The 115,522-nt window shown below is 42.2% G+C and overlaps 2 protein-coding genes across 3 annotated transcripts; one reads left to right on the forward strand and one right to left on the reverse strand.

Moving 5' to 3' along the window:
• Positions 1-17,638: 17,638 nt before the first annotated feature.
• rpf1 (ribosome production factor 1 homolog) lies at positions 17,639-25,956 on the reverse strand. The gene is given in 9 exon segments (NM_001140816.1): positions 17,639-18,005; positions 18,477-18,603; positions 19,533-19,714; positions 20,220-20,302; positions 20,595-20,748; positions 21,955-22,050; positions 22,146-22,226; positions 22,409-22,465; positions 25,704-25,956. Coding segments are annotated over 9 exon segments (1,065 nt in total). The 5' UTR covers positions 25,947-25,956; the 3' UTR covers positions 17,639-17,963.
• A 36,352-nt stretch (positions 25,957-62,308) lies between these two features.
• LOC106584288 (importin-13) lies at positions 62,309-113,479 on the forward strand. Of its 2 annotated transcripts, XM_014169361.3 has the most exons (23): positions 62,311-62,863; positions 85,806-85,931; positions 86,005-86,148; positions 88,906-89,118; positions 89,249-89,502; positions 98,736-98,876; positions 99,289-99,430; positions 99,588-99,754; positions 100,211-100,331; positions 100,405-100,552; positions 100,763-100,944; positions 101,066-101,092; positions 101,610-101,744; positions 103,692-103,844; positions 103,990-104,070; positions 104,225-104,362; positions 104,494-104,590; positions 107,309-107,361; positions 108,696-108,762; positions 108,994-109,052; positions 110,818-110,907; positions 111,016-111,197; positions 111,333-113,479. In XM_014169361.3, exons 1-23 carry the CDS (start codon positions 62,795-62,797, stop codon positions 111,433-111,435), a joined length of 2,892 nt encoding a protein of 963 aa, XP_014024836.1. In that variant the 5' UTR covers positions 62,311-62,794; the 3' UTR covers positions 111,436-113,479. The 2 variants fall into 2 exon arrangements, 1 of the variants encoding a protein (XP_014024836.1); XR_014382299.1 differs by lacking the exons at positions 107,309-107,361; positions 111,016-111,197; positions 111,333-113,479 and having other exon boundaries at positions 62,309-62,863.
• Positions 113,480-115,522: the final 2,043 nt, after the last annotated feature.

The raw sequence follows: 115,522 nt of genomic DNA on the forward strand, positions 1-115,522 counted from the left end.
TTGAAGGTACGCCTTGAAATATATCCACGGGTACACCTCCAATTGACTCAAATTATGTCAATTAGCCTATCAGAAGCTTCAAAAGCCATGACATAATTTTCTGGAATTTTCCAAGCTGTTTAAAGGCACAGTCAACTTAATGTATGTGAACTTCTGAGCCACTGGAATTGTGATACAGTGAATTATAAGTGAAGTAATCTGTCTGTAAACAATTGTTGGAAAAATTACTTGTGTCATGCACAAAGTAGATGTCCTAACCGACTTGCCAAAACTATAGTTTGTTAACAAGAAATTTGTGGAGTGGTTGAAAAACTAGTTTTAATGACTAACATAAGTGTATGTAAACTTCCGACTTCAACTGTACCTACTGAACGGGGCTTACAATAGATTTTATTTTGATTGTTCAGGTTCACCATTAGCAAAAGTTTTGGTCGTTTTTAGATATACAGGGTAAAGTTGATAATTTCATAGCGAGGACATCAATCACTTTGCGAGCCGCACTTTACTGTGTGTGACTTATTTTATTCAGGCATTTATACAGAACAATAAAGCATGTTATGATTGCGCAACAAAGACAAAGGAAGCCCATTTATTAGAAGTTGTTTTTTTATTCGTGTTCTGTGTAAACAGGGCCTGGTTAGATGGGTACCTAGGTCAGGTGCACTGTATTTAGGTAGGTTTTGTGATTTTGTCAGTGCATACTTTTACATTTTTTTATGTTTACATAAGTAAAATGCAGGTCAACAGAGAAAATAGTACAAAACATAGTCTGTTATAGCCTAGGCACTACACTTTAAGTACATTTCTTCAATGGAAAATAAGACATGTTATTAGGAAGGTTACACATGTCTTGTGTTTGTGGTCTGAGTTAGGCTATGTTGTACTGTAACTGTGTGCGCGTCAATAAGCTTGGTTTGTCTGAATGCCATCCTAGACTATAACAGACACAATTCCGCACTTGTGCATGTCCTTCGTCCAGTAGTCATTCACAGTTCTCTTCTTACCGACAAACAGTCTGCAGAATCAGCAGCAGCACTTTTTCTTCTCCTTCTCCTTTTTCCTCTTTTCCTCCTCCATCATTGCCCTCCAAACAGAGCTGCTTAGGGGGAAAAAACAGCAGGGAGCTATCTTTTTAATTTATTTTTGCAACCTTTTATTACTGAATCTGCAGATCAGTACAGGACAGGAAAGACACCATCCAAATTTTCTGATACTATCAATCAATCAAATGTATTTAAAAAGCCATTTTTACATCAGCCGATGTCACAAAGTGCTATACAGAAACCCAGCCTAAAACCCCAAACACCAAGCAATGCAGATGTAGAAGCACGGTGGCTAGGAAAAACTCCCTAGAAAGGCAGGAATCTAGGAAGAAACCAAGAGAGGAACCAGGCTCTGAGTGATGGCCAGTCCTCTTCCAGCTGTGCCGGGTTGAGATTATAACATTACATGGCCAAGATGTTCAAACGTTCATAGATGACCAGCTGGGTCAAATAATAATAATCACAATGGTTATAGAGGGTGGAACAGGTCAGCACCTCAGGAGTAAATGTCAGTTGGCTTTTTGTAGCCGAACATTCCGCGTTAGAGACAGCAGGTGTGGTAGAGAGAGAGAGTCGAAAACAGCAGGTCCGGGACAAGGTAACTCATCCGGTGAACAGGTCAGGGTTCAATAGACGCAGGCAGAACAGTTGGAACCGGAGCAGCAGCACGACCAGGCGGACTGGGGACAGGAAGGAGTCAACAGGCCAGGTAGTCCTAAGGTATGGTCCCAGGGCTCAGTTCCTCCTGGAGGGGAGGGAGAGGGAGAGAATTAGAGGGAGCATACTTAAATTCACACAGGACACCAGATAAGACAGGAGGAATTCTCCAGATTTAACAGACTGACCCTAGCCGCCGGACACATAAACTATTGCAGCATAATTACTGGAGGCTGAGACAGGAGGGGTCGGGAAACACCGTGGCCACGTCCGACGATACCCCAGGACAGGGCCAACCAGGCAGGATATAACCCCACCCACTTTGCGAAAGCACAGCCCCCACACCACTAGAGGCATATCTTCAAACCACCAACTTACTACCCTGTATATTAATGATATACATTGCCTTCAGAAAGTATTCATACCCATTGACTTAATACACATTTGTGTTGTGGTACAGCCTGAATTCCAAATGTATTAAATCAAAAAACATTCTCCCTCATCAACACACAATACCCAATAATGACAAAGTGAAAACATGTTTTTAGACATTTAATATGTAATTTACGTAAGTATTCACACCCATGAGTCAATACATGTTAAAATCACCTTGGAAGCGATTACAGCTGTGAGTCTTTCTAGGTAAGTCATTAAGAGCTTTGCACACGTGGATTGTACAATATTTGCCAATTATTATTTTCTAAATTCTTCAAGCTCTGTCAAATTGGTTGTTGATCATTGCTAGAAAACCATTTTCAAGTCTTGCCATAGATTTTCAAGCAGATTTAAGTCAAAACTGTAACACGGCCACTCAAGAACATTCACTGTCTTCTTGGTAAGCAACTCCAGTGTAGATTTGGCCTTGTGTTTTAGGTTATCGTCCTGATGAAAGGTAAATTCCTCTCCCAGCGTCTGGTGTAAAGCGGACTGAACCAGGTTTTCCTCTAGGATTTTGCCTGTGCTTAGCATCATTTTGTTGATTTTTTATCCTGAAAAACAGTCCTTAGACAATTACAAGCATACCCATAACGTGATGCAGGCACCACTATTCTTGAAAATATGGGGAGTGGTATTCAGTAATGTGCTGTATTGTACTTGCCCCAGACATAACACTTTGTATTCTGAACAAAAAGTGAATTGGTTTGCCACAGTCACAGACCAGCAGGGACCCGGTTCCCAGTGCTCTCGCCAGCACTGGTTTTGGGCCTAGCACCTGCTCAAGGTTGTTGATGACAGCCTTGGCCACCTTGTAGGCATCAGTGGACTGCTGAGTGTTAGACAGACCCTCCTTCTCAGTGACTTGGACCCAGTGAATTGACTACAGAAGATTTTGGGTGTCGTCGACGATAGCAGGTGTCTCCATTTCCTCCTGAAAGGCTTGGTGATCTATTTGAGAAAGCAACCATGCTTGACTTTGAAACCAAGGGCTTCAAGCTGTTTTGGCATGATCTTCATCTTCATCGTGGACTTCACCATGGCCTCAATATCTGTGAGGGCCTTTTGGATTGTGGGAGAGCTGCTCAGGTCAAGGACCTCAATGTTCTTTTCCTTCACATGGAAGAGAAAGAGAGGCATTGTAATGTTAGCTCCATGTACACCTGTGGAGTCTTTACTACAGTTTAAAGCAGCAGTCCATATGTATTGTAATGTATATCTTAATAAATGTACAGGTATAGTTCTATTAAACAGCAAAAAGTCACAAGTAGACCCAGTCATTCTCTCCGGGACCTCCATGATTTCCACTGCTGCGGATAAGTAGGGAGAGGGGATAAGGTTTACCTGAGCCTTCATCTCATGGTCTTCTCCATCCACCACCTTGTCTCAAAAGGTTGTATCAAAAGGTTGGCTGGTCCTCATTAAAGTCCTGTAGATCACTTCATTACTCATTTTTGTTTACAAAGCTTTACTACACAAGCTTTCGACCTACCTCACTTCATTGTTAAAATAAAACAAATATGAGAAACCAACCCATTCACAGGGATGATTAACTCTGAAGGTTCCACTAGTATGTTGGTAAATCTATCCCGTTTTAATGCCCCACATTTTTGGAATAGCCTACCAAACTCCCTACAGCTTGACTCTCTGGTGCCTCTAGGGCAGTTTAAGACTTTTATGTTGAATGAATTTAATGAGAATTGCAACCTTTCTGATTGAATGTAAGTACTTGTATTTTTGGTTTTGAAGCTGTAGTGTTGATTCTGTAATGTGTAGTTTATTAAATTTTTTATTGATCCTTTTGAATTTGTTGTATTGTTGTCCTCAGGGCACCATTTTAAATGAGACCCTGGTCTCAATGGGTTTTCCTGAATAAATAGAAGTTAAATTGTCCACCAGGCTCTCCACGTCCTCCCTAACTTCCTGTGAAATCTCCACCTGGATTTGGCTGATGAGCTCCACGTGGAGCATCTCCTCTGATGTGATCTCAGGCTGGCCCACCATGGTTACCTTCAGATGGAAGAGAGGAAGAAGACATTAGTTCATGGTGTTCCTTTGTGAACTAAAGGTGTAATAACAGATAAATAAACAGTCTATGTGGATGGCACAGGAGGTTGGTGGCACCTTAATTGGGGAGGACGGGCTTGTGTTAATGGCTGGAGCGAAATAGGTGCAATGGTAGCAAACACGTGGCTTCTATGTGTTTGATGCCATTCCATTTGCTCTGTTCCAGCCATTATTATAAGCAGTACTCCACATAGCAGCTTCCACTGGTGGACGGGAGCAGCGGTGTACTGTGTTTTAGGAAGTGGAAAAATATGATTATAGCTCTCCTGAGGACTGGTGACATTGGCATTGTGTTACTCTTAGCTCTCAATGAACTCGCTGCTCAATCTCATGGAGTCTATGGCTTCCCGTCACCTTCAACATCTGTACACACAGAAGGAGTTTTGGTTTACAAATACAACAATTCACAACTAATTTTGTGCCCATTCGACATTGTAATTAGGCTTCAGGTTATCACAGCTTTATCTATGAATCTATTCCTCTGTAAGACAGGCCATTGTTAGGTCTGAAACCAGGGAAAAGAGACCTATCAGCCCATTTATTGAAACAGATGGATGTGGTTGGTTACTTTAGGGCACAACATTAATTCAATACTAAAGAGGTCCAAAATAGATGCTTATAAACATGAGAGCTACTATATAATGACAAATGTATCTGCTCATCAACGTAACACTCTACCTAAAATGATCTTTGGATCGCCAGGAGACCAGTAAATTACAAGATGATGTTATAATGCTGTTATTGCATCAAATGGTTGTTTTATGCAACAGAATAAGGGGTTGTTAGAACGCTCATCTGTGTGTGTTCTACTGAAGGTGGGCCTTTGGAAGATTAATGATGACTTTGGGTAATACCGCGTTCCAGAGCATGAGTTAATGTTTCTGTTCTATACAGTACCAGGGAGAGATGACCCTAGGGCCAGACCTTGGTCTCTACACAATGAGATACTGTCAGCTGTGATTTATAAGTATCTTTCATACTAGTCTTAACCTTGTGACCCATTCATTACATCTGTTGTTTGTCATGTAGACTGAAGGGGGTGTATCTTGGCTATAAAAGACCTTTGTACTTTTGTCTCGGGGCTCTCAACGAATTATCTGAGGGTGACTCGTCGACCAGCCATCATTAACGTAGAGCACTCAATCGATTAACTTCATATGTGTGTGTTGTATTGACCTGCTCCCTTATTAATAAGTAAAAAAATATTTAGTTTAAGTATAACTCTGACTTGTGTGATAAGTTTGTCTCTCCTCATTTGATAGTAAAGAAATTAACCACCACACTTTCTGTACAGAAAACTGGACAAATAAAATCAGCTAGAAAGCTGAAATAAGAGCTATATAATCAACCAATGCAAGCCACACCAATGGTGGAAATAGCAGTCTGAATGCAAAATGCATTTAGAACACAAAATAGCCATTCCAATTTTTGATGCAATGACATGTGTGATATTGTGATGTCACCTTTAGAGGGCACTTGTTGACAAGAATAACCACTCTGTATTCTAAAACAGAAGGGTCTTCATGCCACAGGCTTGAAGCATCATAGTAGAGTGGCTAAGCTGCCAAATTTTACTAAAATGTTCACTTTGTGATAAAAGCACCAATTTGGTACAAAGGTAGATTTCTGAACCCTGAAAAGGAGTCACCTCAGATTTGGCCCCTTGGGAGCGTGGGAGGCATTTTTCAAAATGGCCCCCGACAAACACTATTTTACAATTCAGAAGAACTGCTTTGAGGTAAAGACACCAAATTAGTTGCAGTAGAGCTAGATTTAGTTTTCTAGATAAACTAACCAAATTTGGCACAGAGTTAGATTTATTTATGATAAGGAGCCAACACAGATTTTGAAAAGTAGCCAACACAGATTTGGCTGCTGGGGACAATGGCAGCCATCTTTGAAAATGACCACCCGTTTGTGACTGGACCTATATACTGTGTGTAACTGTTAAACCGTTTGGTTTAAAATAAAACAAAGTGTATTTGGCCACTTAAGATTTTATTAATTTACAATAATTTACATCAGGGACAGGCAACTGGTGGCCCACAGGCCGTGAATAAAAAAGTATAATAATACATTTAAAAGTATATATATATACTTATATATATTTCACTTAGCCCCCAAAAGGCTAGGGTTTTGCATAGCCGCTGTAAGTACGGGTGCTGAAGGTGCTGCAGAATCCCCCTAAGAATTTGTGTCGCAATAACAAACGATTGAACTATTTTTCTGTTGCATTATTTATCTAAATTATAATGAGATTGGGCTAGGTGAGAGAAACTAACATGGGATATTTATAAATGGGGCCCATTCGGCATGGAGAGCTCACAGTGCACTCATGATATGCTCTTCTCCATTTAGTTGTGGGGGTTTGGAGTCGGACATATGCTCTGCTGTAAAATAGACAGTTTAGCTTGAGTTGAGTCGGATATCCTCGCCCTCTCCATCCCTCTCTCCCTCTCTGTCCCTCTCCCTCTTCTCTTCTCTCCCACTTGTGGTGGATATCAGGTGGCGTGGCGAGAATCTGTCTCCGCACCATGCGCTCTCACCACTGGTGTCCCCCAGGGCTCTGTTCTAGGCCCTCTCCTATTCTCGCTATACACCAAGTCACTTGGCTCTGTCATATCCTCACATGGTCTCTCCTATCATTGCTATGCAGACGACACACAATTAATCTTCTCCTTTCCCCCTTCTGATAACCAGGCGGCGAATCGCATCTCTGCATGTCTGTCAGACATATCAGTGTGGATGACGGATCACCACCTCAAGCTGAACCTCGACAAGACGGAGCTGCTCTTCCTCCCGGGGAAGGACTGCCCGTTCCATGATCTCGCCATCATGGTTGACAACTCCCTTGTGTCCTCCTCCCAGAGTGCTAAGAACCTTGGCGTGATCCTGGACAACACCCTGTCGTTCTCCACTAACATCAAGGCGGTGACCCGATCCTGTAGGTTCATGCTCTACAACATTCGCAGAGTACGACCCTGCCTCACACAGGAAGCGGCGCAGGTCCTAATCCAGGCACTTGTCATCTCCCGTCTAGATTACTGCAACTCGCTGTTGGCTGGGCTCCCTGCCTGTGCCATTAAACCCCTACAACTCATCCAGAACGCCGCAGCCCGTCTGGTGTTCAACCTTCCCAAGTTCTCTCACGTCACCCCGCTCCTCCGCTCTCTCCACTGGCTTCCAGTTGAAGCTCGCATCCGCTACAAGACCATGGTGATTGCCTACGGAGCTGTGAAGGGAACGGCACCTCCATACCTTCAGGCTCTGATCAGGCCCTACACCCAAACAAGGGCACTGCGTTCATCCACCTCTGGCCTGCTGGCCCCCCTACCTCTGAGGAAGCACAGTTCCCGCTCAGCCCAGTCAAAACTGTTCGCTGCTCTGGCACCCCAATGGTGGAACAAGCTCCCTCACAACGCCAGGACAGCGGAGTCAATCACCACCTTCCGGAGACACCTGAAACCCCACCTCTTTAAGGAATACCTAGGATAAAGTAATCCTTCTAACCCCCCCCCCCCCCTTAAAAGATTTAGATGCACTATTGTAAAGTGGTTGTTCCACTGGATATCATAAGGTGAATGCACCAATTTGTAAGTCGCTCTGGATAAGAGCGTCTGCTAAATGACTTAAATGTAAATGTAAATATCAAGTAACCTGCTATTTGGTATTTTGGTATTTTATTAGGATCCCCATTAGCTGTTACAAAGGCAGCAGCTACTCTTTCTGGGGTCCACACAAAACATGACACAATACAGAACATTAATAGACAACAGCTCAAGGACAGAACTACATTATTATTATTGTTTTACAAAAGGCACACGTAGCCTACAAATAAATACATACACACAAGATTTCTAGCTCAATTTGGCGAGAGGTTTTGTCAGTGTTGATTTATCAGATTTGTTTAACCATGTTCGCAGTTCACTTGAGCAATATGAGATGGAACGGAGTTCCATGCAATAATGGCTCTATTTAATACTGTACGCTTTCTTGAATTTGTTCTGGATTTGGGGACTGTGAAATAATGGAATACCGTATGCTTTCTTGAATATGTTTTTGCAGAATGTGAAAAGACCCACCTCAGAGCTGTGTGTAAATTGACTATGCAAACAACTTGGAATTTTCAACACATTGTTTCTTATAAAAAGAAGAAGTGATGCAGTCTGTCTCTGCACAACTCTTAACCAAGAGAGACTAGCAAGCATAGTACTTATATCAGCCCTCTGATTAAAATGAAGAGCAAGACGTGCCACTCTGTTCTGGGCCAGCTGCAGCTTAACAAGGTCTTTCCTTGCAGCACTCGACCACACGACTGGACAATAATCAAGATAAGACAAATCTAGAGCCTGCAGGACTTGCTTTTTGGAGTGTGGTGTCAAAAAAGCAGAGCATCTCTATATTACGGACAGACCTCTCGCCATCTTTACAACCATTGAATCTACATGTTTTGACAGTTTACAATCATGACAGTTTACCATCTAAGGTAACGCCAAGTAATTTAGTCTCATCAACTTGATCAACAGCCACACCATTCATTACCAGATTCAGCTGAGGTCTAGAACTTACAGTAGGGAATAATTCGTACCAAATACAATGCTCTTAGTTTTAGAGATGTTCAGGACCAGTTTATTACTGGCCACCCATTCCAAAACAGACTGCAACTCTTTGAGGGACAGCCCCACCCCCCCACCCCCTTTTTAAAAATGTTCGCCTAAAATGCCGTACCCAAATCTAATTGCCTGTAGCAAGGATATGCATATTCTTGGTATCATTTGAAAGGAAACACTTTGAAGTTTGTAAATGTGAATAGAATGTAGGAGAATATAACACAATAGATTTGATAGAAGAAAATTTTTAAAAAATATTTAAAAAAACATTTTTTCTACCACCAACTTTGAAATGCAACAGAAAGGTCCCACTTCTAGCCATCACTCTTCTTTGAAATTCCGATTGTGTCCACAAGATGGCAGCAGTGTATGTGCAACGTTTCAGATGGATAACTTGAAGTATGAGCAAACTACATGACAATGAGTGTGAAGTCACCCAGGTACATTTGGGCAAATTGTGAAGAAGACATTTACATTTACATTCATATTACATTTTTCTGCAAGAATATCATCAAATCTGTATACTTGGACTTTGATTTAGATTTTCCAGTATTAGTAGCCATATTATAAGTTCAACATTTGCAAAAAAAATGTTTTCATAACTTCGTAACTCTCCATATTCTTATAATTTTTGTCCAAAATGAAATGGCTAGCTGTCGCACAACATTAGCAGCTACATTTTGCGACAGATGTCCGGATACTCCCGTAAAGCCCAGCTCATTGGCTATCTAGCTAGCTTTGTTTGACCCCGATTGGGGCATATTTGACAAAGTTACAGTTGACCAAGTGAAGACCGCCCGCGTCATCGGCGTGCCATGAAGGCGTCGCTCTCTGACCAAATTTGGTGTCCTATAGGATATACCACACCCCTAATGATATAGTGAAGTCTGGTTACATTCTAGGATGTCTGAGGAATACATACGAACGTGATTTGACTGGTTAGATTTTCACAGACTCCTTTCTTTGCAAATTGAACGAGTGGAAATACAAAATCGACCGTGCATGCTATATGGACCATTTTAGGAAATGAAAAAGGATTTTATCTAACATAACGACACTTCATGTTATTTCTGGGACCCTTTGGATGATAAATCAGAGCAAGATTTCAGAATGTAAGTACACATTTCACCTTCAGAGGTGAATTTATCAAACCCATCCCGGTGAAAAAAGTGTTGTTGTTAGGAGCTCTCCTCAAACAATAGCAAATTGGACAGTGAAGTTATATTAACAAGAATTTAAGCTTTCAGCCAATAAGACACATATACGTACCGACATTTGTTGTTTCTCTAAAATCTGCGATTGTGACACAGGATTTACAACTGTCCCATTGACGGGACGCCTATCTGTAAGACGTTTTAAGGGTTTCAGTGACTTCATTAGCTGTGGTTGCTGATGTGAATATGGTTGAATCATCAGCATACCGTTGAAGTCGGAAGTTTACATACACTTAGTTTGGAGTCATTAAAACTAGTTTTTCAACCACTCCACAAATTTCTTGTTAACAAACTATAGTTTTGGCAAGACGGTTAGGACATCTACTTTGTGCATGACACAAGTAATTTTTCCAACAATTTTTTTGACAAATTATTTCGCTTATAACTCACTGTATCACAATTCCAGTGGGTCAGAAGTTTACATACACTAAGTTGACTGTGCCTTTAAACAGCTTGGAAAATTCCAGAAAATGATGTCATGGCTTTTGAAGCTTCTGATAGGCTAATTGACATAATTTGAGTCAATTGGAGGTGTACCTGTGCATGTAATTCAAGGCCTACCTTCAAACTCATTGCCTCTTTGCTTGACATCATGGGAAAATCAAAAGAAATCAGCCTAGACCTCAGAAAAAAATGTTGACCTCCACAAGTCTGGTTCATCCTTGGGAGCAATTTCCAAATGCCTGAAGGTACCACGTTCATTGGTACAAACAATAGTACGCAAGTAATAAACACCATGGGACCATGCAGCCGTCTTACCTCTCAGGAAGGAGACGCGTTCTGTCTCCTGGAGATGAACGTACTTTGGTGCGAAAAGTGCAAATCAATCCCAGAACAACAGCAAAGGACCTTGTGAAGATGCTGGAGGAAACAAAACGTGTCCTATTTCGACATAACCTGAAAGGTCGCTCAGCAAGGAAGAAGCCACTGCTCAAAAACCGCCATAAAAAAGTCAGACTATGGTTTGCAACTGCACATGGGGACAAAGATTGTACTTTTTGGAGAAATGTCCTCTGGTCTGATGAAACAAAAATAGAACTGTTTGGCCATAATGACCATCGTTATGTTTGGAGGCTTACAAGCTGAAGAACACCATCCCAACCGGGAAGCACGGGGTTGGCAGCATCATGTTGTCTTGGTGCTTTGCTACAGGAGGGCCTGGTGCACTTCACAAAATAGATGGCATCATGAGGCAGGAAAATTACGTGGATATATTGAAGCAACATCTCAAGACATCAGTCAGGAAGTTAAAGCTTGGTCGCAAATGGGTCTTCCAAATGGACAATGACCCCAAGCATACTTCCAAAGTTGTGGCAAAATGGCTTAAGGACAACAAAGTCAAGGTATTGTAGTGGCCATCACAAAGCTCTGACCTCAATCCTATAGAAAATTTGTGGGCAGAACTGAAAAAGCGTTTGTGAGCAAGGAGGCCTACAAACCTGACTCAGTTACACCAACTCTGTCAGGAGGAATGGGCCCAAATTTACCCAACTTATTGTGGGAAGCTTGTGGAAGGCTACCCGAAACATTTGACCCAAGTTAAACAATTTAAAGGCAATGCTACCAAATACTAATTGAGTGTATGTAAACATCTGACCCACTGGGAATGTGATGAAAGAAATAAAAGCTGAAATAAATCTCTCTACTATTGTTGTGACATTTCACATTCTTAAAATAAAGTGGGGATCCTAACTGACCTAAAACAGGGAATTTTTATTAGGATTAAATGTCAGGAATTGTGAAAACTGAGTTTAAATGTATTTCGCTAAGGTGTATGTAAACTTCTGACTTCAAATGTACATTCAAAAAGTAATATTTTAAATGCACATGTGTAATACCATCCTTCTTTTCTACATTTATTTCAAATTGTGGGATGCTGCAGTTTTGCAAATTGTTATTTATTTTTCTTTGATATGGTGCAATATTATATTATGCTGTTCAGATTGTATTCATTTTGAATGGTTTGATTTATATGCACTTGTCTATATACATTAAAAAGTTATACTTTAAATGGAAATGTTTAATAGCATTCTTTTTCATAACAAACTAATGCATTTTTAAATACATTGTGGTTAATGTAGAGTATGATTTAATTTAATAATTTAATTAGAATTGTTTTAACACCAACCATAGTCAAACTTTCGCAAACTGTTTGACTTGAAAAAAATTACAAAACATATTTTTTTTAAAGAGCCGTTTGGGAGCCAAAAGAGCCGGCTCTTTTTGGTGAGCTGAGCCGAACGAGCCGGCTCACTGAAAAGAGCCGGAATAGCTTTTTGATTTTTTTTTAAATAAGCTAATTATCCTCGATTCCTAAGTGGCTTAGTCATGCTTTCTGGTGAAGTATTTTATTTATTTCTGTATAGATAGGAGTAATTATATAATTCTGGCAATTTTATTTCCATTTACTTCCCTATTGGACGCACCGCTATGCCATTTCTCTTCTGTTCTATTGGTTTTCATATTAACTTTCTTTCATTGTCCAGATGCCAAAGGCACATTCCTAGTCATATTAGCAACCCATCCTAGTTGTCGCATCTTTCTAAGTTTATAATAGACATTTTCATCTTTGTCATATATGGAACCATATATGGTCCCGTGTGGCTCAGTTGGTAGAGCATGGTGTTTGCAACACCAGGGTTGTGGGTTCGTTTCCCACGGGGGACCAGTACGGAAAAGAAAAAAAAATTATGAAAGAAAAAAATGAAATGTATGCATTCACTACTGTAAGTCGCTCTGGATAAGAGCGTCTGCTAAATGACTAAAATGTAAAATGTAAAAATGAACCACTATCAGGTGTGGGGTTTAGAATGGTTTTCCCACAGATTGCATTTTGGCAAATGTTTGAAATTGACGTTATATTGGCTGCTTCATTACACAAATTGCATGTTCTGTTTAGATATATTACCATAATCTAAATGTGATTCCTGTTATTCTGAGCAGTGGGTGGAGGCACTAATCTTAATGGGTTATAGAACCAATGCATATGGGTCGGATACATTTTTCAAATGGCCGGTAATGTTTTTCGGCACCACATTTTCTTAACTGGAAACCCTTATTCCTAGAGATACAAAGATGAGTCTTATATATCTGTACCATTATAATGTTTATGACAGCATGGCCAGCGCCATTGAAGCCAGCTCCATTTTGAAGTAGTACATTTTCTTCTTCACAATTGGCTGATCCCTCCTGATGACCGAGATGAAAATGACTCCAACAGGGTCACCAGGAGGGATCAGCCAATGAAGTTGGAAGTCCCACCCAGTAGACAATATTAAAATGGTGGAAGCCCTCAATGGCGCTGCCCATGCTAATACAGTCTTTTGGCCACTAGAGGCCTCTATCATTCTTTATGGCTTACATCCTATCAAAACTGTCATCTGGTGTGTTTAGTTAGACTGCTAGCTATAAGCCAATGCCATGGGAAGCAAGGTTAGGAATTAAGCTAGCTAGCCTGTTATGCTAGCAAAGACAATAACCGTTTAGCTAGCCAGGAAGCGAAACATTTGTCTAGCTGGCCATGGCAAGCAAGGTTAGGAATTAAGGCTTAAGCTAGCTAGCTAGCTTGTTATGAAAGCAATGGTTTTAACTGTTTAGCTAGCTAGTTAGCTAAAATATTCGTAACTTTCCTTATCAAACACTATTTTCCACCACCTTGAGTGGTTAAATGCTAATCCCGGATGTTGTGCATCAACATAATTTGTTGTGCATCAACAAGCATTTCGCTACTCGCATTAACATCTGCTAACCATGTGTATGTGACCAATAACATTTGATTTGATGTAGGTTTCTAATCTTTCCATGAAGGCATTTATCAGGGCCGGCGTTGTGGGTAGGCCTTAGGCGGCCTGGCTCGCCCTACTGTACCTCCTTGCCCTTCCAAATAAAAATATTGAAATAGTGATCATTTATTTGACCGAGATGCGCGCCAACAGAAAGTAAGATGCATCAATCTCAGATAAAGCATCCAATCAAGCGAAACAGAATCCCTCTGTCTCAATATGTGTAGACCATGTATCTGATGCTGTCTGGACAAAAAGAGTATGGCATGTCATATTGTTTCTGGCTATACAGGATCAGATACATGTGCTACATATAGTATGACAGAGGGGCGCTGTTTGGCTCGCTTGAATGCTTTCTCCGGTAAAGAGATTGCCTCACTCTCAACCAAACTCTGTCCAGAATACGCCTAATGCATTTTTATGGGCATATAATGCAGACCTGAGCTTGTAGCTTGCCTTTGGGACAACAACTCCCATTGCTAGGGCGGAGACATGATTATCTCGTCATTATATACAGATCTCTGGTTTCAGCCTCATGCGAATTAGAATGACGGCAATTGCAGTTTGGGTGCTGGCTTCCCCTAAAGTAATTTTATGTTTTTCCAAAATGATATAATTACTCCTTTCAAAATATACTACTCAAAAAAATAAAGGGAACACTTAAACAACACATCCTAGATCTGAATGAAAGAAATAATTTTATTAAATACTTTTTTCTTTACATAGTTGAATGTGCTGACAACAAAATCACACAAAAATAATCAATGAAAATCCAATTTATCAACCCATGGAGGTCTGGATTTGGAGTCCCACTCAAAATTAAAGTGGAAAACCACACTACAGGCTTATCCAACTTTGATGTAATGTCCTTAAAACAAGTCAAAATGAGGCTCAGTAGTGTGTGTGAACTCCACGTGCCACGTGCCTGTCTGAGGATCTCATTTCGGTACCTAATGGCAGTCAGGCTACCTCTGGTGAGCACATGGAGGGCTGTGCGGCCCCCCAAAGAAATGCCACCCCACACCATGACTGACCCACCGCCAAACCGGTCATGCTGGAGGATGTTGCAGGCAGCAGAACGTTCTCCACGGCGTCTCCAGACTCTGTCACGTGCTCAGTGTGAACCTGCTTTCATCTGTGAAGAGCACAGGGCGCCAGTGGCGAATTTGCCAATCTTGGTGTTCTCTGGCAAATGCAAAACGTCCTGCACGGTGTTGGACTGTAAGCACAACCCCCACCTGTGGACGTCGGGCCCTCATACCACCCTCATGGAGTCTGTTTTTGACCGTTTGAGCAGACACATGCACATTTCTGGCCTGCTGGAGGTCATTTTGCAGGGCTCTGGCAGTGCTCCTCCTGCTCCTCCTTGCACAAAGGCAGAGGTAGCGGTCCTGCTGCTGGGTTGTTGCCCTCCTACGGCCTCCTTCCACGTCTCCCGATGTACTGGCCTGTCTCCTGGTAGCGCCTCCATGCTCTGGACACTACGCTGACAGACACAGCAAACCTTCTTGCCACAGCTCGCATTGATGTGCCATCCTGGATGAGCTGCACTACCTGAGCCACTTGTGTGGGTTGTAGACTCCGTCTCATGCTACCACTAGAGTGAAAGCACCGCCAGCATTCAAAAGTGACCAAAACATCACCCAGGAAGCATAGGAACTGAGAAGTGGTCTGTGGTCACCACCTGCAGAACCACTCCTTTATTGGGGGTGTCTTGCTTATTGCCTATAATTTCCACCTGTTGTCTATTCCATTTGCACAACAGCATGTGAAATTTGTCAATCAGTGTTGCTTCCTAAGTGGACAGTTTGATTTCACAATAGTGTGATTGACTTGGAGTTACATTGTGTTGTTTAAGTGTTCCCTTTATTTTTTTGAGCAATGTACTTCACCAGAGAGCATGATTTAGCCACAGAGGATCATTAGCTTCTTATATATATTTTTTCTGTGGATTGTTTCAAATCACTAGTGCATAGCCCTATGGCTATTTGGGAAGCCCGCAATTTGGGCAGAGATTGTGGCAATAGGCCTAGCTGATTAAGTTGCGGCTGTCTGTAAAAAGCAACTAAAATGAGTGAAGATAATGGGTCTTTAGTATAATTTAAAATGTTAAGACAAGAGTGTGGCGAAGATATGCCACCTCTCTCTCCAGAATACATGCACTCAGCTCTTCAGCTGTCGCCCGCAAATTCTTGCGCTTTCATTGTATATTTGTTATCAATGTCTCCTGTAGGCCTAGTAAACGTACCGTTACTCCTCTGTCATTTGGTTACATTAATTTCTGTTAATGCATGTATTAGTTATTTAGCCTACCGTTCTCATTATCGAAGTGGAAACTTTGTTTGCAGAAGTTCACAACCTGCTACAGTTGTGAGAAACAAGTTTAGGTTTATTTCATAATCATTTACGAGTTGTCATTATCATTTGTTTGGAGTGCCCCATGCGAGCATGGGTCTGGTTTCTCTCTAGGAACATGGAGGGAGCTTGCACCCCTGAGCATGGATAGAAGTAGGCCTACCAGACCTGCTGCGTGCATATGTAGGAAACCATTTGGGATGTCGGATTTCTGATTGTTTTAACTCACTACTTCCACCACTAGCAAGCAGAGTTTCTCTTTTTTTTCTCTTCACCTCACAGTAAGTCAAGTCTCTCTTTTTTTTTTTTTTTTTAAATCCTTTGCAAAAAGATCTTCACAGTATTTGAAAAATCTTTCCAACACTCTCCCGGCCTCAAGCCTTGGTGACAAACCTATCATGATCTGTTGATCCCATATATCCAGTGGAAACAGCTGTCTGACAATGCTAGGAAGACACACGGAGTAGAGGAATTAATGTTATTTGAAAGAACTGGAATTTTCATCAGGATATTTTCCGTTTTTATTTGTCGGCTTTAGGCCTGTATTTTACTTAGTTGACGGACGCTATAGGCCTACTGCTGCTCTGGCCTATTTATAGCTTAGTTCCATGCGCTCATTTCTTTAGCCGCCAATGGGATCACAGTGTAGACTGCGTGGGTCTACACTGTGATCCAATGGGATCATCAATGTCTCCATATGGCAGAGGCTGGTGCTCTCACCTTAGTTTAATCTTTACTTTTAGATTTATCATTTTTAATTCAGATTATGATTAACCACGTGACAATGATTTTGAAGAAACAAAAACGTTAGTAAAATTAAACTGTTCCACGAAAGTGCATATAAAAATAATCAAAACTCGCAGGCAGGTCGGTAGAAATGGTAGGATAAATTGTAAACCCCATGAAAAAAATAAAAACATGCCCGCCTATGGAAATCAAAGGCCCATCCAAATGATTTGTTCTACTGCCGGGCCTTCACCAAGTAGATTGAGAGGAGCTCATGAAACTGAATCACTGCAAACCAACATAGGCAGTAGAAGAGTTGCCAGAAGACAGACTCTACAGTAACGCTTTTTTTTTTTACACTGAGCTGTATTGAGGTCAGAACGCAATCATGGTTACATTAAGACGTCATGGAGCCGGAGCAAGATATGGGTCGGAAAACATACCTCAATGCAGGGATGGCATATGCCATTGTCCTCCAAATTGTACCTTCATTCATACTGCTCCATCGAAAAGATTGAAATACTGCTCGTTTTCCAGAAAACTGCCCTTTTTTGTCCTCTTGCTAGCAAGCAGTAGACACCGCAGCCATTTTGGAATGGCATTGTCAGTGAATCAGCTCCTTCGTTCTTCAACGAGACATGCTACGCATCTTGTGTTGCCCCTTAGACAATAAAGTCAAGGGGAAATTGCATACCACGTGCTTGTACAACATTTTACATGTCTTTGATAATAAATGACTAACATTTCAGAGTACGTACATGTTTTACTTGAAAATATGAAATACCATTTACAGGTACAGATTAATGTTTTGTCTAAAGCACAAAGGTAACAAGTGTTAAAGCCAGAATCTATCAATTAGATTGCTTTGCTCTTTCACAATGACTGTTTACCAAATGTGAACAAGATGCCATCAAATTAAAATAACAACCTACGACAAGTTGTCACATTTTAAGAGACTTGCATGGCCAAAGGCACGACTGCAATTTTTGCCTGGACACAATCTGACACAAACTGGTATGCATTGTAGAAAATGTCTCATGTAGATGATGTCGTGGGAAGGTCCATATGTTTCACTCAAAGGTTGAACCTCCTTCTGCAGACGTCATTTTCATGTCGCTGAAAAGTGTAAAAGCAAATTTAGGAATTATTTAGCTACCAACGGAGATCTGCCCTGATTCTGCCATTCACACTAGTCCAATATCGCAAATCAGTGATGTAGTGGTTAAAAAAAAAAGGGGAAAAAAGTGGGTAAACATTGATCACCCTTCGCAGGGAGTAAAGTAACACTACCTTTGGCTATTTTCTATGTATTTTTTTCCTGCAAAAAGTGGGTCAACACAAAAGGTGCGCAAAAGGCATTTACCCTCCACTACACCACTGATCTCAACTTCTCCCCCAAAACCAAATCACACGAGATTTGGTTATGGGTTGCAGAGATGAGGAATTATTCAAAATTGAGCTGCACACCTTTATTCCCACAGTATTATTGTAAAAGGTATACTGTTCAACTGCTTTTGCTAAAGGAGCAGTCACTATCACTTTCAATTGTTCCACAATCAAAGAAAAAAACTGAACTGAACAACTCACCTTGAGAACCCACTCATATTCCCCAAACTTGGAGTCAAAGGTCCCCTTCTGTAATGATCGGAGTTTCAGAGTGAAGCGTGGTCCCAGCTCTTGAATGCCGACTCGCTTCTCGTTCTTAAAGATGTACCTTTGGAGAGTACAAGGGCATTGACATGTTGCGGACCACTCTATAACCCCATCATTCAGATCCCATTAGAATGGGAAACAACGATGGCAGCAAACTCAGCAAACACGCACACCTTTGGCCGACGTATCAAATTGTGTAGGGAATATGTGACTTGCTCCAGTCGCATTGACCCGGACATACATTTTAGCTCTATACATTGTTGAAAAGAGAAGACTATTAGCTTTAAAATGATGCATAACTTGTGTATCAACCCTTAAAATTTTGCGCAGCAGAGCTAATTACAACAGAGGTATGCCTGATCAGCTGTTCAGAGAAATACACCCCTGAAGCCTGTTAGTTTTAGCGCAGCGCCGTTTGCATGCTGGACGTCGTAACGCAAGTGTCACTGTAGAAGACATTATGTCTTATTTGGCATAAATTATTAGCATGAAGCTACAAGTTAACAGTTTGACAAGATTGTGCGCTAGCTAGTTATGTTTACAAATGAGTGTGCTAGCAAGCTTGTCAGTTGATTGTTAGCTAGCCAATGACTCGTTTTGAAAGGTGGATCTTGTCATCGGAGACATTTAAACGATTAGGGTTGGCTAGAAAACATGTTTTTGTGAATTCTGTTTTAATCCAAAAACACACCATGCCAATCATTTGACAAAATGTGATTTTTTTTTATGCTTATGAACTAGCGCGTCACATACGTAGTTTGGAGAGTATTTGAACGTTGGGAAGACCTCGCCGAGATGTATAAATTATGCAAGTGGCGAATTTACAATGCAGATATTGTAAATACATCTGCAAGACGTCTTGCCAATTAGCAAACGATGTCTAAACTGCATTTTCCCGATGTATCCTTCATACATCGTGCAAAACATTGGGCAGAAGTATGTGTGCTATCCTTATGCGAATGATTTCTAGGCATTCTAATGAACATTCACCTGTGGAATCTGAAAAAGATGAAGTCTCTCTGGTTGTGGAAAGTGGCGACTTGGCGTCCCACAAACTGGGGGTCGTGAGGGAAAAGGGCAGCAAAGAGTCGTCCCATGCTGTGGCCCAGGCGGGTGGTGAAATTGTTGAGGATCACCTCTGGGGAGTGTTCTGTTGGGTCCTTCCCTCGCCTCTGTAAAAGGTTTTTCTTTCAGTATTTATATTCTCACAATGTATACATTTTCCAGATCCATCCCCTAAGTGAGCTGAATTTCTGCTTGAAGAATGCCAGACTCATTTGAATCATTTTAAAGCACATAGATACAACACTAAAACATTCAGTCTGGGATTGATACATTTTGGGAATTTTAAACGAATTATAGCTATTCATTCTTAAAAGAATAAAACCTGGAAATACCACATGAGCTTAGTACAACTGTCTTACCCTATCAGAACAATGTCATTGTAAAAAACACACATGGACTGTCAGTTCTTGTATCTATCCTATCTAGTGTGCCGTTTATAAAATTGAGAGGTTACATTTACCCAGCCCCATCCCACAGAGAATGTTATTATTATCCCTCAGCTATATACCAAAATAAGTGGCAGAGCATCAGGTTTGTTGTTTTTCAAATGACATACTGTAGCTCTAAGTGAGACATTGACATGTCTGGTTGAACAGTTTTGAAATGTCTTGCCTTCATCTCCTTCCGCAGACGGACACTGCTGACTTTGAAGTGTGCAGTAGGCCCATCAGGGAGGTGGCAGAGAACCATACCATCTTAGTGTTGTGGTGAAGGAAACAAAGACATCTACAAGGGACTTTGCATTATTACTGACCAACTGCAACTCTCCACCTCGAGGTGGGTGGTCCAACTTGAAATAGGACTTAACTGTGTGCCAGGTTGTTAGGATTGTGATACTGAAGCCTGGTCTGTGACTTAAAAGCGAGTGCATGTAATACAAACGCAGAACAACAACAGCATTAGAGTATCATAAGCATCCTGCTTAATTAACAGTCAACATATTAACAGTCGCAATGTCCCTCTTTCAGTCAGTCAACCAAAGGATACTGGGCACCTTACGATCTTCATTGATGACCATGAGGTATGTGAAACCTCTGGCTATACACTGGGGTATGACCTTCTTTAGTGCCAAGCCTCTTCTGTAGTACACGTGTGCGTCGGGGATGACTGTGGCCAGCTGGTTGCAGAACCTCACTGTCCTCTGAAAGACAAAGCAGACAGTTTTGTAATAACTACCATAAAATGTAACTGTATATCTGATTATTTGTTAGAGAATATTAAGTGATGAATGATCGCCCAGCCCTACATACAGTACTAGTCTCCTACATTCCAGTGCGTCAATACCCGTCAACCTTCTCGTCTACAGATATCAGCCTGAGCTAGAGTCGGTAGGTTTAATCTTTAGGACTTCTTCCCTTTGTTTGGAATTTTAGGTGATTTACAGCTCAGCTGTGCAGCGCCTGGCTCAGACAGCCTCATGAACACACAAGTCGGGCACGTTCCAGGTCATATTGATAAGCATTTCACTGTACTGGGTTGTACACCATGTGTATCATGTACATATGGCAAATAAAGTTGAAAAACATTTCAAGACTAATGTTAAACTTACCAGTGTTTTGAGAGTTAGATATTTAATTAAAACATGTTGGAAGGAAAACTATGTTAAAAGGCAGCTTTTATGTGTTTGAATGGTATGGGCATATACTGGTCATTAAAATATTAAAGTGAGTAGATTGTTTATTGGCCAGATCAGCCAATGAGGCAACATGAGGTCATATTCTATGAGCATTTTTTAAAAGATCTGTTTGATATACAGGTTCTCTCTCCAATGTATACTTTGGCCACAAATATGAGTCAACAACGTTAACAGAATATGAATTTTAAAGTGAGATTTTCACTGGGTAGTTACTTTAATATGATAAAGCAGGAGTGGCCAACCCTCTTCCTGGAGAGCTACCAGGTACACAGGCTTCCCCCCCCCCCCATGTCTTGACACCTGAACCAGCAGGTATGCTAGATCAGCATTAAGGAGCCTACAGCAAGAAAGCGGAAAACACCAGCCAAGCCCACTACAGTTGATAAAAAAATATTTTTAAAGAAAGCGGTCCAGCGGCAAGAGGAAAAAGTTCAAATGTGTTTAACTGGACTGGCAGTGAAAGATTCCCCGCTCGCGCATGTGGTTGACAACTGCTGTCCCTCCCGTTGCTGCAGGGGTGTGAGGCAAATTTGACGCCGGCTTTATATAGAAATCAATGGAGGCGGCTGCATTTCATTTTCTGGAGTGTAAGCACCTTTAGAGCGAAAGCTTGCAGAAGGTATTACCCCCGTGATATCAATCTTCTGAGATTCACAGCGGGACTGAAATAAAGAACAGCACCGTCTCCAGGTGCGGTTCTAGTCCACTCACCCCTCTAGGTCTGTCCGATGTGGTGATGAGGACTTTGGGGTTGGTCAGCCGGTTGAAATAGGCCGAAAACTCATCAGTTCCCTCATCAAAGGCAACCTGCAATGGAGAGTATCTGAGTAATATGCAACATCAAAACACTATACTTGTAAAGGCATGAGATGACATCAAACAGCTCTGCAGAAAGACAGTACCTCTTCATCTTCAGGGTTAACAGTAGTTTCGTCATATACCCTCTGGTTTTCTATCGTCTTTGGAACTTCCTTTGGGGGAGCCTACATTGGAAAAGTAAGAAGAGTCATCATAATATCAATTATGTTTAGGCCTACATCTTGGAATTCTTTGGTCTGTCAATAACGGGCTACTCATAGTCTTTCTGCTCACAGAGGGCTCTAACAGTTGTCTCTATTAATTGAGAAAGTGATGTCATAAGTGTTGCAGCATCCAACCTACTTACCTTGTCACCTAGAGCGTCCCTCTCTTTTTTCTTTTTCTTCTTCAATGCCACCTTTAGCTGAAATTAAATGAAAAAACACCATGTTACATGGTTACACTACAAGACCGGAATAGATACTCTCGTCCAGTTCCCACTGATAAGACTTTCCACCGGGGCGGCAGGTATAGCGTCGAGGTTAGTGTGTTGGGCCAGTTACCGAAAGGTCGCTGGTTTGAATCCCGGAGCCGACAAGGCGAAAACCTGTCATTGTTCCCTTGAGCAAGGATCTTAACCCCAAATGCTCCAGGGGCGCTGGACAATGGTGACCCTTGCCGTGATCCCATTCGCTGCGGGTGTCTCAGGGGGAGTTGGAATATGCATAATGCACATTTCCATTACACACTTGTATAAACAAGACAAATAAGGACGCACCTAATTGATATTATTTTGAGGACTGGGTTGTTCAAGTATTTTCCCTAAGCACCGGCCATCATCCAAACAGCCGTTAACAGACTTATTTTCAGTCGGCTACAAAAAAACAACTGCTACTTCTCATTTAAGAGTTTCAATTCGCTAGTCAGAAAAGTCAGCTGAGCCACCTCCCGCTAGAATGAAGGATATGCATCTTCTAGCGATCTATGGATAGGACATGTGCCGGTCAGTCACAAAGCGAGCGATGACAGGGAAACTGCTGTCTGCCCCCCCTCCCGGTACAAGTGTGATGTGTGTGCTCTGTGGTTGGTTGCAGTCTAATTTCCTTAGCTGGAGGAGGGAGAGAGCATGGTGCTCCATCGTCTTTGTGAGTAAATTTGCACATCCCGTGTAGTGTAAGTGGTAACAATGAGTTGAAATCCTAATTATTGTTTTCTGGCAAATGCATTTCTTTTCTTTCGAGTGTTTTCGTAAGATCAGCCACAGAATCATGGTGCATAGGCTATTTACTGTGCTTTAATTGACAATCGAAAAGCAAATGATAACTATTTTATACAAGGTGTCGAACTGACTGATTAAAGTCAATCTCCTATATCCCTTTGCCATTCATAAGCCATACGACGTGGTTATTAGGGCCGGGATGATACAAGTATCGTGAGACACGTTAGTATTGTGGCAAGGAAACAAAACACGAAGCGGATTTAACTTCTTTAGGAAAATTGCCCTAATGTTTGAAACACACATCATTATGTCATAACCCAGAGTCACATTTATTTATTTTCCAACCTAAAGCACACAATATTTTACATATAGCAGGTTTTAAAAAGACCAATGAGTGATGTCTGGTTCGTGTTCTCATTTTCGTCAATTATCTGCAGATAAATTATGAAAACCCTTTGTTTGGAAGATTGTTCCTGCAGTGAGGATTCACAATAGGTTGTTTTTCTTCAAGATAATGTGCCCTACTTCATTTCTGTTTTAATAATATACATAATTTGAAGAACAATCATCACTGTGGCAATTCATATCTTGCAGTAAAACTGTAAATAAGACAGATTTAATGTTAAAAAAAGGTTTAATGTTCTCCACTTAGAAAATTTGACTTGAAAATAGTCCTGATCATATAGGCCTAGACGATATCCAAAAGAACTAACAATACACTGAATTCATACATTTTCAGTCATGTATTTCTACACAATACATTTTACCAATCTGGGAGGTAAACGCTATAAAGTATTCAATAATTTCGCTGTTTATTTGAGATGGAATCAAGGCATTAGAATGTTCCAGAGGCCACCAAAATAGAGCGTGTTCTGCAAAAATGTACTACTAGTAGTAAATGACTACTACTCTACGTACTTTGATATTTTTACTACATTACATTTTTTTATATGCCTGCATTATTTTGTCACTGGTGTTACCTAGATTTTAGATGACAATTTAGGCCTTCCAAAATAGTATTTGACCATTTAATTTTCATATTTAAATCAGAGAAAATATTAATGATAATATTAAGAAATGTTTTTATTAGTAATATTTACTTTAAAATAGGTATGTGTAAAGTTATATTGTGTAACACCAGGGACGGTAACAAAAATGACAGTAACACCAGTGAACAATAACACTATTAAGAATATTCTATTAACAACACCAGCAACGGTAACACCAGCGACGGTAACACCAGCGACGGTAACACCAGCGACGGTAACACCAGCGACGGTAACACCAGCGACGGTAACAAAATGACAGTAACACCAGTGACCAATAACACTATTAAGCGACTAACACCAGCGACTGTAACACCAGCGACTGTAACACCAGCGACTGTAACACCAGCGACTGTAACACCAGCGACTGTAACACCAGCGACTGTAACACGGCGGCAGCGTAGCCTAGTGGTTAGAGCGTTGGACTAGTAACCGAAAGGTTGCAAGATCGAATCCCCGAGCTGTCTTTCTGCCCCTGAACAAGGCAGTTAACCCACTGTTCCTAGGCCGTCATTGAAAATAAGAATTTGTTCTTAACTGACTTGCCTAGTTAAATAAAGATAAAATTAAATTAAAAAACACCAGCGACGGTAACACCAGCGACAAATCTGCAGGCAAGATGGCATAGCTAATATGGGGGCCACAGTAGCTCAAACCACACTTATTAAATTGTAAATAAAATCACTTAATCATGTGATTTGATCAATTATTGCAATAACATTTCCCCTACTATAAACTGTCTAACACCAGTGACATCTTAAGGCTTCGCATGAAATTACCAAATGAATCATAAAATTGCTAAGATATGAAGGGAGAGTGCAGACACACCATGTGTTTTTCAAAACAGGGGTTTATATTTTTATAAAAGGGTAACCCACCATGTTAGATGGCAACAAAAATGTGTAATATATTGTACAATCCGGTCAGTAGCATGAAATGTGCTTGTCCCTCTGGTCATGAGTTAAGGTTTAACGTTACTGACATGTTTAATAAAAATAGTTACATGTAATTGAGGGTCAGGTACTCGTTTTTTTAAGTAGTCCACGAAATAAAGCTAATACTTTATTTTGCATTATGATATTTAAAGTGGGAAAAAATATTTTTATTAAACATGTCAGTAACGTTAAACCTTGACTCATGACCAGAGGGACAAGCACATTTCATGCTACTGACCGGATTGTACAATATATTACACATTTTTGTTGCCATCTAACGGTCTTACATATTATTTATAAAAAGAAACATTGTAAAGTTGATCAGACATTTAAGTGTTCTTAGTGGTGGTTACGGCGGGGCCTGGAAAGACACTATTTTCGTAGATGACCCGACTAAAGAAGTAAATAGAGAACTTTAAAGAATTATGAAGTGGGAACACATGCATGCTAAACGTTCATTACCTTCCGTTTCTCCTGCTTCAGCTTCATGAACATGAGGTGTCTGCGTTGTTTATTTTTTATTTCAGACACACTGAATGTGGGAGGAAACGACAATTCTGCTGGCGCATCCACATGTTCTGGCTCTGTTTTCTCAATCATGCTTTCGTTACCATTTTCATGCGGAGGCTTTGGCTGTTTCTTTGGCTTCTTAGTCTTCTTTTTCGTGGGTTTATCCTGTATATCATGCTCTTCTACGACGTCCATGTTGTCAGCTGAATATATATTCTTTCACGTGTTCTGTCCTGCACTTCCGCCTTGCGTCCTCATGTAAAAGGAAGTTACGTTTAGTAGAAAAAACGAAACACCCTGCCCTTTCTTCTTCTTTTGTATAATGGGGTTCGCAACAAATATATGTGCATTCTGCCACCTACTGAATAGGTGGATAATTTGTATTTTTTTTATTTCACCTTTATTTAACCAGATAGGCCAGTTGAGAACAAGTTGTCATTTACAACTGCGACCTGGATGATAAGGATCCAAAAACGAAAACATTTGTGGTAAAAAAATGAATAAAAAATATCATACAAACTATCAGTAACAAAATGTTAATTAAACTAAATCAGCCTCCTTTTCTGTTTTATTAATCATGTCCCTATGTAACAGCATAGCTTCCGTCCCTCTCCTCGCCCCAACCTGGGCTCGAACCAGGGACCCTCTGCGCACATCAACAACTGACACCCCACGAAGCATCGTTACCCATCGCGCCACAAAAGCCACGGCCCTTGCAGCACAAGGGGAACAACTACATGAGGTCACAGAGCGAGTGACGTCACCGATTGAAACGCTATTAGCGCGCACCATCGCTAACTAACTAACCATTTCACATCGGTTACACCTACACAGGCTCAGAAGGATCCTGTGATGACGGGACATCTCCCGACGACAGTTCTTGCAGTGCTTCTGTCGTTAAGTCTTGGAGGCCCAAAAACTTCTCGGCTGCAGAGATGATATCCAGCTTCTTGGACACTTGTGCAGTACAATTAGTAACTGTGGCTATAAATGCTACAAAATCCACCTTCTTAACAATAAGTGTATCCAGATCACTTGATTGGCGTATAACACTGGCAACTGGTTGTGGCGCATCCACCACCATATCTTCTTCAGAACTGTGGCCTCTTGCCCCTTTAACTCTCTTCACCACCTCCACATAGGAGATTTGCTGTACAGCCCTGATCCTTGACACCTCAACCTCTTTCACCCTAACAGGACATTTAGGGAATTCGGAAATATAATCCCCACCACAGTTGCAACATTTTACATTCAGACTCTTCAATAACATATTCCTTCCGTTTGCAAACACTTGACACACGGACAAAGCTTTTACACTTCTTGCATTGCGTTGGGTTTTGCACGAACGCTCTTACAGTATCTTATACAGTGGGGCAAAAAAGTATTTAGTCAGCCACCAATTGTGCAAGTTCTCCCACTTAAAAAGATGAGAGAGGCCTGTAATTTTCATCATAGGTACAATTCAACTATGACAGACAAAATGAGAAGAAAAAAAATTACAGAAAATCACATTGTAGGATTTTTAATTAATTAATTTGCAAATTATGGTGGAAAATAAGTATTTGGTCACCTACAAACAAGCAAGATTTCTGGCTCTCACAGACCTGTAACTTCTTCTTTAAGAGGCTCCTCTGTCCTCCACTCGTTACCTGTATTAATGGCACCTGTTTGAACTTGTTATCAGTATAAAAGACAACTGTCCACAACCTCAAACAGTCACACTCCAAACTCCACTATGGCCAAGACCAAAGAGCTGTCAAAGGAAAACAATTCCTTCAGAATTTTACATCAATCTGGACGAAGAACAAATACCAAGGTAGTTTTATTAGGCTCATATCCCCCCAAAATGTCTTACCGTATGTCACAGTATCCACAGCTACCACCGATCTATGTTTCTGTGTCTTTTGGTTTTGTGTGTCTGATCCGCACCTGTTTCTTGTCTGTCATTTAGTTAGGTTATTTAGTGTGTCTTTTCAGTTCAGGATTTCGTGCGGGATTGTTTTATGTCAACTCTGGACAGTTGTTAGTGAGTGCTGCGCTCGTTGTTATATATATTTACCGGGCTGCGCCCCGTGCGTCTTTTGTTTTGGGAACGTGTTTTCCCTAGTTGAGTTTGTGCGCCCTGTGCCTTTCGGCTTCTTGTGTTGTTCCCAGATTTCCTATTAAAAACCACTATCACTCCGGACCTCTGTCTCCTGCACCTGACTCTGCCTCTCTACTGATCCTGGTAATCTTGACACCGTAATCAAATTTGCTGTACTTTACGTAGCTGACAAACTTGTTTCTAGCCAATGATGTCATATTCAGCTGTCGGTACCAGTGCCCTTTCTTGGGATAGCAGCCTCGGTGGGCCACACACTGGAGCTTGGGGTAAAATGAGTTGGATGTTGAAGTCATACTGTATGAGTATACATTTTACATTTACATTTAAGTCATTTAGCAGACGCTCTTATCCAGAGCGACTTACAAATTGGTGCATTCACCTTATGATATCCAGTGGCACAACCACTTTACAATAGTGCATCTAAATCTTTTAAGGGGGGGGGGGGTTTAGAAGGATGTACTGGAGCTGAATAGCTGTGAATACAGAAAATAGTGGGTAAAGATCCTATATTTTTTTTCCTCCAATTTAGCACACCGTCACCATGCTGTAAAATAAATTATATTTAACCTGGAACCAAAACAGATGTTGATATAAATATTTGAAGGAACCATATAGGCAGTGGTGTTCAAATAACATTGTCAGGAGTCAAACTTGTAAAATCTGGATTATGCTGTTTCAATCACCTACTCAATATTGGTTATGTATTTGGAAACATTACCAATATTTCTGAATTCGCTGTATTTGTACGTCACACAGATGAATGTACGACTAGAGCCAGTTTGCGCTGTTCTGTGAAGGGAGTAGTACACAGCATTGTACGAGATATTCAGTTTCTTGGCAGTTTCTCGCATGGAATAGCCTTCATTTCTCAGAACAAGACTAGACTGAGTTTCAGAAAGTTCTTCGTTTCTGGCCATTTTAAGCATATAATCGAACCCACAAATGCTGATGCCCCAGATGCTCAATTAGTCTAAAGAAGGCCAGTTTTATTGCTTCTTTAATCAGAACAACAGTTTTCAGCTGTGCTAACATAACTGCAAAAGGGTTTTCTAATCAGTTAGTCTTTTAAAATGATAAACTTGGATTAGCTAACACAACATGCCATTGGAACACAGGAGTGATTGTTGCTCATAATGGACCTCTGTACGTCTATGTAGATGTTCCATAAAAAATCAGCCGTTTCCAGCTACAATAGTCATTTACAACATTAACAATGTCTACACTGTATTTCTGATCAATTTGATGTTATGAAAATGGACCAAAAATGTGCTTTTCTTTCAAATACAAGGGCATTTCTAAGTTACCCCAAACTTTTGAATGGTAGTGTATGTCAAATGCGTCATGATTGATGTATTGTAACAGGCCAACAATGTGGGGTTGACTTCCGTACAAGCATTATACTCAGATTTTTACCTCAAAATAGTGTGAAATACACATATAAAACAATAGACTAAATGTCTGCAAATTTTACTGGGGGGCAATGAGGAGATTCAGGATCCTCCCCCCCCCCCCCCCAAGCATTTCCATGGCATTTCTATTGTTTTGGTCAAGTTTGATTTACCCATGGCATATGGTTTACAGTAAATTTTTTCCATGCTCATCAAACCATAGCTGCAGTAAAGAGGTCAATGGAACGCAGACCATGGGGGATAGAAGAAAGACGGCGGATTGGCGCACATTCAACAAATCTGATCTGACAAAGTGGATATTTATCAAATCCGTCATGTATTGCAGGGATAGGCAACCCTGGTCCTGGTTTTTCATTTAACCAAGCTGGAAGACCAGGTGTGTTGAATTTAGGGAATCATAGAACTGATCAATTAGATCAGTTGGTCAGGTATGGTGTCTAGTTGGAACAAAACCCTGCAGTACCTGCGGCACTCTAGGAAAAGGGTTGCCAACCCCTGATGTAATGTAACAGGCCCACAATGTGGTTACTAAAGTCTGACTTGATTATGCAGTATTGGCTGTTTTCGCTGCACAACATTTAGACGTAGCCCCATTTCAGGTTTAAAAGAAGTGACTGCTAAATGCTAACTCACATTCGTATAAGTTGAAGTCGGAAGTTTACATACACCTTAGCCAATTAAAACTCAGTTTTTCACAATTCCTGACATTTAATCCTAGTAAATATTCCCTGTCTTAGGTCAGTTAGGATCACCACTTTATTTTAAGAATGTGAAATGTCAGAATAATAGTAGAGAATGATTTATTTCAGCTTTTATTTCTTTCATCACATTCCAAGTGGGTCAGAAGTTTACATACACTCAATTAGTATTTCGTAGCATTGCCTTTAAATTAGTTTAACTTGGGTCAAACATTTTGGGTAGCCTTCCACAAGCTTCCCACAATAAGTTGGGTGAATTTTGGCCCATTCCTCCTGACAGAGCTGGTGTAACTGGGTCAGGTTTGTAGGCCTCCTTGTTCGCACATGCTTTTTCAGTTCTTCCCACAACTTTTCTATAGGATTGAGGTCAGGGCTTTGTGATGGCCACTCCAATACTTTGACTTTGTTATCCTTAAGCCATTTTGCCACAACTTTGGAAGTATGCTTGGGGTCATTGTCCATTTGGAAGACCCATTTGCGACCAAGCTTTAGCTTCCTGACTGATGTCTTGAGGTGTTGCTTCAATATATGCACGTAATTTTCCTGCCTCATGATGCCATCTATTTTGTGAAGTGCACCAGTCCCTCCTGCAGCAAAGCACCCCCACAACATGATGCTCCCACCCCCATGCTTCACGGTTGGGATGGTGTTCGTCGGCTTGCAAGCCTCCCCCTTTTTCCTCCAAATAACAATGGTCATTATGGCCAAACAGTTATATTTTTGTTTTATAAGACCGGAGGACATTTCTCCAAAAAGTACTATTTTTGTCCCCATGTGCAGTTGCAAACCGTAGTCTGGCTTTTTTATGGCGGTTTTGGAGCAGTGGCTTCTTCCTTGCTGAGCGGCCTTTCAGGTTATGTCGAAATAGGACTCGTTTTACTGTGGATTTAGATACTTTTGTACCTGTTTCCTCCAGCATCTTCACAAGGTGCTTTGCTGTTCTGGGATTGATTTGCACTTTTCGCACCAAAGAATGTTAATCTCTAGGAGACAGAACACGTCTCCTTCCTGAGTGGTATGACGGCTGCGTGGTCCCATGATGTTTATACTTGCGTACTATTGTTTGTACAGATGAACGTGGTACCTTCAGGCGTTTGGAAATTGCTCCCAAGGATGAACCAGACTTGTGGAGGTCTACAATTTGTTTCTGAGGTCTTGGCTGATTTTATTTTTATTTTCCCATGATGTCAAGCAAAGAGGCACTGAGTTTGAAGGTAGGCCTTGAAATACATCCACGGGTACACCTCCAATTGACTCAAATTACGTCAATTAGCCTATCAGAAGCTTCTACAGCCATGACATCATTTGCTGGAATTTTCCAAACTGTTTAAAGGCACAGTCAACTTAGTGTATGTAAACTTCTGACCCACTGGAATTGTGATACAGTGAGTTATAAGTGAAATAATCTGTCTGTTAACAATTGTTTGAAAAATGACTTGTGTCATGCACAAAGTATATGTCCTAACCAACTTGCCAAAACTATAGTTTGTTAAAATTTCTTTGGGTTAGGGGGTGGTATTATGACATCCGGATGAAAAGCGTGCCCAAAGTAAACTGCCTGCTACTAGATGACAGTCTTTAGAAAGAGTTTCAGGCTGGTTGTTGTAAAAATGAGGGAGAAGTTGTAGTTTATCTAGTGGCTCCCATTTTGGCTGTAGTGTTTCCAAGCGCATGGCCCAGAGAGCACGTTTTTTTTGTTTATCTCCGGTAAAGACAATAACAATTCTCCTTAAATGTTATTGTTTATTTGTGTATTAGGGTACCTAAAGTTTGATTATAAACGTTGATTGACTTGTTTGGATAAGTTTATTGGTAACGCTTGGGATTCATTTTGTATGGATTTTGAAGGAGGGAAACCGAGTATTATTGACTGAAGCGTGCCAGCTAAACTGAGTTTTTATGGATATAAAGAAGGAATTTATCGAACAAAAGGACCATTTGTTATGTAACTGCGACATTTTGGAGTTCCAACAGAAGATCTTCAAAGGTAAGGCATATATTATTGCTATTTCTGACTTTTGTGTCGCAACTCCCTTGTTGAAAATGATTTGTTATGCATTTGTGTGCTGGACGCTGTCCTCAGATAATCGCATTGTTTGCTTTCGCCGTAAAGCCTTTTTGAAATCTGACACCTTGGCTGGGTTAACAACAAGTTAAGCTGTATTTTGATGTATTGCTCTTGTGATTTCATGAAAGTTTAATATTTACAGTAATTTAATTTGAATTTCACGCTCTGCAATTTCACTGGCTGTTGGCCAGGTGGGACGCTAATGTCCCACCTATCCCAAATAAGTTTTTAACAAGAAATTTGTGGAGTGATTGAAAAACAAGTTTTAATGACTCCAACCCAGTCAGAAGTTTGGACACACCTAATCATTGCATTTTTAAAACATTTTTTTACTATTTTCTACATAATAGAATAATAGTGAAGACATCAAAACTATGAAATAACACATGGAATCATGTAGTAACCAAAAAAGTGTAAACAAATCAAAATATATTTTATATTTGAGATTCTTCAAAATAGCCACCCTTTGCCTTGATGACAGTTTTGCACACTCTTGGCATTATGACATCATTATCATGATGCTTTCAAGACAACTGGGAACTCCAAAATATATTTACATTACATTTCCATTTAAGTCATTTAGCAGACGCTCTTATCCAGAGCGACTTACAAAATGGTGCATTCACCTTATGATATCCAGTGGAACAACCACTTTACAATAGTGCATCTAAATCTTTTAAGGGGGGGGGGGGGGTTAGAAGGATTACTTTATCCTATCCTAGGTATTCCTTAAAGAGGTGGGGTTTCAGGTGTCTCCGGAAGGTGGTGATTGACTCCGCTGTCCTGGCGTCGTGAGGGAGCTTGTTCCACCATTGGGGTGCCAGAGCAGCGAACAGTTTTGACTGGACTGAGCGGGAACTGTGCTTCCTCAGAGGTAGGGGGGCCAGCAGGCCAGTGGTTGATGAACGCAGTGCCCTTGTTTGGGTGTAGGGCCTGATCAGAACCTGAAGGTATGGAGGTGCCGTTCCCTTCACAGCTCCGTAGGCAATCACCATGGTCTTGTAGCGGATGCGAGCTTCAACTGGAAGCCAGTGGAGAGAGCGGAGGAGCGGGGTGACGTGAGAGAACTTGGGAAGGTTGAACACCAGACGGGCTGCGGCGTTCTGGATGAGTTGTAGGGGTTTAATGGCACAGGCAGGGAGCCCAGCCAACAGCGAGTTGCAGTAATCCAGACGGGAGATGACAAGTGCCTGGATTAGGACCTGCGCCGCTTCCTGTGTGAGGCAGGGTCGTACTCTGCGAATGTTGTAGAGCATGAACCTACAGGATCGGGTCACCGCCTTGATGTTAGTGGAGAACGACAGGGTGTTGTCCAGGATCACGCCAAGGTTCTTAGCACTCTGGGAGGAGGACACAAGGGAGTTGTCAACCGTGATGGCGAGATCATGGAACGGGCAGTCCTTCCCCGGGAGGAAGAGCAGCTCCGTCTTGCCGAGGTTCAGCTTGAGCTGGTGATCCGTCATCCACACTGATATGTCTGACAGATATGAGGTCAAATCATGACGTCAGTATTCCCAGTTCTCTTGGACGCACTGAAGTCTGAAGTAGGAGATTTCTGAGTTCCCAGTTTTGAACATGGCATTAATGCTTGGAGGGAGAAGACAGGATATTCCCTTTGAGTCAGGAACCAAAAATCCTCCATAGTGACCCATGAATGCGTTCGGGCACGACAGCTTGATATGCTGTTCGATTTCACTTACCGGCTTACCAACTGAGCCAGGATCACAGTCAAACGGATTGGGAAGTAGGTCCCAAAGTGCTCTTCCAAGCGTTGGAGGTGAGCAGTCATCACTCATGTGGGACACTTAATTGATTCTGTATTCTGTTAGAAACATGCACAGCAGCTGAGGGAACAGGGCATGGTTCGTTTTTGAAAGACTCTCTCCAATAAATTCTTTCCTCTGAATCCACTGATTTGGTCACTCATCTGTAATGTTTTTGTATATCCCCTGCATGCTTGCATTCAGTTCATTCAGTTCCCCAAATATGTATGTTACATAGGCAAGGAGACACATAGGCAAAGAGCCCATAACTTTAGGATTTTGTAACTTTCCCAGAATGCATGAATTATTGAGTCATTAGTAGTTTTACACTTCAGACATGACTCTGCCATTGTGCTGTAGAATGTGAATTTTTGTATAATAAATTCTATACATAAATGTATACTGAATTAAGAGTACATTTCCGTTAACTGCAATCTCATTATGTTCCTCATGTTCCATCTTGTGCCAATATCAGGTATTTTTAAATCTTGGTTCCAATAGTTTATATTCTTTTCTAAGAGATTATTAGTTGGATAGGCTCTCTGTAAGGTTTTGTATAGCTTGCCTATCACATGAATATAATTTTCTGACTCAAATAGAATTCCCTCAAGATTGTTCTGATGTCCAAAAGATTTCAAATCAAAATTTTGTGATATACGTTGAATTTTAAAATCTCTGTATTGGTCAACCCAAACTTGCTTTTTAAAGCATTCATGGAAATACATGTATTTTCTAAATTAAAAGGGTACAAAATAAACAAAAATAGCTTCTTAGCAAAGAGCAATATTTTGTTTTCTAGGACTGTCTGGGAGTGTTAGGTTTTGATAATGAGGTAGGTGAAGGAGTCAAGCGCAGGAGAGCAGAGTTGTCCAATGAGCGTCTTTTAATAGGCAAGTCCACAACAAAAAAAGACAGGTACAATACCAATGACAACGCCCACAACAAAAAGAGAATACAGTTACTCACGGAAGGAGGAAAAAACAACGCTCCTCAAACTTATACACAATCGGTATATACGTGAAATACACTGAGGCACAACCTCAACGAGCAATCTGAGACAAATAATCCCGCACAACACTAAGCAGGCAACAGGGGTAAAATATACACACAGAAATAAAGCAAATCAAAACCAGGTGTGGAAAAAACCAAAGACAAAACAAACGGAAAAAGAAAAATGGATCGGTGACGGCTAGTAGGCCGGCGACGCCGAGCACCGCCCGAACAGGGAGAGGAACCATCCTCGGTAGAAGTTGTGACAGGGAGTGGTCTGAGTGGGGAGTGGAAAACTGAAAACTAGCTGTTATTGGCAGAGAGGTTTGGAACTTTTTCTTCTTGGTCTATTAACCGCCTGGTGATGTCACTCCATCTCACCAAAACAGGTTGAAATTTCAGGCGGTCTTTTCAAACAGCTCTTACACTAAAAAGGCATTATCATTTTCACAATTTCATAGTATCATTCCAACCACAAAGTGTGGAAATACACATTTGTTTTTTATGCAACATGTAACAATTTAAATGATTTGACAGTTACAGTTCATATAAGGAAATCAGTCATTTGAAATGAATTCATTAGGCCCTAATCTATGGATTTCACATGACCAGGAATTTAGATATGCATCTGTTGGTCACAAAAAAAAGTTAGGAGCGTGGATCAGAAAACCAGTCAGTATCTGGTGTAACCACCATTTTCTTCATGCAGCGTGACACATCTCCTTCGCATAGAGTTGACCAGGCTGTTGATTGTGGACTGTGGAATTTTGTCCCACTCCTCTTCAATGGCTGTGCGAAGTTGCTGGAAATAATACGGTTTGTCCCTCGAGATGCCGTAGCAACAACATAGCCAGTATACACGTCCTCAAAATAGTCAGAATGAAAAAAGATACATCAAGAAATCTGTAATTTATTATTATTAGCCGTATCGCACCAAACATCTTAGTTATATTGCACGACTAAGACTTCCTCTGCAAAAACATCTAAATTAATGACAGATTTCTTGATTTATCTTAGATTAATTCTGACTATTTTGAGGAAGTGTATACTGGCTATGTTGTTGCTATGGCGTCTCAAGAGGGACAAACGGTAATATTGCAGCTTTTTTCTCATTTTGAGCCAAGGTGTTTTCAGGGAGTATGCTACATGTAGGCACAGACATTTGCGTCACCTAGCTGAGTTCTGCTAGGAGCAAACCGAGCCTTGTATGCGGACACCTTTAAGCCTGTCACATGCTTTCCAGTTAACAGTTCATGCATATATTATGACAACATTTTGACGTTTTGGTTCAGCTATTCGATCACCACACCATTTTTTTTATTGATGAAAGTCAGTAGCTGAAGTATACGCCCCTTCGTCAATGATTGGTCAACAGAACTACTCCTAGTAGGAGTGGGAATTATGGAAGGGATTCTTCAATTAAGTGTTTGTCGTCATTCAACGAGAGGTGACTAGTTTTCATGCAAATGTTTTCCCTTGAGGAAAAACTTCAATGAAATACAGATTTCTTGATTTACAGTGCATTCGGAAAGTATTCAGACCCCTTGATCTTTTTCATATTTTGTTAAGTTAACCTCTAAGGGATCGGTATCCCCACCGCGGAACGGTTGAGCTAACATTCGCTAATGTGATTAGCATAATGTTGTAAGTAACAAGAACATTTCTCAGGACATAGACATGTCTTACATGGGTAGGAAGCTTACATTCTTGTTAATCTAACAATGTACTGTCCAATGTACCGTAGCTATTACAGTGATAAAAATACCATGCTATTGTTTGAGGAGAGTGCACAACAACAAAACACTTATCACGGCAACTGGTTTGATACATTCACCTCTGAAGGTAAATAATGTACGTACTTTCAGTAATCTTGTTCTGATTTGTCATTCTGAGGGTCCTAGAGATAAAATGTAGGATAGTGTTTGATAAAATCCATTTTTATATTCAAATGTAGGAACTGGGTTCTACAGTTTGAACCCCTTCTGTGTCAATCTACACACAATACTCCATAATGACAAAGCAAAAACAGGTATTCAGACCCTTTACTCAGTACTTTGCTGAAGCACCTTTGGCAGTGATTACAGCCTCGTCTTCTTGGGTATGACGCTACAAGCTTAGCACACCTGTATTTGGGGAGTTTCTCCCATTTTTCTCTGCAGAACTTCTCAAGCTCTGTCAGGTTGGATGGGGAGGTCTCTCCAGAGATCAAATTAAATTGTTTTTGTCACATGCGCCGAATACGACAGGTGTAGACCTTATAGTGAAATGCTTACTTATAAGCCCTTAACCAGCAATGTGCAGTTTAAAAAAAGAGTTAAGAAAATATTTACTAAATTAACTAAGGTAAAAAAAAAATGGGGCGGGGGGGGGTCAATGCAAATAGTCTGGGTGGCCATTTAATTGTTCAGCAGTCTTATGGCATCGGGGTAGAAGCTGTTAAGGAACCTTTTGGACCTAGACTTGGCGCTCCAGTACCACTCGCTATGCGGTAGCAGAGAGAACAGTCGATGACTTGGGTGACTGGAGTCTGACCATTTTTTTGGGCCTTCCTCTGACACCGCCTAGTATATAGGTCCTGGATAGCAGGAAGCTTGGCCCCAGTGATGTACTGTGCTGTACGCACTACCCTCTGTAGCGCCTTACGGTCAGACGCCGAGCAGTTGCCATACCAGGCGGTGATGCAACCGGTCAGGATGCTCTCGATGTTCAATACCGGGCTCTGGCTGTTCCACTCAAGGACATTCAGAGACTTGTCCCGAAGCCACTCCTGCATTGTCTTGGCTGTGTGCTTAGGGTCCCACGATTGCTCAGTTTGGCCAGGCGGCCAGCTCTAAGAAGGGTCTTGGTGGTTACAAACTTCTTCCATTTAAGAATGATGAATGCCACTGTGTTCTTGGGGACCTTCAATGCTGCCAAAATTTTTTGGTACCCTTCCCCATATCTGTGCCTCGACACAATCCTGTCTCAGAGCTCTACGGACAATTCCTTCGACCCCATGGCTTGGTTTTTGATCTGACATGCACTGTCAACTGTGGGACCTTATATAGACAGGTGAGTGCCTTTCAAAATCATGTCCAATCAATTCAATTCACCACAGGTGGACTCCAAGTTGTAGAAACATCTCAAGGATGATCAATGGAAACAGGATGCACCTGAGCTCAATTTCAAGTCTCTTTACAAATAAGGTATTTCTATTTTTTTTTTTAAACCTGTTTACGTTTTGTCATTATGGGGTATTGTGTGTACTGTAGATTGATGGGGAAAAAAAATAAAAAATTTAGAAGGCTGTAACGTAACAAAATGTGGAAAAAGTGAAGGGGTCTGAATACTTTCCGAATGTACTGTATCTTAGATTAATTTGGACTATTTTGAGGGTGTTGCCTTGGCTTCTCGAGGAATTAACAGTATTATTGAAGCTTTTTTTAAATCATTTAGCGAAGTTTTTTTTTAAGGGAGTATGCAAGGCACAGACGTTCTCCTAGTCTAGTATGCGGGCACCTTTAGCCATTTCATCAGCCAGCCAGCCAGCCACCAACCAACCAATCTAGAGATACAGCATCACTGACTAGCTAGCATTAGTTATAGATTGCAGGCCATTGGCCAGTCTCATGTGTGTACCATATTCATTTGGTTGAATTGAATAAGAAAATGTTGTCAGTGAAAATTTGGATATATATATATATATATATATATATAAAGAGTGCAATGATTTAGAGGGACAGTTTGAGCAGAGCATGAACCAGAGAGCCTAGTGTGGCTAACACCTAACTCTTGAAGTCCTCATGACTTCAGAGTCTGGAATGGCTCTTTGATGTGAATGCGTTGCTACTGTAGGAGGCTGTCCTTTTACTGGTTGTCTCCTCTGTCTTTCTCATTCAAACACCCACACACAGTCCCAGAGCGCTGCCCCCTTCCATTAAAATGGTTGGATTTTCAAATCCAAACAACGAGCGGTCTCAACACCCAAGGGAAAAAAAATATGAGAGAGCCAATCAAACCCGGCGCACAATTTCTGAGCGAATATTGCATGACAAACCTAATCCTTTCTAGACCAGTGTGTTCACAGCTCTCCCTGCGCTGTGAGTCTTGTGAGCCAGGCTACCAGAGAGCCTGGAGCTAGAGGATAAGTGCACTAACTCCTGTGCCATAAAGGCTCGGACCTCTTGGCACCATTGTCCTATGGTTTGTGTAGAGCAGCCCTGAGATGAACTGGGACAACCAGCTGAGCTCCATCTTCTCAGCAGCTGATGGCAGCGTGGCCAAGATGAGGGTGAGTAACCAGTAGATGGCACTATAACATAATTATACATACTGAACTTGGCATTATACATCTCTCGTCTCCCCCAGCCCTCCACCGCTGTTCTCCCCCTCCGTGATGCAGTGGGCAGACCTGGCAGCCGTCCAATCACAACTGCAGGTCCAGGTCTGTGTGTGCATGCGAGTGTATATGTTTATATAAAATAATAATTTTTATTACATACTTAAAAGGTGCCTAAATAGGAATACATTTTAAGTAATTTCTTCTTCCTCTTCTTCCTGTTGTAATGGTTTCCAGGCCCTAGAGTCTCCGACTCAGTCTTCATGACATGGACAGAGGGAGACACTCAGCAGTGCCACATACAGGCACTACAAGGTACCTATAAATGACAACACTAACAATTATTGCTCACAGGAATATAGCAAGCAATATTAATAGATTTATTGATTGAATATTGCAGATGTGTTATTCTTTTATCTCTCACAGATGAGATTCGCTGGCTGTGAGAGCAGGCGATGGAGAAAGAGCAGGAACGAGAGCGGGATGGAGAGAGGAGAAGGTCAGGGACAGTGAGTCTGGGAGTGGAGAGGAGGAGAGAGCAATGGAGGAGAGAGGAGGGCCGTGAGCTCAGCACTTTAAGAAGGCACATCACCAGAGCCCACTAGGTAACCTGGAAGAGAAGTGATATGTACCCCGACCCAATCCTAAATCAACCATTAGCCCTTAGTGTGGAACCATACCGGTTTGGTGAAAGCTGTCCTTTTCGTTGATCCTTGTCATTTACAGTTTCAGCTCTTTTTATTTTACCCTTATTTTACCGGGTAAGTTGACTGAGAACACGTTCTCATTTACAGAAACGACCTGGGGAATAGTTACAGCGAAGAGGAGGGGGGATGAATCAGCCAATTGTAAGCTGGGATGATTAGGTGGCCATGATGGTACAGTATGAAGACCAGATTGGGAATTTAGCCAGGACACCGGGATTAACACCCCTACTCTTACGATAAGTGCCATGGGATCTTTAGTGACCACAGAGAGTCAGGACACCCGTTTAACGTCCCATCCGAAAGACAGCACCCTACACAGGGCAATGTCCCCAATCACTGCCCTGGGGCATTGGGATAAAAAAAAGAATTTGACCAGAGGAAAGGGTGCCTCCTACTGGCCCTCCAACACCACATCTGAACTGCAAATGGAGGAGTTGGATCATCTGAGGAGAGAGATGGACCCACTCAAACTCTGCTCTCAGGTTGTTTCTGCAGGACTACACATCTCAGACTCAGAGCTGGTCTCTGTATGGAGGGCAAGCACAGTCTTGCTTACTCCTACTCCTTCTCTTTCATCTTACAGTATGCGTGTGACAGGGAGGCATGAGGAGGACATGTTTCTTCAGCAGTCAGAGGCCAAAGAGATGAGGGGCCAGTATGAACGCAGCGGCAAGGTATGAATAAAAGAATGGATGAAGGTAATTTGAGTGACTCCCGACCCCTAAAAAGTATCTTTCCCCAGACACTAGAGGAACTGACAGAGCTACAGAAACCACAGCTTTGACCTGACCAACTGTCTTTCAATACACACACATTGAGCAGATCAGGTGCGTGTGTAATAATGCCATCTCTGTGTGTCCTGCAGGGCATCTGTATCAGAGCTGAAGGACGAGATCAGGAGTCTGATTCTCAAGGAGAGACAACACCGACTTTTACAACACGCACAGCAGGCAAAATACAAACACACATACTCACCTGAGTGGTTTAACCCTCTGTTTCTCTTTAACCTGCTTTTTGGCAATTCATATATGGAGCTACTAATACAGGGGTGCAAATTAACTACCATTCAACTCAACTCAAATCGAACCACTTGGTTTCAACTATGACTTTAGTCCCGTTGATACAGATGAGTGGCATGACAACTAACCCCTTGACTTGCTGGTCTGCAACCAACAAATCTGTAAACTACAGGGCGGTGTCCCAAGCAGGAACTCTAAGTCAGCTAACTTTGATAAACATTCAGAAATATAAATAACTATTGCTAATTAGTTAAAGGTCAACTTGTATGTGCTGTTGTGAGTGTTGAGTCAGTTAAACCATTACTATTTCTATCTATCTACCAGTATCTTTATGAAGTCCGAAATATGAAGTTATTTCAGAATATTTAGGAGAGTTTTCTGGCTCCCTTTGATCCTGCATTGTGACACACACAGCTAGTCTCCCCAATAAGGTGGGGGTAGGGAAGGAAGGAACGTGTAGTGGTGTTCTTCTTTCCTTTGTGTCTCACACACACACACACACACACACACACACACACACACACACCCTCAGTATTCACCTCCCCTGCACATGGACAGGGGAGTATCCTCCATCACATCATCCTAAACAGGGGAAAACGCAACAGGATATCAGCAGGAACACGAGTAAACGCTGAACGGTTAGCACTGATCCAGATGACAGGCGGTGAGTGAAGTAAATGCTAACAATGCCTACTTAGTGTTAGTCTTGTTTTGTGAGCTATTACACTATCACAAGTCTTCAGGTCTCATTACTGTTAAGCGTTACACTAGCTCTTCACCTAACCACTTGTGTTCTACTGTCTCAACATAGGCAGGTCCTGGAGCGTGTGGAACTCAGGCCGCTGGTCCCGTCATTGCAGTTTAATGAAATGGAGCAGGGTGACGATGGCTGCAGTGACGATGAAGGCTGACACTAGTCCAGCTAGGAGAGGGTCCAGGGCAGGAGCGCCATTATGGAACACTGGCTCCCCTGCTGAGGTTAGGGGAACATATACTATATATTCACACACATATACAGTATAACATACATTGAGTGCATAAAACATTAGGTACACCTGCTCTTTTCATGACAGACTGACGAGGTGAATGATTTTTAAGCCTTGAGACAATTGAGACATGGATTGTGTGTATGTGTGCCATTCAGAGAGTGAATGGGCAAGACAAAATATGTAAGTGCCTTTGAACAGGGTATGGTAGTAGGTGCCAGCTGCACTCGTTTGAGTGTGTCAAGAACTGCAACGTTGCTGGGTTTTTCACACTCAACAATTTCCCGTGTGTATCAAGAATGGTCCACCACCCAAAGGACATCCAGCCAAGTCAACATGGGTCAGGATCCCTGTGGAACGCATTCGACACCTTGTAGTCTATGCCCCGACGAATTGAGGTTGTTCTGAGGGCAAAAGGGGGTGCAACTCAATATTAGGAAGGTGTTCCTATTGTTTTCTACACTCAGTGTACTATATTAACATTAAATATACCATATTCTTTCATATAAACACAAGCTATTAACAAGTTCTACTATAAAGACAACAAGAAGAAAGAACCCCACAGGAGACGCGTCATAATACCCGTAAAACCTACCGGTCAAACACGGAAATGGTTCCAATCTTCTTTCCACTATTCATTTTCACATTGTGGATTTTACAAACACTTCAAATTAAGTATGTTTCGTATAAGCTTACCTTAAGTTTTGATAACTGTGAAATTCTCTCTCGGACAAGGTGAGCTAATCACTCTATTCGCCTCGATTTGCTCTCAAAAATTCCAAATACTAATTAGCAACAGAGAAGACCTCAGCAAGACTACAAATTCCGGCAGGCAGCTCCTGCATGTCATCTCCAGCCAACACTGTCAGTTACCGTTCACCAGCACGCTATCAGAGACCTTTTGTGCCCAATCCATGATGAATCCATGCGCTGTACTGAAAGTAATTGAATAAAGTTTTGAACTTCTTACGTTCCCTTTCTCTATTTTAGCTCGCCACTGACTACACTTTAGCTAGCTAGTTAGCAGAGCAGTAGATCAAAACATTATTTTGTTATACTTAGCCTAGATAATTGTCTGTAAAGTATGTCAACTTTGGTGTCTAGTTCAAACCTTATGACATTTGTCAAGGATGAGCATAAGAGCGTTAAAAGGAGAGAAGACCACTATAAGTCCCTGTGCCCTCTCTGAATTGTGGTATTGAATGCATTAGCAAGATTCTTTCTCTTCACAACAGGCTACGTGATTATTGCAGCTCAATGGGTGTAACTTTTGTTGACAATTTTGATACCTTCTGGAAACAAAGCACGTTTTATAAGGAGGGTGAGATCCACCAAAATCATTTGGATTCCTGGATCCTTTCACAGCATTATAAGGCTGCGTTGAGACAATGACTTATCAATGACCCAAGCCCAGCTCAGTTAATACCTACCATTGTGACACATTGTTGTCATAATGCTTCAGCAAATGTACATTACACCAGGGGCGTTGGTAGACACAACGTATGTCCCTCTAACTGTCCTGAATGCCTCACCCTGCACTAAACATAAATAACATGAGCATATCTACTTCTGCTAAGGTTCCCAATAAAGCAATAAAAATAAGCATCCAAGAAGAAAAGTTAACATATGTAGCTTAAGAAACAAGGCTCATGAAATCAATAACTTGCTAGTAACCAATGGCATTCCTATTCTGATCTCTGAAACTCACTTAGATAGTGGTAGAAATGCAAGGTTATAACATGTTCAGAAAATATAGAAATGCCAATGTTGGAGGTGTTGCTGTTTATATTTATAACTATATTTCTGTAAAGATTAGAGAGGATCTCATGTTAAATACTGTTGAAGTAATATGGCTACAGGTTCATGTGCCTCACCTAAAGCACATTCTGGTGGGAAGCTGCTATAGACCAAATGCTAACGGTCAGTATCTGGATAACGTGTGAAATGCTTGATAATATATTTGATATCAACAGAGATATATTTTATGGGTGATTTAAATATTGACTGGCTTTCATCAAGCTGCCCACTCAAGGAAAAGCTTCAAAGGCTGCAACCTGGTTCAGGTTATCAGTCAACCTACCAGGGTAGTTAAACAGCACAGGAATAAACAGCATAGGAATTGTGAGAGCAAAATTGCAAGATTATGTTATAATACTTTTATTGCATCAAATGGTTGTTTTATTCAATGGAATAGAGTATTCTTAACTATTGTGTGTGTGTTCTACTGAGGATGGGCCTCTGGGAGATAACACTGACAGGAGATTTACTATGTCGTTTGGGTGATAAAACCTAAAGCCCATTCCAGAGCATGAGTTAATGTTTCTGTTCTATACCGTACCAGGGAGAGATGGTTCCAGTTTGGAGTCGGAGGGCCAGACACTGGTCTATACAATGAAAACTGTTGACACAGCAGATACTGTCTGCTATGTATTGTAGGTATCTTTCATACAAATCTTAACCTTGTGACCCATTCTATATACCTGTTGTTTGTCATGTAGGTTGAAAGGGGTGTATCTTGGCTATAAAAGACCTTTGTACTTTTGTCTCGGGGCTCTCAACGAATCATCTTAGCGTGATTCGTCAATCAGCCTTCGCTATTGCAAAGCTCTCACTAATAATGATTCAGTTTAAGTATAACACTGAATTGTGTGATAAGTCTCTCCTCATTTGATAATACAGAAATTAACCACCACAGAATAAATTAGACAACATGTAACGATCACATCTTTACTAATGCTGCAGAAACTTGCTTGAAAACAGTATCCACATCCATCGGATGTAGTGATCAAAATATAGTAGCCATATCTAGGAAAACCAAAGTTCCAAAGGCTGGGTCTAATATAGTGGGTCATACAATTCGTTTGGTATTGATTCCTATGGTGTTAATGTAAAGAATATTTGTTTGTTGATGGTGTGTAATGAGGAGCAATGTCACGGTTGTCGTATGATTAAGGAGCGGACCAAAGCGCAGCGTTTGTATCGTTTCACATTTTCTTTATTAAACTGTGAAACTATGCAATACATACAAATAAACTGAATAACAAAAACAACAAACCGTGACGCAGAGGTGAAACATACACTAACTCAAAGACAATCTCCCACAAACCCACAAACCCAGGTGGGAAAACACCTACTTAAGTATGATCTCCAATTAGAGACAAAGATGACCAGCTGCCTCTAATTGGAGATCATCCCAAACAAAACCCAACATAGAAATACAAAACTAGAACATAACATAAAACTAAACTAGAAAACCCCCCTGTCACACCCTGACCTACTCTACCATAGAAAATAACAGCTTTCTATGGTCAGGATGTGACAGTACAGTAGTCGCAGGATTTCATCTGGAGAGAGAGGGGAGAAAGAGGTCAAGGCGTAGGGTAGGTCTGTGTGAGTGGGATCAGTGGACTCAATAGGCTGAGTGAATGAGGAGCAGATGTCGTCAACCTTCTTTTTAAAGTGGTTGACAAAGTCTTCTGTAGAGCGGGAGGGGGTGGAGGATTAATGAGGGAGGAGAAGATGGGGTTAGAGGCAGAAGCGTGACATTTTGAGTGATAGAAAGTGGCTTTCGCACTGGATACAGAGGAAGAGAAGTCAGAGAGGAGGGAGTGGAAGAATGATAGGTCCTCCGAAAGTTTCGTCTTCCTCCATATTAGCTCGGCTGCCCGCAGCCCTGTTCTGTAAGCTCGCAATGAGTCACTCAGCCTTGGAGCAGGAGAGGAGGGCCGAGTGGAAAGGGGACAGTGAGAGTCATAGGATGCGGAAAGGGAGGAGAGTAGGGTTGAAGAGGCAGAATCCGGAGACAGGAGGGAGAAGAATTTAGCAGAAGGGAGAGATGATAGGATAGAAGAGGAGAGAGTAGAGAGAGAGAGAGCGAAGATTGCGACAGCACATTACCATCTGGGTAGGGGCTAAGTGGCTAGGGTTGGCGGAAATGGAGACAGAAAAGGAAACTAGTGATCAGAGTCCTGGAGGGGGATTGCAGTGAGCTTAGTAGGTGAACAGCCTCTATTAAAGATGAGAGGGGACTGGGAAAGGTCAAAAGGCAAGGAGGGGAAAAAGAGTTAGAAAGAAATTAATCAAAGGCAGATGTCAGGAGGTTGAAGTCACCAAGTACGAAGAGTGGTGAGCCATCGTCAGGAAATTAGATTATCAAGGTCATTGAGGAACTCTCTAAGGTCACCTGGTGGGTGATAGATGACAACGTTAAGCTTGAGTGGACAAGTGACAGTGACAGCATGGAATTCAAATGAGGAGATGTACAGGTGAGAGGGAGACAAGAGAAAATGTATTTAACTTTTATTTAACCAGGAAAAGCCCATTGAGACCCAGAGTCTCTTTTTCAAGGGAGACCTGGTCAAGAAGCCAGCAACAATCAATATATTACATAATTAAAACATACAATAGAACAACATGATCCAGCCTAAAAAAGCATTTACACTCCTCTGTAACGGAGTCTCCCATCAATATTTTAAATTCATTCAGTGGCACTAACATATCTGGATGAAGCATGGACAGTAGACTATTCCATGCGTCTGGTGCACAAGAACAGAAGGCAGTCTTGCCTAATACTGTGAATGTCCTGGGGACTTTAAGTAGCAACCACCTAGCAGACCGGGTATGGTAACTGCTGCTGGTGAAGGAGACCAGACTACAGAGGTAAAGAGGGAGTTTACCCAAAAGAGCTTTGTAGATGAACACATACAAATGTATCTTTCTGTGCATATAAAGTGAGGACAATGCACAATGGTGGGTGAGTGACTTGGCATTTGTAATAAAGCACAAGGATGCATGATAAACAGAGTCCAGTCTCTGTAAGACAGAGGAGGTTGCATGAATATACAACAAGTCACAATAATCAATTACAGAGAGAAAAGTGGATTGAACAAGCTTCTTTCTAGCCATAAGCGGGAAGCAAGCCTTATTACAAAAATAAAACCCAATTTCAAGTTAAGATTTGTCACAAGATTATCCACATGAACTTTAAAGGACAACTTGTCATCCAACCAAATACCTAGGTATTTGTAGGATGACACTTTTTCAATGGATAAGCTACCAGTTTTTTGTATATTCAAGTCCAGTTTGAGACCATAAAGTGAGGCCTGCAGTAACTGAAAAGCAGTCTGGAGCTCTTCAACAGCCTGAACCAGAGAAGGAGCACATGAATATATGACTATCATCTGCATATAGATGTAACTTTGCTGGTTGCATCCCATTTTCCAAATCCTTAATAAAAATGGAGAACACAGGAGCTAAAATGGAACCCTCGTGCACACCTCTATTAATCTCAAGAAAGATAGACTTGTGATTGTCAGTATATACACATTGTGTTCTGTCAGAAAGATAGTTCCTAAACCAATTTACTGCCCCTTCACTGAGAACAATGTGTCTGAATCTAGCTAGCAACAATTCACAGTCAACTGAGTCAAAGGCCTTTGATAAATCCACAAACAGTGCAGCACAATGTTGCTTTTTATCAAGTGCATTAATGATATCGTTTGCCACTGCCATAGCTGCAGTTGTGGTGCTGTGCCCCAATCTAAAGCCAGACTGAACCCCACTCAGTATGTTCTTTTCAATTAAGAGTTTTTTAACTGAGTTCACTAGGGATTCATAGACTTTGGCCAGGATAGGGAGTTTAGATAGGACGATAGTTATTAGCATCTGAGTGATCTCCACCCTTTAGCAGTGGGAGGACATAAGCTGATTTCCAAATGCTGGGTATGGAATTGGTAAAGAGACTCAAGTTGAAAAAGGTGAGCCACAGGTTCAGTAATAATACCAGCTGCTATCTTTAAGAGGTAGGGGTCCAGGTTGACTGGAACTGCAGACTTTTTAGTGTCTATTGCCTTTAGTGCTTTATAGACCTCAGGATAAGAAACAGGCTCAAAGTTAAAATGGCTCACATGAGGGCCTATATCATAGTTGACTGTAACAGAGCTTACATTAGAGGCCTAGGCACCACCATTATCAAAAACTGAACCAGCAGATATGAAGTGCTTGTTAAAAAACCCTACAATAATCGGCTTTATCCTTCACTTCATTAGAATTAAATGGTCAGGAAGGCCAGAGGATACACTAGAACCTGACACTGATTTGATTAGCTTCCAGAACTTGGTAGGGTTGTTTAGGTTCTCTGTGACTGCATTTAAATAGTAATCTGATTTGGACTACCTGATCAATCCTGTTCATTTGTTTCTTAGCGCTCTGAAGGAGGCCCAGTCAACAGGAGCATGTGTCTAGCTTGAGGCCAAGAGATATTTATTTTTCAAATAAATTCTGCCAAGTTATCTGAAAACCAGGGATTGTCCCTTTCGCTGATTCGAAATTTCTTCACAGGGGCATGCTTATCACATATCGACACAAATTTAATATAAAAATAGTCCCAGGCAGTGTAAAAAAATAGTCCCAACATTGGGAATCAGATTTACTCTGTCAATATTATGGTACAGATCATGTAAGAACGCTTGCTCATCAAACTGTCTAAAATGTCTTAAAAATATAACAGGGTTTTGTTTCAGTACGATATGTTGGATAAAGTAATAAAGACAGACACCAATGTCAAGTTCAATAGCCTTGTTCAAGCATTGTAAAAATCCCTACACGCGGAGTCCAGGGAACAGTCCGGCTAGTCGATTACCTATCAACTAGACTCCGTAACAGGTTTGGCTTTAGTCATTTTTGTATTTCTAACAGAAGCAATTGCACAGTGATCACTGACATCATTACATAATATCCCAGTCGATGTGTATTTGTGAGGGGTATTCGTTAGAATAATGTCCAGTGGCGTTGATTTGTTAGGTGCTCTAGGATTCGGTCTTGTAGGCGCATTAATTAACCTAGCGAGATTCAGTCACACAGTTCTTTAAAAGAGTCTGTTAGGTCGCGTCAATTCGAATCTGGTATCAGAACAAAATAGTCAGCACATAGTAACTTCTGATTTCTTTGTACTTTAATTAATGCAAACACATTTATGGTAAATATGATGTTCGTATATACGGGGTCGCTGTGTCACCACGCAGGGCAGACAGAGAACTGAGTTTCACATCCTTTGCTTTTCATTAAATACTCTTGACAGAGATAGTTCCCACTCACTGCTGGCCTGTCAGAGGGAGGATGAGCGTGGTTTAAATTTACTCATCCTATCGTTGGCGTGCAGGTTGGTCCCAACCTCGAGACGCCTCCTGTTGCCGGGCGTAGTTATTATCTTTGGCAGTCGATTTATCTTGTGACTGCACAGTTCTCTAAAACCCCGACACCCCTCTGCATATACATTTCACCCATATCCTGCTGCCCATATCTTTTAACAAGCTCTTCCATATCCCTGATTTACAGCATCTGCATTCTTTCCATATGACTCACCATCCCATGAGCCCCTTCCTCTCACACAGCAGTATGCTCTTATCATATAGAGTATAAACTTATTATAGCATAGCTTCTTTGTTATATTATATAGGTTATGCAAACAAATAGTTGGTCAAACTCTAACAAGTCCGATACAGATGTAAGCTTGTCCCAGTTCAAATCTCCTAAAACAATGAATTCAGGGTCATTTAGCTTGTGTAGAACATCAGAAATATGTTCTCCCGAAGCCGAGGGCAGTCTATAGCAGCGACTAGAGTGATGTGGGAGTCCATATACATGTTCACTTTAACCACAAGCAATTCCAAATATTTGGCTTTGGTAATCGAGAGAATTTCAGAGGTGTTAAACTCAGATTTCACATAAATTGCAACCCCTCCTCCTTTACTCATCCGATCCGTTCTAAAAAAACGTGTACCCATCAATAGAAATCGGGTTATTTGACACAGATTTCTTTAGCCAGGTTTCTAATAAAACCATTACGTTCGCATTTGTCGTTTTGGCCCATATTTTAATCATGTCTATTTTTGGAAATAGACTTCTGACATTTACATGCATGAGGCCAAAACCTGCTCTGTTTTAAAAATCATAGGGAGTCGGTAGAGATTACGTGGTATCTACTGGCCCAGGATTTGGTCGCACATTACCAGAGATGAACAACAAAAGCATAACAATATATCTCAGTTGCCCAATGCGTGAGGACTTGGTTGGACCAGGACAATTGTGAATAAAACGAGTCTTTCGACACAGAAAGAAAGTAATTCAATAGTTTGAGATGTTGGAAGTATGCCATCAAGTGTAGGTCCAGTTGCGTTTGAGAGTGGTACAAATGTAATTGCAGAGAGAGACCAAGTTCGTGGTGATATTGACATGATGGTCTCGTCGGCGTGTTTGCAAACTGTAGGGCATAAAGCGAAGATAATTCACTCACCCATTGATCATTCAGCCTATTTAATCCAGGATGGCATGGAGTAAAGATCAGGCACAGTAACAGATACATGATGCCGGTTTTAGAGGTATTTCAGCACAGGTGTGAAACGACCAATAGACGTTGTGTAGAACAAGGTAGATTTCCCCACCGCCCACGGTGCATCAGGTTTTCCAATTCGATAACCGCTTCTCCGCTCCTAGCCTTCAGTGCGCACCTGCGCTCGCGTAGCAGGCCTTGTGCGCAGACAGACGCTAATGACACGGCGAGCTCCAACTCCAGAAAGGTGTAAAAAAAATTATAAAGGCCTTCTCAATCTGAAATCTTTGTACAAGTAAATTTCGTAAAATAGAGACTGAGATCTAAACATAATAGTTGTTATATATAGCATCCACCTTCACATAAAAAGTATTTGAGCAGCCCCGGACATACCCAGGGTCAGAGGCCAGTCTGATGGGAAGGAGGAAGTAACAGGGAGGTCCTGGCCTGGAGGAGAGAGAATCAGGTAAGGAATTTTGACTTTTAGTTATAACAACAGAATAGGAGTGTTCTTGCTGAAGCAGTATAAGGAAATACATACAATATATTCACAATCTCTGAAATAAGTCCATCTGTGAGTTATGCATTTCTGATGTCAGTTGGTCCTCGTTTTCCAGAAGACTGGCAGATCCATTAAATCCCTTCAGGACCAGTTGGGATAATTTCCTTTGACTCCTCTATTTTTAAAGAAGTGCAGACAGACAATTGATGGTCTACTGAAATAGATGGTAAGGGAGAATAGATGTAACATGTATTATTCAACACAAGTCTATGTCTGCTAAAAAAAATAGACATGGGGGACCTGCTGATAATCAGATTCAGTTGAATTTTAAAGAAAGACTGCCATCATGGAAAATATGCAATATGCATATTGTAATTTCCATGTAAAAGGAACCATGAGCACCAACATGTGAAGTTTATAGGAGTGAGTATATCCAGCATATCACATTTGGCATCAAATGAAAGCTAAGTGTCTATACAGTGCATTCGGAAAGTATTCAGACCCCTTGACCTTTCCACATATTGTTATGTTACAGCCTTTTTCTAAAATTGATTAATTCATTTTTTCCCTCATCAATCTACACACAATACTCCCTAATGACAAAGCAAAAACAGGGTTTTACTAATTTCACATTTACATACAGTACCAGTCAAAAGTTTGGACACACCTACTCATTCAAGGATTTTTCTTTATTTTTACTATTTTCTACATTGTAGAATAATAGAAGACATCAAAACTATGAAATAACACATATGGAATCATGTAGTAACCCAAAAATATTTTATATCTTATATTCTTTAAAGTAGCCACCCTTTGCCTTGACAGCTTTGCATTCTCTCAACCAGCTTCACCTGGAATGCTTTTCTAACAGTCTTGAAGGAGTTCCCACAAATGCGGAGCACTTGTTGGCTGCCTTTTCTTCACTCAGCAGTCCAACTCGTCCCAAACCATCTCAATTGGGTTGAGGTCGGGTGATTGTGGAGAACAGGTCATCTGATGCAGCACGCCATCAGTCTCCTTCTTGGTCTAATAGCCCTTACACCGCCTGGAGGTGTTGGGTCATTGTCCTGTTGGAAAAACAAATGATAGTCCCACTAAGCGTAAACCAGATGGGATGGCGTATCGCTGCAGAATGCTGTGGTGACCATGCTGGTTGTGTGCCTTGAATTCTAAATAAATCAGAGTGTCAAAAGCAAAGCACCCCCATACAAACACACCTCTTCCTCCATGCTTCACTGTGGGAACCACACATGCAGAGATCATCCGTTCACCTACTCTGCTTCTCACAAAGACCAAAACATCTCAAATTGGGATTCATCAGACCAAAGGACAGGACTGGTCTAATGTCCATTGCTCATGTTTCTTGGCCCAAGCAAGTCTCTTCTTCTTATTGGTGTCCTTAAGTAGTGGTTTCTTTGCAGCAATTCGACCAAGAAGGCCTGATTAACGCAGTCTCTGAACAGCTGATGTTGAGATGTGTCTGTTACTTGAACTCTGAAGCATTTATTTGGGCTGCAATCTGAGGTGCAGTTAACTCTAATGAACTTATCCTTTGCAGCAGAGGTAACTTTGCGTCTTCCTTTCCTGTGGCGGTCCTCATGAGAGCCAGTTTAATCATAGCGCTTGATGGTTTTTGCGACTGCATTTGAAGAAACTTTCAAAGTTCTTGAAATTTTCCGAATTGTCTGACCTTCATGACTGTTGTTTCGCTCTCTACCATGTGAAGTATTTTATTAGGCCTATGTGGTCTAAAAAGGAAGAACAATACAATCACGAAGATCCACTTTTATAGATAATATACAGATGCACTGACAGCGCATTGCGCAAACAACACAACCCCCGCAATATGAACTGTAATTACATGGGTCTATTACTGAACTTTTTGTTGAATAAAAATATTTGAATTGGAATTGACTGTCACTGGCAAACATGGTTACGAGGAGGGGATACTATAATATCATGTTGTTGGGTCGGTAACTTACAACCCTCCTTGTGGAGACACCAGAGCTAATTATAACACACAAAGTAAGAAAAACAATTAAATGCATCATTCTAACATTGCCTAAAATTATGAATAAGACACTAATGAGAGACTTATATAAGCAATATAACAATGCAGATGTACAAACTATGGCATATATTTGACGATAAGCGGTTTGATTAAGACATGAGCGAGCTGAGACGGATGTAGCCTAAATCCCGCCTATTTGTTCAGCACTTTTGATATTGACAGCGACAGAATTCAGAACATGGGCCGTTCTTACAGTATTCTCCCTGTACACCAAGTCAGAACTGTAGGATAAAGAAAGGGGGCAGGTAAGCAGGCAATGAAAACTGTTACAATATTCGATGATTACATTTCTCTAAAACTGGCTATAGGCTAGATGTGCACAACAAAGTCCGAACAGTAGGCTCAATTAACAGGGGAACATAAGCAGACAATGAAAGCTCTTAAAATGGGGGCAGGTAAGCAGGCAATGAAAGCTGTTACAATATTTGATTATAACATTTCTCTAAAACTTGCTATAGGCTAGATGTGCACAACCAAGTCCGAACAGTAAGCTATATGCCTATTCATTCAGCAGTTTTGAAATGGACAGTGACATAATTCAGAACATGGGCCGTTCTTACAGTATTCTCCCTGTACACCAAGTCCGAACATTAGGCTAAATTAACAGGGGAACATAAGCAGACAATGAAAGCACTTACAATGTGGGCAAGTAAGCAGGCAATGAAATCTGTTACAATATTCAAAGATAACGTTTATCTAAAACTGGCTATAGACTAGATGTGCACATCCAAGTCTGAACAGTATGCTAAATTAACAGGGGCACGTAAGCAGACAATGAAAGCTTTTACAATATTCGAAGATGAGATTTCTCTAAAACAGGCTATAGGCCACATGTGCACCACCAAGTCAAAACACTAGGCTAAGCTCTAAAGGGGGAAAGGGACCATATTCTTAGGGTGAGGCACATGGGCTACTAACTGCTTTCTACACAACATACACTTAGTATTACTTTCTTAGCTACAGTATACATATCTCCCTGTCATATTAAATCACTTATGCAGCAGCATACTAGACATATTTAAGGACTCACCATAGTTGTTCTATGCTCACTTGAACACGAAGTTCGCACGGCGGTCCTTCTTGTGGGCAAACTTCTCAATTACTTTGTCATCAAAGTCTGGCATTCTCTGGATGAAGTCATCTTTCCAACAAGTCAGTTCATAACATTTCTACCCTGCTAGAGCTGACCAAGTCAACTGTAAGTGTTGTTATTGTGAATTGAAAACATCTAGGAGCAACAACGGCCCAGCCAAGAACTGTTCGTCGGGAGCTTCATGAAATGGGTTTCAATGGCCGAGCAGCCGCATACAAGCTTAAGATCACCATGCACAATGCCAAGAGTTGGCTGGAGTGATGAATCACGCTTCATCATCTGGCAGGCCAATGGACAAATCTGGGATTAGCGGATGCCAGGAGAACGCTACCTGCCCCAATGCATAGTGCCAACTGTAAAGTTTGGTGGGGGAGGAATAATGGTCTAGGGCTGTTTTTTCATGATTCGGGCTAGGCCCCTTAGTTCCAGTGAAGGGAAATCTTAACGTGACAGCATACAATGACATTCTAGACAATTCTGTGCTTCCAACTTAGTGGAAACAGTTTGGGGAAGGCCCTTTCCTGTTTCAGCATGACAATGCCCCCGTGCACAAAGCGAGGTCCATACAGGTGTCCACATACACTACATGACCAAAAGTATTTCCTAACAACAAACCATGGGTGATCAAAGAATTTTAAGTGGTGCTTAAGAAGAAGAAACAAGTGTTTGCCTCCAGGAATCTAATCGAAAGAAAAGACGTACAGAGAGAGGTTAACAAAGAGATAAAAAGGCGATGTGCCAGTACAAGGATAAGGTGCAACAGACACTGTCACAGGGAGACTGTCTGCCTGGATGGGCATTTAACATAAGTGGTCGTGTCCTGAAACACTGTTCCACTCAGCTAAGCAGTCTTCTGCTCTCTCTTCCAGCAGTCCCCGGATACACTGGAAATTCCATCTCTGTGGAAGAAAATCAATTGCTGTACCTGTCCCAAAAACCTTTCACCCATCCGCATCAAATGACTACAGACCTGTCGCTCTTACCTCCCTCTTGATTAAATCTCTTGAAAAGATAATCAAAGCATACATCATCAACACCACCAAACATCTCCTTGGCCCCCTCCAATTTGCATACCGGTCGGAGAGAAGAACAGATGATGCCATCCTCTCATTCTTAAATCTGGTGTACATGCATTTGCAGAACCGCAAAACCCATGTGCATATCATGATCACAGATTTCAGGGCAGTGTTCTTTCTTTCTTTCAATCACCCATGTGGGTATGACCAATGAGAAGATGGCACGTGGGTACCTGCTTCTATAAGCCAATGAGGAGATGGGAGAGGCAGGACTTTCAGTGCGATCTGCGTCAGAAATAGAAAGGAGTTCTATTTTATCCCTTGGCATTGCAGACGCGTGTTGGCGCGAGCGAGCAGTGTGGGTGCAATAGTTGAATAACATGGATTTCTAAATTTATTTTGCGACGCTCGGGCACGCGACGTGTCCGGTCTGGTCAGCATGTTAGGGTTCCACGATCACAACGCCTGTGTGTGTGTGTGTGTTCAGTTATACATCTGTGTGATATGATCAATCCGTTTATTCCAGTTCAGAATTAAATTATATATTGTATTTTAACAGCAACAGTTCCAACCAAGACAAGTATGTAAGAGTGTTTTTAATTAGGAAAAATAAACATTAAAAGATATTTATGGGTATTTCATTGTTATTTGTTTTTGTCTATATTGCATTTTTTTTAGGCATATGGGCAATGAAATGTATCTGTCACAATTGTGTGTAGAGACGGACCAAGGCGCAGCGTGTTCTGAGTTCCACATAATTTATTTAGTGAAACTTCCCAAAAACAAACCGTGATGACAGCGGTGCTACATGCACTAACTCAAAACAAGATCCCACAAAACCCAGTGGGGAAATGGCTGCCTAAATATGATCCCCAATCAGAGACAACGATAAACAGCTGCCTCTGATTGGGAACCATACCAGGCCAACATAGATATAAAACAACCTAGATAACCCACCCTAGTCACACCCTGACCTAACCAACATAGAGAATGAAAGGCTCTCTATGGTCAGGGCATGACAGTATCTATATTTACGTATAGTTGCATATTTTCCTAAGCTTGGGTCCCAGGAAAACACAGAATTTCTCATTTGGATCCCAGGCTGAAAAAGTTTAATAAGAAGCCCTGCTATAGATTGACAGGATGACACTTCAGTGACAGTATCACTTTAGTGACCTGTTGACAGCATATGCAGCCCACTGCAGGCTTTGCCATTCAACTGCGTTTCCACACTCATTTACCAGCAGAAAACGCCACCCTGTGACTCTGCTATTTCCTTGTTCATTTGAGTTCCAACTTGTAGAACTTGTGACAGCATTGTGCTGCAATAAAACCTTTTCAAATGTCAAACTGTGTGCTTCCCTGTTCTTACTTAGCAACTGTAGACTATACACTCTGCTAAATAGAGCTGAGAAAAAGAAAGAGAGAGAATGTAAGATGGCAAAAAGAAGGATGGATGAGTGAGAAAGATGATAGAGGGAGAGATGAGAGTGAAAGAGAGAAGCATGAGAGGAGAGTTAAGAGCGAGATGTGCCGACAGCTAGACAAGAGTGCAACAGCTACATAAATAACTGATTGTTCCTTAGCCTACTCAGTCCCTCTCCTGCTGAACACATACAGAGAGTGTCACGTCCTGACCAGTATAGAGTATATTTGGTTTTGTAGTTTGGTCAGGACGTGGCAGAGGGTAGTTTATGTATTACGGGGTTTTTTGGTCAATGGTTTATGTTTATATTTCTATGGGTAGGTTCTAGGTTAGTTTTCTATGTGTAGGTTGGGTGCTGGACTCTCAATTGGAGGCAGGTGTTTCTAGTTGCCTCTGATTGGGAGTCCTATAAGTAGGTGTGTGTTTTGTTTGTTCACTTGTGGGTAGTTGATTTTGCACTGCTATATGTGAGTACCTAGCCTGTAAAACTGTCGTTCTCTTTTTGTTTATTGTTTTTTCATGTTCACGTGTATTGAATAAATGATCATGATGAACACGCAACCCGCTGCACCTTGGTCTTCTCTCCAGTACGACAACTGTGACACACACACACACACAGACAGAGAGAGAGGATATTGGACACACAAAACTGTAGCAATCCTTGGTACAATAGGATACAGTGCTTGCCTTGCAACCCAAGGTTCTGGTTTGGGCCTGAATTCGCTATGCTTTGGTTAGAAAGCATGCTTGACATCTTGGAGCCATGGCGGACACACATGGCGTATGTAGGGAACCTTACAGTCTAGGAACTAGGTCTAGAAACTATTTAGGAACTATGAACACACCCAGATGGCCTGCACCCTCCCTTTGTGGTTTGAGAAAACAGATATAATTGGGTGCCTCTCAAGACTCTAGACAGCGTCCTGGGGTACCCCCAGGGGCCGTGGCTGCACATTTTAGTTCCAGCACACCTTTTTGCTCTTGATTAGTTTAATCAGGTAGGTCCCTTCTGCAGGAGGGGGCAGAGGAACACTGGTCAAAGGCAGCTTCCATCCCTCACTTCCTTCATCTGCACCATACAGATAGAACAACACCATGGTAACCAGGGTCCAACCCTACCACACCCCATGTTTGTCCTCAGAAGATGACTGTGTGTGTGTGTGTGTGTGTGTGTGTGTGGTGTGTGTGTGTGTGTGTGTGTGTGTGTGTGTGTGTGTGAACTAGCATATATGCTGAACTGTCTGTGAATAACATCTCTGTTCATTTCAGCAGACCAACAAGACAGCCTTTTAGTGACTTATTGCTCCATAAAATAAAATTGTATTTTTCACATACAACGGGTGTAGACTTTGAAGTGCTTGCTTAGAAACCCTTAATAAAAATGATGGACTAATAGAGAACAGATTCAGAAGAAGTTAAAATGATCATGGTAGGCCTATACCACTTATTAACAGTGTCATAACCTGCATCTCTCACATGCTTCAAAATCTTTACTATGCCTGTGAGTGTCACGATGTGCGCAACTGGTTGAAGGTAAGTCAGGTGCAGGAGAGCAGAGATGGGTGATAACAGGCGCACTTTATTCATGCCCAAGGAAAACAGCGATAACGCCCAAAGTACACAAACGATACAATAAACAAAACACACGGGTCAAACACATACCCGGCGCAAACCAGCCTGATGTGAACTACACGTAACAAACAATTCCACACACAGACATGGGGGGAACAGAGGGATATATACATTTACATTTACATTTCCTGCAGGAATGTCCACCAGAGCTGTTGCCAGAGACTTGAATGTTAATTTCCTCTACCATAAACTGCCTCCAACGTCATTTTAGAGAATTTGACAGTAAGTCCAACCGGCCTCACAACCGCAGACCACGTGAAACCACGCCAGCCCAGGACCTCCACATCCAGCTTAGCATGCCTATTGCACACTCCCTCAAAACTTGAGATATCTGTGGCATTGTGTTGTGTGACAAAACTGCACATTTTAAAGTGGCCTTTTATTGTCCCCTGCACAAGGTGCACCTGTGTAATGATCATGCTGTTTAATCAGCTTCTTGATATGCCACACCTGTCAGGTGGATGGATTATCTTGGCAAAGGAGAAATGCTCACTAACAGGGATATAAACAAATTTATGCTAAACATTTGAGAGAAATAAGATTTTTGTGCATATAGAACATTTATGGAATATTTTATTTCAGCTCATTAAACATGGGACTAGTGGTGGCTATTCAGAGAGACGGGAGGGAAGAGAAGCAGGGAGGGGCAGAGAGACAGAGATGCCCTGAAATTATAATAACGAATACAGTAGATGTATCATAGTCTGTGACAGAAATAGGGAACATATGATTTGTGCAATATTGAGTGCACCCCTTATATGGCATTGCGGAGTTATATGAATTGAGGAGAAGCATGGCAGAGAAGCATTTCTGTTCTGCACAATATTCTAACAATCTACAGAATAAGAGAAATGACAGGAAAAAAATACAATATATATTTGGAAAAACATTTATGAACACCTGACATAGACTTGTTTATGAACCCTTGTTTTTCACCTGTTAAATTCCCTTCAATCAGTGTAGATGAAGGGAAGGAGACAGGTTTAAGAAGGATTTTTAAGCCTTGAGACAATTGAGATGGATTGTATATGTGTGCCATTCAGAGGGTGAATGGGCAAGACAAAATATTTAAGTGCCTTTGAACGGGGTATGGTATTAGGTGCCAGGCGCACCAGTTTGAGTGTACCAAGAACTGCAAAGCGGCTGGATTTTATGCTCAACAGTTTCCTGTGTGTATCAAGAATGGTTCACCACCCAAAGGACATCTAGCCAACAACAGGCCAGTGGTTGAAAACGGGTCATTGATGAAAGAGGACAAAGGAGGTTGGCACAAATTGTGCAGAGCAACGGACGGGCTACAGTTAGTCAATTGACAGTCCAGTGCAACATTGGTCCCCAAAGACCAGTGGTGGAAAAAGTACCCAATTGTCATACTTGCGTAAATGTACATATACCTTAATAGAATGTTACTCAAGTAAAAGTGAAAGTCACCCAGTAAAATACTAATAAAAGTATTTGGTTCTAAACATACTTAAGTATCAAAAGTAAATGTAAATGCTAAAATATGTACGGATAGCCAGGGGTACACTCCAACACTCATTTACAAACGATGCATTTTTGTTTAGTGAGTCTGCCAGTCTGTTATCATTCATTCATTGACTGACAGGAAATGTAGTAATATTGAATAGTAATATTGACAAATATATATATAATGGATCAACTAAATTGTATATCCCACCGAAGACCTTGAAGGGTACCGTCCTGTCGTCACATAACTGGCTATGACCAGAGAGGAAGAGGAAGAGAGAGGCCAAACTTGACGGAAAATCTGTCTCCCTCCAGCAGGTGGCAGTTTTTCGTTGCAAGGAGCAAGGAGTTTTTGCATGAAGGTCAGAGTGTCGAATTTGGTTAACCAAAAAATGAATGGTTTATTTGCTACGTGAGGTTTATTTGATCCAATAGAAGATTCGTAATGCTTATGTTGTTTCGAGTGTACTGATGTTAATAGGACACGTGATATCCCGGCAGCTTTGGAGAAAACAAAAGCTATATCGGAGTTTTCTCGAGATGGTATGCATATTCATACTATGAGGCCAGCATAGGATCTCTCTCCATTGAATACAGGTGGATGACCTTAACAACCCTCATCGAATATTCAATATAGTATTACAATAATGAGATGTATCCACCAATCCAAATAAAGCATAGGTGGGAGCAAGACAGCCCGCCGTGCTTCCCATTGTTAGGGCGGAGAGACATGTAATCTTGTCAGTATATCCATAATTGTTGCGATGACATAACAGGGCGTTTTACTGTAATAACAATGTATGCAATGTTTTCAAACAGCCCCAAAGAGACAACGTTGCACTGTAAACCAGTCTACAAAGCGACGAGAACAAATAGACTAAGAACCCAATCAACCTCTCGGCTTGCGAATCGCAAGCAACGTCGTATAGGTTGAATTGCCAGAAATAAGTTACCTCTGGTTCGTTCAGCCATCCCTATGGGAAAAAATGATATAGCAGATGGCTATATCAGCCGACAGGGCTATTAAAGGCCCAATGCACTACTTTTGTGGAGGGGGCCACAAAAAAAATTGAACTCATCATGAAGGGTCACAGTTGCCTGCCGGTATGGGCACCCAGATTTATTTTTTTATGTTTTACAGCACATTTTCTTTAATTCTACACATTTTGCCATAGGGTGAAAGGGAAGGGAAAGGGGAGACATGTTTGCAGTTTTTAATATATCTGAGTGGGACTGACTAATAAAATCAATGGGGACCCCCGGCCAGTAATTCGACCATGATAACAAGTTTAGATAGCTGGTCGCTAAAATAACTTAGCAATCTAAATGTTAGCTGACATTGGCTAATTGCTGATGCACAATAACATTTTCAAATTGCACCTTCGGTATTCTACTATTGTAACTTGCAACAGTACGTTGTGTTTTTGTCCTCCGGTGGCTAGCTAGCTAGCAAAAATGGTTCCTTTCCTAAATTAGCCATGGATGGAGATAGGGCTTTGGACATGTGGTTTAACTTAATTCTCTGTACTGGCCAATGATTATAACGGCGATTCTGATCCAACCATAAATTCATACATTGTGCCCCTGGCCTGAGAGGATGGAAGTTCAATATGTAGCTAGATGTAGAAGGCTAATGTTAACTAGCTGGCTAATCCTTGCCCATGAAAGGAAGTTAGGCTAGCGAGTAAGCATTTTAGCCAGGTAGCCTAGGACAACAAAAAATAAAAGCGTGTTTTGTATGACAGAGTCATAGACCGTTTCGGCAACATGAATGAGAGGAGGATGGCATTGGCATTTCTCTACAAGTAGGGTGAGTCAACATGTTTTTTCTACTTACGCACACACACACACAGAAATTAGTACCATGGACAGTCACATGATATTTAACTTACATGGATTGGACTAAATTGTTTTAGGAACCTTTTAGTTGTCACTGTATTAGACTAAGCATAGGTGATTTGATGATGATGAAATATTGAAGTTGAAATGCTGCTGGAATAGTGGAGTCAGCTCCTGTTGTTTTTGCAACTTGTGGTAACCCTCGGTGCTCTAAATCAATAGTTGTTTAGTAGTCCGAAAATGTCGGAAACATTAACTTGATTGACTATTCTGTAGGTCAAGTAACTGTTTGTTACATGCAATATGCTTTGTGGACTCCACCGGACAGATGTTGCTCTCCGGTTTTGTGATGAAACAAAGGTGTGGTTGAATTTATGCTGCCATTGTGTCTTCTTATTGTCTCAGCCTTAAGCCTATATATCACGGTGGCAAGGCATATGAACTAACAGGTTAAGGAACAAACAATGCAATTATCACAACACATAGGTTGTAATATGGCCTTTCCCCCCCTGGCTTGTTTTCCCCAGTGATTTTACCCACGCACAGCTACTGGTGTGTTAGCTGTGGAAGTGCCCATGGTGCTGGAGATCAGAGGTCTCAGGTGAGAGAAAGGCAGGTTGAGGTTGCCAGAGTCAGAGTAGTACAGAAGGTGTCGTATGCTGAGACAGTGAAGAGAGTAGTAGAGGAAGATCGTTAGAGGGTGAGGGATCCTGAGAGGATCCCTGTGAGTAGGCACGTGGGCCAATAGAGAATGATAGGAATAATATGTGACTCAGTAAGGTGGGTTGCTTCGCATTCATAGCAATGGTTGTCAACTGTACTCCTGAAATGGAACATAAGTCACAGAAAATAGAGGTTGTGGTGGCAGTGGCAGAGAGGTACTTGGGATTTTGAGGTTTTACTGCAGAAGAGTTCCAAAGACTGTTGAGTGGTAGTATTCTGTCCTCCCAGGCCGTTGGCCTGGTGTTGGATTAAATAGTGGAATGGGGGTAGTGTTTTTTAATGAGGGCTAGTAGTTGCCAGGGTAATTTTTCCTTTTCCCCAATTTTGAATCACCAAAGATTTTTTTTAAACCATCACCACGTATAATGGATTGCACAGTAGGTGGCGGCATGCACCTTTCACATTTTTTTGCGGACCGCCATAACTATAGAAGAAGAAGAATATAATTTACATCAGCGTCGCAGCAAAGACACAGCGACTATATACTGGATATTTAGTAACAAATAGCTACCACCAATTTCTTATGCCAACGCATGTTTGGATGTTAATGACTTATATCGTCAGCTAAGGACAGGTTTAGCTAGCTAGGTTGTTTTTACAGATATATTTCCAATCGGGTAGCGAGATGCTAACTAGCTAATGTCATCAAGCCATAAATTGTGACCCCAGACATACAGAAGAATCGGGGCTCACTGAGGCCGGTCAGTCAGCTTGCTAACAGGGTTTTGCTACGGAAGCTAACACAGAATAGCCAGCCATCCAAATCGTGGACAATTGACTAGTACCGCATTCTGTAGCTAGCTTGAGAGACAAACAAGCAGACAGACAGCTAGCTAAAGAAGCGGCTCTGTCATTTATTGACAGACCGGCCGGTTGGGCTAACATGGAGACATCGGGGAGAATAGCAACCACGCCAGACGCCCTCGACTTCACAGTGGAAAACGTGGAGAAGGTAAGAATCTTAGTGTATGGACACATTCTCCAATCAAGCATGGAAAATCACACTAATAATCACAATATCAAATGTGTGTGTAGCCTATGTGGGTCTCTGTAATGTATTTTCTATGGGGTAACGTTAGTTATGATGGTGGCGGGTCTAGCTACAACATACTGTATCATGACGTGAATTAACAGCTACTAGATAGAAAGCTACTTAACAGTGGTGCCACAAACGCGTTGTATTTTGTCCCTGCAGCTGAAAATTCCACAATTAGCAAGTCTGCGTTCTGTCCTTGCTTGCTATTACCCTGACTAATCTAAACCAATGTGACTGGAGGGCTTAATTTACATTTTAGTCATTTAGCAGACGCTCTTATCCAGAGCGACTTACAGTAGTGAATGCATACATTTCATACATTTTTTTCCGTACTGGTCCCCTGTGGGAATCGAACCCACAAACTTGGTGTTGCAAACACCATGCTCTACCAACTGAGCCACACGGGACCATTGTTGTCTCTCTGTGTAGTTGACTGTCAGGACAATACATCCATCCTCTGTCCTCCTCTCACCCGTCTGTGTGAGACACTACATCATCCAAACCACTCTTGAGTCTTAATAAGGTTGTTGTGACCGAATGTAGGCTAGAAGAGAAGGGTGGAGTGTTTTGTGAATATACTGCAGAATATCAAAACAACAGTAGATTTGAAACTATGTGGTCTTTGGTTTAGAGGTCTATAATGGGAATCAGAAGGAGAAGCAAGGCACTCTTCATAGTGTTTGAAATGCATTTATTTCTGACATGAGGTGTTTCAGTGTGGTCTTTGTCAGTGAATGAGACATGGGAAACCATAACAATGTTTTAAATCAATGAAATGTCATTTCTCTGTCATTTCTAGTAGCCTATGTAGTATTACATCTTCCTAACGTCACACACACACACACACTATCCATTCCTCTTCATCTTTAACTGACTGACAAGTGGTAGGATTCATCATCAGTAGCCTATTTTGAAAATCTAAAAGCGGTTTTAATGAATGCACAGAGGCTTGTGTGTGTGTGGTCCGACCGTATATTCCGCCACAGGGAACACCCGGTTTGATAGGCATGATTAACAGTAGCTGGCAGGTCCGACTCGCTTGCTTACAGCTGCACTAGCGTCGGACAGGCTTCCTGTGTAGATTAGGACACCGCGGGGCTGGCAAAAGATAATGGCTTGGAAAACGTACCATTAATCCAGGGATGACAAATGTGTTGTACTTGGAATTGTACCATTATCTCCCTCCTTCACTCAGTTCTTATTTTTGTGTGATTATTTCTGTCATTTTAAGTGTACACCGACCTGCTACTGTGATTTTCACACAATATTATACCACCAGCCACCTGTCTGTGTCCCTCTGCCTGTGTCTAAACTCTGTCCTAATGAGAAAGATAAAATGTGTGTGTGTGTTCCAGTCCATTACTGGCTAACTTCTGTGCAGTAAAAGTCTCAGCTAATGACTAGCCGGCTGGGCTAAGAGTTGTCAGAGAGTGGCCGAGGGGGAGAGAGATATGCAGACTATTCTGATACTGGAGGTCATTATAGCCACCAGCCAACTCTCTCCATCTGTCATCTAAGGTGTTCGTGCGTGCGCAAGGGTCACGTTAGAGTTGAGAAATCTGCATTTTCAAAAAGCAGACCATAAAAAAATATGCTTTTTGCACCATTTCACCTGCATGTTTTTTGCTGTTAGTGCATTTGGAAAGTATTCAGACCCCTCGACTTTTTCCACATTTGGTTACGTTACAGCTTTACTCTAAAATGGATAAAAACAAAAAAATCCTCATCAATCTACACACAATACCCCATAATGACAAAGTGAAAACAGGTTTCTATAAATTTTGTCAAATGTATTAAAAATAAAAACAGATGCCTTATTTACATAAGTATTCAGACCCTTTGCTATGAGACTCGGAATTGAGCTCATGTGCATCCTGTTTCCATTGATCATCTTTGAGATGTTTCTACAACTTGATTGGAGTCCACCTGGGGTAAATTCAATTGATTGGACATGATTTTGAAAGGCACACACGTGTCCATATAAGGTCCCGCAGTTGACGGTGCATGTCAGAGCAAATTCCAAGCAATGAGGTTGAAGGAATTGTCTGTAGAGCTCCGGGACAGGATTGTGTCGAGGCACAGGTCTTGGGAGGCTACCAAAAAATGTCTGCAGCATTGAAGGTCCCCAAGAACACAGTGGTCTCCATCATTCTTAAATGGAAGAAGTTTGGAACCACCAAGACTCTTCCTCGAGCTTGGTCAGGGAGGTGACCAAGAAACCTGATGGTCACTCCGACAGAGCTCCAGAGTTCCTCTGTGGAGATGTGAGAACCTTCCAGAAGGATAACCATCTCTGCAGCACTCCACCAATTAGGCCTTTATGGTAGAATGGCCATACGGAAGCCACTCCTCAGTAAATGGCACATGACAGACCAACTTGGAGTTTGCCAAAAGGCACCCAAAGGACTCTCAGACCATGAGAAACAAGATTCTCAGGTCTGATGAAACCAATATTGAACTCTTTGGATTGAACTCAAAGTACTGAGTAAAGGGTCTGGATACTTATGTAAATTAGATTTTTTTCATTTTATTTTTCATTTCTAAAAACCAGTTTTTGCTTTTTCCTTATTCGGCATTGTGTGTAGATTGATGAGGGGAAAACCCAAACACTATTTGGCTAGCAGCCACACAAGTAAATGAGCTTACAATGAAAACACGAGGTATTTCTTGCAAAAATGATGCATGGCCATCATATTTCTAATGTTTATCATAGAAAGAATGTAGCAATTTCCATTTTTTTTGCTGGGAGTTAATCTTGTTACCAGAGAAGAATTGGTTCCACTGAGAAAAGTACAGGAGAAATGTAGCTACACCGTCAGAGCGCTGTCTGCTGATAGAATGCCCGTTTGTGAATTCTCATCTGAGTAAAGAAGTGCAACTGAAGCACAAAGTTAGTCTCATGCCGAGCAGAAATGACAATGAGGCATCTTAGATCTGCGTTTACAAAAAGCGGTAAGATATTTGTTATGCACTTAATCTTTTTTTTCTGCGTGAGAAATGCAGAATTCTGCGCTAACGTGTGTGTGTGTGTGTGTGTGTGTGTTAGCAGGCTGTGGCTGACAGGTTTCTGTAATGAATCTCCATGTTGCTGGGTGGCCAGGGATAGGCTTTGGCATTATACTGTCTATCGGGGTATTTAAATAAAAAATTGAATATTTCTAACTACTTTTTAAGTAAATACCTGTCAACTTGTGCAATATGTTAGATGAAAAGAAAAGATTGTTCTTCATTTTACCTGTCACACAATTTGTCCTAATGAAGCTTTCTAGTTGTCCCGTCACGTGGTGATTGTTTAAAAGCGTACAACAACGAGGGACTGGAGACTTGAGTCACTCACTGTTGTGCAGCACACGCCAGGTGATCTAGTTACAGTATGGAATTCACAACTAAATGTTTGCCAGCTAGATATTTTACAACTATTACGTTAACGGTCTAAAGTGTGCTATTTTATTTTTATTTAACCTTTATTTAACTAGGCAAGTCAGTTGCGATGTTTCTTATTTACAATGACGGCCTACCCCGGCCAAACCCGGACGACGCTGGGCCAATTGTGTGCCGCCCTATGGGACTCCCAATCACAGCCGGATGTGATGCAGCCTGGATTCAAACCAGGGACTGCAGTGACGCCTCTTGCACTGAGATGCAGTGCCTTAGACCGCTGCGCCACTCGGCTCAATGCTCTGCTGTTGTGCATTTGGTTTGCTAATTTAGTAGCTAGTTAGCTATCGAGCTTAGGGCTGGGGGCAGTATACCGCATTTTACGATATACCGGTATTGTTGCATTGACCAGTTTGGGTTTTTACTTTACCTTCTATAACGGTATTTTAATGTTTGGTTTGTTAAATGTAATACACCGTGTGCAAAGTCCATTTTTATAGTTTATTATGCTACTTCAGTCATCGCTCTCTCTCTCTCCATGCCGCCATGCAGCTTTCCACATAGACCTAGCCCTGTCACTTAAGGAGCGCATTTGTTGTTCCCTGACCACAAGACACTTGCGTTCAGTCTGCATGGTCAATGCAGCACATGCAACAATGTTGATGACAATGATCCTGTTTTCACTTTGCTTCTTAATATAAATCCACTAGTGTTCTGTAATTACACTGTTTGTTTCTTATATCTGCAAACAGAGTCTATTCTTTACAAGTTGGTCCTAAATCTTGTTACCTCTAATGCTAATCGCTAGTTAGCTGGCTACCAGTGATGGTGTAGCGCTAAATCAGCATGTTTGTGCAACAGTATCTTCTAAATCAAAGAGGAATACGCAAATTATGAAAATGTTAGCTACATGATGTAGCTAAGAGAGAACATTCAATGTAGCCAAAGATTATAGTGTCCCACAGGAAACACAACACTGGTTCCTACCCTGTTATAATAACTCCTCCCTGGCATTTTCTTCCATTGTCATGTCAAACAACACTGTATTCAAAGTGCCCACTGTTATATTCTAACTATGAATTAGAATAATCATTCTATTTCTATTAATCCAAGTATTTTGAGCTAAATCAGAAGTCAAATTGCAATTGCAACAATGGTGCCCCTTTTCACGAAACTAGGCGTATGTCGCGGGTCACGATTTCACAGGAGAGCCGTTTGAACGTAAAAAATGTTTTTATCGAAACGCGTTTTTTGAGGAGAAATGCCTTTTCGAACGTGTGAACTTTCACGTGCTTTAACCTCTATGGGCTAGGTGGGACGCTAGCGTGCCACCCGTGGTGCACTCCATCAACAGCAGGTGCATTTCAAGAGCGGCAAATTTGAATCCAAATAAATGTCAAAATTCAAATTTTTCAAACATACAACTATTTTACACCCTTTGAAAGATAAACATCTCCTTAATCTAACCACGTTTTACGATTTCAAAAAGGTTTTACGGCGAAAGCATAAATTTAGAGTATGTTAGGACAGTACATTTACAAGAGTTGTGTGTAATGTTTTGTCAAGTCAAAGACAGGGTCACCAAAACCATAAAACCAGCTAAAATGATGCACTAACCTTTTACAATCTCCATCAGATGACACTCCTAGGACATTATGTTAGACAATGCATGCATTTTTAGTTCTATCAAGTTCATATTTATATCCAAAAACAGCGTTTTACTATGGCATTGATGTTGAGGAAATCGTTTCCCTCCAATAACCGGCAGTCAAGTCAGCGTCACAAATTAAATAATTAAAATTAGAAAACATTGGTAAAATATTATATTGTCATTTAAAGAATTATAGATTTACATCTCTTGAACGCAATCAACTTGCCAGATTTAAAAATAACCTTACTGGGAAATCACACTTTGCAATAATCTGAGCACTGCGCCCAGAAAAATACGCGTTGCGATACAGACTAGACGTCATGTTGGGGAGATCTAAAATCGAAAATACTATGTAAATAATCCATTACCTTTGATTCTCTTCATCAGATGTCACTTCCAGGTGGAAGTGACATCTGGTCCATAACGAATGTAGTTTTGTTCAAAAAAGCTCATCATTTATGTCCAAAAATCTCCGTCTTGTTAGCACATGATCTAAGCCAGCCGGACTTCTCGTCATGAACGAGGGGAAAAATATATATTTACGTTCGTTCAAACATGTCAAACGTTGTATAGCATAAATCATTAGGGCCTTTTTTAACCAGAACATGAATAATATTCAAGGTGGACGAATGCATACTCTTTTATAACGTATTGGAACGAGGGTACCCAACATGAACTCGCGCGCCAGGTGTCTAATGGGACATCATCGTTCCATGGCTCTTGTTCGGTCAGATCTCCCTCCAGAAGACTCAAAACACTTTGTAAAGGCTTGTGACATCTAGTGGAAGCAATAGGAAGTGCCAAAATATTCCTCAGCCCCTGTGTTTTTCAATGGGATAGGTTTAAAGTCAATACAACACATCAGGTATCCACTTCCTGTCAGAAAATGTCTCAGGGTTTTGCCTGCCAAATGAGTTCTGTTATACTCACAGACACCATTCAAACAGTTTTAGAAACTTTAGAGTGTTTTCTATCCATATATAATAAGTATATGCATATTCTAGTTACTGGGTAGGATTAGTAACCAGATTAAATCGGGTACATTTTTTTTATCCAGACGTGCAAATGCTGCCCCCTAGCCCTAACAGGTTAATAACAAACGTGTATGCCATCTGTAAATACGAATACAATTGTTAAATTACGAGCCTAGTTGGGTTAGCCACAGAAAAAGACAGCAACCTTCCCGCTAGCCATGGTTGGCTGAGATAGTGAGTGGGCTGGACATATGAGTTTGGATTGGTCTGCCATATAGCATGCTTCTGTCTATTTGAGCTGGTCAGTATGTCTAGGTAATCCTGTCTAATGTAGCTTTTTTTTAAAAGTTATTGTGTATTAAAACTGCATAAGTGTTGCTTTCCACTTTCTGGAGGACTGAGTTTTGAAATCAGTGGAATTCGAGTATGATAGCTTTCGGATTACATCTTCAAACTAAGGGCAACCATGAATGATGTGTACGGGTAAGATAGTCAGGCTAGCTACATTATCAGATATTACATGTTTCTATTTTTGACAAAGAGCCATTTACTTGGCTAGTTAGCTAACATTAAACCTAGTTGGTTAGCTACCTGCAGATTTATGCAGGGTAGTAACGTCATGAGTTGTGATTATGGTTCATTGTTTATCTAGCTAGCTACATGTCTTAACAAAAGACTACTATGCAAGGAACCATTTCGGGTGCGTTCGTAAATTCAGTCTGGCCGTCTCCTCCGATTTTTAGAGCACTCTCGTCTGTGTGCCAGAGAGCTCAGAATAACTGATGAATTTATGAACGCTCAACACCTGTTGAATATGGCCAGTGTCAGTAAACTCATCGGCCAGAGCGTCCGCTGTGCGCTCTGAATGCGAAACGCTCTGAATTTACGAACAGACGATCTGACAGCACAGTTGCAGTCACCAACGCTCTGGTTAACATAACAGCCTAAACAGCTCTGCTAGGATGAGTAATAATCAGTGAGCTGTTCTCTCTCACTTAGATGTCTGGAAGTAGCTAGCAAGTTAGCTTGGGTGCTTGACTGCTGTTAGTACATTTCGGATCAACCCTTAAAGAGATGGTTGGGGCTAAAGCTTAAGAGGGTGTGAACGATGCTGAATGGGTGTAGACAAAGAAGGGCTCTCCAATAGTAGTACCAAAACATTCAAAGGCCATTTTCTCAAAAGTGAGTTTATCAACTTTCTAAGCAAAATGATTTTCCCATTGTTCCTCAACTGTAGTAGTGTATGCTATACCATTTTGTATCTCTGAACCTCTACTTTTATCCAATGTACAAAAAACACAATTTCAAATTTTGCTACTTAAGACCGATTTTTGAGCCGATCGGTCGGTCACATTGGGTAAAAAAAAAAAAATGACTAGATTGGTTTCCTATATCGTGCAGTCCTATATCGTGCAGTCCTATGTGGCAGTGTGGAAATGATCTCAAATGAGTGCAGAAATTGCTGGAAATTATTTTTGTTTGTTTTATACTGTTTAATTAAACTTCAATCAGAATGGAGAAAGACCCATTGAAATCACTTGGGATGTATGTGTTGCCACCCTAGGGTCACGCACTACTCATTAAGCAAATGTAGAACTTATTTTTATACCGTGATATGATATGTAGTCCATATCGCTCAGCCCTAATCTAGCTAAGTGCTTAGATTCTTGCAAAATCAAGCTTCGCTTGGTAACAGGAGAGGATCCCCCTCCTGGATCAAGAGCCTAGCTGTGTAATATTTGTTTTGTTTGTGCAGGAAACTGTGAGCAGCATTTTGAGTTACTTGTATAACTATGAGCTGGGATGTCTTGTCATGCAAATACTGTTTAGGTGAGAGACCTAACTTTTACTTGTTAGAATTGCTAACCTTCGGATCTCAGATGCTCAGTGGGGATGGAAAATAGCGGCCCTTTTTGTTCTGTGCCGGTATTACCACATGTTTCAAGGTTAGTATGAAGGTATGACATTCTGAATACCGTCCAAGCTTAGCCAGTGACCAGCACCAGAGGAGAGGGGGGATGGTGGAGGGAAGATGGGATGGGTGAGACGGAGAGAAGAAGCTGTTGCTTCAGAGATGAGGTGATGAGCTGGAGGACGGGACGGGGGGGGGGGGGGGACGGGGGGTAGGGTAGTGTCTGTGACACTGACGGTAAAGTAGGGAGGATGGGAGGTGCAGGGGAAATGGCTTTTCCCTGATAGAACACAGATGACGGGGGTGAGGGGGGGAGAGGAAGAAAGGTGTGTCTAAATAGATGCTGGTGGCACCTTATCATTGGTTTTGTCTGTTTCACACAATTTTAAAGCTAGTGTCAATAATTGTTGTAGCATCCTCTCTTTGTCTCCTCACCATCCTCTCATTGTCTACTCCTTTATCTGCTCTGAATAGGGATAAATAGAAAGGTGAAAGCCAAGTCGTTGGCCGGAGAGCGAGAGAGGGACTCTCTCTGTAGGCTGCTCAGATATATACCTTGTCCCCCAGTACATAACTCTATTAGCCGAGTTCACCGCACATGCAAACATCTCGTTAGTGTCCTAAAGCTAAATTGTGCTTCCAATAAGTGGATAAGGAGCGTGCGTGTCATGGAGAGGTTGGTTCCTGGCTCTGTCTTGGTTCCAGCAGTACAATACACAGTTAGGAAAAAGGATATGTGCCTAGCACAATCCCTTTGTCCTCCTGACTGTGTGTACATCTGAGCACCTGTGTGATTGTAAAATCTATATATTTTTTTATACATAAGAGCACTCTAGCCGGCGACATGCGAGGAGGGTGGTGGAATATGAAACTAAAAGGAGTCGTTGAGGAGAGGAATGAACAATATGCATCTTCTAGTGATCTATTGATAGGACAGGGTCCTATCAGTCACAAAATGAGTGATGACCGGGAAACATAGTCTGCTGTCTGTCCCGCCTCCTGGTACAACTTGTGTGCGCTGTGGTTGGTTGCGGTCTTATTTCTTTACGTGGTGGAGGGAGAGACCATGATGATTGTGAATTTGCAGCTCTGGCTGGGTCACTCAAGGACATTCAGAGACTTGACCAGAAGCCACGCTTGCGTTGTGAACCTTCGCCCCCCAGTCTGAGGTCCTGAGCGCTCTGGAGCAGGTTTTCATCAAGGATATCTCTGTACTTTGTTACATTCATCTTTCATGACTTGATCCTGACTAGTCTCCCAGTCCCTGCTGCTGAAAAACATCCCCACAGCATGATGCTGCCACCACCATGCTTCACCGTAGGGATGGTATTGGCCAGGTGATGAGCGGTGCCTGGCTTCCTCCAGACGTGATGCTTGGCATTAAGGCCAAAGGGTTACATTTTGGTTTCATCAGACCAGAGAATCTTGCTTCTCATGGTCTGTGAGTCCTTTAGGTGCTTTTTGGCAAACTCCAAGTGGGCTCTTATGTGCCTTTTACTGAGGAGTGGCTTCCGTTTGGCCACTCTACCATAAAGGCCTGAATTTACCCCAATCAAGGTGTAGGAACATCTCAAGGATGATCATTGGAAACAGGATGCGCCTGAGCTTAATTTCGAGTCTCATATACAAGGCTGCTATACTAAGCCCACTAATGATAATGACATTACTTATTATAGTGATGATCATCATAGTAATAATAATAATAGGGAGATCTAGAAAAAGAAGGGTTATTATTTGGAAAACTGTAAATAAACTCTAAATAATACCAAATTAAGTGTAAAGCCTTTATTACAAGTGACAAATTTGTTGAATTGTTTATCTGACGTGGTTGCGTGAGGCTTGGCGCTCACGGAATCAGTAGGCTTATTAAACAGTCAAACAGGCAACAGGAGCTTTCTTATTTCGGTAGATATATATGAGTGTTTATAAAGCCAGGCACATTTAACAGTTAGGCTATTGATTATAGACCTAATTAAGTTGGTTTCCTCTGTCCTCACTTTTCTTAGACAATTAAGGCAAGGGCTGTTTTCAAATTCAAACTGCTGCTGCCTCCATCGCATTGTTCACAACACCAATATGCTGGTAAACTTTGCTATTATGCACATAGCAACATGGTCTAGGAAAAGGCATCAATTCAACAGCGCACTGATGTGTTTCAGGGCAGCGACCACTATCCAACACGGGAGAAAGCGCATCTGTTATATAATATTGTTTTTATTGGTGTTGCACTATTGTTCCTACATAATATAACTGTATACAACTTCATGTCTTAGACTGATGGACTGTGCCACCCCCACAGCCTCCACAATGGATTAGTCCACTCTGACAGACACGTTTTAGACAGTTGTCTTGTACACCATCATTATTTTGTTTTGCTACTGCTCGACTAAATAAATCTCGGTCGACCAACAGCCTTTTGACCAAACAGTCGACTAAATGGGGTTAGCCTTAATATAATTTCATCCCTGGTATAACCAGTGCACAGGCCAGTAGGCTTTGCAAGTTCACTGTCACGCAGCAGTGCCCGAGAGGAAAGACGGCTTCACGACAGGCAGGCATGCATGCACCTTTAAAGCAAAGAAAAAACGGTTTGTCTCTACCTCAAATGGTTAAAAAAATCTGAACTATACAAGCTACCTTTTTTTCTTCCTGTGGATTTGAAATAATTTCACAAACCATGTCGCTGGCCATTTTTAAACTAATCCCGGGCCGATAATTATGGTTTGATAACATCACTGAGCGACCTAGTTTGTTACCTAGCTAGCTAACAATCTAGTAACTTGACAGTAAGACTAGGCAAATTTGATTGGCACTGGAAGAAAGGAAAAGTGTCTTCTGATGTTCTTTTAAAGGTAGGATTCATATAGGCCTAATGTAAGCCTAAACTATATCAGAAATCTATCTTTCTGGTGCTTCTTACGTTCTGTTTGGTGCCTAACGGTTTAAAAGAAAGAAGAAAAAAGATAAACATTTACCATAGGCAGTAAAGAAAACGACATCAACTTTAGTATATAATCATGTTGGTATCTTGACAACACTAAATGTAACTGTATTGACCCCCCCCCCCCCCAACCAAAATTGAGCTCTTCAGCCAAAAATGTTGAACCCTTGGGATCTGGCTACTTCTTCTTAGTGGTGTAAAGTACTTAATTAAAAATACTTTAAAGTACTACTTAAGTCGTTTTTCGGATTATCTGTACTTTTTATATTTTTGACAACTTTTACTCCACTACATTCCTAAAGACAATGATGTACTTTTTACTCCTTACATTTTCCCTGACACCCAAAAGTACTCATTACATTTTGAATGCTAATTAGGACAGGAAAATGGTCTAATTCACACACTTATCAAGAGAACATCCCTTGTCATCTCTACTGCCTCTGATCTGGCAGACTCACTAAACATTTGGAAATTAAGTCTGAGTGTTGAACTGTGCCCCTGGCTATCCGTAATTTAAAGAAATTGTCTGGTTTGCTTAATATAAGACATTTTAAATGATTTTTACTTTTGAAACTTAACATTTAAAACCAAATGCTTTTAGACTTTTACTCAAATAGTATTTTACTAGGTGACTTACTTTTACTTGAGTCATTTTCTATTAAGGTATCTTTACTTTTACTCAAGTATAGAGGTCGACCGATTATGATTTTTCAACGCCGATAACGATTATTGGAGGACAAAAAAAAGCCGATACCGTTTAATCAGCCGTATTATTATTATTATTATTATTATTATTATTATTTATTTGCAATAATGACAATTACAACAATACTGAATGAACACTTATTTTAACTTAATATAATACATCAATACTATCAATTTAGCCTCAAATAAATAATGAAACATGTTCAATTTGGTTTAAATAATGCAAAAACAAAGTGTTGGAGAAGAAAGTAAAAGTGCAATATGTACCATGTAAGAAAGCTAACGTTTAAGTTCCTTGCTCAGAACATGAGAACATATGAAAGCTGGTGGTTCCTTTTAACATTAGGCTTCAATATTCCCAGGTAAGAAGTTTTAGGGTGTAGTTATTATAGGAATTATAGGACTATTTCTCTCTCTACGATTTGTATTTCATATACCTTTGACTATTGGATGTTCTTACAGGCACTTTAGTATTGCCAGTGTAACAGTATAGCTTCCGTCCCTCTCCTCGCTCCTACCTGGGCTCGAACCAGGAACACATCAACAACAGCCACCCTCGAAGCAGCGTTACCCATGTAGAGCAAGGGGAACAACCACTCCCAAGTCTCAGAGCGAGTGACTTTGAAACTCTATTAGCGCGCACCTGCTAACTAGCTAGCCATTTCACATGAGTTACACTAGCCTAATCTTGGGAGTTGATAGGCTTGAAGTCATAAACAGCGCAATGCTTGAAGCACTGCGAAGAGCTGCTGGCAAAACGCACAAAGGTGCTGTTTGAATGAATGCTTACGAGCCTGCTGCTGCCTACCATCGCTCAGTCAGAATGCTATATCAAATCATAGACTTAATTATAACATAATAACACACAGAAATACGAGCCTTTGGTCATTAATATGGTCGAATCCGGAAACTATCATCTCGAAAACAAAACGTTTATTTCAGTGAAATACGGAACCGTTCTGTATTTTATCTAACGGGTGGCATCCCTAAGTCTAAATATTCCTGTTACATTGCACAACCTTCAATGTTATGTCATAATTATGTACAATTATGGCAAATTAATTACGGCCTTTGTTAGGAATAAATGGACTTCACACAGTTCGCAATGAGCCAGGCGGCCCAAACTGCTGTATATACCCTGACTGCTTACACGGAACGCAAGAGAAGTGACACAAATTCATGTTAGCAGGCAATGTTAACTAAATATGTAGGTTTAAAAATATATACTTGTGTATTGATTTTAAAGAAAGGCATTGATGTTTATGGTTAGGTACATTGGTGCAACGACAGTGCTTTTTTTCGCAAATGCGCTTGTTAAATCATCACCCGTTTGTCGAAGTAGGCTGTGATTCGATGAGAAATTAACAGGCACCGCATCGATTATATGCAACGCAGGACACGTTAGATAACTACACATGGTTGATGATGTTACTAGTTTAACTAGTGATTATGTTAAGATTGATAGTTTTTTTATAAGATAAGTTTAATGCTAGCTAGCAACTTACCTTGGCTTCTTGCTGCCCTCGCGTAACATGTAGTTAGCCTGCCATGCAGGCTTCTCGTGGAGTGCAATGTAAGGCAGGTGGTTAGAGCGTTGGACTAGTAACCGGAAGGTTGCAAAAACGAATCCCCCCTGAACAAGGCAGTTAACCCCCGTTCCTAGGCCGTCATTGAAAATAAGAATGTGTTTTTAATCTGACTTGCCTAGTTAAATAAAGGTGTAAAAAATGTTTGGCAAATCGGTGGCCAAAAATACCGGTTGTTATAAAAACTTGAAATCGGCCCTAATTAACCGGCCATTCCGATTAATCGGTCGACCTCTACTCAAGTATGAAAATTGGGTACTTTTTCCACCACTGCTTTTTCTATTTGGTTGGCTGCTCTATGTACTTGTGGGAAACTCTGGAGAGACTAGAGGCTATTTCAGACATGACTGATATGAGAGGTAGATCACTTCCAGTTGACAGAATAAGGCATGGCGTCAGTTCTCTTTCCCTTATCGATTGTTTCTTATTTTAGTGCCTGGGGCTAGTACCTTATATCTGCTTTCCTGTTCAGGGGTTGGATGTCATCAGTCTTCTCAATGGCAACCACATAATGATCATTCAGTGTGTGTGTGTGATGACGGGTTGTCTTACTGTTGCTAACGCGAGTATGAACTGTCATCGTTTTCCGTCTAAATTGGTAACATGGGATTAGTATTTGTTTTTTATATCTCTGCGCAGACTGCAGACAGTCAACAACCACCCACGCCCCTACAAACAACCCTACACACACATGCGAGCACACACAATCTCACACACACTGTCCTCGCTTCATTCATCAAATCTCCTACTTCCTCTGCATGTTTTTTCATCTACATTTCACATCATGAATATTAATATGAACAGTTATGATATAAGAGGACATGGATCTAATCAGTAATGATGTTCAGTCAGTACCCTGTCCTTCAAGAAGAGTCTCTGAGCTAGAGGTCGACCAATTATGATTTTTCAACGCCGATACCGACTATTGGAGGACCAAAAAAAAGCCGATACCGATTAACCTGCCGATTGTTTATTTTTTTTTTTTTTTTTTTTTTTTTTAATATATTTTTTTTAAAATATTTTTTTATTTATTTGTAATGACAATTACAACAATACTGAATGAACACTTTTTTTACGTTTGAAATGCTATTAGCGCTCACCCGGCTAACTAGCTAGCCATTTCACATCGGTTACACCAGCCTAATCTTGGGAGTTGACAGGCTTGAAGTCATAAACAGCGCAATGCTTGAAGCACTGCGAAGAGCTTCTGGCAAAACGCACAAAAGTGCTGTTTGAATGAATGCTTACGAGTCTGCTGGTGCCTACCACTGCTCAGTCAGACTGCTCTATCAAATCATAGACTTAATTATAATATAGTAAACACACAGAAATACGAGCCTTAGGTCATTAATATGGTCAAATCCGGAAACTATCATCTCGAAAACAAAACGTTTTTTCTTTCAGTGAAATATGGAACCGTTCTGTATTTTATCTAATGGGTGGCATCCCTAAGTCTAAATATTCCTGTTACATTGCACAACCTTCAATGTTATGTCATAATTACGTAAAATCCTGGCAAATTAGTTCGCAACGAGCCAGGCGGCCCAAACTGTTGCATATACCCTGACTCTGCGTGCAATGAACGCAAGAGAAGTGACACAATTTCAGCTGGTTAATATTGCCTGCTAACCTGGATTTCTTTCAGCGAAATATGTAGGTTTAAAAATATATACTTCTGTGTATTGATTTTAAGAAAGGCATTGATGTTTATGGTTAGGTACAGTCGTGCAACGATTGTGCTTTTTTCGCAAATGCGCTTTTGTTAAATCATCCCCCGTTTGGCGAAGTTGGCTCTCTTTGTTAGGAAGAAATAGTCTTCACACAGTTCGCAACGAGCCAGGCGGCCCAAACTGCTGCATATACCCCGACTCTGTTGCAAGAGAAGTGACACATTTTCCCTAGTTAAAAGAAATTCATGTTAGCAGGCAATATTAACTAAATATGCAGGTTTAAAAATATATACTTGTGTATTGATTTTAAGAAAGGCATTGATGTTTATGGTTGGGTACATGTTGGAGCAATGACAGTCCTTTTTCACGAATGCGCACCGCACTGCAACACAGGACAGGCTAGATAACTACACATGGTTGACGATATTACTAGTTTAACTAGTGATTATGATTGATTGTTTTTTATAAGATAAGTTTAATGCTAGCTAGCAACTTACCTTGGCTTCTTACTGCATTCGCGCAATGTAAAGCAGGTGGTTAGAGCGTTGGACTAGTTAACCGTAAGGTTGCAAGATTGAATCCCCGAGGTGACAAGGTAAAAATCTGTCATTCTGCCACTGAACAAGGCAGTTAACCCACCGTTCCTAGGCCGTCATTGAAAATAAGAACGTGTTCTTAACTTCTTATGGATGGTGGCAGTATTGAGTAGCTTGGATGACTGACGTGCCCAGAGTAAACTGCCTGCTACTTACTCCCAGAAACTAAGATATGCATATTATTAGTAGATGTGGATAGAAAACACTCTGAAGTTTCTAAAACTGTTTGAATGATGTCTGTGTATAACAGAACTCATATGGCAGGCAAAAACTTGAGAAAAAATCCAAACAGGAAGTGGTTTGTAGTTTTTCAAGTGATTGCCAATCCAAACTACAGTGTCTGTGGGGTCATTTTGCACTTCCTAAGGCTTCCACTAGATGTCAACAGTCTTTAGAACCTTGTTTGAGGCTTCTACTGTTAAGTGAGGATGAATAAGAGCTCCTGGAGTCAGAACACTGCCAGCAGGGCACGAGGCTCAGCCATGCGTGCTCGCGTGAGCGGTAGCTCAGTTCCATTGCATTTCTGAAGACAAAGGATTTCTCCGGTTGAAACTTTATTGCTGATTTACGATAACATCTTTAAGATTGATTCTATACATCGTTTGACATGTTTCTACGAACTGTAATCTGATTTTTTGAGTTTGACTGACCTGCGTGTGAACTGAAGGCGCGAACAAAAAGGAGCTATTTGGACATAAAGGATGGACTTTATCGAACAAAACAAACATTTATTGTTGAACTGGGATTCCTGGGAGTGCATTCTGATGAAGATCATCAAAGGTAAGTGAATATTTATAATGCTAATTCTGACTATTGTTGACTCCAACATGGCAGATATATTGTATGGCATGTTTTTGTGTCTGAGTGCCGTATTCAGATTATTTATTCTTCGGTAAAGCTTTTTTGAAATCTGACACCGCGGTTGCATTAAGGAGAAGTTTATCTAAAGTTCCATGTATAACAACTGTATTTTCATCAACATTTATGATGAGTATTTCTGTAAATTGATGTGGCTCTCTGCAAAATCATCGGATGTTTTGGAGGCAAAAGATTACTGAACATTACGCGCCAATGTAAACTGAGATTTTTGGATATAAATATGAACTTTATCGAACAAAACATACATGTATTGTGTAACATGAAGTCATATGAGTGTCATCTGATGAAGATCATCAAAGGTTAGTGATTCATTTTATCTCTATTTCTGCTTTTTGTGACTCCTCTCTTTGGCTGGAAAATGGCTGTATGTTTTTTGTGACTAGGCGCTGACCTAACATAATCGTATGGTGTGCTTTCACTGTAAAGCCTTTTTGAAATCTGACACGATGGCTAGATTATCAAGAAGTAAAGCTTTAAAATGGTGTATAATACTTGTATGTTTGAGGAATTTTAATTATGAGATTTTTGTTGTTTTGAATTTGCACTTTCACTGGCTGTTGTCATATTGATCCTGCTAATGGGATTCAAGCCATAAGAAGTTAACTGACTTGCCTAGTTAAATAAAGGTGTAATTAATATTATTATTATTTTTTTTAATCGGTGTCCAAAAATACCGATTTTGTTATGAAAACTTGAAATCGGCCCTAATTAATCGGCCATTCCGATTAATCAGTCGACCTCTACTCTGAGCACGCCTCTCTGTCCCCCACAAGTACAGAAGTGAAAACGGAACACAGACGGTACATTATAGTAGCTTCAATGGATACCAAACCCAGGTCTGCTGTGTGACTCAAGCATATTAGCCTGCTGAGCTAAAGCTTAGTCGCTAGATCTGGGAGCTACAACGAGTCTTCAGGTCTCAGTCAAGGTTACTCAACACAGTTTACTGAACCTCCAACATAGCCTATATGTTCATCTGCGCCCTCACAGTACCAGAGTTAGGAGCAGATTTACTATGTGGCCGGTTACACCTGTGCAATATTTGCATACTACTCCTCAGAGGGAGTACCCAATGGAAGGCAAGCTACCAGGACAAAACCGTGGTCAACAGACAAACCTGCATGTGATGGGGCTGATAGACAGATTCATGTTTATTTTATTACTCAGAAAATAGCGGGTGCTGTCTCTCTTACTATACTATTTTCTGGGACACTGTGGACGACCGGCTATTCAATGCACCAACTGCCTACTTACGGAAGACAATTGGACCGAGCGGTCTACCCTAAGCAAACAAATCTCAGTGTTGCACAATTTGCTGGGGAAACCAGTATGTCCACCTACCTTCTCCTTTTCTACACCTCGTGCTCGACGTCATTCCGATATGGTGAGAGTATCACCACCCTGTCAGCACTCTTTGACTGACTGGCCAGTGCTTCACCGGGACCTCTTACTAGGGAAGTCTCCCCTGCCTGTGGAAAATGGGACAGGACCGACTCTTCTAGAGGACCTTGCAGATGCCACAGTCTCCGATCCCGCAATGGAATCACATCTAGGGCTATTGCGGTGACCGCATTAATGCCAAAACAGCAGACATGAGTCATGGCAGCAGTAAAAGTCCACGTGACCATTGAGTCATGGTAATCTCCTTTTATGTAGTCTGGGCATGAGTCAGTAAAACCCAACTATCGAACAACCATCAGGTCTCTAATGGCCTGGTGCTCAGCGCTCTTTTGTCCCTCTAACGCAGGCCTGGGCAAAGGCTGGCCTTGGAGCCGTATGCGGCCCGTGACCTGATTCAATATGACCTGCGGAATCAGGCTCAGATCACAAAGAATTTGCTTGTGGGAGATTTATTTTGAAGGCACGTATAAATAGCAACTGCAAGAGGACAGACCGTGACTGACAGGCTGACACACACACGTCAGTTACAAATAGTAGCTAGCTAGAAATTGCGCCAAAATTTGTTTTTCAAATATTTAAAAGAAAAGGAAAGTAGACTGATTTGTAGGGTGCTGCAGCAAGAGTGGAACGTTCGCCAGGTGTACGGTGTTTCCTCCGACACGGTGTGGCTGGCTTCCGGGTTAAGCGGGCATTGTGTCAAGAAGCAGTGCGGCTTGGTTGCGTTGTTTCGGAGGACCCACAGCACTCGACCTTAGCCTCTCTCGAGGCCGTATGGGAGTTGCAGCGAAGAGACAAGACTGTAACTAGCAATTGGATACCACAAAATTAAACTGCATTGCATTATTCATCAGGAAGTGTTCTGAAAATGAGCCATGTTGGGGATAGTATCTTATGAAGAGGTTTACCACTTGAGTGACTGTATCTACTGGATACAGTCATTAAAGTGGTAAACCTCTTCATAAAAGCAAAATCTTTTAACCACAGGCAGTTTGTCTCACTGTTGGAAGAGACGTTCAGGTCATGCAGATCTCCCCTACCACACAAATGTGAGATGGTTGAGTTTGGGGAAGGTGCTTAAAAGGGTATGGGACCTGAAGTTTGAGATGGCTGAGTTTTTGCAAAACAAAGGAAAATATGTGGATTTCCCTCAACTGCAAGATAAAGAATGGTTGTCTGATTTTGCCTTCTCTGTGGACATCATGGTCCTAATGAATGAACTGAATTACAAACTGCAAGGGAAGGGCCTTTTTGCACATCAGATGTACAGTCTTCAAAGGAAAATTACTCCTCTTGACCTGCCAAGTAGAAGCCAACAATCTCACACACCTTCTGACACTACTAGTCTGTTCCGTATCAAATGACCAGCGGGAGAAGTATACATCGCTGCTGTGTGCTTTGAACGGTGAGTTTTCTCGTTGTTTTGAGGATTTCAAAGTGTTGAAAAATGACATTTATTTCACCTTCAATGTGGATAACGCTCCCACTGACCTGCAACTTGAACTTATCAATCTTCAGTCTGATGCAGTGATTGTTTTGAATAGTTCTCCAATGTCACTGACGAGGTTCGATGCATCTCTTGATGAACAAAACTTTCCAAAGATTAAGAGTCATGCTCAGAAGATGTTTGTACTGTTTGGGTCAACCTATGTATGTGAACAGACATTTTCAGTGACGAAATACACTGCTCAAAAAAATAAAGGGAACACTTAAACAACACAATGTAACTCCAAGTCAATCACACTTCTGTGAAATCAAACTGTCCACTTAGGAAGCAACACTGATTGACAATAAATTTCACATGCTGTTGTGCAAATGGAATAGACAACAGGTGGAAATTATAGGCAATTAGCAAGACACCCCCAATAAAGGAGTGGTTCTGCAGGTGGGGACCACAGACCACTTCTCAGTTTCTATACTTCCTGGCTGATGTTTTGGTCACTTTTGAATGCTGGCGTTGCTTTCACTCTAGTGGTAGCATGAGACGGAGTCTACAACCCACACAAGTGGCTCAGGTAGTGCAGCTCATCCAGGATGGCACATCAATGCGAGCTGTGGCAAGAAGGTTTGCTGTGTCTGTCAGCGTAGTGTCCAGAGCATGGAGGCGCTACCAGGAGTCAGGCCAGTACATCAGGAGACGTGGAGGAGGCCGTAGGAGGGCAACAACACAGCAGCAGGACCGCTACCTCCGTTTTTGTGCAAGGAGGAGCACCGCCAGAGCCCTGCAAAATGACCTCCAGCAGGCCATAAATGTGCATGTGTCTGCTCAAACGGTCAGAAACAGACTCCATGAGGGTGGTATGAGGGCCCGACGTCCACAGGTGGGGGTTGTGCTCACAGCCCAACACCGTGCAGGACGTTTGGCATTTGCCAGAGAACACCAAGATTGGCAAATTCGCCACTGGCGCCCTGTGCTCTTCACAGATGAAAGAAGGTTCACACTGAGCACGTGACAGACGTGACAGAGTCTGGAGACGCCGTGGAGAACATTCTGCTGCCTGCAACATCCTCCAGCATGACCGGTTTGGCGGTGGGTCAGTCATGGTGTGGGGTGACATTTCTTTGGGGGGCCGCACAGCCCTCCATGTGCTCGCCAGAGGTAGCCTGACTGCCATTAGGTACCGAGATGAGATCCTCAGACCCCTTGTGAGACCATATGCTGGTGCGGTTGGCCCTGGGTTCCTCCTAATGCAAGACAATGCTAGACCTCATGTGGCTGGAGTGTGTCAGCAGTTCCTGCAAGAGGAAGCATTGATGCTATGGACTGGCCCGCCCGTTCCCCAGACCTGAAACCAATTGAGCACATCTGGGACATCATGTCTCGCTCCATCCACCAACGCCACGTTGCACCACAGACTGTCTAGGAGTTGGCGGATGCTTTAGTCCAGGTCTGGGAGGAGATCCCTCAGGAGACCATCCGCCACCTCATCAGGAGCATGCCCAGGCGTTGTAGGGAGGTCATACAGGCACGTGGAGGCCACACACACTACTGAGCCTCATTTTGACTTGTTTTAAGGACATTACATCAAAGTTGGATCAGCCTGTAGTGTGGTTTTCCACTTTAATTTTGAGTGTGACTCCAAATCCAGACCTCCATGGGTTGATAAATTGGATCTCCATTGATTATTTTTGTGTGATTTTTGTTGTCAGCACATTCAACTATGTAAAGATAAAAGTATTTAATAAGATTATTTCATTCATTCAGATCTAGGATGTGTTATTTTAGTGTTCCCTTTTATTTTTTTGAGCAGTGTATAACAAGTCAAGGCACAGATCATCTCTTACTGACTCACCTCGGGGCAATCCTGCGCATAGCGACATCAGAAACTATACCTGATTTCATTGCTCTAGTCAAGGACTTCACTCCTCACACTGAGTAGTTTAAGTGTAATGTTGAGCTCTCTCTCTCTCGTTTTTTTTTTTTTGTGTGTACACATTACAAAGAGTACTTTTCCCTCCGTGTAGTTCATTGCATGTTTTAATAATGAAAATACCTACCAAAAGGAGAACATAGATGGGATTTGATTTCTGTGCATGTTAAAGTAAAATAAGTAGCACATATGGACGTGATTTACAGTAGATACATCTGATGTATAATCCTGTAATATGATTCTGGCCCGCGATGGCAAAAATATATTCTAATGTGGCCCTCCATGGAAAATAATTGCCCAGGCCTGCTCTAACCACTCTGACGTCAATGCAAATTAAATTGAAATTCGCATCACACTTATCATAACAGTGTTGTGCTTTTAAAACTCGTCTCACTCAACAGTTTCCCATGTGTATCAAAAATGGTCCACCACCCAAAGGACATCCAGCCAACTTGACACAACTTTGGGTGTATTTTTGGGTGATGTGCCTTAATGTGACTAGACCCCAGGAAGAGGATCTGCTTATGGGGATTCTTAATAAATACAATACCAGGTGCTCCAATCTGGTCCACAGCTGCAGGTAGGGAGGTGGTTCAGCTGAGCAGTAGGCTGACACATTTACAGCCACAGCAGTTTAACCAGTTGCCCTGAACAGAAAGCATATCTGATCTCTGGTGGCTAATGAAACAATTGCGCTGTTAGTTGATTTGCATTTGGCTGGCTGTAGTGAGATGGGTCTCTCACCCAAGATTTTGCTCAGTCTGGAGTGTGTGTCGGGGAAGAGAAGTCTCCTTAGATCACACGGTGGACAGCGGTAATGACCTGCTTTCAACTCTGCTTTCAACTCTGGGAAATCATATCTGTGTTTAGAGAGCGAGCGAGAAAGGAAGGAGATGAGAGAGCGAGAACAAGGGAGTAAAGTAAGTTGGGTCACACAGTGACAGAGATGATGAGGAGAGGGCGCAATGATGAGAGATTTCAGTAAAGACACCGCTCCTCAGTAAAAATCACTATTGGTCAATTGCACCCTTCGAAAGACACGCATGCATGCATACATATACACAAACATATATAGATATTATGGGGAGGTGCGTGGTGGCTGCCACACTGGGTGCCCAGGGAGCTGCTGTTGTATGGGGTTAAGTGTCTTGCTCAATGGCATAACAGCAGGCAATGGCATCTAGGATTTTATACCAGCAAACCCTCCGGTTGCCCGCTCACTTGCTGACAGATTTTTCCTGTCGGACCCGGGATTCGAACTAGCAACATCTCTCTAACCCCTAGGGTACCTGCCGCCTCTGTAAAGAGGGTTTACCTGAGCTGGGCAGATTCACTGTTTAGACTTTAATAACGAAAAGCATTGGTTTCTTTGTGTGTGAGAGAGAGAGAGACGGTTATAGCAGTGTTTCAATGAGGAACAGCAGATGACTGGAATATGATTCAGGCTGTGATCTCTACCGTATGACACACACAACCCGAACCTCTTCATACTGTGTGTTTCCACGCTAGGAGGTGATTTCAAAGGAAACAAAGGGACACTGCACAGACATGTTCCTTCCATTAGACAATGTGTCAACCAGCCACCCACCACACTAGCTCTTGGTCAGGGCGCTAGGGTTAATCTACACACAGCACTGGAGAGCCTCTTGATACTGACTGTCTCTGTTGATGGCGTTCTTTAACAGCAGTCAGTCATACAAGAGTCTAGAAACACTTAACGTTCCTGTTCTAAATGACATATAATTACATTGCAAGAATTATACTGACTCTCCCTCCCATCTCTCTCTCTCTCTCTAGGGGCTCCACCAGTTGTACTATGACCCTAACATTGAGAATAAGAACCTGGCCCAGAAGTGGTTGATGCAGGCTCAGGTCTCCCCTCAGGCCTGGCAGTTCTGTTGGGCTCTGCTCAGCCCTGACAAGGTATGAAATGCCCACATGCGTTCGCACACACGCAAATGCACACACCTATATATAACCCTCTCTCTCTTCCTAGGTTCCTGAAATCCAGTACTTTGGGGCTAGTGCCCTCCACACTAAGATATCCCGCTACTGGTCTGATATCCCTTCTGACCAGTATGAGACCCTGAAGACTCAACTCTTCTCCCAGATCGCCTGCTTCTCCTCTGGGTCTAAGATGGTGGGTAAATGGATGGACAGTTGGCTGGACTGTTGGATTTATTAGATCAATAAAAATACTAGTGATGCACCGATATTATATTTTTGGCCGATACCGACCTCCGATATTTTCCTTGCCAAATAACCCGATACCGATATTGAACAGTTTAGCTGCTTTTTAAGCATTATAGTGCAGTTAAATAGTTACACACATGGACACAGTGATCTAAGGCACTGCATCTCAGTGCAAGAGGTGTCATTACAGTCCCTGGTTTGAATCCAGGCTGTATCACATCCGGCCGTGATTGGGAGTCCCATAGGGGTGCTCACAATTGGCCCAGCGTCGTCCGGGTTTGGCTGGGGTAGGCCGTCATTGTAAATAAGAGTTTGTTCTTAACTGACTTGCCTAGTTAAATAAAGGTTACACCACACTGACCAAAAGGTTATTTTGTTGGCATTTACGTATATGTCCCCATTACCAGTAAAACATAATCAAAATCAATTTCTTTCACTTACTTGCTGTGCTGTTTCGTTGTTCAGTCGTTTCATTCTCAACCAGGATTTCTATGGAACGCAGTTTGTGCCTTTGCGTGTCAAAAAAGATGCACGTCAAATAAGCTTGTTGACCAGTCAGGTCCTGAATATGACTGCACGTCACATAATAATTGAACGCGTTCATAAATGTTTTATGTAGTTATTACATTATCACTCGTATTTCATATGTCACAACGATTCATGGATACGTATGCTATGATGCTGGTAAAGTTGTCTCGAGCACCTATACAGTTCTGGTCATTAAAAAAAGCTAGATAAGCTCATGGATGCAAACAATCTGTTTCAGTAGCAATCGTTAGCTAGCTAACTATATAGCTAGGCGTCATCTAAAATAACTCTAATTTACAAGAGTTGTTATTTGATTAATGATGGTCAACCCATCTATGTTGAAGCTAGCCACAATAAGGATTAGCCACAATAGTGGACTTTGCAGTTAGCCTTCAAAATAATGTAATTGACAGTGATGCAAATGAATACAACTCATAGTTACGTCATAATTTAATAGACCATGCTAAACGAGGTTGGAATGTTATATAGAATCAACAAAAGACTAATTTGACAAAAATCTGTTAATCACACTGGATTTATATATACTTTAGAATTGCATTGGGGGCATACTCATTTCACTGTACAGCCTTACCTATGGATTGTGGATCAATGACATGAGGTATCCGTCTACTCAGTGACACCCAGAGAACGTTAGCGTCATTGCTCTTATTGCGGGACTCTGAAACAACTGAATAAAGCCACATTTATTGTCAACCTATGTGTATTAAACACTATTCCCGAGGAAAAACAATACTGTGAGGATGTTTTGGAGTCTGATAACTTTGAGGAGGACGTTGGGGAAAAATGTATTGAGTAGACTTACCCCATTTCATTGATTCCCAATCCTTAGGTAAAGCTGTACAGTGCAATATGAAGGTCAATACAAGCAATGGGCTGACTGGGGAGGTGATTTCACACAGTCACAGTCCCGCGTTAAGAGCTACAACCCTAATATTTGCGTCAACTCCTCACAGTTGTGTTCTGTGGGTGTCACCGAGTAGACTGATACCCCATTTCATTGCTTCACATTCCAACCTTGTTTAGACATTATCTAGTCTAAATATGGCATGGTTCCACAAATTGTAACCTTCTGCGTCACTTTCAAAGAGGTACTTTTATTTTGAAGGCAAACTGCAAATTCCACTATTGTGCCTAGCCTAATCGTGGCTAGCTTCACAACACATAACCCGGTCAGGTCGAGCCTCACTAGCCAGATGAAGCTAGCTGGCTGCTTATAACGTTAGCTTTGGGCAACAGGGTTAAGTAGCTGGCTAGCAATTTATTTTCATGAACTGAAGTTAAATTTTAATAGGCGAACAACAAGTGGCTACCTAGCTAATACTTACTCACTCACAAGGATTCCTAAATCATTGCTAAGAATAGTGAAAATGACTGCAGTTTCTACTGGTCATTTTCAGGCTGGTTGTATTGGTACTAGCTACGTACCAAGCTAAAGCTAGCTAGCTACCCCAGAAGTTGTGGTTGAACCAATAGTTCTATAATAGAACTTCGTTATTTGACGTGTCAAATTAAAAGCTTTTTTAACGCGTCAAATAGTGTTATTGTCAAATAGTGTTAATTGAAGTGTATCTTTTTTGACACGCAAAGACCCAAACGGCGTTCAATAGTAGCGTGGCTGCGTGACGCTATTACTGTGTAACTCCGGTAGGGCAACATCTGAACAACAGCACACTACGTAACGTTAGTGTATACCGGTGCTCGACCAGTCACGAAAGCCAACATCACCCACGACAGGGAACGGTTGATTGTCAAGGGCAATCGTTTTCGCCTTTGAGTTGTACTCTTTCAAATGACTGCTCCACTTGTTGACTGCTCGATCCACACAGCAGACATTGTGGGCTAAGTTAGGAATGCTGTGGTGCACGTTTAGCGCAACATTTTACGTAGCGTCATTACGTCATGTACCTAAGTTTTATATAGGTATGCATGTCAACTTTGACATCGGTTTTTCACATCGGCGTTAAACTAGACATCGGGCTGATATCAGCGTTGGCATTTTTAGCTAATATCAGCCGATTCCAATATGTTCACTGATATATCGTGCATCCCTAAAAAATGCATATAACTGGCGGTAGCTACGTGCCTTAAAAACCATCAAGCATAAACACAATTTTAAAGTCGTTGACTTACAAGACGTTGTGGTCCTGTTTCCAAGGTGCTGACGCGTCTGTGTGTGGCGCTGGCCTCCCTGGCCCTGAACACCATGCCAGAGGTGTGGCCGGGCGCCGTGCCAGAAATGGTGCGTGTGTTCCAAGAGGAGGGAGGTGGGGTGGATGGCCGGGCCAGATGTCTGGCCCTGCTGGAGCTTCTGACCGTCCTGCCTGAAGAGTTCCAGACCAGCCGCCTGCCGCAGTACCGCAAGGGACAGGTGAGGGGTGCTAGACACTGAAGGGTGCCAATGGGGACAACAAAAAGGCATACGGGCACACCGATGCACACACAAAAGGACAAGTGGGGTCGGGTTAGTATTTCCTGTAACCTTGTGTCTCTGTCTGTAGGTGCGAGGTGCTCTGGGTCGTGAGTGGGGGTCAGTGTGTCCACTGCTCCAGCAGCTGCTGCGTCAAGGGGACAGTCCCGGGGCAGTGAAGGCTCGTGTCCTGCGCTGTCTGTCCTCCTGGGTGCTGCTGGATGTCCCCCTCAGTGAGAGTGAAGGACTGGTGGAGGACTGTTTCACTGCTCTACCAGACCCCGAGCTGTTTGATACCGCCGTGGAGGCTATTGTCAACGCCATATCACAACCCGACTCCCAGAGGTGCGTCCGGGCCAGGGGGAGGTTGAGTGGGTGTGTCAACCAGAGTATGTGAGCGGATTGCGCCCAATGGTAATCTCACCCCGCGCTCCAGTCAAAAGGCTGGAGCGTCGGCCTTCTCGCCTGCTCCAATTTCACTCCAGTAGCGCTCACTTCACGAGCTCAGGGCATGCCCGGCCCAGCATGCATTTGTAGTCTACTGGTGTGCTGCTATAGCCCCTTGCTTTAGCTACTGTTATGGAGTTAACAAAATATTTCCATCAAGGTGACTTACAAAGATGAGGACCAAGAGCAAGAGAGGGAGTGTGGTAATGTAGTGTCCACAACTAAAGAATCATTGTTGAATCTGAAAAGACATGTATCCGGAAAGCATGAAGGTGTACTTACTATGTGCACATGCTAAAATAAAGGAACGAGATGGGTAGATTACTGTCTCGTTTTTTTTCAATCATCTGTACAATAGGCCATAATTGATTTTGGCCCAATAGACCTGGCATATTCCCACGTCCAAGGAGCTTTACGTTTTTATTGGGTTATTTTGCCTAAAAACGTTTAGGTCTACCTAATACAAGAGAGAGAAAAAACAACTCTGCATCTCCCCAGCCTGGCAAAAGTGGCCAAAAGGATGTTTAGAATCCCTAGTTGCTCTGCGAGTGTAGAGAGGATATTCTCTGCTGCTGGCCTGCTCTCCAGGCACCATCACATGAGCCTGAAGCCACAGACTGGCCAAACTCCTGTTTCAAAGGCACTGAAGTAATATTTTGTTTAATTTGTATTTAATTCTATGTAATTCACAGCAGATGTATGCATTTTATAGACTATAATGATTTTAATACAACGAAATGTTGTTTAAATGCTGAGTGCTTTATGTTCCTACCAGCCTATTATGTCACACTCACAAATGCTTCACAATGTATTTGTTTGTAGGCTATAGCCTTGAAATAATTAAAACATCATAGCCTTAATTTTTGTTCATTCTTAGGCTCCTGACCTATTTAGTGTTTATGTTTTAATATGTCATGTAGCCTATTTGAAATGATCTGGGCTTCTTACATTCACCTTTTAATGTTTATTCAAATACTTTTCATTCAAATCCATATGTTTGGTACTTCAGAACCAAATGGTAGGTCCAGGAAGTCACAAAAATAATTGTGTGTTGGTTAAATTGTGATTTTAATGAATGGAGTGAATTTGGAGAAGCAGTTTTTCCCCCATTGTGAGCGTGGAGTGGTTTTTAGTGGAGTGGTTGGAAAGGACATGGAGTACCGGAGCGATGCGCAAGCTCCACTCCGTGAGCGATTGAGCGGGATTTCCAACCAAAGAGAGAGGGAGAGAGATGGGAAGGGAGCAAGAAAGACATCCAGGGAGAGATGACAGCCAAGAGGACAGTGCGGGTATGGGAAGGGCATCTGAGAGAGGGGGGAAAGAGGGATGCAGAGAGAAATGCAGGCAAGGGAGAGTTGACAGCCGAGGGGAGGATGGAAGAAAATAGGTTTACTGAGGGAGAGAATGGAGGGAGTACATGGAAAGTTGACTGCCAGGAAGGGAGAAGGGAAGGAGAGGAGGGAGGGGGGCATTTCTCGGCTGGCTGGCGTTGCCATGGTTACAAAGCTGGGGAGTGACGTCATCATGCTCCGATTGGCTCCGATGGCAGGCACCCAGTACACCCTCCCGAGAGACAGGGAGGGAAAGAAAGATGAGCAAGGGAGGAAGAGGTGTCACATCCACCCGGCAGGTTGGAGCTATGATTACTCTGCTGACAGGCCTGTTCTCACACGCACAGCACACATTACTGCTCTGTTCAACTTCTCAAGTCTCCTCATCATGCATGGTGTTTCTATCGATCTATAAGTAAGGCCAGTAGGACTGTTGGAGGAATGAATATGAACCTCATATTTCTCAATCGTAGTGTCATCCAACCTGGGGCAGAAACACTCAATAACATTTGATGTTTGTGTGTGTCCTTCCTTCCTCTTTCCTTCACTTACAATGTTTCTCTTTCTCTCCCTTTTCTGTTATTCCCCCTTTTCACCCATTTCCCTCCTACTTAATTACTGGACAGGGGAAATTGGTTGCCTGGCAACAAGACCGTTGGACCAATAGCATCCTCCCAAATGACTTCACTGTAATGTGTTTAAACAGAGGAAAAGGGAGGTGAAATGAGGTGCTTTTAAAAGAAAAATCCACTCAAAACCACTCGTTCCTTTTAATTTCCATTGTTAAATAACACTATGTGGGAACAATATTTTTCATTTTAGCATTATAATAAGGTTGGTAGCAACATGGGAAATCTTTGTGGAAATCTGTTGCAGCTCAAGTCGACTACAAAATCCACAGTGCAATTCTCTCTCGATGGGATAGGTAGCTAGCTAGCAAGCAAACATAGCTACATACAATAATACCAAAGACATTATCAGCATGTAAAGTAGCTAGTTGGCTGTAAAATCGCCTAAACAAACTGCACTATCAATTTAGGAGTCTACAATCTCAACATGTTCAACCTGCAGATCAATGTGCCTCACAGAGTAGAGTCTGACATTCACAACGGCTGATATGCTTTTGTGGGGAGAGCATGGGCAACGTTTCCTATGTCAATGGGCTGCACAGTGCATTCTGTGTGATTTTGGGACAAGGAGCGCTCTCCTTCAAGGGATGAAAGGGAGTCTATTGGGTGCTAGCTCAAAAGTCCAACATTAGCACGAATTTCATCAACGAGAAGTAAAACATTACAAATCTTTTCCAGATTATGTGAGGTAGTTAAGTTGCTATCTGTAATATTGTATAGGTTTGGAATCGTGACATTATGTACTTTCGAGGAAAATAGGCACATTTCTTGACAAAGTGCATTCGGAAAAGATTCAGACCTCTTGACTTTTACCACATTTTGTTATGTTACAGCCTTATTCTAAAATTGATTAAATTGATTTTCCCCTCATCAATCTACACTGCGATTACAGCCTCGAGCCTTCTTGGGTATGACGCTACAAGCTTAGCACACCTGGATTTGGGGAATTTCTCCCATTCTTCTCTGCAGATTCTCTCAAGCTCTGTCAGGTTGGATGGGGAGCATCGCTGCACAGCTATTTTCAGCTCTCTCCAGAGATGTTCGATCGGGTTCAAGTCCGGACTCTGGCTGGGCCACTCAAGGACATTCAGAGACTTGTCCCGAAGCCACTCCTGCATTGTCTGGGCTGTGTGCTTAGGGTCGTTATGTTGGAAGGTGAACCTTCGCCCCCATTCTGAGGTCCTGAGCGCTCTAGAGCAGGTTTTCATTAAGGATCTCTCTGTACTTTGCTCCATTCATTTTTCCCTCGATCCTGACTAGTCTCCCAGTCCCTGCCGCTGAAAACATCCCCACAGCATGATGTTGCCACCACCATGCTTCACCATAAGGATAGTCCCAGGCTTCAACCAGACGTGACGCTTGGCATTCAGGCTAAAGAGTTCAATCTTGGTTTCATCAGACCAGAGAATCTTGTTTCTCATGGTCTGAGTCCTTTAGGTGCCTTTTGGCAAACTCAAAGCGGGCTGTCATGTGCCTTTTACTGAGGAGTGGCTTCCATCTGGTGACTCTACCATAAATGCCTGATTTGGTAGAGTGCTGCAGAGATGGTTGTCATTCTGGAAGGTTCTCCCATCTCTACAGAGGAACTCTGGAGCTCTGTCAATGACCATCGGGTTCTTGGTCACCTCCCTGACCAAGGCCCTTCTCCCCCGATTACTCATTTTGGCCATGTGGCCAGCTTTAGTAAGAGTTTTGGTGGTTCCAAACTTCTCCCATTTAAGAATGAAGGTGGCTACTGTGTTTTTGGGGACCTTCAATGCTGAAGAAATGTTTTGGTACCCTTCCCCAGATCTGTGCCTTAACACAATCCTGTCTCGGAGCTCTACGGACAATTCCTTTGACCTCATGGCTTGGTTTTTGCTCTGACATGCACGGTCAACAATGGGACCTTACATAGACGTGTGTGCCTTTTCTAAATAATGTCCAATCAATTGAGTTTACCACAGGTGGACTCCAATCAAGTTGTAGAAACATCTCAAGGATGATCAATGGAAAGAGGTTGCACCTGAGCTCATAGCAAAGGGCCTGAATACTTACACTTGAAGTCGGAAGTTTACATACACCTTAGCCAAATACATTTAAACTCAGTTTTTCACAATTCCAGACATTTAATTCTAGTAAAAATTCCCTGTCTTAGGTCAGTTAGGATCCCCACTTTATTTTAAGAATGTGAAATGTCAGAATAATTTATTTCAACCTTTTCTTTCATCACATTCCCAGTGGGTCAGAAGTTTACATACACTCAATTAGTATTTGGCAGCATTGCCTTTAAGTTGTTTAACTTGGGTCAAACGTTTTGGGTAGCCTTCCACAAGCTTCCCACAATAAGTTGGGTGAATTTTGGCCCATTCCTCCTGACAGAGTAACTGAGTCCGGTTTGTAGGTCTCCTTGCTCGCACATGCTTTTTCAGTTCTTCCCACAAGTTTTCTATAGGATTGAGGTCAGGGCTTTGTGATGGTCACTCCAATAACTTGACTTTGTTGTCCTTGTATGCTTGGGGGTCATTGTCCAGTTGGAAGACCCATTTGCGACCAAGCTTTAACTTCCTGACTGATGTCTTGAGATATTGCTTCAATATATCCACATAATTTTCCCTCCTCATGATGCCATCTATTTTGTGAAGTGCACCAGTCCCTCTTGCAGCAAAGCACCCACACAACATGATGTTGCCACCCCCGTGCTTCACAGATTGGATGGTGTTCTTCGGCTTGCAAGCCTCCCCCTTTTTCCTCCAAACATAACGATGGTCATTATGGCCAAACAGTTCTATTTTTGTTTCATCAGACCAAAGGACATTTCTCCAAAAAGTACGATCTTTGTCCCCATGTGCAGTTGCAAATCATAGTCTGGCTTTTTAATGGCAGTTTTTGAGCAATGGCTTCTTCCTTGCTGAGTGGCCTTTCAGGTTATGTTGATATAGGACTCGTTTTACTGTGGATATAGAAACTTTTGTACCTGCTGTTCTGGGATTGATTTGCATTTTTCGCACCAAAGTACGTTCATCTCTAAGAGACAGAACGCGTCTCCTTCCTGAGCGGTGTGAGGGCTGCACGGTCCCATGGTGTTTATACTTGCGTACTATTGTTTGTACAGATGAACGTGGTACCTTCAGGCGTTTTTTCAGAGGTCTTGGCTGATTTCTTTTGATTTTTCCATGATGTCAAGCAAAGAGGCATTGAGTTTGACGGTGGGCCTTGAAATGCATCCACAGGTACACCTCCAATTGACTCAAATTATGTCAATTAGCCTATCAGAAGCTTCTAAAGCCATGACATCATTTTCTGGAATTTTCCAATCTGTTTAAAGGCAGTCAACTTAATGTATGTAAACTTCTGACCCACTGGATTTGTGATAGTGAAATAATCGGTCTGTAAACAATTGTTGGAAAAATTACTTGTGTCATGCACAAAGTAGATGTCCTAACCGACTTGCCAAAACTATAGTTTGTTTCCAAGAAATTTGTGGAGTGGTTGAAAAACGAGATTTAATGACTCCAACCTAAGTGTATGTAAACTTCCGACTTCAACTGTATGTAATAAGGTATTTCTGTTATTTTTTTAATCAAATTTGCAAACATTCTTAACCTGTATCTTAGATAAGGGGGAAAATGTATTTAATCAATTTTAGAATAAGGCTGTAATGTAACAAAATGTAGAAAAGGGGAAGGGGTTTGAATACTTTCCAAATGCACTGTATAGGCTACTTTAGGATATATCATGGAAATAGCTTTTTGATTTCTATGTGAAAATGTTATGGTATTTGCTCCAGTGGTTTTGTTGGTAGGTCTACATTATGCTCAAATAGCCACAATAGCCTATTGGCTACTGTCTAAAACTGTAAAGGTACAGTCTCAGTGTTCACTGTAAACGCTCGCCCAAAATTCTCACCATGTTCAATTTCCACTCACAAGACCAAAAATTTGCTTAGTACCCCATAACATTATAGGGAACATTGATAGACACTCGCACTCCTAAATGCACAGGCACTCAAATACCCAACCCATTACCCTCTGAATAACATGCGTCACACACACACACACACACACACACACACACACACACACACACACACACACACAGACTCACAGGGCTGTGTTGGTCATGGAATTTTGGATAACGGTAATTGGCCAGCCAAATGACCGCGGTCTCTGTAATAACTGTTTGAATAGCAACACAATTTTTGTTATTTTTTTTACCCACATTTTCTCCTTTCCTCGGCTCATGACTGCATGTGCTGCCATAGAAATAGAATAAATAGAATGAGCGTCCCCGTTCAAGTAAATGATGGCATGATGGTTGGACTGGCGTCCATTGCTAGTGTACTCATAGGAGCAAAGCTGGAAGTAAAAGCAGGAAATATACCTTTTTAAATATGTGCTGTGATTTGATGATTCAACTCAACTGACATTACAAAAAAATACATCCTGTTGCATTCGCCACATCAGTTAACATAATTTGAATGAACATTCTACATTACCATGGATGTGATTTTTGTCACAATGCCAGGCAGCCATTGTGAGTGTACCCATGAGTTAAGGCTGGTTTATACTTTGTCTATTGACATGTCTGTCGATAGTTGGCACAGTGACTTCATGAACATTCTATTGTCGTCCGACGTCAAACTTGTCATTATGAAAGAGTATATACTCAAAAACGACAGGCTGCATGACATCAGCAGCTTGGTGGCACAAAATTACATAACTGCTGTATTTCAAATCAAATTTTATTAGTCACATGCGCCGAATACAACAGGTGCTGACCTTACAGTGAATTACTAACTTACGAGCCCCTAACCAACAATGCGGTTAAAAAAAATAAGAAATCTAAGTAACAAGTAATTAAAGAGCATCAGTAAAATAACAATAGCGAGACTATATACGGGGGGGGGGGGTTAGTAGGTAGCCATTTGATTAGATGTTCAGGAGTCTTATGGCTTGGTGGTAGAAGCTGTTTTGAAGCCTCTTTGACCTAGACTTGGCGCTCTGTTACCACTTGCCGTGTGGTAGCAGAGGGAACAGTTTATGACTAGGGTGGCTGGAGTTCTTGGCAATTTTTTAGGCTTTCCTCTGACACCGCCTGGTACAGAGGTCCCGGGTGGCAGGAAGCTTGGCTGTACGCACTACCCTCTGTGGGACCTTCAGGTCGGAGGCCGAGCAGTTGCCATACGAGGCGGTGATGCCAACAGGATCTGAGGACCCATGCCAAATCTTTTTGGTCTCCTGAGGGGGAATAGAATTTGTCGTGCCCTCTTCACGACTGTCTTGGTGTGTTTGGACCATGATAGTTTGTTAGTAATGTGGACACCAAGGAACTTGAAGCTATCAACCTGCTCCACTACAGCCCCGTTGATGAGAATGGGGGCATGCTCGGTCCTCCTTTTTCTGTAGTCCTGACACACTGACATGCAGGTTATTATGCATGTATATCACATGAGGTTGGTTCCACCCTATTTGGGGAGGACATGCACATGGTAATGTCTGGAGCAGAAGATTGGAATGGTATCAAACGCTTGGGTTCTGTGTTTGATGCCGTTCCAGCCATTATTATGAGCCGTCCTCCCTTCAGCACTCTCCTTTTGATGTGTATTACTTCCTCCCATTCCTCCAGTCAAATCACAGGTAGGCCTTTGCAAATATGGGCTAATCATCTGTTCTGTGCAGTATTCTATCAAACACTGAACAGTGTGAAGTTAAATTCAATGTGTTTTATTGAGTAGAAGTGTGAATTTCAATGACAGGTTTTTGGAGAACGTTTAGAAAACGTGAACAAGCGTCCGGGGGATGGGGCGAACAGGATGCTAGGCCAATGATTTTTTTCCCACTGTGGTATCTCGATACTACTCGGTATCGTGATACTTGGCCTGGTATCGTTTTTATAATTTTGGTATCGTGACAAGGTGGAATCCCTGAGCAGGTTCGTTTGTCTCCAGCAACTGAGTTAGGAAGAACGCCTGTATCTTTGTAGTGACTGGGTGTATTGATACAACATCCAAAGTGTAATGAATAACTTCACCATGCTCAAAGGGATGTTCAGTGTCTTTTTACTCATCTACCAATCGGTGCCCTTCTTTGCGAGGCACTGGAAAACCTCTCTGGTCTTTGTGGTTAGATCTGTGCTTGAAATTCATTGCTCGACTGAGGGACCGTACAGATAATTGTATGTGTGGGGTACAGAGATTAGGTAGTCATTCAAAAATCATGTTAACCACTATTGAACGCTGAATGAGTCCATGCAACTTACTATGCATATTTTTACTCCTGAACTTATTTAGGCTTTCCATAACAAAAGGGTTGAATCCTCATTGACTCACGACATTTCACCTTTTAATGTTTAATTTAAATGTTTTACCAACAAAATTCCACCTTGACATTATGGGGTATTGTGTGTAGATCAGTGACACAAAATCTGTGGAAAAAGTCAAGGGGTGTGAATACTTTATGAAGGCACTGTAAATATTCAGAAGCCAGAACCAATGATACTGGAAGGTTGTCTGGATCTGTGAACACACACACACACACACACACACACACACACACACACACACACACACCTGCATCATACACAGTGTCAATTGTAGGGTAAGATGACAGAAAGGCAGTTTGAGCTTAATCAGAATAGCAGAACAGGAGGACAGGGGTGTGTGTACATGCGTAGGGGTGTTGCTTCTGTACTCTGTTCACATTGTCTCTGACCTCCAGCCAATCTCTATTTCCCTCTTAGTGGGTAAAATAAAAAAAATATTTTATGGACATTACTGTTCCAGTTTCACAATGAACGACCCTAAAATACCTCAAAGGGATGGAGAGATGGAGGTGGAAAGAGTGATAGACCCACAGCGTGTGTGAACATGCATAATGCAGACAGACGGATAGATGTGGGGCGATATTAAATGGGTCTGTGTGTCTAAACGAGAGATGGTGTGTAGGTGCTTCCGGAGAAAAAGCCAATAGATTTATTAGAAAGGACTGAGACGGCAGGAAGAACAGACCAGAGTAATTTAAACCTTTAAGAGAACTGGAGAAATGAAACAAAGAAACTGAGCGATGAAGCTGGTGAAAAGTGAAAGATTTGTGTGTTCGTGCAGGGGGGTTTGAGTAGAGATTTTCCCCCTGGTATGTGAACTAACCCATCTCATTAATGTGTGTGTGTGTGTGTGTGTGTGTGTGTGTAGATATGTGAACACGCTACTGAAGCTGGTGCCCCAGGTATTGTCCCTGCAGGAACAGCTAAGAGAGGCCGTCCAGAACGGAGACATGGAGACGTCACACGGAATCTGTCGCATCGCTGTCGCGCTGGGCGAAAACCACTCCAGGTGCGTGTGTGTGCGCTGTCTCAACATCAATCAATCAATCAAACCTTTCACTTCCCCTCCTCACACTGCTTGGTGACGACATTGATGCTTCTGGGTTCATTCTCACAAACCAATCAACAAATAATCAGATGACGTGTTCTGTTTCATGCTCAGGCCCACCCTGGTAAACAAGCTGTTTGTTATTGTGTGTTTCTGTCTCCGGAGGCGTCATGTCTCACTGTGTATGTCAATGGCTCCAGTCTGAACCCTTCACCTGTCACACTCTATCTGGAGAACCAGCCCTGCCTGTCCCACCTCGCCTCACTCTTCCTGCGCACTGACCTAGTTTTCCTGGCTCTGTGTCCGTTTCTCTCACTTACTCTCTCCCTTTTCTCTTCTCTCCTTTTCCATCTCTTGATCTCAACCCCCCCAGGGCTCTGTTGGAGCAGGTAGAGCACTGGCAGGGCTTTCTCGCATTGGTCAACATGATCATGTTCTGTACTGGGATACCAGGACATTACCCAGTCAATGAGACGACCAGCTCCCTCACGCTCACCTTCTGGTACACGCTACAGGTATGCACTCTACACCCTAACACTGTAACCCAGACCCCTACACTGTAACCCAGACCCCTACACTGTAACTCAGGACACTTAACGTTACACCCTAAACCCAACTACCCTGTTTTAGAATAACAGCACTTAACAGTACACACTCTCGCTCTCTCTCCAGGATGACATCATGTCGTTTGACTCTGAGAGACAGGCGGTGTATCTGCAGGTTTATAGACCAGTGTATTTCCAGCTGGTGGATGTTCTGCTGCATAAAGCCCAGTTCCCCTCTGACCAGGAGTACGCATCATGGTCCTCGGATGAGAAGGAACAGTTCAGGATCTACAGGTACAAGAGTGTGGTTGGGGTCGTGTGGGTGAGCGAGCGAGGGAGGGAAACGCAGTATGCCGACAGGTCTATTGCTGGGTGTGTTTGTGATTGTAACAGCCTGTAAGTGAAGTGGCAGCTGAGAGGGCACAAATTTTGGATGATAATGTTTGAGTCACAGATCATCAGATGCTCAGAAGCGCATTACTAACAGCACATTATAAAGTGATGCCCTGCTGTTAGTTCCTGCACAGTTAAATGGCGCCACAATTTCACTTGATTTGAGGTGTAAACACAAGATTTTTTGCGTACTACATTTACGGCAGTAGACAACAGCAGTGGACCCAAAACTGAGCCTTGTGACACCCCCCCCCCCATAGCATTGATTGTTCCACCTCTATAACAAAACCTTGCCTTCTGTTGGTGGTATGTATTACACTTCTATATTCTACGACTTAACACATTTGTGTGTTCCAGGGTGGATATCTCAGACACTCTGATGTATGTGTATGAGATGCTAGGAGCTGAGCTGCTCAGTAACCTGTATGAGAAACTAGGACGAATACTGACCAACACAGAACAAGCCTCGTCATGGCAGGTACGGTACACACAGATTCAACACACACACACACACACTGAACACACTGTCTGAAGCCTTTTGTCTCCTCCAGCATACAGAAGCGTTGCTGTATGGGTTCCAGTCTATAGCGGAGACGATAGATGTCAACTACTCTGATGTCATCCCAGGCCTGATCGGACTCCTCCTCAGAATCAACATCAACAACGTCCAACTGGCCGACACCGTCATGTTCACTATCGGTAGCTACTGATACGCTCATACGTGTTCACGATAGGTATTAATACAGTGATGGCTGTCATTTTGTTGTGCGGTGTTCATCCAGGGAAATAACAAGCGGGAAAAGAAGAAAAACAAATTGGACAGGAGAACAGGAAAAGCACCCGTCTCCTGTAGCATCAAGTGTTCAGTCTTTTCATCCAGTGTGTTCTTCTCTTCCCTCCTCCCTGTAGGAGCTCTAGCAGAGTGGTTGGCGGACCACCCGGTGATGTTGAGTAGTGTTTTACCTCTGGTACTCCAGGCCTTGGGGAACCCAGACCTCTCCGTCTCCTCGGTCTCCACACTCAAGAAGATCTGCCGAGAGTGCAAATATGACCTGCCACCCTATGCCTCCAATATAGTGGCTGTATCACGTGTACGTGTGTGTTTGTACCGTATATGTTTTATGTCTAAATTAGTGTTTTTTTTAAATAAAATGATTACATTTAGTCAATATAATATTCTTCTGCTTTTGCTATCCTCTCTCTTCTTCACAGGAGGTGCTGAGCAAACAGATTCACAAGGTCAGTCCCAGTCCTGTCTGGAGATGATGCAAGCCATAACCCCAATGTCCCGACTCACTGGACCCACTCTACTGTATACAACATCCTGGAGAATCATTTATAGTCAAATTCAGGGACAGAGTCAAACTTTCAAAGACTTTATTGCCTGTGCATTTGGTACATGCAGCAATGAGCACATTCAATATATTCAAATGAACTACAGGGAGTACATCAGACCATAGAATCTGTCACTCCATTCAGTCATGAAAACAAGGTGACAAGACTGGATGGTAGCTAGCAAAGACCTCTTATCAAGTCACATTTTATTGGTCACATACACATGGTTAGCAGATGTTATTGCGAGTGTAGCGGAATGCTTGTGAGGAGTCAACACAAGGAGTCAACCTTTCAAAAGTCCTGGAAATGTGTAACAATGTTCTGTCCTCTTCCTCTTCTTCCTGCTCCCCTCCCTCTCTCTTCCTCCCTCCCTCCTGCTCTCTTCCTCCCTCCCTCCTCTTCCCTTCCTCTCCCTCTCCAGACCAGTCAGTGTATGTGGCTGATGCAGGCCTTGGGCTTCCTGCTGTCTGCTCTGCATGTGGAGGAGATACTGAGGAACCTGCACTCTCTCATCACTCCCTACATCCAACAACTTGAGAAACTAGCTGATGAGACGGTCACACACACACACACACACACACACACACACACACACACACACACACACACACACACACTGTGGTAACCGTGTTATTACAGTGACATATTTTCCTCTCTCTGTTGGACTGCGGCCATATGAACAGACTGTGTGTCTGCATGGATGCACCACACACTAACACACACACACTTCTCTTCTTTCTTTCTTTTATTTCTTCCCCCTCTCACTGTTGGAATGTGTCCATATGAACAGGCGTTGTGTCTGTGTGACTCCACTGCAGTTGAACATTTCTCTGTGGGACCAGATTGGCTTCATCACTACACCATTGGTTACTGAATCACAGGGCCATCCCCACACACACACACACACACACACACACACCACATTCTTTATTAAATGTCAGGTCTAATGAATCCAAGCCTTATCGGAGCTAAAAATAAGGATTTGACATTTTCTCAAAAAAAGAAGCTGACATTAACTACAAACAGGGATGTGACATTATCAGTGTTGAATTAGTCTTTCTCCCCTGATCTACTGTTCTGGAGTCAGCAGAGACCTGGATCAACAGAGATGTCAGTTCAAATGAAGAGTTTCATCTCTTTTTCTCTCTTGTGCTCACTTTCTCCTTGTCTCTACTGTCTCGCTCTCTCTGTCTGATGTATAGCCATAACATCAGACTATGGAATCAGGTTGTCTGTGCAGCCTAACAAACACTGGCACCCTAAGGCAAGAGATCAAACTGCACCTCCACTATATAGTTAGCTACAAGCAATGTCTGTTTTAATGCGTTTAGGGTGGTATTCTGACTTAAATACTGTGCTCTTACCTAAAATGTTCACCCATTGATGTCTCTGGATGTTTAAGGCATAAATCCAAGTTGAACATACCCATCTCAAATGAGCGTGTGTGTTCAGTTGCAACATGACCCGTTGCTCGTTAAGAGAAGGGTCGTCAGCCCAGCCACATGACTCCTCCCTTGTACTCCACAGCTCCGTTGTCATGGATACCGAGCGGTGATTAAATGGTTGCTAATGAAGCTTTAATTAGTGTTGTCACCCTAGAGAGAGAGAGAGAGAGAGAGAGTGTGTGTGTGAAATCTGCAGAAAAATGAAGCCATTAACTGACTGATGCACCGAAACCTGTCTTTCACTGATCCCTCTTTCCCTTCTGTCCTTTTCACTTCATCCCTCTCTTCATGGTCTTTCACTTCATCCCTCTCTTCATGGTCTTTCACTTCATCCCTCTCTTCATGGTCTTTCACTTCATCCCTCTCTTCATGGTCTTTCACTTCATCCCTCTCTTCATGGTCTTTCACTTCATCCCTCTCTTCATGGTCTTTCACTTCATCCCTCTCTTCATGGTCTTTCACGTCATCCCTCTCTTCATGGTCTTTCACTTCATCCCTCTCTTCATGGTCTTTCACTTCATCCCTCTCTTCATGGTCTTTCACTTCATCCCTCTCTTCATGGTCTTTCACTTCATCCCTCTCTTCATGGTCTTTCACTTCATCCCTCTCTTCATGGTCTTTCACTTCATCCCTCTCTTCATGGTCTTTCACTTCATCCCTCTCTTCATGGTCTTTCACTTCATCCCTCTCTTCATGGTCTTTCACTTCATCCCTCTCTTCATGGTCTTTCACGTCATCCCTCTCTTCATGGTCTTTCACTTCATCCCTCTCTTCATGGTCTTTCACTTCATCCCTCTCTTCATGGTCTTTCACTTCATCCCTCTCTTCATGGTCTTTCACTTCATCCCTCTCTTCATGGTCTTTCACTTCATCCCTCTCTTCATGATCTTTCACTTCATCCCTCTCTTCATGGTCTTTCACTGTCTTTCTTTTTGCTTCACTCGTTAACTCGTTCACAAAAACCAACAGATAGAAAATGAGTGATGGCAAATCTTGTTTCAGCCTTTCTTCGTAAAGCTATTGACTTACCCTCTCGCTCCCTCTTTCCCTCTCTCCAGCCCAACCCGTCCAATAAACTAGCGATAATCCACATTCTAGGTCTGCTGTCCAATCTCTTCACTACGCTGGACATTAGCAAACAGGAGGACGAATCAGGAGAGAGCACTGCTCCCCCTGTCAAAACTGCCCCGCCCCCACCAGGACCTAACCCGGTGAGATGCACCTTCATCATCATCATCATTATTATCATCAGCAGTGCTCAGCCACACGCAAGCTCTTTTAACGGGAACGTTCATCCCGTTTTCATAATTCGTTCCTCATTTAGCTAGTGTTGTCAAATGAACCTGTGTCTTCTAGGTGGTGGTGGTCCTACAGCAGGTCTTTGCTCTCATTCAGACGGTCCTTAGCAAGTGGCTCAACGACTCCCAGGTGGTGGAGGTGAGACACGAACACAACAAGAAAAGTGATGCGTTGACGCAACAGTTTCAATAAAATGATCTGCACGTTCATGAACTGAAATCCAACCTGAACCAGCTGAAATGAAACTCTCATTTCACTCCCCCTTCCCATCTCTCTCCCGCCTTCCTCCCAGGCTGTGTGTGCTATCTTTGAGAAGTCGGTGAAGACTCTCCTCCATGACTTTGCCCCCATGGTGTCTCAGCTCAGTGAGATGCTAGGACAGATGTACAGTACCATACCACAGGCCTCAGCACTGGACCTCACACGACAGGTACATACACACACACACGTGCTTGAGAACACTTGCATACATGATACACACTCGCATGCATACACGATACACACTCGCATGCATACATTGAGGCGCACCGATGTGAAACCGTCTGTGGTTGTGTTTGACAGATGGTCCATATATTTGCCAGAGAGACGGACCACTTCCCTCCCATCAAGGCTCTATTTGAGCTGGTCACCTCAGTAACACTCTCCATCTTCCGGCAAGGTAGGGGGTCCTGCAGGGGAGGGGGAGGGGGGTAATCTCTGCCTGTTTTTGTTTTGGGTGATTTTGATTGACAGACAAACCTGCACACACTCCTGCTTTCACAGGAGAACAAGGAACATGGAGAATGAACATGGCTTCCATGAGAAATGCTTTGTGTGTGTGTCAACTAATACCTGCATAGCACAAGGGGAAACCAGGATGGCTGCATCTCAATAGTCTAAAGTCCTCGTCTTCTCATATTGCTTTCACCTGCCCTGTGTTTTTGGATGAGGGCAGATGAAGGGGAGGAAGCCACGTTAGACTGTTGAAATGCATCCTCTGTCCTCCTGTGCTGCTATGGAGAATTACACAAGAACGTTTTGTTTTTGAAGCTGATAATATCCAGTGGGTCTTACCTGAATACTGTCTGCCTCTCTTCTCCCCTTTCAGTTCTCCTCTCATACCCTTCTCCCTCTTCTGCTTTGTCTGTGTTTGATTGATACTGTCTGCCTCTCTTCTCCCCTTTCAGTTCTCCTCTCATACCCTTCTCCCTCTTCTGCTTTGTCTGTGTTTGATTGATAATGTCTGCCTCTCTTCTCCCCTTTCAGTTCTCCTCTCATACCCTTCTCCCTCTTCTGCTTTGTCTGTGTTTGATTGATACTGTCTGCCTCTCTTCTCCCCTTTCAGTTCTCCTCTCATACCCTTCTCCCTCTTCTTCTGCTTTGTCTGTGTTTGATTGATACTGTCTGCCTCTCTTCTCCCCTTTCAGTTCTCCTCTCATACCCTTCTCCCTCTTCTTCTGCTTTGTCTGTGTTTGATTGATACTGTCTGCCTCTCTTCTCCCCTTTCAGTTCTCCTCTCATACCCTTCTCCCTCTTCTTCTGCTTTGTCTGTGTTTGATTGATACTGTCTGCCTCTCTTCTCCCCTTTCAGTTCTCCTCTCATACCCTTCTCCCTCTTCTTCTGCTTTGTCTGTGTTTGATTGATACTGTCTGCCTCTCTTCTCCCCTTTCAGTTCTCCTCTCATACCCTTCTCCCTCTTCTTCTGCTTTGTCTGTGTTTGATTGATACTGTCTGCCTCTCTTCTCCCCTTTCAGTTCTCCTCTCATACCCTTCTCCCTCTTCTTCTGCTTTGTCTGTGTTTGATTGATACTGTCTGCCTCTCTTCTCCCCTTTCAGTTCTCCTCTCATACCCTTCTCCCTCTTCTTCTGCTTTGTCTGTGTTTGATTGATACTGTCTGCCTCTCTTCTCCCCTTTCAGTTCTCCTCTCATACCCTTCTCCCTCTTCTTCTGCTTTGTCTGTGTTTGATTGATACTGTCTGCCTCTCTTCTCCCCTTTCAGTTCTCCTCTCATACCCTTCTCCCTCTTCTGCTTTGTCTGTGTTTGATTGATACTGTCTGCCTCTCTTCTCCCCTTTCAGTTCTCCTCTCATACCCTTCTCCCTCTTCTTCTGCTTTGTCTGTGTTTGATTGATACTGTCTGCCTCTCTTCTCCCCTTTCAGTTCTCCTCTCATACCCTTCTCCCTCTTCTTCTGCTTTGTCTGTGTTTGATTGATACTGTCTGCCTCTCTTCTCCCCTTTCAGTTCTCCTCTCATACCCTTCTCCCTCTTCTTCTGCTTTGTCTGTGTTTGATTGATACTGTCTGCCTCTCTTCTCCCCTTTCAGTTCTCCTCTCATACCCTTCTCCCTCTTCTTCTGCTTTGTCTGTGTTTGATTGATAATGTCTGCCTCTCTTCTCCCCTTTCAGTTCTCCTCTCATACCCTTCTCCCTCTTCTTCTGCTTTGTCTGTGTTTGATTGATACTGTCTGCCTCTCTTTTTTTCTTTCTTTTTTTACTTTCTTTCTGAGCAGGTGTCCTTCAATGTTGCTCTGTGGCCAGTATCTTATACAATATGGTGCAATGTTACAAAACATAAGAGAATGTGGTTGCAGAACAACGTTCATATAGAAATGTATTGTGTAGAACAGACATCCGTCTTTTACAGAACGGGGAATTGTGTGGGCTCTATTCGTTGCATTTTTGTCAGGGTTGCGCCCCACTGAATAAGCCTGTAAGGTGGGGGCGTGTATGGGGAGTTGGGGGATGGGGTCTTGTGTGGAGTCTAGGAACAGCGAAGGGAAGGGTTGCCTCCTAAGTGTTCACCTTTTTTGGGGGTGGTTAATGGTCAGGGGTACTATCCCCTAGGCGCATGGTGGTTGTAAGCCACACAGAAAAAAATGATCTTGCCTATCGTATTACACGGTGGAGCTATTAGCAAGCCCCTAGGGTGTAGGGTCTAGGGGAGATGCCTAGGGCTTTGGGTGGCTAGTCCAAGGGGCGAGGGATTGATTTGGGACTTGACGCCCCTTTTCTCTGAAGCGTTACAGTTACAGTTACCTCCTGGGTTCCCCACTCCAAAACCACTTTTGTTATTTTTAGGTTTATTTTTCTCTCGTTATTCTTTCCTTTTTTTTAAATCTCCAAATGGAACCCATGTCTCCTCTTTCTCTGCCTGTTTTCTGTTCGTTCAACCGCTCACTGTTTTTCCCAAGACTCTTCCAAAGCTTCACATGCCCCTCCTCCCTCTCTCTCCCCCTTTGTTTGTTCTTTACTCACGTGTGACAATTATTTCAATGAGATATTTTCTGTTCTCTTTTCTTTCCACATGACTGTTGAATCGGTTGAGTTGCTGTTTGTATATTATTATTCTCTTTATTCTTTATGATTTGTTAAGTTTCATCTTTATTATATTTTAGGACCCAGGGATCATCCTGATATTGTTGATTCATTTATGCAACTCCAAGCTCAGGTGTGTTTTTGGTTTCTTATTTCATTCACTTTGGGTTTCTCTCTCGTTCTCTCTTTCTCTCTCTCGCTCACACACACTCTCTCAAGCTCTCTTTCTCTTTCTGTTCTTTGTTAAAGGGTCTGAGGGCGACCCATCATAATGGCATGGCAGAGAATAGACAGTAGGTGGTGGTATTGAAGGATGGACTCTGTCTCCTTCAATACTCAGGGCTCTATCCATTCTGATGAGGGAGTAAAGGGTCAGCGTTCACCAAGGTCTTGTCCAGTAGGCACAAAACATGACAAAATGCTTTGTAACGAGGAGGGACTACCAGAATGTGTCCAATAATAAACATGTTCATGTTTGGTTGTCTTCTGAACATGACCCTGGGATGTAGTTCCCTGTGACCTCACTGGTTAGAATCCCCTAGCCACGCCCCTTTTCTGATGTCATTCCAACCCATAGCCAATCAAAGCCACAATTAATTAATATTCCATTAATTAATAAATTCAGGCGAATTGGGTGCCCTCTGTTTTTTTGTTTGTTTTTGTCTTCCTTCTACATTCTTCCTTTAATTTCTATCTTTGGATAGAGCTGATCTCTCCTCTCCTCTTCCCTCGCTCCCTCTCTTTTCCTCCGTCCTGAATGAGTTCATTACAGTATCAGTTGTATTTATCCGTTCATGTACCTTACTTACTTATGTTGCATATTCAATCCAACCAGGCCAAAAAAAGGGAGAAAACATTGTGTATCAGAATGAAATTGATACGAACAGCAGCTACAGATCCATCATTGCCTTTAGTTTGACTTAAGTTTTAAATAATATTTGTTTGATTTCCTCCAGTTTGCTTGCTGAGTTTTCATTGGAGCAGAGTTCTGTACTGTATGAGTGATAGTTTATCGTAGAGAGAGAGAGGGAGTGAGTTAGACTAGCCTGGTAGCCTCCACTGTTTATCTGCTGGAGATGACTCCTTTAGCCCAGTTCTCATTCACTCCTCAAGAATTTAAAAGCATTGGAATTGGTGTAAGAAACACTTTGTCCATACCAATCCAATACTGTTAAATCCAAAAGGGGGAGTGAACGAGATCACACTTCAGGGAGAAGGGGGACAATCAGAATTTGGCTTTTGTTGTCATATCTATGTCCAGAATTTTTTTTCCTGACCTTGTGGGCAAACAGTTGTACATGACAATGACAAAGGAGTTATCTAATGCAGACACAGTTCTTTCTACGAGGCTAGGAGAGTGGGGGGTTCAGTATTTTCTGGGGTGGGAGGTAGGAGTTGGGGTGTACCCCTGGAGTAGGGGAATCGACTCCTGCCCTGTGTCATGCCTCTGTCTGCCTCCTACTGTAGGCACTCAAACGGAAGCCAGATCTCTTCTTGTCTGAGAGTCTTGACGTGAAAGCTGTGTTCCATTGTGGTAAGTGTGTGTTGCTTTGCTCCCGCACACACACTGCTCATTGTATGTGTTGCCGCGTTTCTCTTAACACACACACACACTTTGTCAATCGTCATGCCTCTGAGATCCACAGAGATTGTGCTGGAAACATCTGAAGAGCAGAAGTGTTAGTGTTTAAAAGAGGTTAAATAGAAATGTGTATTTGGATGTTTCTAATACCCTCCCCTCTCTCTCTCTCTCTCTCCTATGTAGGACTACTGTCACTGAAATTCCCAGAGGCTCCAACAGTCAAGTCTACCTGCTTGTTCTTTGTGAGTGTACACACTAGGGATGTGAAAAATGTACAAATATTCTTAACGTTTAAAATGCTATTTTCTTTAGTGTTTAAATATATATTTTTTCTTCATAAAATGACCTGAAATTAGAATCCAGATATGGTTCTGCGTTTGACCCCTAGGGGGCAGTGGAGTTCAATCTACCACAAACCTGGCTAACTACCTACTGGTCGTCACTAGTTACCACACCCACAAAGTCCTAAAGCCTGCCTATTTCTACAATTTATCTTCTTAAAATGTGATTTTTAACCCTAACCTAAACCCTAACCACACTGCTAACCTTATGCCTAACCTTAAATTAAGACCAAAAGATCATTTTTGTTTTCATACATTTTTACAATATATCCAATTTTGACTTTGTGGCTGTGGTAACTAGTGGAAACCCACCAGACGGCGCTCACCTTACTGCTGTCCCCCACCCACTCAGCAACAATGGTATTAATGCCATTTTAGGTTCCCTGTTGTGTGCCTCTCCTCCATGTCCTTAGTTGTCAGTACGTACTTCATGTCCCACTTTTCATCAATGTGAAAGCTCGTCGCAGTGATTTATGACCGCTTGTTCATATACGTCCATCAGGGCTGTCGTGTTTTTTTCACATGGCATCTTGTGGTCTGGTTCTAGATAAGGCATCAGGGTGTTGAAGCCGAGCTGCATATCAACTGAAATCATTTCTATAATCAGCTCTGTGATTTTTCTCACGCCGTCCCTTATCACACTGCTGCCCAGCAATGGGTTGGGTCCCACGGTGCCACCTTTCAGAATTGCACCTGTACTGCCACTGTAGCTCAATTCCACCTCGCAAAGTTTGTATTTCAATAGCTTCTCATTTAACATCTCAAAGTATTGCCATACAGGACATCGCTGCGTATGCCATTTTTCTAACTGTTAACAACGATGACGGAGGCGCGCTTTATATCCATGGCAAATACATGAAATAAAAATATAAATGCAACAATTCTACTGAATTACAGTTCATATAAATCAATTGAAATGAATTCATTAGGCCCTAATCTATGGATTTTACATGACTGGGCAAAGGTGCAGCCTTGGGTGAGCCAGGCCCAGTCAATCGGAATGAGTTCCTCCCCAGAAAAGGGCTTCATTACAGACAGAAATACTCCTCAGTTTCATCAGCCGTCCAGGTGGCTGGTCTCAGATGATCCTGCAAGTGAAGAAGCCTGATATTGAGGTGCGGGCCTGGTTACACTTTGTCTGCGTTTCTGAGGCCGATTGGACGTACTGCCAAATGGACATTCCTGCAGTCAGCAAGCCAATTGCACGCTCCCTCATCTTGAGACATCTGTGGCATTGTATTGTGTGACGAAACCGCACATTTTAGAGTGGCCTTTTATTGTCCCCAGCACAGGAGAAATAAGCTTTTTGTGTGTATGGAATATTTCTGGGATCTTTTATTTCAGCTCATGAAACATGGGACCAACACTTTAAATCTTGTTTATATTTTTGTTCAGTATATCTCCTACTTACAGCGTTGTTGCATTAGGAATTTGTTTTATTTTTATTTTTGCCTTTATGATGATGATAATGATCGGGACCTGTTAATGGTAGTTTTGTGATAACTGCACAGTTTTTTTTTTTTATTTAAAAATAAAATAAATGTAATCGTTTAAACGTCACATCCCTAGTACACACACACACATTTTTGGTTTAGAGGTGAGTCTTGTTGTTGAGATGTGATATTAGTGTTGTGGTTTGTTCTGATAGTCCCTGTGTGTGCCATAGACGGAGTTGTTGCCCCGCTGCTCAGATATGCCCCCAGTGGCCAGAGTGGTGCAGGAGAACGGAAAACTACTGCTGCAAGCCGTACTAGAGGTAAACCTACATACTCACATCCTCGCTAATGTCTTTTACCTGTCCTACTGTATATTCAAACACATCACCTTACTGACTGGTCTTTGCCCCCTCGCTCTCCCCCCCCAGGCAATCGGTGGAGGTTCATCTCGTAGTCTGATGGAACAGTTTGCTGAGGTGCTGTTCAGTCTCAATAAGCACTGTTTCCCTTTGCTCACCGTGTGGCTGAAAGAGGCGCTGCAGGCACAAGGCTTCCCCTCTACTAGGGTCACCACAGAACAGAAAGACACCTTCACCCAACAGATACTCAGGTACTACACGCACGCACACACAAGTATAGACCGACAGACATGCACACACACATTGGTTTTCTGTCTCTCTGTCTGACCCTCTGTCTTTCTCGCTCCCTCCTCCCTTTCTCTCTCCTCCCTTTCTCCCTACTCTAGAGAGCGATTGAATAAGCGGAGGGTGAAGGACATAGTGAAGGAGTTTACACTAGTCTGCAGAGGTCTTCACGGGACCGAGTATGCTGCTGAATACTGCCTCTGACCTTGCCACGACCCCTAGGCCGGACGCCACATTACTACAGTACCCATAAACCCCTCAAAACTGGAGTTTCCATTGGATGATAGAAACAAGACCCTCCGCCTAGAACAGAAAACAGCTCCCCATAAAGGTCTGCCATTGATGGAGCTATGTCACACCCCACAGCGGTCTGAGGAAGGTTGCTCAACCCCCCCCCCCCCACATTTCTGTGACTTCAACTACAAGCATGCCCTCTGTTTGTCTCGCTTTGACTTTTGGTTACGATCTTCCATGGCTCCAAGGCTGTTTCTCTGCTGTTTCCTGGTTGTTTAGCATCTGAGACGATAGTGGTACTGTACCTACCGTACGTAGCTAGCTAGTTGTCCTTTGTATCTTTGGAAAGAGAACCAAAATAAATATATCTAAACATATATATATATATATATATATACACACACACACACAAACACCTATGTAACGAAACACAGCCAGTCCTGCTGCTGCTAAACAGGAAGAAAGAGGGACCAATGACAGGACAGCATTCTGTGGATAGACACATATTTTCAGCATAATGTATATCGTACAACACTGACTCCCGCACCCCCATGCTCTTATGTTTGCCAAAATAATTGTGGAACGTCATGTGAACTAGTCTTTTATTTTGTGTATTTGATCGTTGCCTTGATGGGGAAATTATGAGGTGATTGTTTGAAGATTGAACCACTGACGAAGGAGACTAAAGTAGAAGATTATACACTCTGCTCTCCAGCACCTGCCATACACACACACACACACACCCAGTCACCCACACACGGTCACAAAACTGTAGTTTCCTCATGAATCTAGAATGTATTTTGTTCAGGAGAGAGTGATAGAGGTAGGAGAGATGATGAATGTTGGGAGGGGATAGATGGGGGGGGGGGGGGGGCGTGTAGGAGAAGGGTACGTTGTCCTAGCTGTGGACTACAGTCACTGTAATCGTGCAAATCTATTAATCATGTTGTGCGTATTAACAGTCATATTACTGAACATTTCCGTGCGTGTGTGTTTATGGGCGCATGTTTTTGCGCGAGGGTGCAAATGTCTGCCTCCCCACTTATTGAGTGCACTTATATCGGACCTACATCACTTTCACATACCCCCCCATGGCCCCGCCCCCTTTAGAAACGGACCCCACCCTCCCATTCGACACTCTTAGTCCTCCCATACATACAGCACATGTCCTGAGTACTCCACTTCAATATTCTCCGCTTGCCACACAGAACAAAATAATAATAATAGTCCACTAACCTCCACATGGCCTGGATTGACTGACCAGTCCTAACCAACGACTAGATGAACTCATCCATATGATCTATAAACCAGTAGAACAAACTGCACACCATACTGCTCTTAACCGGTGCCTGTCAACCAGTGTCTTATCAACCAACCGGTTGCCTGCCTAGACTGAAACCAGGGGAGAGGGGGGTAGTCACTGATGTCAGAAAGATTATTCAGGAAGTATATTTGCACTGGGCGTCAGATGAAATGGAACTCCTCTCAGTGAATGGAATTGAGACTGTGTCTGAAATGAAACCAACGTGCACTACTTTATGAGAATAGATGGAGATCAGAGAATAGGGTACCATTTAGGACGGATGAAACGATTGGTGCAGCCGGCTCCCATGTGTATTTCCTGGTTCCTTATTACATCAACTGGGTCCATTCCCTCTTTCTGTCACTCTAGGTGCCTGCAGACATGTAGCATGTGTGTGTTTTTTTGGTAAGGGGGTGGGAGATGATGAAATACTGTGAGTGACACTGTGAAAATTCTCTGGGTAGAAGTTGGCCTTAGACACACAGATCTTGGATCAGCTTAATCTCAGTGGATCCTCTTAACCTTTACTGACTGAAGATGCAAGACTGACTTTAGATCAGTGTCTAGGGTTGACTTCATCCAGCACCGAAGGGTACAGTCTTGGAATATGTTTGTCACTGAGAGAGGAGGTTGAGGGAAGGGGGGGATAAAATGTACATTGTTTCTTTTTTGTACTTTGTTTTAATTTATTAAATATATCTTAAGACGGCACGTCTGGTGTGCGAATGTGTCCATTAAACACTTTCAGGCACTTCCTACTGGCCACTATGTTAGGTCTGTGTTTAATGTAATGTAAATAAAAAATGTTAAATGAAACATCTGTTACAGTTATAGGGCACCAATCTGTATTAATTCAACATGTTCATGGTCATCTTTCTCATTTTCCAAAGCGAAGAAGAGAATAACATTTTCAAGATCACAATTAAAGGTTCTGATTCGGGCATTTAGAAAACCTTGAAATGGATGGGTTTGTGAGCTATGTCATCTTATTTACATCACTGAATAATCGTACACAATTTATCAAATGTTTTTTTTTCTTCATACCAGCAATGGTTACAGTACAAGTAATGCATGCGCAGTCTTCCTAGTGTCAGTGTGTGAGGGCGAGTTTTGTGCCAGCGTCCTCACGTGCAGAGTTGCCATGTCCCCAGTTTTCCAGAATATTTTGGCTGCTTAAACAATGCCGCAGGGGAAAATGTATTGGTTGTGGGTTTTTGGGATACTTCTAATGCCATGGAGCCCATGGTGGAACTTTATATATTTTAAGATTCAGTACCAGTCAAACGTTTGTATATACCTACTCATTCCAGGGTGTTTCTTTATTTTACTAATTTCTACTTTGTAGAATAATATTGGACATCAAAACTATGAAATAAAACATATGGAATCGTGTAGTAACCAAAAAAGCGTTAAAACATTTTTAGATTTGAGATTCTTCAAGGCAGCTACCCTTTGCCTTGACGTCAGCTTTGCACACGCTTGGCATTCTCTCAACCAGCTTCATGAGGTAGTCACCTGGAATGCATTTCAATTAACAGGTGTGCATTGTTCAAAGTTAATTTGTGGAATTTCTTTCCTCAATGTGTATGAGCCAGTCAGCTGTGTTGAGACAAGGTAGGGGTGGTATACAGAAGATAGCCCTATTTGGTAAAAGACTGAATCCTTATGGCAAGAACAGCTAAAATAAGCAGAGAGAAACGACAGTTCCATCATTACTTTAAGACATGGTCAGTCAATGCAGAAAATGTCAAGAACTTTGAACGTTTCTTGAAGTGCAGTCGCAAAAACTATCACGAGCTATGATGAAACTGGCTCTGAGGACCGCCACAGGAAAGGAAGACCCAGAGTTACCTCTGCCGCAGAGGATAAGTTCCTTAGAGTTATCTGCACCTCAAATTGCAGCCCAAATAAATGCTTCAGAGTTCAATTAACAGACACATCTCAACATCAACTGTTCAGAGGAGACTGCGTGAATCAGGCCTTCATGGTTGAATTCCTGCAAAGAAACCACTACTAGAGGACACCAATAAGAAGAGACTTGCTTGGGCCAAGAAACAGGAGCAATGGACATTAGACCGGTGGAAATCTGTCCTTTGGTCTTATGAGTCCAAATTTGAAATGTTTGGCTCCAACTGCCGTGTGTCTGTGAGACGCAGAGTAGGTGAACGGATGATCTCGACTTGTGATTTCCCACCGTGAAGCATGGATGAGGTGTGATGGTGTGGGGGTGCTTTGCTGGTGACACTCAGTGATTTATTTAGAATTCAAGGCACAATTAACCAGCATGGCTACCACAGCATTCTGCATCGATACGCCATCCCTTCTGGTTTGCGCTTAGTGGCAATATCATTTGTTTTTCAACAGGACAATGACCCAACACACCTCCAGGCTGTGTAAGGGCTATTTGACCAAGAAGGAGCGTGATGGAGTGCTGCATCAGATGACCTGGCCTCCACAATCACCCGACCTCAACCCAATTGAGATGGTTTGGGATGAGTTGGACCGCAGAGTGAAGGAAAAGGCAGCCAACAAATGCTCCGCATATGTGGGAACTCCTTCAAGACTGTTGGAAAAGCATTCCAGGTGAAGCTGGTTGAGAGAATGCCAAGAGTGTGCAAAGGGTGGCTGCTTTGAAAAATCTAAAATATATTTTGATTTGTTCCATATCTGTTGTTTCATCATTTTGATGTCTTCACTATTATTCTACAGTAGTGTAACATGTAGTGTGGGGCAGGGTAGTAATATGAATGTTTC

Source organism: Salmo salar, chromosome 23 (assembly GCF_965601325.2).
Source record: "Salmo salar chromosome 23, fSalSal1, whole genome shotgun sequence".
Lineage (NCBI taxonomy): Eukaryota > Metazoa > Chordata > Actinopteri > Salmoniformes > Salmonidae > Salmo > Salmo salar.

Coding starts and splice junctions, on each gene's coding strand:
- LOC106584288 (XM_014169361.3), top strand. CDS start 62,795: ATGGAGACATCGGGGAGAATAGCAACCACGCCAGACGCCCTCGACTTC. Junction 100,553..100,762: donor CACCGTCATGTTCACTATCG/GTAGCTACTGAT, acceptor TCCTCCCTGTAG/GAGCTCTAGCAGAGTGGTTG. Junction 108,763..108,993: donor GAAAGCTGTGTTCCATTGTG/GTAAGTGTGTGT, acceptor TCTCCTATGTAG/GACTACTGTCACTGAAATTC.